Source organism: Diprion similis, chromosome 12 (assembly GCF_021155765.1).
Source record: "Diprion similis isolate iyDipSimi1 chromosome 12, iyDipSimi1.1, whole genome shotgun sequence".
NCBI classification, from domain to species: Eukaryota; Metazoa; Arthropoda; class Insecta; order Hymenoptera; family Diprionidae; genus Diprion; species Diprion similis.
The window spans coordinates 6,809,189-6,925,579 of NC_060116.1; the positions used below are offsets into that span (position 1 = coordinate 6,809,189).

The 116,391-nt window shown below is 39.4% G+C and overlaps 4 protein-coding genes across 6 annotated transcripts; 1 reads left to right on the forward strand and 3 right to left on the reverse strand.

Moving 5' to 3' along the window:
- Window positions 1-12,200: 12,200 nt before the first annotated feature.
- On the reverse strand, window positions 12,201-18,324 carry LOC124413104 (ubiquitin carboxyl-terminal hydrolase 3-like). 2 transcript variants are annotated; one of them, XM_046893467.1, is made up of 6 exons: window positions 17,584-18,324; window positions 15,860-16,007; window positions 14,881-15,634; window positions 14,477-14,719; window positions 13,960-14,153; window positions 12,201-13,588 (listed from the first exon to the last, which is right to left on the reverse strand). In XM_046893467.1, the coding sequence occupies exons 1-6, from the start codon at window positions 17,669-17,671 to the stop codon at window positions 13,426-13,428; spliced, it is 1,590 nt and encodes a 529-aa protein (XP_046749423.1). In that variant the 5' UTR covers window positions 17,672-18,324; the 3' UTR covers window positions 12,201-13,425. The 2 variants fall into 2 exon arrangements, with proteins under 2 accessions (XP_046749423.1, XP_046749424.1); XM_046893468.1 differs by lacking the exon at window positions 17,584-18,324 and adding an exon at window positions 16,442-16,678.
- A 1,182-nt stretch (window positions 18,325-19,506) lies between these two features.
- On the reverse strand, window positions 19,507-20,949 carry LOC124413174 (40S ribosomal protein S17). The gene is made up of 3 exons (XM_046893567.1): window positions 20,794-20,949; window positions 20,391-20,542; window positions 19,507-19,817 (listed from the first exon to the last, which is right to left on the reverse strand). The coding sequence occupies exons 1-3, from the start codon at window positions 20,794-20,796 to the stop codon at window positions 19,574-19,576; spliced, it is 399 nt and encodes a 132-aa protein (XP_046749523.1). The 5' UTR covers window positions 20,797-20,949; the 3' UTR covers window positions 19,507-19,573.
- A 428-nt stretch (window positions 20,950-21,377) lies between these two features.
- Window positions 21,378-82,376, forward strand: LOC124412871 (furin-like protease 2). 2 transcript variants are annotated; one of them, XM_046893058.1, is made up of 17 exons: window positions 21,378-21,787; window positions 22,439-22,970; window positions 74,259-74,363; window positions 74,987-75,187; window positions 75,406-75,700; window positions 75,782-75,954; window positions 76,038-76,703; window positions 76,778-76,994; window positions 77,663-77,742; window positions 77,839-78,062; window positions 78,205-78,392; window positions 78,630-78,878; window positions 79,014-79,485; window positions 80,495-80,694; window positions 80,791-81,072; window positions 81,170-81,357; window positions 81,550-82,376. In XM_046893058.1, the coding sequence occupies exons 2-17, from the start codon at window positions 22,782-22,784 to the stop codon at window positions 81,655-81,657; spliced, it is 3,837 nt and encodes a 1,278-aa protein (XP_046749014.1). In that variant the 5' UTR covers window positions 21,378-21,787; window positions 22,439-22,781; the 3' UTR covers window positions 81,658-82,376. The 2 variants fall into 2 exon arrangements, with proteins under 2 accessions (XP_046749014.1, XP_046749013.1); XM_046893057.1 differs by having other exon boundaries at window positions 77,663-78,062.
- LOC124412872 (cytochrome b5-like) lies at window positions 62,226-63,478 on the reverse strand. The gene is made up of 4 exons (XM_046893059.1): window positions 63,321-63,478; window positions 62,893-63,021; window positions 62,737-62,786; window positions 62,226-62,452 (listed from the first exon to the last, which is right to left on the reverse strand). The coding sequence occupies exons 1-4, from the start codon at window positions 63,432-63,434 to the stop codon at window positions 62,380-62,382; spliced, it is 366 nt and encodes a 121-aa protein (XP_046749015.1). The 5' UTR covers window positions 63,435-63,478; the 3' UTR covers window positions 62,226-62,379.
- Window positions 82,377-116,391: the final 34,015 nt, after the last annotated feature.

Sequence of the window (116,391 nt, forward strand, 5' to 3'; positions counted from 1 at the left end):
GCGAGACAAATTCACTCACGCCACTTCGAGATTATTGAAATTTGAAAACCTTGTCATTGCCAACAAAGGTCTAAACTGGGGGTAATACGGGATGTCGAATTACTTTGGATGAGCAAGCCGACTGCAGCATCAGCATCAGCTTTTCCAGACGTGTGCCAAGGTCTTCCCTTTCACGCTGCAGCGTATAAGCGACCCGTCGTCGTCGTCCTGGTCCGTGGATCCATAATACGCATCATCCAACGTATCGCACGGCTCACGATACATCGACGCGTTGTACAGAATGAATCCGCGGATTACCAGTTATACACAGTGTACGGGATTTGGGGATATGTTCGTGGGGCTTGGCACCCGGGTTCTCGAACCCCACCGACGACGGCCACCGGAGTGTGGAGGAGAGTTGATTACAGGAGTATGGAAGAAGCCATCCCGCGCTGACTCCCCAGGGAACCCGGTTCAGACTCGGTCGTTTAGCTTGGCGCGATTCACCGGCTTACGTCCGGGGCGGTGCTCGGATTACCAGAGAAAATCAAATCAGAACGATGTGATATTTAGACGGATCAGTCGTTTCGATCCAAAAATCAAAAGGTCCACCTAATTCTTTAATTCTTTACCGGCTCTCTATATGCTCGCCCACCTCTTCGTACTTTCATTCGTCTTCTCTCTTGTTCCTTATCCACTTTTCCCTGTCTCTGCGTTACGGTCAACACATTTAACTTTTGCAAGTATGAATGCGTATTTTCGGTATTATAAGCAGTGTATTCTTAACCCAAAGTTCAGTCTTTCACGTTAGGCTGAGGCATCTCGTTATACTTATGAATATTCGGTTATAACCTACGACTACGAGGAGGTGGCGGTACAGCTCTCCTTGTATCACAGTTTACAATCTCTAGATCGAGATTCGAGACAAGGAGGTTGGTGGTTGTACCATTAACGTAATTACAAACAAGTTAGGTCACGGCTGCCGGAATCTCGCGGCAACAATCGCGAAGGAAAAGCTAGTATAGGCAAGGACTGATTTTGGCCATGGTTTATACCAAAAGGAATCGTCTAGTATCCAACCGCAGCCTAAAATTCACGCGCGTCAACCTTTGGGAAATAACAGACCTCCGTGTCCTCGGCATTTCGATCAAGACTTCACGCTGTATACATCAGTCATCATTATGTTTGGCAGTATTTGTTCAACAGTCCTTATCCAACGAACATCGCTAGTATCGCGGGCCCTGGGTGGTGGTGGTGGTGGTGGTGGTGGTGGTGGTGGATCGAGGCAGCCTGGGGTGGAACAGGGTGGCACGGAAACCGTCAATATCGCCATACACCCATGGAGGGATGTCGGGGTTCTTGGTAGGCGAGAAACAACAGAATGAACATAGCGCTGGTATCTCCATAATAAGCCGAATGACTTGCACTACCATGTTGGAACACATTAGTGGTATTTGCATTTAATTGTCGGTTGTTTGTTTGACGCGTATATACGGGGGCCCGGTTATATGGATGTAAGCAGGGACGAGAAGTAAAAGACATTATTTTACTTTTCGTTGGGACCAAACGGTCACACCATATGTCATTCCTGCTCTAATAATCTTTATTTATAGCGATTATTTCTACGCCATTTTTCCTTTTTTCATTTTCATTTTCACTATTTCACATTCATTTCGTCCTCTTACTTGCTGATTCTTTGCAACGGGTTCAACACATCGTCACTCACTGTTAAAACCTGATGTGGATAGATTTAATTGAGGAAGTTTATAGCCGGTTTCGGTAGACGGATCGAACCCAAGTCTAATTACTCAGTTTGCCGTCTGAGCTCAAGAGAGCTGGCTAAAAAAAAGGATCGTGCAGGCAGACAGACTGTACGAATGATCAAAAGTAATCGATTATTTTTTCCCGATTAATAGACCGACTTGATTGTTTTTTCACATACAGTCCATTTTTCTTTTTTACTCCCATGCACAATGCAGTACAATAACTATTTATGTGATTAAAGTATAAATTATTATCATTGTCTTACTTACTAAGTACCTATTTCATGTTATGAGTAAAAGATAAATGAATATATTTTCACCTGAAATTGTAAAATATTTTCAATGAAACTATAAATAATCAAAATACTTTTCCGCTGTCAAGACTATATACGGAAATTTTCGTTTCATATGCACCGTTTCAAAAAGAGTAGGAAATAATCGATCGATTAACTTTGACCGATTCAATCGAGTCGTGTTCGATTATTTTTTTGGACTCGATTAATCGATGCATCGATTATTTTTATTTCAGTGACCATCGCTGAGCTGGAACCTGAGCTGTAAGGATGGGATCAAACCTGATTTTCTATAAAGATTTCGCTTGTTGTTGTCTTCTCTTTTTTTAAAAGTAACCTCCGCGAATCGAACGCGACTCTTTCTCTAGTTCATTGGAATTCATCTCGCGAACCGGCGGGTCAGTCTATCGGCGTTTCTCCGCTCGCTACCCTTCGCACAGAAGACTTTATACACTGATGATACAATGATCTATCATATCACAATTTAGAATCAAAAGAAACACCGGCAATATGCGGCACCGTGGCGGCGAAAGGAGCGACGAGGGGAGGAATTCAGACGAGAGGTAAGGAGAGGAGTGGAGAGCGGCGGGGAGGGGAGGGAGGAAGGGATGGATCCCACCTCCTCACAAGCCTCCTTTGCTCACACCGATCGATGCTTTCGCAGGTCAGCTTCAAAGCGCCGCTGACCCCCGCTAGTCATTTAGATACAGATCATTCTCAAGAGAAGGGAACCACCGCGAGAACGGCCGCTGTGAAGATCGAAGAAGACCGCCATATGCTATTCTTGACTATGGGGTTCTGTGTTTCGGTGTATTTATTTACAGTTGATTCTCGCCATATCAATTTCGTGAAAACACTGACGATAATGTTTTCCACTCCGTATCTGATGAGCGAATTTCCAGTGTTTTCCAACGTTTGAATTCATTGAGTAAATGCAGGTTTGATCGAAAACTCAGGCTATCACCGCGGATACTCATGCAATTTTTAAACTTTGTAAACTAACTGAGGTTATGCTTTTGGGTAGCTTATCTAGTAGTAAATTTACCTCTTAACAATTTATTACTCCTCCTTGACACTTGCTATAACTTGAGTTAACGATCAAACTTGATCGATGTGATTCGAAAGAGGATTTGACAGTCATTTCGAATTGTGTGAGAAAACAATATAATTTCATTGAATTTTCAATTGCATTAAATACTAACGTATAATATATGGCTGCAAATAGGTTTGACATTGAATGAAAGAGATTTCAATTGGTAATCATCGATACACAAGCTGTGTGCTATAGATCACAAAAATCTTAGAAATCGCTTGAAATCGTCAGTGAATCGAAGCGGAATGGTTTTTTTTTTCATGGCAAAGACCCGAGGCGATATCGATAGCAACGCTAACCAGTTGTTCGAGAAGTCTCAGCGCCGTTTCGAATCATTATAGTATACCTTCGAAACTCAATCCCGCCTGTTCGTCCCTCAGGAGATAGAGGCGAGTATTCGAAGCTGAGAACTCGCGCAGCGGAGGGTCGGTTACATTATAGCCTACGCACGTAGCCACGTACCCTGAGCATGCCTGTAGCTCAAACAGCCTGGATCAGAAACTGGCGAGAGGTGGAGAGGGGCCTAACCGAATCCGCTGCCGCCCCCCTCCGTGCCGCTCCACCCCCGCCTTTCAGACACCCTCCGAGCGACCAATCCCAAGCAAAGTTTGTTACACAACTCGCTGGGAACTTCGGAAAATGGCCTGCCGCAACAACCAACCTCTTCTTGCTAGCTTTTTTTTTTTTTTTTTTTCTTTTTTTACTTGGGATTCTATTCAGAATTTTATACGAACGGATATCTTGTTTTTTGGATTTGTTTTGCAGAATCTATTATTCGGATATAGAGAATTTGATAGTGTAATATAACGTTTTGATTGTGGGAAATTTGTGTCCACGCAATTTATTCCCAAAATCTTTCACCCGAATATTGATAATTAAAATGTAGTAAAAGTTTAAGGCTTGTTTCAGTGAATAATTTTCTCGGTTTTTCAGCCGGAAGGATTTATTGAACGAGACTACCATACAGCGCAATTTTATTCTCTGCGATAACCTGGTCACTCTAGAGTTATTTTCGTTCGAAGGAATGGCGAGCATTATCGAAGCTCTATTTAATTTCTAACTAACATTAGGATCGCGTTATTATTTCTACCTCTGCTATGGCTTGTAATAACGATAATATTGTATTAAGTCATCCGTCATGATTAGGAGCATTTAGTTCATTGTGTTCATCCGCTTTCGCTGTAAACATAGTCGAGGTGTGTTACGTGTACGTATACGCGCACTTGGGTCTCTATGTTGGATTTAACTGCTGCGTGACTTGAGTAATTACAACTTTCCTGTGACAGAGAACTTCCCTGAACTCGGTGGGATAAGTGAGGTTCAATTTAGGCGAGCTTTGGTATCCAGGAAAAAAAACTTGGAATAATTACGCTGCTGCCATGATAATACAGAACGGTGAGCAAGTACAACAACCGAGACGGCGCGCTGAGTACCAGCGATCTTTTCTTCCTGTACACACACTTCCTTTTTTCAATTATTAAGATTCGTCCGAACATGGCGCTCGATTTACTTTCTCCTAAAATGCCGCGCGTTTATATGTATTTCGTCCAACTGTATTCGACTAAAAAAGAAAGTAATTACTGAAAGGACCGACTGCGTGGCTACAGGTGATGCCACTTGAGAAATAATGCCCTTTGTATGATTGATCCCACGACGTCTCAAATAAAATAAGAACCAAATTATTTATACAACCACATATACTTTTATAATACTTTATAAACTAAATTAGTTTCATATACTTTATAAACTAAAGAACGGAGTATTGCATCAGCTTATAGCTTTCCGAATACTTGGGTACCTGCTATGGTCCCCGGTTTATTTAGATCCTGAAAAGCGAACAACAAGGCGATAGAGAAAAAGTCGTCATTGAGGCGTCGAGTTACGTAATTCTTCAACCTATTAGGCGCTATAAATTTGCTCCATTATTCGTGCGGTCATATTACGCCAGTCAATTCTCTGCGGTAATTGTAACAAGTGTCTACGTTATATAAACTTTTCTCATTTATGATCTTTGGTGTTATGTGAATTCGATTGCGCGTCGTGCCTGAGAAATCGCTCACGCTCGGTTGAAATACCAGAATCACATGAGGATCGATGCAGCTGTAGTTTTCGCAGTTTTCGCAGACTTTTGTTTAACCTCGTGCAGATGCTTTCATTGCCACTAATTTGTGCACTGACAAGATGTTGATTAATTAGAGTCTTGATGGAACCGCTAGACGGCGATTACCTCACGTCACAAACTGATATTATTAACGTTGAAAACGTGGAATGTCACACACCGAGTCCACTAACGTCTGAAGGTATAAAAACACAATCCCCAACCTCAAATAGCCTAGACATGTTGCAGTTCGATACTTACCTTTTAACGTTAACATTTTAGTATTTTTTACAATTTCACTCTACGTAAACAGATTGAAATATAATTTTAATTACCTACGTTTGTGACTTTTATACGTATAACAAAAGACACATTAAGAAAAGTTTGATCGCAATCCCAACAAATTGTCGAAATCAATTAAAATCAAACAAACTGTACCTGTTCTTCTCCGTCCAAAGACGAAAAATCATCATCATCATGTACTAAAGTAAGTTTTTCCGCTAATTTAGGAAGCAATTGCAGCATCTCATCCGCCAAAGTCGTCGAAACTGCAGAAATTTCGATAAAGGAACGCAACGATGTGATGTTTAGACTTATGGGTCATTTTATTACAGGTAAAATTTTCAATGTCAGAAACTACTTCAAGAATCTCATTCTGTACTATCGTTAGCTTTGCGTATTGCATTTTTCGAGGTCAAAGTTAACGAAAATGGAGTAATCTTGACGAATGCTGATCAAAAATGGATAGGTTACGAACGATAAAAGAAATGGTAGGTTTAGGATCGTCCTAGAAAAAAAACTTAAACAGAGCGTACTAACGAAAGAGACAAAGAAAAAGAAAGAAGAGGGTAAATCCTTCCTCTTCAACGTTTTTCCTAGATTCTACCGAACCCGAAGAGGGCTCGGACAGTAACACGGACGACACCACCGAAAGTTCACCAGCGGCGTTAAAACAACGCCTTCACGATTTGCCACCTTCTATTGAAGCGGTGAAGTTGGCCGATCGTGTGGCAGCCTTGAACCGACGCATTCGGAAGGAACGTGACTTGTATCTGCACCTCCAGGGTCTCACCAATCGAATCGAGGAAAAGGACGAGGCTGAACTGAGCACCACTGATTCTGCAAAAACATTGAATTCCGTATCAAAAAGCCATTATCAAACGCGAATTGGCGATGCCCGTGCCAGACGAAGGGAGCGATTGAAATTCAGCACGCCGCCGATGTCCTGCGAACTCCATTCTCCGAGCTTGTCTTCGCCCGAACCTCTGACCATAACAGAGATTCGCGAAAATTTTCCCGGAAATAAAACACATTCGTCATTTAATCAAGATCATTACAGTTTCAATAGTAATTTGGAAACCGGTTCTGCGGAAAGGAACATCCTATCTAGTCCCTCGAATCTCTCGATGACCGAGAAGTTTGACATGGTAGGTGATATGATGAGCTCTAGATTTTCCGAGGAGTCTAAAATGGACAGAGAACATTGTGATGTGGTAAGTAATAATTCAAAGAAATTTCAAGCTGCAATCGATGGATCGCTTCAGCACGATGTTACGCATAATTCGAATTTTGATTTCGAAAATTCTTATTCCAAGAATCGTTTAAACAACTGCAGCCAGTCGCCGGAAGTTGATACCGATAGTATTCAGGCTACACCGTCGTCTACCGCCTCATTAGCTGGAGTGGATTATGCTTACGTAACTCTAAAGAAGCCTCCAATGAAATTTGGCGGATATAGACCTGCCTCGGGACTCATCTTTCGCAACCTTAGCTCAGACAGTGAGTCCGATGCCACATTGGATCGAATTGAACATGAAAACTTACGCAGTCAAGATATTCGACGAGGGGACAAAACTAACATGGAAGATCACGATAAACAAGAAACGAAAATACGGAAAGACATTAGTTGGGATAATTACTGTTATAATACTGATAAATCAATTGAAGTAGAATCGTTTTCTGATGAAAGAAGAGAGATTTTTCGGGGGAGGCTCCTCTCTCCTATATTGTCCGTAGACAGTAAGCTCCACATCGGAGAGACAACTTCTAGTCAAAAGCATGAGTCGCATCCGGACCTTCAAATTCAGGAAGAGACTGATTGGACGTCGGTGCCGAGACATGAAAGGAAACAAAATGTGTTGGCGGACAGACTAGAGAGTCATGCTGACAACGATCAGTCGGAAGAAGATGGCCCAACGGAGTTATTCGAAAACGCAAAGGACACTCAAGATGGGAAGAACTCCACGAATCGTACAAGTAGTGAGAACTTACTCAAATCCAAACTTCAAACTGACGTTTGCCTTTCCAAGGAGAATACCAGGACCAACGTTTTGTCTTTCCCTTTAAACCAGCCATCAACTCAAGCAGTATTAGCTAGTTCGTGTGGAGATGGAAGAAGCTTGGTATTTTCCGACAATGATACCGGTCGAGAAGCAAAAAAAAATTCAAATTCAGATGTGTGTGCTACTTCAAACCGGCAACCCAACTCTCTTCCAAATTCCGTGAGATTTTTTCCAAAAAGCATAGACGGTAGTAACAAAATCCAAAATCATGGTCAGATTTATAGTGAGCAACCCTTGTCTCCGGTCCAAAGATCCGTTACGATTGTAAAATCTGCAAAAGTGAGAAATTGTGATTCTTCAGATGACAATAATGTATGTCCAAGTATTCCACCGTTAGAAATTGAATCGCACGAAGAGTCGCGGTCTCAATCTCCACCCTCTGAACGTATAGAAGAAATACCCAGACCATCGCTAGACGTGAATGCTCTGATTGAAGCGCTGTCCGACGTTTCTTTAAATCGTGAGAACTCGACCAATCGGTCCATGGCGCATGAAAAGTCTCCTCTAGGATTCTACAGCAGGTTTTCTGGATCTTCGTGCCCAAGATCATCAGAGTATACGCCAGCTGCAGGGGGCAGTAGACAGTCTCTCACTTCACTGGAAGTGAGTGAAGCACAGAGCCTCAAAACTTCCAGAATAGAGTCACCGGCACCACGTCAAACCATACCGCTGCTAAAATCCAACGAACGCAGTGCCAAGTTGATGTTAAGAACATCAGAAGGTTCCGATAACTTGTCTATACCAAACTCGCATTTGAAGCATCTGCCAAAAGTTGGTTCAGTGCCACTTGCTGATCGACCCTTAGAAGTTGACCTGACTCGGACCAGTAGTTTCATACCGGTTGTCGCCAAAGTTAATAAAACAAACCTGGTATGTACGAAAAATGCAATCAAGGACAAGTCAATTGGTAAAACAATATCACCAAGGAAGTATCTAAACACAAACATTGGTACTGAGATTGCAAAGCCACTGAGTTCACGAACGACTGTCTCACAGTCGTCAGAAGATTCGCGAAAAAGCTTCCGTTCCTTAAAATCAGTTTCAATTGCGTCTAAAGTACATGAGAAAAAAATTGATAGTTTGCGATTGAAGAGGGATAGTACTAGTCCACTACCACCATTGTCTGGTCGTCGGGTTCTAGAACCTTTGACCAGGATCCCCAAAGTTCAACACGATTTACCGACTGATGGAAACACAAAGTCTAACCGCCGTAGGAAAACTGCGAATGATTTGGTCGAGATTATTAGAGCTCATCCCAAAACTGTTACTGAGAAACCGGTAACTAAAATACCGAATAAAAACTCTTCTCGAAAAAGTCCAATGTCACGGAAGGAAAGAACTGAAGTGCATAATTCGCGGTTCAATCAGTGCCTCCAAAACTCCATTGCTGAGACAGGAAATTCTTTAAACACTTCCGTTGAGAGTTTGGTAATGCAGAACGAAGCTTCGAATGGTACAAAATTGCTACGAAATCGATCGGTGGAACGTACTTTTAGGAATCAAAACTATTCTAGTAATTCGAATAGGGAACCGTTCGACATTTCAGACAACACGTTGTATCTTCTATCGGGGAAATCAAGGAATGTTCGACATTGTCCAGAACCTATCATTGGATTTACAAAATCACCAAGCCGTTCCGAGAGGCTGAGCTCAATGAGTTCAGGTAACTACGAGGAAAATACAAGTTGGTCACCTCTTTCCAGAGGAGATGATTCCTCGCGTGATTTTGGCCCGGACGTGACTGATACGCCAGATGATGAACAACACTTAGCCCACGTAGATAGCAATAACATGTCAGAAGTTACGAATTCTGGAGCCCAAAATATTTTATTTAATCATACAGCTTATTCCGACACACAAAATATCGCGAAACCGTTCGGAAATTGTATTCGCTTGGATGATCTTCAAGATGGAAGAGAGGTTATTATAGCATGTCATGACACAAGCTACCAAGGAGAATATTCCAACGAAAAAGAGTTATTTATGCGTCTACCAAATGAGATAAGCGCATCTTTAACAAGGCACACTTCATTCGATACTCAAGTAGCCGAGAATTTACATTCAAATCATGAAATGCCAAGCACGATTGAAGACCTAAGAAAAAACATTGAAGAAAACAATGACAAGTGGATCAAAGGTTTGAAAAATGATGACGACTTTGAAAATGGCTTCAAGGTACGTTTAGACCCTTCAGCAGACGATGCCTTGACGGACTCCCTTCCAGAGAGTTCTGATTTTGCAAAAGTTTCATCTAATCGTTCTTCAACTTTTGAAAATGCTTCGAAACTTTCGCATGAGATTCATTTCGTTAATATTAACAACGTCAGCGTATTGCCAGCACGTGAAAATGCCAAAGTTATAGAGGACTCTTGTGACGAAACTACTTGCGTGTCTGAGAAAATTCATTATGGCTTGTCTAAGTATCCTGAGTCAGTACGTGAGAGTATGCGGCATGAATCGGGATACAGCTGTGAGTTGAGTCAACCGAACTCCCAAAGATCATCCCTAATGCACTCTAGTCCCACTTCTTACCAAAGTACACCTCGCAGCATTGCAAAACCCAAGAATTCCATCACCGTGTCCATATTTAATGAAACACTTTACCAAACGACTGCTGAACAGTATTCATCCCCTCAGAGTGCAATTGAAGCAGCCACCTACAACGGCCAGACTGTAGAAAATTCTGCGAAACAAGCTGACTTAAGGCAATGGTATGACCACGAAGTTTCAAGTACTATGAAAAAAATGACCACACTGGAATGCAGTCCCTCAAGCATTGATGCGAAGTGTATACCGAATGACAATGTCGCCGTCGAAGCTATTCCCCCGAACACTGGGCAAATCAAAAACTGTACAGCCGAGTTTATTCCGAACTTACAATGTAATGTCATCAATAGTCACGACAACCAGCTTCTGTGTAAAGAACATCAGCGTCCGGCAAAAGGGTCTATAAGTCGGCTGAGATATTCACAGTCGACAAGATGTAGCAATAAGAGCCCTGATGTTTGTGAGAGAAAAGCTTCACCGAGTAGTACTTTGACTGCAAAGTCTGAGTTTATACCGCAGCATCATCAAGATGTAACGCCGTCTTCGCCCGTACCCATCAGGTCTTTCTTGTCAATGCCTAAGCTAAATTTGACAGGAGAGTCAAGGTGGGATGTAGGCGTTGTTAACGGTGCAAACAATGTGAAAAAAAGTCAGGACCGTTTCCCCTTCACTATATCCGAAAGCGCGAGCCGGAAAACGTCAAAGTTCAAGGTTGTTGCGGACATGAGTATAGATCAGCTGATACAAAAGCAGAGTGCCTCTCTCGAGCGCAATGTTGCAATACTAACGCAACAAACGACCTTGGGAAAGTTTGGAGAAAGAATAAAGGAGCTAACTAATACCGAGCAGAAACTCGAACCTGGTCAACGAAGTCCAGGGCGTCATCTAACGCCATTTCCTGAGGAGAAAAGAAGAACTTCCAACGATTCACTGCACAATTGGAACGCTGAGATACCTTTCGATGGCGTAAACTACATATCCTATCGTTGCCGAGAGGAGCCACGAACTTTGCTGCCAACAGTGAAAGGAATCGTGCGAAAATTTTCAGCAAAACTAGGCCATACCAAAACGAAGCAAGATCGAAATTCGGATGACACAAAGGTGAAAATCTTGTACAGAAACAAAAAGTGCCGATATGAATCTGGCGAGGGAAGCTCAAGCGCAGCTTCTTTGTATCAGTCTCAGATTTTCACCAACAAGTCGAGTCCCGGCTTGGTTCCGGATAGTATGGATGATTCCAGGGCGTCAAGTGGAAGAACAGTCAAGCCCGAGAAGAACAAGGCATGCACGAGCTTATCCATGCAACCTACGCCCAGGAAAGGTTGCGATCAGAACGATTTGTGGATCCAGGAGTTTGACTCCGACGTAGAATTTGACGGTCGGATCTCTCCGCTCGCCTGCCGCCTTGATCCAACAAGGACAGCGTTGCCACCTTGTAATTCTCCCGTGGATGATCGATATTCGATGTTTCTCGCCAGATGTAACGTCACACAAACGGTTAACCAGGCTGGCAACGATCGGGAGAAAATAGGCTCCATCTTCGACTGTCGCGAGGGTGGGGACACTTGTGGAAGGCCAGATTACGTCCGAATGCAAAAGATTACGTCAATATTTCCCAATACTTTTGCAAACTCTTACGACGATGAATCCAACGAGTTCAGAATTACGGATAGAGATGATAATTTTGAAGATTCCACAGGTCAAAACGGCTGCTGCTGCATAAGAATTTGCCACTTCTTCACTAAGTCCTCGAAACACAGTGCGAAACCACGTCGGCGAATCGTAAGGTTCTGGAATAAAAAGTGAATTCTTGGAACTGATTTGGTCGAAGCCATTTGCCGTACGAAATAAGCCATGATGATGTATCAGAAATATTTGTGTACAGAAATCTCAGATCTACGTGACGAACTAAAAAACTGAAGAAATACGAGATTCTATAATGATTTCAAAAGAAAATATTCACCCGCCTCAGGCAAGCTGAAAAAAAATGGCAACTCAAGTAATATGCGATACATTCATTGGTTTTAATACAATGATGACTAAGATGAGTAATCTACAGGAAGGAGATTGTTTGATACACAGTTATTAATGGTTCACGATTTTGTTCTTTTATTTCTATAATTATTACTTGTTGATCGTTCGTACATTAGTCTCTCGTTGTTAATACATTTTAACTTTGTCCGTTCGCGTAAATTTATATGTACGATTAAGAATGATTTTTGTTAATTATCGGTTATCGCCTTAATAAAACGTTCTTTTTTATTACATTTTAACTTATCAATTATTATTATAGAAAAAATAAGTCTTTAAATAATCACATAAGAGTTTTCGAGTGTTCGGGGATTGGAAGGAGGGTAAGGGGCGGGGGGGTAGGGGGGCGAATATAGCCGTTTCAATGCAAGACTGCTGGCTCAAAGTTTCACACAACCGATTAAGCAATTCACAATTCACATGATTTTCTCTTTTCAAATTCACTTTAATATTCAGCTAAAAATAAGAGTGCGTTACGTTTGGCCCAAGTATTCGAGGACCAAGACACGATTTCGGTTATTCCTCGATTAATCGGAACTTTTAAGTTCATTCCCAAAATACGTGAACCGGGCAAAAAGTGGAAACAAACAAGATTTATTAATCGTTGTATGAGATCCAGAACTTTACTAAAAAAAACAAGGAGGAACTTTCAACTTTTGCAAACCTATACGCGGCTATAACAATGATTCCGTGATCAGAAGGTTGGTTATTTCTCTTTTTCTTTTACAGCACCCACATACATATAATTCTACGACCACCTAATACGTTTAATGCCTTCATTTTTCTATATCACATTGAATTACCGTCACTTAAATAATTGGCAACTCTTTTATTATATCGTCGGCAGCTAGAAAAATATAGTATTTGCTTGCCTATCTACGAAACTAAAATGGATAACGGCATAATTTGTAACGCGACTTGATCGTTTTTATACGGGGGTCAAAGAGTAAGAACGGGATGAAACGGTGAAGAGGCATACAATCTACAAGTTTAGTTATTTTAAGTTCGACGACGCTTCTGGCAAAGCGATGAAATAATTTATGTTTCTTTTCAGTGTGAAACGAACAACACAACTAATATTACAATCTATTTACTATTCCCACTACTTCTATTTCAAATGATCCATTTCACCTAGGTACCACTTGAAAATAAAAAGGCCTGAGCAGTTTTGCTTCGCATCGTTGTCAAGTACGATGAGATAAGGACGATGACCAGATCTTGGTCGAGAATTAGGGTGAGGGTAAGGATAAGGTCGAAGGTGAGGCCGAGGGAAACAACGTCACAAAGGAGGTGGGATCGAGAATTCTTTCCGCACGTAGAACAGAATGTAAGGCTTGCATTTAGCAACAGCTTCCGCACTCGTTGGCCTCACAGAACTGTCGTTGAAATGGAACCACTGTCCGTCATGGACGGCAAACGCTGTGTAGTGTCCTGTGCCGGCGCTGAAACACAGTGCAATATTCTGAAATTGTCCTAAAAAGTAGTGCTGAAGAAATTCTTAATATTACTTAATACACGGGAATAGTTGTCGTGCCAAATGGCTAGAAATAACAAACTGAAAGTGTGTTACAATAATTTGGAATTTATCCACCAATCCTTGCAGGCGTAAAAGATATTTATAAAGGATTACTTTAAAGATTTAATTTCAGTCTTGATCTTCATTACTTAGCAAGAATCATTATAACAAGAAAATGCTCATATAATACTCAATGTCCATCGTTGATGGACCATGAAAAAACTTTGAAATAAATTAGCAATTTATAATCACATATCGTAAATGACACTAAAATTTGGAATATTTATAATCACTTACCCTGAACCATGGTGCACTATGACGGCAGCCAAGTCGTAAAGATGACTACCTTGAGCGCTCACTCTCGTTCCAGAGACACCACGAACAATGAACTCAGACATATCTAAAGACTCCATCGGAAATTCTACTTGAGTATCGAGCTTCGAACGTTGAGAATTACACCATCTGAATCGTTTGATGTGAAGGCACAGCACCTGCACATTGAAAATAAAAAGTGGTACTCATTTTAGATACAGATTCTTCAATGATCAATCAATTATTTAATAAAGTGGAATAAGGTGATTCACAAATTTACACGGGTTTAAATTGATTGTGGATTTATATTCTGATAAGGTAACCGGTTCAAATACCTCTGAAATAACATTTGAAACAAGAAATTTCAAAATGTTTAATATCTTTTCAAATGTTTGTCAATTCAAGCCACAAAATTTATATAAATTAGGATGAATAATGCGTTTTCTTCTGCAGTATTTGAGTCAAACTGCGGTAAAAGTTGATTAATAGCATAGTGACTAACGTTGGGCAGCCTGTGGACCCAGAACCTTTTGGTGGATCGCTGTTTTCCCATACAGTTGTCACAGAAATAGAGTTCGCTGTCCGCTAGCTCTTCGACTTTGAAAAATCTGGCGAGGCTGTACGTAAGAGAGCACGTCTCTTCTTGTTCCTTCGTTCGCCTGTGAAATCTGTCCGGTATGTCCAGGGAAAGATCTTGGAATGGTTCGTGAGTTTTTGAATCCGTACGACAGTTCATACAGTGTACCTACATTCGAAGCACAGACTTAGAGACACAAAAAAGTTCTAAATTTTTGAAGTTGTACTGAAAACTTCATGTTCCTTAAGGATGAAGATTTTGAATTTAGTTCTCATCTATTTATAGTATACATTTCCCTGCAACAAATGAATCCGGAACAAAATGCCTACCACGCTTAAAAGTGTTCCACCAAATACTGCAGTTACTATACTTTGTTTTCCTCTAAGACCTAAAGGCTCATGCCCTAGTCGAGGCAAAAGCTGTAATAGTTCTGTGTGCAGTCGGTCCAACATGTATGTAAGAAATTCATGTGCATCCTGTTGTTGGTAGCCCCTAAAACGTGGTACCACTTTCCAAATAACCAGAAATAGGCATTCTGGCGAAATTGCCTGACCGTTCGATCCACCCAAACTTAAGCTTAGGAGAACTTTCCTTAGCTCTTCGGCCAACAAAGCGTCGCTAAGTTCTCGAGCCCTTCCTGGGGCAACGATACGCCCTCTATGCGTCTGGTTTTCATTGAAGGCGACTCCCTCCAGGCTGGGCATTTGCGTTAGATATTCACAAAAATGGCTTATGTTGTTGAAGGACTGCAATACAACGTTCATGAAACAAGTATTTCCTAAATTTCTGAGCCCTACAACTTTCTTTTCTTTGGTTGCTTTTGAGCCTTTTCTTTTTGCTACAGGTCTGTTCTCTACACTGGAACCGTCGAGCGAATGCGACCTCTTTCGCGTTCGAGGTCTCAGATTTCTCACAACAACTTCCGCCTTCCACAAAGCGTCTGAATCCGTTCCATTTTCTCGTGGTGATTTGTTCCAGGTATCCTCGCTGTCCTTGTGTCCACTTTTGTGAAAAGCATTTCTTCGTATTTTTTCTATTTGACCATTAAGTGTGTCGTTTACTACGTACTCATCACATGAGTAACTGAAACAAAACATTTTTCTATATAAAACAGTGGTCGATAAAGCATTCAAACAACATATATTTTTTGGCATTTTGTTTTTATCTTGTACCCAAAACATTTATACAATTCTCTAGCCATGACCCAATTCAGCTAATAGTTGCAAAAAAAGGTTGAATATTGAAAAACTGAGATTGTACCATCCAGCTTCAACTCAGGTCTTGCCAACTTTGAAAACTACTACTTACCAGAATACTGCTAGGTTCTCACAGTCTATGCACACACAGTGCTGAGTATTTTGCTCGTGGTGTTGGATAGCGTGGCCCCCTACGTATCTTCCGCAATGCACAGCTCCGCAGTGCAGACAGAGCCAAGCACTTTTTTCAGTGCCACACACTGCTCGTTGTTCCAAATCATGAAAGAAATAAGTATTTTCAATAACGAGAATGAGGAGAATATATAGAGCAGTATAATTTATTTTTTATACAATATTATTTATTAACATAAGCAGTAGCAGTAGCTAGGAAAGTTATTATAAACAATATTGATTAAATCATAATACATTCACATATTGATTGACATACTTCAGTGAAGCATAAACATAGTTAATTCACGAATAGGCTGAACTTAATTGAAATGGAATATATAAACTATAGTAATAGATGTACGTATAACGTTTGTCAATAAATTGTCGTTGTTTCAATAATTCATTGGCAAAATTTTAAATGATCAAAATTCAATGCTTAAGTAAAAGTTCGCGAATCATTTATAGATAAAGATTTATGAAAATAGAAAGAGATATTGGATATAGCGAAATATTTTGCATTTACTTCATTATGTATTCAGCAACACCTTAAGCTTAGCTGAAATCAATAAGTTTCCGTGCCGATATTTCTGTTAATTTTCACGGTAAGAAGAATTCTGTTTTTTCATAGTAAAATTGTATTTCACGTCCATTTACATGTATGTGAAAATGCGGGGATTGGTGAAATGAGAGTCTGGAGTTCATTTGCTCTTGCAATATATAGGGTAAATGTATATTTCGCTTTTTTTTGCATACAGAACAGATATTCTTACAAGATATGCAGTGACACGAATGACCGCAAATTTTGCGTGACTCGTTTCTCCTTTTAAAGATAACGATAATAGTTTTGAGGACTGATCGCAATAACAACCAGATGCATAATTTATAATTTTTAACGTTGCGTGAAGTATCCTAGAGACGGGAAATAAATTCCAGGAATGATTTGTCCGTTGCTTTTGCGTTGTTCCTCAAATGGAGACGGTCGTAAAAAATTCGCGATATAAAGTCACGTATTTCATTTCGCGACGCGCTTACGTGGACGACTGCGGCGGGAAATTTTGAAAACCAAGTAAGTCGGTTACATTTTGTAACGAAAATCAGTCGAGTAACGATCCACGTGATTGTTGTGTACCTTAAAGAAGGAATCGTGCATTAAATTCGAAAATTTATAAAACAGGTGAATGAACTGCTGGATCAAAATCGGGGAACGCCTTTTATTATATCTCGCGGTTACATCACGGAACGAGCTCAATGAACTCTTATCCCTTTTTAGGAAGTTTGAAATTATTTTCAAATATTATTGGATCTAAATCGTAGGACAACAGACGATCGGATTTGAGTTTTATTAATCAGTATAAAAACATCACAGTTATGTCACAACAGTTCGACAAATGAGAATATTTAAAAACGGGTCGGTTCCTCCTGGGTCCAATGACAGATCTCACGCCAGCTGATTAGCAACGCTGTGTATTGATTTTGCAATAACGGACAAAGCTCCGGTTTACCGGACGCCCGAGGGGCCGGTAAATTTTCACCTTGACAAAAACGATCGCGTAAATACTTATGCCATTATTTACCGAATATTGAACGGCAGTTCTCGGTCTACGGTTGTAAAAAACGATAGCGAAGGACAATAGTTTTGGCGTAAGCAGTGAGTGTGAATCCTACCTGCGCAGAGGAATGGCAGATCCTTTGTACAGTTCGCCTCGATGTTGGCGTCAAATCGGACGCTTTGGGCAAGGTGCGGACACTCCATTATACACGGGGTTTGTTTGTTGCCTTTCCTCGGACCTTTCCCCCTCGCTGAAAGGCCTTGCTGCGTTCAGAGATACACTGATATCTCCCAACTTTCGTCACATAGCTAGGTCCGTCGTCCGCGACCGAAATATGTGAGCTCAACGCGCAGCGGCGACGGACTGACTGGATTGGTCCACTGCCCAGCGATATTCCGCAGGCGTGCGTCTGCTTCTAATCTAGGTTAGGGTTAGGTTATGGACTTATGGCGTCTGGCGCACCGATACGCCGATATTGCGGGTCTTTCGGTCCCCTTCAATCCCCTTCAATCCGTCGGCGCCTCGGCCTCGATGCGAAAACCGTCACCCCTGACCCACACGGATCCTCCTCTTCCGAAACCTTCGCCGAAACTTTTCTACACCTCAATGCGCACGCGAACTCGAGCAGTCGAAACTCCGGGCAAGTGACTGGATTCTGACAACGCGCCTCCGGCCTCGACGGCACTCGAGCTCCTCACGCTTCGTGGAAAGGCTAATAGCAAATTGAAAGAACAGCGTTCGTTCTCGACTGCGGACTTTTTGCCTCGAATGAATACGTTACGTTTCAGCTACATTCTTTTCAACTTTGCCAAACTGCTCGAGGACGGGGATTACATGTCGATCGACTGCGAAAATTTCCTTTCATTTTCTTCGATTATCCATTTATTTTTCTGCCAGTAAATTTTCGGTTTGATCCTTTTTCTGTTTGCGATTTTTCAGGCCGGATAAGAAACTTGACAATAGCTTTGCGCACGCTAAACTGTTTTAGCAAGTTTTTTGCATAACTTTGTGGTTCGACTGTTGTTATAATACCCAAATTGCACAGAAAGATATCTCGCGTGTTGTAAGTCCTGAGAAATATTCTCGTTTCTTGATTAGGGTCGTGGAATCGGTCGTATATTCGCGTCCCGAGAAACTACAGTCAATCGCGAGATAGAATACATTTGAATACTTATGTTCGCGTTCCATTTTTTTAAGACTTGGTTCAAACGAAACAATCTTTATTCAGCTACCAGTCTCTGTATCGAAAGCAATAAATGCGCATAACTGAATTGCGAACACTTGTCCAAATCGAGGGTGATGGAATTACAAGCAACTCACCGTTTCACTGACAAGTAAAACATAGGCTGTGTTTTCGGGTAACTGATTACCGCCGCGAAGTTATGTAACGCGGCAGTCTGTACCTACCTGCGTACTTTACAAGAATAACTAACGTAAACGACTTCTAAACACTTGCTGATACTGTTATCGATATTCTATGTAAAAGGCAGAAAAAAATGTACATCAATATGTGACGAACTGTACTCATTCGAAATAGGGAAATACATAAAATTTCATCGCGTTATTCAGACGTGGAGTTTATATTGGAAGTTTCACCAATCACTCGATTACGCAAATATCTCTTATTGAATAACGCACTAAATATAAATTTTAATTGGCATGAAATCTCTTGAACGCAAATACTGGACGCAGACTTGGTAACTCTCTGAAAATAACGTCTGTGTTATTGGAAACGGAAAACTATTTGGCAGAGATTTAAACGGTCAAAAAGTATACTTCGTCAGACCTGTGAATAGGCTTTGCAATTTTCGTATCTACAAAATACGAGTCACGCCGTACAGAGATTTAGTCGTTGATTTGAATGAATTGAAATAAAGATTGGAGGGTCAGACCATGCTCGAATATCTGGTTCTCCAGCCGTTAAATCCTAAGAGTTCTCATAAGCGACATGAATAGAAAAGATCGTTATATTTACGATCGGAAAAATGAAAAGAAGATATTAATGCGGAAGGTTTGAGAAGTATGAACAGAAGAGGAATGAAGTCAGTTTACATCTTTATTGATTAAAAAGGTAAATCTGACAAATATACGGAGTGTTCGTGTATTTATGTACGCCTGCCGAACTGCTGGTGGGTGACGGGCTGTGTAAGTTGCAGTCCAGAAATGTTGCTGAAGTCAAGCATCTTAAGCATGTCCTTTGTTTCAGGATCAACCTCTATGATGTCATGTTCTAGAGCAGAGACTTCTGGCACGTAGTTATCCCTACGTTCCCTCTCCTCCTCCTGCAACTTGATCGAGATGCCTCGCACCTGGCTATGGCGAAGCCTCTTCATCAGGTGCGTAACAAACCTGAAATCAAAACTCTTCACATCAGGACTTGACTTGGAATTGGCAGAACTTTTGCAAAACAAAATATCTTTTACTTCATTGGCGAAATTTTTGAAATAATAAGGCTGAAGCTACCAGCCAAAATTAGCTGCCAATTGTTCTAATATTTGTTGAAATAAGGTAGTGTAGTCAGAAAATCCACATATTGTGAAATATGTGGAACCCCCGATACTTTTATTGAATTATGAGGATAAAATTGAACTGCATTTCTCAGTTTCCAAAAAGTTTAACACGTTTGGCTGCTAACTCTAGCTGCTAGTTTCAGCTTCATTTAGAAATAAGTATTTTTCAAGCTGCGCCGGTTGTTATTAAAAGTTCTTTCGAGGAACTGCGTAATATGGAGTTGATAGCAATGTATAGAGGCCAGTCTGAAGCCAAGAACTGCCAGCGACGTTGGAAGTTACGCGTTGTCTTTAAGAATAGAGGTTAGATCATTTTTCCACAACACTGAAATAAAATACTCATTCACCGCACTGTCAAAGAAATTGGTTTTCACGATACACAGAGGTTTATTTGTCATCTGTTTGTTCGTACCCAGCGATTTTGTTCCTGAGCGGTTTGCTGGGAATGATGGCTATTTCCTCGCATATCCTTTTGTTAGTGTGGAAATCCAGAGTCAGCCGAGTGTAGTACTTTTCAATAATGACCCGTGCGGCCTTCTTGACGGTTTTCGTCCTGACACGACCCTGGAATAGAAAATCACGTTTATGTTACGATATACATCAACAAACACTCTCGCCATTCGCGACATAACCTAGCAGCACGAAGCTGCCCGAGGCATTAGACTATCACGTATCGCATGCAGTTAAAAATATTGCATCAATGACGCGGAGTTTTATTTCCAATGAATTTTCACGCCGCTACTTCACATATCCCACAACTGATTTATCTTAAATTCATGGATTACAGTAAGAAAATGTCAAAATTATATACGCACCATGATTGCTGGTGTACCGGAAAAGGCGCTAGTCCGACCAAAAGAGAAATACCACGATTGAGTTTCCGGGTCTCGTGGTTACCTCAAGAACTACAATCAGTACAACTGCAACGTACCGATAAAACAGGGCACCGTCAACAAAACGTCTCCTGCATTACCGACAAACCGGCTTCAAAGTTCACCGCCGTCACAGCAGAGGTCGCTGCACTCGTTGCGAAGCCCCTCGTATAGCGTGCAAGCCGAGTCGATTCAATGGCGGGTTTGCTGCGCTGTCGCAACCTATGAGCGGTGCAACGATGTCTTATAATTACTTAAACCGACCCCGAGCGATCGCTGAATGTTCAGTAATTGAAAAGTCAGTTGAGTGATGCGACACACCGAGGAATCCCCGTCGCTCAGTGCTCGATCAGCGCCCGTAGAATTAAACAAGGGGGGGATGAGACCAGACGTCAGATAGAGTGTCGAGCGTGCGGAGGCAGCAGTGGAGAGAGATAGAGGCGGGAGGTGGAGGAGCGAGCGAGGTAGAAACCGTTTGTTTATCGCCCCCCCCCCCCCCCCCCCCCCCCCACCGTCCCGCGGTGCGCGGCGAGCGCGAAGCAGTCCGTCAGTGCCGTGTTACACTTGGCTCGCGGTGGTCGGTAGCTCGGTTGCTGGTTCGCATAGACATCATTTGACAATTAATCGGGAGTGAATTGGTGTGTGCGCGTGTGCGTCCGTTCTATCCGTGTGTACGTATGCTCGGCGGTTCCAGTACGCCGCGATCATACTATACACACATGTTCGCGAAAGTTTGAATCTCGGGAGAGGATCGTGCGGAAAACCATGTCACGCAGAACTACCAAAAGATAACCGGGTCGCTGTTAGAATATCGGGATATTTTTATTTATTTTATTTTACGTTCTTTTTTCCCTCATCTTTTCGTTGTAATAGATCAAATTTACCCCGCTGTAACGGACCACCGATCGGCATCGATATATTGGGATTCGCCATCACGGTACTCACCACGTTTTACCTATAACCTTACTTTGCGTTTTTACCTTTTTGCATCCTCTTCCGCCTGTGACTCAGCCCGGTTAAATCGAGTTTTATTTTGTACCGAGTTTCGTTACCGTCAACGCTGACGTCTGTCACACCGTTTCTTTCGCGGCTTTATTTTTTCGTAACGTTTTTGCATTTAGCTGTCAAACGTCTCTCGCTTGATTCAGACGTTAATTGCAGCGTTGACCGATTATTCTTGTTGTTTCTTTTTTCACTCTTCCTGTTTTATAATAAGCTTCGAAGGAAGCAGGCATGTCGCATCCCTGACATGCTTTCCCCGTTTCTCCTTAATACTTATTTACGCTATAATTTATTGGAATATTCTTCTTGGCATCGATACCCACTTTTTAGTAGATTTTACCACTATGCGTACGAACTTCTTGAAAACGATTAAACCGCAGCGATGGATCGATGAGTCTAAACTTTCACTTGCGATTCATTCGAATTTTGCATGTGCAATCAGTTTTTCGGGTTTCATTTTCCGCGTAGAGATCTTATCTTAATGAAATAATTATTATCAGAAGAAACAAGTCAAAGACACTGTTTCGAAGTTGGTGTTAACAATGATAATGACGTTTAATCCACTTTTTTTTTTGTCGATTTTCAGATCCAACCTTCTTCTTCGGATTTTTCTTGAAAATTTCGCCGTAACGTTATTTCCGATAAAACGATAAGGATCCATCGATCGTGAAGTATATATATCATACGTAGTGCCGACGATGAGCAAAATTACGTCTTGTTCGATGAGTGTCCAATTGTGAACCGGATGAAAAGAAGAAAAGCAGTTTCAAATTGAAATTTGTAAATTTCGATCAGTGACCGTCGCGATTAAAACTTCCGTTATATCTGAAGCGAGAAAAGAGAAAGAAAGTATTGAGGAGCAAAAAACGAATTTTAATAATCTGTGATTTTAAATTAATCAAAAATTAATAACGAAAAAGTCTTCAATCATGAGTCCTACGGTCGTTTTTCTGTGCCTTGTGATCCTGACGGCTGTATCGGCGAATCCTGGACCTAAACCACGGATTGACAACCGGCCACCGACGATTTACATGAATCATTTTGCCGTTCACGTCCCGGATGGTCCTGAAGCTGCTTCAGCTATCGCGGAGAAACACGGATTCGAAAATCACGGACAGGTAAGAAAGTTCTCCCTAAAATTATTACCTCGTAAACGGTTATAAATCCTCAACACAAAACTGCGAGAGCGATTTTCACACCATTTCTCCCACAGGAGATTTTTTTATAAAACATTTTTTCATTCATCTTCTGGCAGACATTTTTTCACGTGATGTGAATTTATTATTTGCATCGTTCAAACTTCTGATGAAGCAGAGGCAGTAGTATGTTGTAGGTAAATTGAGAGAAAAGTTTAAACCATTCGTTTCACACCTGCTGGGAACTTTCAGTTTCTAATCAACGCGGCAGGTTTCAAAATATTTCATACAGCTGTACGTATACTCGAGTAACGGAACGGGATAGCCGACGCGATGCATTTGCGGGAGTCCAATTTTAACCGGTCGTTAAAGTAAAGAAACAAGACTATTTCGCTCATTCTTCAAGATGCGAGGTCGCTTTTCGCCCTCGGCGCTACATCGTCGTGAAATTTTTTCACGTATCGTAATTTATGCTATATAATATATCTATAAGGGACAGGTAAAATCGATTCGAGAAAACAACATTCGAAAATGTACATAAATAAATGACCAGCAGCGTACGTATGCAGGCGTTGTTTCTGTATCACTACACGTGGCTGTCATCTTGTCATGTCGTCCGTGTCAACAACCTTCTCGGGATATTTTATGCATCAAGTTTTATACCTGTTCGTTTTGTTTCTGAGCCGTCGGTTTAAACCGTGCGTATTTGTTTTTACGCTAACGGTTATTTTTTCTTTTTCCCTTTTATTCACCCGGAAGTTGACGATGGAAAAGATTGAATCCAGGCTCCACGTACTTAAATCGTGCCGTTTTGACTTACAAAGAAACTTGTATTCATATATCAGTAATGTTTACTGGGTAAATTTTCAAAATATACATATATATATATATATACATATTAAATAATGTAACAGTTATAATGTACGTTACACGATGTAAGACGTCGTATGCGACAAGAATGTCACAATAAGTCTTCCTTTTACATTAAACGCTTTTGGTTGTGAAAGAAAACAAAAAACAACGCAAAACAAAAAAAAAAAAAAAAATTGACTAATTCAAAGGAATCGACCTTGGCTCGATTTTTCTCGTGTTTATCCTTCGCATAGTTGTTGCGAAATACATCCTTTATCTTCTTTTCTCTATCTATTAATCAATATCGCACTTTTGACTCGACTAATGGAGGCTCTTATTTTTACCATATTTTTATATCTATCTGATCAGTTGTAATTTATTATCTGCAATTAATAGACCGTGACGTGGTATCGTACAAGTGTATTAAATATTTTGTTCTATTTTACCTAAATAAAATAAATATTATCGATGATCGGAGACCGCTCACACATGTACATGTATTGGCGAGAAATTAGTAAAATCAACGATATTAGAGAGTGCGTGTGAAAGTTTGGGGACAACACAACAATTTATTAATATATATATATATATATATATATATATATATATTACACTTGAAACAGCTAAACGATCAAATAAACATCGGCGAAGGTTCGATCGTGTGGTTGTACGTCGAGTCTCTTCTTTACACATACCGTTACAGTAAATCCATCCAAGTAGAAAATAGCGCCCACTATTCCTACAATCCACGTGAGAATTTATCTCTCTTTGTGGTTCGCTTCGCTGACTCCTTCTCTCTGTGATGTTTGCCGATGTTACCTGCATTATGGCCACGTGCGCGAACCTATAACCAATACGATGTCACATGTGCGATCCATTGATATCCAGGGTAGGTAGTTGGATGCCATCGTGTTGGGATCAGGTAGGAGTTTATAGTAACTGGTTGAGCAAATCGGTGCCAAGGCGTGCATACATGATCACTTCTTCGATATAAAGACACTGTGAAAGCTTGTGTGCGTTGATCAATCGTCGGCTTATGGATTATGCACTTTTTATACTTTGTAAGAATTCTCTAACATTTACGCATTGGAGTTAGAAAAATACCAATAATTTAAAATATACTCATAAAGCGGAGTTTGCTAAAAACCGAATATCAGAAAGACCAGGAAACTTAAAAATATCGAAAATCCAAAACAAAGAAAGATCAAAGTGGTGAAATTTCTACAAGCCGGAAATTCACGGAACTGAAGATCTTCGACCATTTAGAATTTCGATGTTTTAGATATTTAAATTTTATAATTGTCCTACTTCCGGAACTTTGAGCGTCAACTTTCGGACCATTCAAAACCTTGACATTTTTCCTCAAAGTTTGATTTCTTTACTTCAAGTTTCGCGACAAAAAAATTCGGAATTTCCGCTTTTGGAATTTTCCAACTTCGCACCTTATATGTGTGTGGTTTGAACACACAAAATTCAGAAAATTCTCCTCTACTCAATTCAATATGTTTACACTGTGTGTCCGTGTTCACCTTTACCCTAGACTACTGCACTGTCCGATAAGAGCTTTGCTTTAGCCGCAGATTATATCCCCGCATGCTACGCGTGGTGTGGTGGTCAGCAAATTGTGTCGACCATCGTCGTCTTATCGCGCCTGCTTTTCGGGAACAGATTTCCAAATGAGAGGCCATCATCGGTTAGAATTCCCGGCACGTTTCCAGCCGTAATTTGTGATTACGTAAGTAGGCAATCACGGCTTCGACCTTGCCTACCGCGAGTTGACTTGCTGGGTATTCAGATCTAGGGTCTACTAACCCCCTGGTGGTATAACGCTCTGGGAAAACACTTTTCCTTGATGTACTGATTGCGCTAACGATTAATTAGCATAATTCATCGTCGTGAGAGGTTCGTTTGATACTCGAATGATACGTGCTCTTGAGAATTCCAAGTATTTCTTGTCTTTTTCTTGAGTTTTTCTTTAACGTTATATCAACTTCTTCCACGTTTGAAACCTCATCGATATTCAGGGTGATTTGAGGATTTTTTGAGTACACGAGCACACTTTGGGAGCTTTTACTCATTGATATATGCTCAAGATGGATTTGAAATTTTTTGCCACATTTGTAAAATTAGTTATTCACTCTACTAATAGTTAGAAAACGTGCTCGTTCCCCTATTCCAAAAAAGGTATTACACTCTAAACGTAAAACGCTTCTTAGAAACCCTGAACGATGTAATTAACGTTAAGAAATAAATCCTCCTTGAATCCAGTCAATCTACTCTGTTTCACTATATTTCACAATTAGACACTAATTGGACGGCTGATAGTTCGATGAATTTTACTTTTAATAGCCCACTGCGGATGACATTTAAATATCACACTTCATTTTATCATTTTAGGATAAAATAAAAAAATAAAAAAATAAAAAAAAAAAAATAAAAAAAACCATTAACAGTGTTTAAATCCGTGGTTTTTTTCCTAATACGGTTCCTGCAACAGTGATTAGGTTTTTCTTAGTCTTTTCGATGGTAAGGTTAATATACGATTGTGTATGAATATATGCATCTGCAGTCTCTGTGTGCCTTTTACTGGTTAGAAAGAATTTTGCTTTTGTTTCTATTACAGTAATTTATCGAAAGAACTTTTTTGCGTCTCCCATGGATATAATTCTGGGATTGAGTATCCGAGTCTCGGGATGACGACTTTTCCACGAATCTGACATTGAGAAAACCTTATTTTCCCACGTATGACGTCGTCGTCGATAAGTTTAGCTAAATCTCGGAGTGAATCATCAGCCGACAAAAGTAAATGTGTGTAATTGCAATCTAGTTTTATGGAGACGGAAGCTATAAATTACACTCAGACTGGGTGTTCGGGTATAAATTATTCGAACAAGATACGTTGGGCTTAATCGAATGATTGGTTCTGGCTTTTCCTTTTCGCGTCACGTTACGCTTCGAGCAATTTTCGCATCCATTCGCATTACGTTACAGGAAATTGTAATTCAAAGCGGAGGGTTTACAAGCTTTTTGCACGTATCATCCCACGTCTCTTTCCCAAATTTCGGGAATTCGAAAAGCGTGAAGTTATCCGATCTCGTTTCACGACGACGACGACGGGTCCTTTCGCCCATCATGCCACTTCAAAGCATTAATTGCGTTTCGTAATTCCCATGCTTGGTAATCTTCTCCACCGGTATGACTTGTTACCCATTTCGTCACGTCAACTGACGAGTTTCTTATTATACAATTTTAATTAAACCAAAGTCGAATTGTGTTACTCAACGGTAAACCGTTAACAAAAGTCTCAGTGCCAGGAAAACTCTAAAGGATGTGTGTCGAGTTTTGTTTTCGTATTTGTTTTTCATTGCTATCATAACTGATGGGCAGGTGAAATGTGTACATTGGTGTTACCTAACTTGTAACCATATTTCGTTCCAAAGTTCGTTATCGTTATGCGATATATACCTACCGTCTACAACTTTTAAATACTTTCATCCATAGGGGTATTGTTTTTGCTTTTCCTCGATATCATGGTGTTGTTCTCATGAGACTTGCAACAAGCCAAGAAAATCCACGTATTATACGTTTTTCAAATTTCCAACGTACCTATCGCTTGTCTGCCTGTTCGAAAGTCAACAGCTCACGCTATACCGAGGCTTACACAGTTACTAAATGGCATACTCTGGAAACCGTGTAATTTATGCTTTGTACGCATCAATTTGGCCTCCGACGTGATGTAACGATATTTCACATCAACGTCTTGTTGTTTTGACGGTTACACGGGACTTTCTTCCTTTCCTATTTTTTTTTTTTTTTCTGCGTTATTTATTCTCTTTTTCAAATCCATTTTACAAAATATTGTAAAATTATTTTTTCTCTTGAATAATTTATTTTTTTTCTATTCCAATTTCCGTGCGATATCAAAGACCCTTCGTGTGATAATTATATTATTTTTCAAGGCTTCTTGCACATTGCGTAAACTGTTTTTTCTTGATTCTTCAATTCCTCTCTTCGATGATATATTATACATGCAATTATACACGGTATAATTTTTCTTTATATATCTTGCTGTCTATAATTATTGTATCCCACTTATTATATACCTACTTTTGCATACGTCAGTGTTTCTTGTAGTAAATTCCACACTCGACCGTTAGGCTAGTCTTAATACCAGGAAGAGCTTGAATAACGATTGTTCTAGCTCTCGTTAGCTCCTGCGGCTATGAAATGGATGACGTTTGTAAACTTTACGTTAATGACGGCAAGGACACTCACCAGGAGATTGTCTTGCCGAGATTTACCGCGACGCGATTCAACGTTTGTACATCCTGTATAACGTATAAGATAAGTTTATTCCCGACTCAACCATAATGTTCACTTTCTTGAGCTGAAGCTATTCTCTACCTGAATTTTTCCCTCATCTCTGGGATTTCCCGCAAATATGATTATATTTCTCGTAAATTAGTGTTTCAGTTTTTCTGATTTTCCTTCTTTATCTTCTATTTTGAACTACATCTGTCTGTGTTGTTATAAACTTTCAATAATAATTTCGTTTTTACACTGATAGATCGCACTTATATATAAAAGGAAAAGACTTTCAATTATTTCAACTTAGATATAGATTCTCTTATATCATTTCTGTTTTACTTGTGTCTTTGTTGTAAAACAAACAAAGATTTGGTTAAATTTACAAGTTACACGCAAGTACAAACCATTGATCTTGTTTCTTTAAAGATTTCTGTGTACATGAACACAGAACAAATACACAGAAATTGCGCCACGGTTTTCATGAAAAAGTTATCAAATGCGCTTTTCTTTCGAGGTAAATGTAACAGACGAAGGAAAAGCGAGGGAATAAAAATGAAAACATCAAAGTCAACAAGAAAGCTCTCTCATTTCTCTTTTCTCCGCTTTTTACTCGGATAAAAGTTCGCGCTAATTGGTGTTAGTTATCGCCGCTTGCCGGATTCAAAAAGTGACTAAAGAATTCTTGTGTAACTTTGATTCGATTATTTTGCAAGGCTTTTCGCCAGACTGAATCCGGCTTACATATCGTGTGCTTTTGCTGTTTGGGATGCAAAAGTGCAATTCAAACTTGAAAATTTATCCGTTTTTTTTTTTTTTTTTACTCTTTTGTTACTTTCGTGATCTAACCTAGAAACTTGTTCTTGCCCATATAGTCGGTGTTATGTGAACACCTCGAGTAAAATCATACAAGCGATCCGCTTTCACTTAACACTTGCCTGCTTATGCTTGTTGCCAACTTGCGGGCTTCGCGCCAACCTGCACTGCAACTAGAGAAGCCATTTCTGCGATCGCTGCTAAGTAACTCGACGACGAATATAAAACCAGGTCAATGTGTCTCATTGCCGTTCTAAATTCGGGAAGAATGAACAGCTGGTTAGATTTTTTTTTTATCATTCTTTATTATTACCGTAATAACGATACGATTCAGACTGGCGTAAACTCCTTGCACTCACGTTTTGCGGTGAGATGACTGATTGACCAGGATGATGACTCAAGGATTAACCCGGTTGATGGGAAATGGTCGGGAAATACCGCGAATCCCAACCGCGAGAAGATTACGACGGGAGGAATGAACGGAAATTAATTTTTTATCACACGTGCTGGGAATTCTTCATGCGTATGTAATAATCTACTAGAATCCGTTTGAAACATCTGTTCATTAATTAAAAGTTTGCAATGTCTCCACACTTAGTCCCGAGGAGAGAAAACATTTTGAAGAATAAATTCCGCAGAAAACACACGTAGAGTAAACGTTTTTTACTAGTTTTGTGGTTATATCTACTATCGTAAAGTTTTCAGCTGTTTTTCGTTTTTACCTTAACCGAAAAATATATATAGTTTTGGGTTTTACGGAATGAAAATTAGCCTAGTATAAAGTGTAAGCAGAAAATCTGACATCTGCACTTAAATTTTATTCCTTTCGATTATCGTCACTCGGATACTATATTCTTGTGCGAGAGTTATTGCGGTAGTTTGACGTTGATGCAACAATAAATTGATGCTAAGGCCTTGTTTGAGTGGAATAATATACAGAAAACTCTACACCAGCAGATGTAATATTGCAATAAGCAGAAAGTACAGTATTTATAGCTATAATTATTATGCACTGAATAATTACTTGTACCACATTTTTATTTATTTATTTATTTTTGTTATTTTAACAATATTCAAACCTCCGTTGTAACGATATGCAAATTTTGCTAGAATTTACTGGTAACTACAGAAGAGGAAATTTTATCCCAGTGCAGGAAAGTAATGAGAAAACTACTACGAGAGGTTCTCAAAGACTGAAATTCACCTACAGTCTATTGTAAAAGTTGTATATGCTTGCTCCTGTTTTTTTTTTCTTTTTATTTTTCTTATTCTTCAACAGACATCGACCATAATGGCTCACACAATTCCATTTGTGGTAATATTGATGATCTCCACAACGGTCATACTTCCATAAGTGGCGAGTTTTTCTGCTGCGCGTTATCATCGTATGACGAGAAGTCAATTCCGCTTTGTTGTATGAGTACGAAGTTAGTAACTTTACGTGAACGATGCATGTTTAAGAAAAATCGCGTTACTTCGCAACTTTATAAGGAATATCTATGAAATTTAGTAAATCATTATAAACGAAACATTATACTCTTATTTTGAAAAATCGAATCCTTGAAAGTTACTATAAAATTATGCAGTAACGATTTCTTCCCGGATGTTTGGTTACGTTAACGATACTAACTTCGGCCTCATTTTGTTTTAGCGACCCGCAGATATGATAACGTCACACCCTGATCTCGAATTCCACTTTACGTAATTCAGCAGCGTCGTCGGTCAACTTTGGGATAATATTATTATTATTATCATCATCATCATCATCATCATCATTAATATTATTATAATATACACATATAACAACGACCCGGGAATTTCTCGCGCAAAAGGCAGCTGATGAAAGATAGTAAATATTTGTTTCCAACGGGTGGCGATATCTTTTAAGTACACCTGCGTCGGGTACAACATAGTCGGATATACAACCCCTGGACGATAGTAGATACTTGCTTACCCAGGTTCAGCACGCTGCTGCTGCGCGTATAATCTACTTCTAGTTTCATGAAAACACAGCCATCCACTTCCGGTTCTACTTCCGGATTTACGGTCTATAATTGCTGTGTAGCTTCCGTCTCGAACGCGTGGCGGTTATCAGCTCCTGTAGAGGACGGAACGACATCTTCGCGATTAACTATTTCTATTCTCTCTCTCACTATTTCTCTTCTTTCTCATCCATGTTACAGTAATTTATACCAAGTACAAGCTGGTCGCGTTGCACAAGCGCTTGTTTTATACCTATACAAGGTACCCGCGAGATAAGTCGAATATATTATATATATATAGTACAGTCCGTTGCGGAAATCGATTGGATCAGGTTCTGTTGGAAGGTTGTCCGGCTGCTTTCTATGTGTACCTACCCTCAAATGAAACCTCAAGTTCCTGTCTGATCTTTCGGTTTCACTCGATTTCCGCTATACGAGTGACAGAGAAAATAAAACTACCGGAAACGTTGCTGAAAGTTTCGAAAATCTGGACTTTTAAATTGATTTTTCTTTAATCGGAGTACAGTTTATATAATATCGTGTTATATGTTGAACCGTTTTTGGTCACTCATCCTCAACTAAGTACAGTCTGTTTTCAAAACAGATTATAAAAATTTATGTCAATATATACATCACCTGTTTATTCTTGTGCCATCGATTCATAGTACAGAAATTCATTTCCGTTTCTCAAACATATATTCGAACTACAATTTTTTTAACGAATGAATACTTTTCATTCCAAACTTACCTTGACGGTCTTTGTTAAAACATATAAGTCGTGAGGGGTGTTTCACCGATTCGATTGAGATGTCAACATCATTCAGAATCAGTAAATTATCTCCAAAATCACACTGAAATCGGTAATATTGAAAGAAATTTCTACATTAGTAATCATTGGTATGTTATATGAGAAATCATTTATGATTACAGAATTATCTTTGTAATCTCGAAAAATCATGAGACATGACTTAATCAAAGGAAAATTCATCTTTCAAGTAATCGTTCGTAATTACTCTATAAAATGTACTTAAATAATTACGAAATACGTAATCATGGGTGTCAATTATTGCTCCGGTGAAACACGCTTTGGTCCGATGGATGACCCATAAAAATTCCTAAGGCGTTTAGTTTAGCGTTAGACATACATACCTATGTGCATCGGGGTAATTATGCGATATTTAGCATTTAATCGCAAGCACTCTTCAGCTGCAATTTATTGAAGACGAAAAGGTTACCGACCTCGATGGTGCAGCAGCAGCAGCAACCGCAGCCAGACAAACTCTAATCGCCTGCAAGGCAGACTCAACAACGGCGGGCGATTGTCATTCGTCTCTTCGTCATCATCAATGTCACGTGTGCATTGCGAAGAATGAAATGTGTGAGAGAGATCGTGTCTGTGCAATTCTTCATGGCTTTGTACCTCGAGTGGGGATGCATCGAAACCGAAAAATCATTCTCATTTCTTTAAATTTTTATTATTACTCGTTCTGTATATTATTCAGCGAAATTTATTCACAAAACGAGACAAAAATCAATCGCGAAAATATAAGTACATCAATCGGTATTGATGATGATGATGATGATGTTCAAAGTTAATTACATCTGTAAGTGTATGCTAAGTCTATTTCGTATGCGCGATTTTGCAATACATTATCAAACTGTAAATCTCGTTTCATGGCGGTTGGTCAAAACGCGAATGTCGTTCGTTCGTTTGTTCGTTTTTTCATTTCGTCTTCGCTGGTGCAGCAGAACTTACGATTGTGAAATTTACCGTCGACAAGAGTCAAAACTTTGCTTTTCATACACGAGGCTGTAAAGTATTTCCTCGGAAAATTAATCGAGGAAAAGGAGAAAAAAACCTGCAGGGTATGCTGGCAGCAGGGAAAAAGGAGATAAACGCAGACTCGCTTTATCCTTGCGTTGATCGACTATCGGGTCGATTTCGTCACTGGTTGAACCGTGAGATTGAAGTTATTTAGGGCAAAATATCTCGTTTCAGCGCACGGTACGTGTACGTATATCGCTTGCAACTACTCCGGAGTGCCTCGGACTCTTGCAAAATTGATCTGCCGTAACGCGAATGCGAGTTGTGCAGATAGCAGTGACTTTTAGAAAAGGAATTCGCTCGGCCGTTCCTCCTTCATTTCCCATGAACTCCCCGATCCACCATTTTAATATATTCTTCCTTTCTCCATCCGTTTGCATTTTTTTTCTACTGTCTCTTTCTCTCTTTTGATGGTAAATGCACTTCTTGCTTGTGTCTTTCTTTTACTCATCGTTATGTGACGTCGTTGTTCGAGTTTTTATCTGTAGGGCTTTTAGTCGAGACAAGGGTACAGCTGTTGTCTTCAGTTAGTCTGACCTTTGGATATGAATCGTGAAATATAACCTCCAGTCCTTACAATGGCTGTGTTTAGTACTTGAATAGTACTTGAATAATTAGGTTATATCATAGGACCTCGGATCTCGAATGAAACAGGAAATTGCTTTCTGAAGAGACGTAGAATGGATATGAGATTTTTAAACACATTTCTAATATTTAATATAGTCTTAGGGTTCGCATTGCGATATTAGAAATACGGAGTTTGTTGCGGGAGCAAATGATTTCGACTTATTAACGAAGTTTCATAACTCGTTGAATGATTAGTCTCAACTTCTTCACCTTCTTAGTTTCTACAACTTTTTTCACTTCGCGTACCTTGGGTTTCTGTACACCAAGCTTGTCACTCGAGAAGTTATCAAGTTCTGGGAAAAGAAGAAGAAGAAAAAGAAGCAGAAGCGGAAGGAAAAAAAGAAGAAGAGAAGAAAAACACGTCGGTGTTGAAATTTAATCCGCGGGTTCATCCTCTCCATTCGGTTTAATGCACTCCGAAGAAGACCCGAACTCGATGCCTTCAAGTCTTGTTCGTTCGTTCGTTGTGCGTCGTTGAAACGTAGAAACTTGAAGAGGGTCATGGAATATGATTAACGATAAAAACAAACCGTGCAGAAACTCCACGTTTCTTCGTTATGTGTCATATGTACTTCTTTAAATGAAACGTTATCGTCGTGGTATAATATCCGTCGTTCATTCGCCTCGCGATTTCAAACAGGATGAGAGAATTTCGAATATTCAAGACGATATTCACGATCGGTTACTTACTTCTGTAAGGTACAACGATAATGACTTGGGCTTGCATGAATGACTTGAAAATGACAACGCTAATCATTCGGTAGGTAATATCCTGAAGTTTTATGGAGTTGAAATTCAGCTAGTCAATCATGGCAAAAAAGAAAACATGTACGTATTTCGAAAAGCAAACTCCTTGAAAGTCGTTTTAAAATTGTACAACCATTTATTACGTCATGTTCCGTAACGTATCGATATTATCAAACTATCTGTGATTCGGTCCGAGTCTGATCTCATCCAATTTGTTAATAACCTTGATTGTGGGAAGCCTCGTGAATGAGATCCAGAGTCGGACAATCGTTTCTGGTTCAATTAGATTTCTTCTCAGTTCGGAATTAACAACTTTTATATAACACATGAATCGTTACAGTAATTACATATATGCTGTATAACGTATCTTACAGGTGGACGAATTTAATAACATATCGTAAGACAGGCATGCCTGTCATTGATTACGTTGTGTAAATTTTATACGTTTACATTTGGTTATATGTGCTAATGATTCCTACAAATATTTAGCTCCGAAAAGTTCGAGGCTTTTAACTATCTTGCACTTTTATTTTTTTACACTTACGAGTTTGGATTTCTTCACTAGTTATCAAATTATTCGTGCCGTTATTATTATTGTTGTTGCTGTTGTTGTTGCTTTTTGAGTTCTGTGGGATTTTACAACGCCGATACTCGTGATTTATGCATTAGGTATATATATCCAGATTTTTATCTCCAGCTCCGCGTCTCAAGATCGAAACGAAATTATTCAAGGAGAATATTTATGTCGTATGTAATTGAAAATTTTCACACGTTATCTGCTTGATTGTTAAAAATACTGATCGATATTGATCGATTCGAAATAAAATGTCGCCCTACAACGTCATCTCTTTTATCATATGAAATTATTAATTGTCGTTTGATTTCTCTAATTTTTTCATTCTACTGCTATCTAATGACTCGACAAGTTTTTACAACGGTGTCAAGAATCAGTGTCAATTATTTCGCTCTATCTCCGAGCGAAGGTGAGACTGCTATTCATTCCAAGAATTTACGCGTAATTACCGTTACGTCTGTTTTAGCACCGTACTTCCGGTTCCTAATTTCTTGCTTCAATTCGTTGTGTGTAAAAACGACTTAGTGAAACTTGGAGTAAGAAATGAATAATTACGCGGGATGTGCGGAGTTGCGTAATAAATAAAAGATCTCTTCTTCGTCCTCCTCTTAAGTCGCTTTATTCGCGGAGAGACGCTAAGTACCGCCGCTTCCACCGCTGCGTTACTGCTTTGCTATGTTAAAATAAACAAACAAACGAAAATTTAAACCCGTCGCATATAAGCGAGTCGGTATTAGAATGTCAAAATTTTCGAAACTAAAATCAACGACATTCGTAAAAGAAGCCATGCAGCTACTTTTTTTCTTGGTTTTTATTATTTTTATTTATTTTCACATTCAAGACGTTACAGGAATCGTTCTAGCAACTGATCGTCGAGTCGATTTAATCCTTGTATCCATGCTGCATGCAGCAATTCTTCTTACCCTGTATAATTTACAAGTTTATTATGATAATATATCGTTGAATCATAAAAAAAGATTATTCGCAGTAATTGTGGATATAATTTTTCATTCGGATTTTCGGTGTCAAGATAGTTTATCTTCCGTTTTTTAGCTGTCGAAGAAATATTTTTTTTAATCAAACTTCGTATTTTCTTTATATCTCTTTTTGTTATTAAACTTTACCGTCCGTACGTTCGTCGTATTTTCGTGCGAATAAAATATCACATCTGTATAATGATATAAATTGCTACAAACATAAAATGTGAAGTGAAAATAAATTTCAATTTTTTAGAACTAGAGAAACATGGTTAATGAATTTTTTTTTTTATTTCAATGTACAGTCTAGTCTGACAATATCAGGTTACACCAAGGAAATTTCAACAAAGTCTCTTACTCCCTCTTTTGTAACAGATTTCTAGAAACTGACTCCTTGAATATTTGTACAGGTATTATGTAGGGACGAAGCTCGTGTTCAGGTTTTGTTCGTGTCAGTTGTAATACCCGGTGACTTGTAAGAATTAGGCACAGGGACCGCGAGCACATTTTACAGGGTTACGCAAGTTAATTCGAGGATTTATTAGTCTTTCTTTGATACCGCAGACCCGACAGTCAGCAGCTTACAATTAGGCCTGTACCTACGTTTCGTCTCGAGACTCGGTGTAGATATATTGTATATTTTCTTTCTTTAAAGGAAGCTCGAATGTTCAACCTTATAACGCCGAGTATATGTATAATAAGGTATAGTAATACCTAGAGAACTCAAGGATGGTATTTACGAGGGGATTGCCCGTGCAGCTGCGACCTTTTCTCTCGTTCAACTGATCTTCCTTGATTATTGTCGTTGAAAAAGTTTGTCGCTGCAGCAGATGTCTGTTTTTAATTTAATTTTGTTTCTTTTTTGCGCTCTTCTCTATTTTTTATTCCTTTGTCAATGCTGATATACTCTATACCGACCGATGTTATCGATCGTCTTTGCAACCGGTTTAATGCAGTTTACAATACACAAACAACGAACTTGTTATCTGTCGAGTTCGTGATCGGAGCTAAAAGATCAACGTCGGTTGAACACTTCTGTATGTATGTACCCGAAATTTCATGTTGGAGGAAAAACTGTTAAACGTTGTATTATAATTTTTTTTCCTTAACAACTACTTGATAATAATTCATATCCAGTTTGGGTAAGATTCGTCATATATTTAACGTCTTTGATCTAGACACGTTTGAACGATCAAACGGTAGTTACAGTAAAGTTTTCTACGTGTTGACAAAAAAAAAAAAGAATGAATGAAAAAGTATAAGTTAAATTCTTTTCCGTCTTTTCAATGTAAACCGAATGTCCTTGGTGTACCTAATACTCTTAATGAGACATTGGCACGGTTAGTTTTTATCTACTTTTTGCATGTAATGTTTTTTTTTCTCACCCGGGTGAGAATGGTATCGTTGCCGTGGCTTGTACTTGTTACAATTTTAACTTCGTAGGTGTGGTTTTACCGTTTCAATTTATACGTCATCAAACTTCGCTACTGCAGGAGTCAAGTTTATTCAGGTTCATTTAATCAGTCTCGTTCGGCTGTCTGTCTGTATGTAGAAATTCGAAAGCAGCCAGAGCGTCGAATTTCTTCTCTTTGCATAAGCAAAGCTTCTGTTATATTTTTACTAATTCCTACGGCGTTATTCCATTGTCAGAATATTGTTCTGTACTTGTAAATTCATGGAGGCCAAACTGCGTATGTAAAAGCCCTCGTTTGCATTCATTGAAAATTTAGAATACAAGTTCAGTGTACCAGTTACTGACTCTGTACCAATTATTGATTTTTTTCGTTGTATCTGTTTGATTCTTTGTTCTAAAACTACCAATAAATAAATTTTCATCGTCTTACGCTCTAGAAGTTGGTTTTAGTCATTTAGAAATTTATAATTTCTGCTACCATTTTATAATTATGGAAAATAAAAGGGTCAATAATTGGCACACTTACTTTAATACCTGTAAGTTTGCTTACCTGCGATAGCAGATATGCAAGAAAAAGGACAGGAAGAAAAATAATCCGAATTCAATCCGCGTTGTTGACTCATCAGGGTGAAAGGTTCAATCTGATTAGTGATTCTCATATCCTGATTCGTTTCCATCACTTTCTTTATTCCTCGTACGTATAATACAATTATTCAAACTTCGGATGAATCCTGCTGTGCAGAACACGTTAACTTGCACACGTGTTGTAATTCTTTCGACGTTCGTATAATGCACAAAGTCACGATCGTAATGGCAGTAGATTATGCATTCCCCTTCGTGAACTTTTGCACTATATAATACATCGATCAGGTACCCAGTGTCCATATTACCAACGAAATACCGCCCACTATAATATCGAATTCGCGATCCAATGCAGCGCGTTAAGAACCATGGACGGGTTGTGCAATGGTGATTGTTCGATTGTAGGTACGCTGGTAACCGTGTATACCATTAAATATATATATATATATATGTATGTATAATATAATACACGACGACCTACTACGTCATTGCGCCAGTTTGAGCGACCACAGTCGTATATCGAGGTCGCAACAAGACTTTTCACTCCCACTTCTTTCCCATACAATCTCGTCTGGCTTATCGTTAGTTGTAAGACCGTATCCTGCACAGCCATGAGTGTTGAACTTTGGACAGTACAACGAAGGATGTAAATCGACGCAGGGACACTCCGGAATGCTCGGCATAACTCTGGTAGTAAGGTTATGATAGCAGAACGTTTCGAATGCGCTGACGTTGTAAATGTCACTCTGTTTTCACTGCCAACGACAAGATGCAGCTAATTTTGCAATTCGGATTCCACCTTGGGGAGCGAGCCATCGGCTGTTTTTCCCCTTCGTGAGAACTTTGCACGCGAAACGCTTTGATCAATGGGATACCACCTAACATCATCCATCGCATCGAGAACACCCAGGGAAGACCGTTATAATTCATGAGAAGGATATCCAGATCCTTGCACACGGGCAAGAGATAAGAGCAGGACTTTTCTACCACGAGGGACGATTATCGGATAAACCATTCTTTCGTCTAGTCTACGAAAAACCCTGGGAGACAACAGATAGACGCGGTAGCCAGGGGCAAAGATTCACCCTTCACCCTGATAAAGGTCACGAAATTGACGTCTTTTGTACGAACGAACTGCGGTTGGCTGAAGGAAACGCTTTTCATTTCCACCATGGAGTCCAATGTTTCAATCCAAATGTTCGCCCATTTTTCACAACCTCGGGTATTCTTAGGTCAACAACTGTTGTAACTGATTCATATGTTAGATCAGCAACACATCCTTTGTCGAGACTGCAAAGATATATGTTACGTGTATTTCATACTTCGATTGCCGCTTTCAAGGATTTTCATCATTTTCATGCGAAGTCGTTTATTTTAATAGCTTCGTCTCTACGCTAATAATTCAACTTCATTCTTTTAGTTATACACATAGGTATGCAACACACATGCATGAAAATGAAATTATTTGTTGACGCTGCAGTTTTTCACGTATCATAACGTTACGTTGTGTCTTACGATGGTCATTGTGACGTGATTGTGACCTACTGGTTTATTGTTAATGCGTAGTTCTGTCTTTCTCTCTTTCTCTCTCTCTCTCTCTTTGCCAAGACAAGCGATGTTCCCAAAGTTTTAATTAGCCATTGCATGAAAGATATAAAATTCTAGATTCATCGACGACGTGCTGACTTGTTATGTATAACCTAAGCAGCTATTACAATTAGTGAAATGCTATCACCACGAATGGCAACTTGCCGACCTCTGTCTTTCTATAACCTACGGTCAACGGGAATCCAACAAGACTCGGCCAAACTACAACGCGTTTTCACTTTCTAGGGAGCATTTTTACTTCCTCATGCAGGCCGCACGCCCTCGGAGAAAGTCTCGCGGAATATCCCTGGCCTAAGTGTTCCATAAGGTGTGCTTACCGCGACCGGCTTGCAGTCGTCGGACCCCTTTCTGAGCGAAATTTGATCCCTCTCTGCTTTTCGGACTCGAATCCAGATGAAAACTCACGTCGTGGAAAAGCTGCGACGTTTTCGTGGCTTCTTACCTCGATTTCAAATTTGGCTAGTTATACGTAACCTGTGTTTACAGATTTTTGAGGAATATTTGTCGAGTACCCTTGAATGAAGGATAATTAATTCGCGATTTTGGCTATGATTTTCGCTAATGCCGTAAGAGAGGAAGGAGAAGAAGAAGACGACCCGTAATTGTCACCACAATAAACGACGGCAAATTGGATTGCCTCTCACCGCCATCAGTGGAAAGTGGATCCAATTTCGTTGGTCGTTTATGTCCTCGTTCGACGCCAAGTTCAGCGTGTATAACACAACGGTTATAACCATTATGAGCAATTTTTTGCTATTTATACCCGACCACTTAGCACTTACGTCTGTACAATGAAACCTAGCAAATCTACATGCGCGTATAATGCGTGCCCAATTCGGCAGACCGACACGCAATTTAGATAACAAAATTGAGACGTTAAGATGGGAATGAATTCTCCATTTAGAATAGATCCAATTCCAATCTTGTCCCAAAAAATTTTCACGAAGTCTTACGTGTACCTACCATCAGCGATACTTTCACAAACCTGTTAAGACGTGCCTCGTGTATAGTAATCGTAAACACGTGTAATACTTCGTGATCGACATGGCGGTATACACACACACACACACTTTTATGCCATTGATGTTTTTCTATTAAAGATGACGCTGTTGAAAAAAGAATAGAATTAACGATAGCAACGTTCTCTTTATCAAATGTTTGTTTCCTCGTAGGTACTTGGTGCGAAATTTAATTTCCGACGGCAGGCGTGTTTTGGAAAATCAAATTTTTATGGGAGAGTTTTTTTTCCTTTGTTCCATCGTCAAGAATGTTACATATACACAGTATGAGTCCTTGGCGTCCCAACAAAGCCAGTATCGTCATCATTATCCTCCAGATGCTAAAATGCACAATCTACGGTGTTCGAGGCAGGGCGAATCAGCCCTAAATTTAATATCCACCCTCGGCTCTCTCGCGTTCCTGGTTTTCCGACTCCCCGGGGACGTGGCTCAACCCCCCTTAGCTTGAGGGGTTCGTTGCAGCCTATTATCCTCGGTTCTGAATCCATCCAGAATGATGCTTGCAAGGAACAGAATATTCGTACTGCATGGGAATCATCGTCGTCTGAATCTTGTTTCTTGCAGTACTTCAAGCATCTCGAGACGAGGTATCGTTATTACAGTTTTCAAACTCCACACTCAACCGTTACTTCGTCGTTTATCCTGTAATGAGGCGTTTTGCAGTTGCAGCGTTTCGCTGAATCCAGCAAACGAGGAAACTTCGAGTTATTCTGCCCGGGGACTGCATGGAATCACGAAACTCCTCATCTACTTGAAAGAGAAGGCACGTGGCTGGCCGATTTAATTGGTTTTCGTGATCTTTCCGGCTTAAGAAGCCTTGCGCGTGTGTTCTTCCGATCTGCTTCTGACGTGTTATGACTTTGACGTGCATCATGCATGTCGCACTTGCGTAGATGTGTGTTCGTTCGAAGCGAATAACACGTAATATAACGTCAATTATACCCTTCAGCATCCTCTCGTCTGCCACTCTAATCAAATGTGTTCAATTCAGCGAACATGACGTGCGCGATATATGGTCCGTCCAACGAGGAATACTTGGAACTTGATACACTAATCGTTGATGATGCGATTACACGAATTCAACATTATACGACGTATGTACACCGGAGAATTGTTTTTATAAATAATACCAAATGTGGATAATATCGTGAGGAAAGAATCTTCCGACGAATGTAAGTGAACTTTTCATTTTCGACTTGATTTATCGCTGTGCAGTTGTTAAAACATAAACCGACGATTGTTAATCAACTTTGTTAACAGAGTTTTGTAAAAACCGAGTAAAAGAGAGACGGTATGTATGTATCGATACACCGCAGATGAATCGGAATAAATTCATCCATTCAGCGGTGCAGGATTTCGGGAATATTGTGCGAGTTGGAATTCGCGAAAAGGGAGAAGAGAAAATGTGTTCGCACCGGAGTTATATTTTTATCATCGTAAACCACTCGTGGTGGTGTGTTATCTGGACAAAATTTGCAATGGCTACAGTGGTATTTCGTTTCGTGTTCAAATATGCGGTTGGTATGTACACAGTGGACGGAATACCATCCATTGGAATGTAAGAAGTTCGGTATTTCGTTGCGGTGTAAATCGATAGCTGCAGCTATTTACTTATAGATCGCTAAGAAAATCCTAGGAACAATGTAACATGATGTGTGGAAGCTGTGGAAGTGCAGCGTTTCAGTTCTGATTACGAGGCAACGATCATACCTTTTCGAAATCAAAAGAAGGAAATCTGATTAACCAAACATGTAACAACATAATCGGTATACTCGTTATATCTTGTTGTCATCTCAGAATCCAAATTACCTGCACCAAATTACCTCTTATATCGATTGCCCAACATTGTCTTGGGTATGATAAATACATCTATCTATCTATCTCTCTCTCCTTCCCTCTCTCTTCGTTCATCGTAATATTACTCATCGAAAACTGTTTGTCTCGCCAACTCTATCCTTGTCTGATCTTAAAAACATAATCATCAGTGTTGGTTAGTTTATTTTTTTTGTGTCAGTATTACAGGCTAAATGAACATTTAAATTCAGTGTAACATTCATCAATTTTGCGACAGTCGATCTATTTTCTACGAGTAATTAGTGATTTGGTTATTCTTATGTACATACCTACACAAATATTGCCGTAGAAATTACTGCTGATTAATGTTGAACTGATTCGTTTTCTAGAAAACTAATACCTGCATTCAAATCGCTGATATCTTTTTCTATCATTAGTTGATTCTTATTTCTTTATTCGCAAGTAACTCCGAGTGGATATAAAGTGCGGGATTAGTTTTTGTCTATAGTCTGCTGGAGTGAATTGTTCCTGTTGAAAATTATGTGGTAAGATTTTTTTTTTTTAATTCGTTAACATAATTTTACTACTTCGGACATATGTGCCGGATCCTCGTCTATACCAATGGAACAAGATGACTGACAATTCTAAATTTAACGAGCGTTGGGTAACACATTTATATACATGTATATACACATAGACACACAGTTTGGTTCGGAACAGAATAATAGCTCTTCGTTATTCTTGTATTTGAAATCTTCCTACCATATATGATTCATTCCACAACGCGAAAAGAGAGTAAAGAGAATTAACGAATGTAACAAAGGAATAACAGTAATGATGATAATGAACCCTGTTAGCAATGCGTGTTCGTTAATGTTTTAATTCAAGGCTCCTACTCGTCGAAAGCCAGCGTAACTTTGCAGGTAGGATAGCGGCTGTAGATGAATTTACGAATTCCAGGCTTGACTTTGGACTTGTGAAGGGGATAAGGGTCGGCTCTCATTCGGTCAGCCCTGTTGTAGGGGTCGCTAGCAAGTTCAGCAATTGCTTATAAACGGGATCGATAAAAAGCAACACTATATCTACCTAACATTTCTCTGCGTATTCTCGCCATGCCAGATTCCACGATAGTTTGCTTTTCTTTTCAACGCAATACACAATATGTTTGTTCAAACTTGTATCAATCATACATTTGTTCACCTTTTAACTCCATTTTGCTGAATTAGTTTTTTTTTTTTTTCATATTTTTTGTTTTATCTTTCCGAAACTTCCAGATCACCTGACGGGTGAAAAAATATATCGAACGTGTATCAGTAATTATTTTTTCAGCTGGCAATCGTTAAACGAGAACGACTGTCATTTACTTTATTACTCATAACGCTATTTTATTCACACGCGATGATAAGACTTGGGTTCTTGTTATCGATTACGCCAGTTTCTTTTTGTTGCAGATTTTTAATGCCGACACAACCATAAGCTGCTTCTAGGTTGATTTGTTTAATCGTTGTTGTTGTTAATGATTTTTGATCTGCTTTACCGTTCTCGTTTTTTCACAAATATCTAACATTTGGGTTGAAAAATTCACTGAAATTTGAAATCATCGGTTCTTTTCGCTTCTGGATTCCTATGTACGTTTCATGCTGCCTCGTAATCAATTAGACAAGGCGCTTTGACGCTCCAGCTACTAATTATTGTACCATAGAAGTGAAGTGCGGAGGAAATCGAGAGAGCGAAGGAGGTATCCTCTCGTACAGAAGTGCAAATTGCTCTGCCTGAATATCGAACGTCTTCTCGTATCGAGGTTCCTACTTTTTCTGCACCTGAATCCACTTGTGCAGACCTTTTCAGCCTTGATCTTCGTCGCTCACAGTTTGGAATCCGCTTTCGTTTCTTTCTGTTCCCATCGGAATAAATCTGCGTTTAATTAAACCAGATTGAAAATCGCATCGAATATGCGAATTATGTTTTCATCCGCAGATGATATTCAACCTTTCTTTCTAAACAATGGCGTAGACATTTTTCCACGATGTCGATCGGATACTGAATTTAATTGAAATGGTATTAAATAATAAAGTGAACCACGGCGTATCGAAATGATCGAAATCAATCGTCCTCATGATATATCCGACGGAAAAAAGCTCAACCGTTTTCTGGTAAATTAGAAAACTTTTCACCCTTGAAACGGGGGTTGGAAAACAGCAAATTTCAAGGCAAAACCCTAATTGTCACAATTGATTTCAGACTTGTTCACGCTTTCATTCCATTAGTTGCAGTAAGTTTGAAAAAATTCTGTACGACTGACGGGTTGATTTAGGTATACAAAGTAGTTGATCTGCAGCGAGAAAAAAATTTTCAAATTTGTGCATCCCTTTATAATATTTAGAAATTTATTGAATGTTTGTCGCTTTCTGTTTCAGGTGAGTCAAGTTCATCGAACTACGATATGACGAAGTAAAATCCGGTATCGATATTGTGAGTAGATCTAACAAATAATTCATATTTTAAGGGGAAATGTAATGTAACTTATGTAGGTACGTTAGACGTTGTTCTCTTGGTTTATTGTTAGAAGAAAAACAGTTGAACAGCCTTCACATACGTTCGTTATTCGAAATCAATATCGAATATTCATTATTTTAATTGTTAAGTGTATAATGAGAGGAGATAAACTGGGAATCGCATGTCTCCAATAGATTACTTGCCCCGCAATGTTCGAACTTTACACGACATAAAGAGTAAGAGAGAGAAAGAGAGGGAGAGAGAGAGGGAGAGATTGACTATGGAAAACTGAACCGAACAGGTTTACGAACAGAACGAAATATCATACGGAGAGATAAAACTGACTGTCTGTTATCATTCCTATCAGTTTTTAGTTTTGCTGTCACGTTCATTTGGCACTCAGGCCTGCAGAGAACTATCTGGCACGAGTGCGGAAATAGCGTGGCTGATACATTGCGTAGTTGGTTAATTGGAACGCTGATTGCGATTCATCCGCTGTAGATGTAAAAACAGAACACTGATTGTTCGCTTATTGTCTTCACTGCGATGATGTTCAAGGGCTTATTCGGATCACGATTAATATCGCATTTCGCAACTCTTCATTTCATCGGCACGAAAAACCTACTCGTTGATTTATCCTTTGTGGAATTGGGATCAAACTTCATTTCGTTACCGTGAAGTTCAGATTGTTTTTCTAAAAACAGTCGTTTTGTGTGGGTGTGAGATTTGGCTGAATGATTGTCAAATAATTTTTACATCTACTGCCTTGATTGACACACATTTTTTTCTTTTCGTTCATATTTCTCGGGCAACATAATATATACATATATAGCAATGCCAGAAATATGAATGATCGTTTTACGCGGCGTTGAATTAATTCCGTTTCGCTTTGTGGTGCTTTGTACTTTAAAGATTACGGTATAACGTCGTGTCTTTCAGAATTGGAGAGTTCTTATTGTATGGTGTTTGACTGGAATTGTCAAAGAATTTATTTTCGAAATATTATAGAATTCAGCGTGACCTAAAGAATGCAGCTTGTGCCATTCTCTAATACCGTCAACAGCTGGTTTAGAAAGTTGCCATAGAAATTTTGCGGGTATATTAATACCAATAAATAAACATAAATGATATCAAATTACTTTCAACTTTTTCCTCGCTATGTATTTGGCATGCCATGCTAATTCGTCTCTAGGTCTGGTCTTTGAACTCCCAATTTTTCAGGACGATGATTTTTTATATAATTTTTATGCAATGCGCTTTAAAATTATGTACTAATTCTGAAAAATTCTGTGTCAGATTGTATTGATTATTAATTTATAAATGAAAAAAAAACCAGGAATTTAAAACTACCCCAATATTTCTTGGAAGGGACACAGTAATCAAGGGTAGGTTTTCTGTCGCAGAAATAACTTTGCAATAGTAGTTTTACCATGTTTAAATAGAAATTTTTTAATAATATTTGATGTTCTCTTTCTCTTGTCACGGTAAAGGCCGAAAGATGGCGCATAAAATTGTATATATATATATATATATGTGTGTATAATGAAAGGTATCATTCATTCATTCATTCGATCGTTCATACTTCGGATTCATTAATTGTATAAAAAAGTATATAAGATTGAAATAATTAAGTGGAAATTATCTTCCCTCGGGTTTCTTATTCTAAAATTATTTCTCCGTATTCCTTTTACTCTTAAATAAAGTTTGATTGACTTAACTTTGATAATTGTGTTGCGAACTTGTTCGACAGACTTATGACAATAATGGTGAATTTCCCGTTACGAAACAAGGATTCACTCTTTCTCTTGATTTTAATGATATATTCCAATCGATTTTCGTAGTAATTTAATATTATTCGTTTACACTTCTCATTTACTGTCAAAACCTTTGTCACCGTCTATTGTTATCAATTTTTTCATACGGTCGTTAATTACTTTCAAGATTTTTAGAAATACGTTATTGGAGAAGACAATTAACACATCGTGCTCCGTAGATCGTTTGTTCGAGAGATAGAGAGACAGAGAGAGAGAGAGAGTCGTATAAGAATTTTCGAGAAATTATGATAATTGATAAAACAAATAGAAGTATCTTGATAATGCATTAGCGGCCGAATAGTCGCGGAAAACTGGAGAAACTGGTTATCCGAATAATGATTCGGGATGAAAATACCAAAATTCGCTGAAACTCCATCCTCGCATTCTTCGCATTAGAACGGTTCTTTTTTCCTCTGTTTTTTTTTCTTGCAACCACGAAACCGGAACCTGCGGATTATTGGGTAATTCGTGGAATCCCAGTCATGCGTTATGCGAGCGGATGATAAAACCGCAGCTGTACATATATACTATATAATTATATATATATATATATATATATATATATATATATATATATATATATATATATATATACCTACGTATGCATAGACCACTAGGGTCAGTGCCGCCATTATTCCATTTGGGGCATTTCAGTTACGAGAAGACTTACGTAGTTTCATATTTAGTTAATTTTAACTTTTATTTAACTTTGTTAATTCTCTTCTGTTAATAGGTATAATAATCGTGGCAAAATTGATTCTAAATGAGAAACGTCGGGACATTTTATCCTCAATTCCTATGTAAAATTAACGATAACGACCATAGACTTTATCCTTATCGAATAAATTCTGAAAAACGCGGCAGATATTGTGGCATTTTTTGGTTTTTTTTTGTCGCCAATGCCAATACGTATCACTCTGAAATAACTATGACGACATCATTGGTATGAGAATTTTTTTCCCTCAAGCCCAGAAATTTCTTGTCAGTTGTTTTCGTATAATGTAATCTGTTTGTATACCAATGGCGTGTACCTATATTGTATATGTTGTATATACAGTACGCGATAGCCTCTGATCGCCGATGATAAAAAAATTTGGGGCGTGCAAGTAAACATCGCACGTTACATGTAAGAGGAAAATTTTTGCGATGTAATAATATCTTGAGACGTTTTCATAACCATTAGTTTTATCGTTAATTTATTAAATTAATGATTTAAAAAATACATAACTTTGGTTAAAATACATTCCATTTTTTCCATTGCGTTCTCTTCGGTTCATGTAAGAATTGCTTTTATACGTATCGTTCGATTTCGAATTTTGAGGCTAGAAAGATATTTCGAGAGAAAAAAAACAATATAAAATGAATTTGAAACATACCTTCAAAACTGATGGAAATCAATAACTGATTGGAACTCGCAGCTGCTAAAGTGCAGCAGTAATAATTGTCATTTTGGTGTTTCTTCGTGTCTCGTGCTTCATTTCTATTCATTAAGATGTTAACTTGAAGAAAAAAAAATTAAACAGTTTATTAATATTCATATTTACAGGTCATTCGAAAACGTCTGAAGTACACTACTTTGAAAAAAAATTTCATATTGAAGGACCTCAATAAATTTATATATCGAGTTGAAATTTTCAAAATATTTACAATTTCAAACGTAAAAAATAATAACCCAGGGCGAAAAAAAAATTCAATTTTCAATCAGTTTAGAAATTTTTTAAAATCTTTACCGATCTCTTAAAATTTTTGTAACCTGTTAAATTGGTTTTTTTTTTTTTTTTTTGATCACCCTACTAGCTGTATCAATATAAAATTCATGAACGCACCACACTTCGATCATATGACGCAGAAGTCTGATTTGAAGGTAAATCGCGTTTCGTTTCGACACATAGCATCTGTATTTGTGGTAGTCACTTCGTTGGCAAGACTGAATAAATAAAGAGCTAACGCTAATCCTGTCCGAGATTTTCCTTTACTTTATACTTCCCTGCAGGTGAAACGCTGTACCGAAAAACCGCAGACGCCACATTCGTACCTACACAATATGCAATTTTTTCGCGAGGATTTTGACGTTCCAAGACGTTGATGGAAAAGGATCGCATTCCTATCTTGAAATATCGAATCAATTTTTCTGCTTTTCAGAATACCATTGATACTTTATGCTGGAACACTTGATCAATCGACAATTTTTACAAAGACAAATTGTAACTGAAAAAAAAAAAAAAAACGCGGATGTATCGATGAGATCAATGCTAGTTGGTTATACATTTACTCAAATTCATCGATCGATGAAGTCTTGCGTCACCAAACCGATATTGGCTTACCTACTACGTGCAATTTTTCAGCTTACCTTACATGGCGGTAACATTAAGCAAATATTTGCGGCAAACTGTTCAGCCGACTGTATTTTGTATATTGTATTCACCAATGGAGGTAGCCGCTTTTTCTGTTTGTTTATTTTTTACGCAATATTGAATGTTCGTATATGTACTTTTATGCGTACTTGATAGAGAATAAATATTATTTTATGCAATAAACACACGAACGTATAATAGCAAACTATAATGAACTTGCAGTCAAGCGTCACTGATTGTGAGAAATTTTCTATGAATTTATATATTAGAGCAGAGAATTGCTGATGTGCATCGTATTTTTATTTACCAATCGTGTTCCGTGCTAAATATTCTGTAATAAGAAGCTGAAAAAACTGGGACGTAGATATAAACGTTACTTTTTCACACAACATCTCGATTTTCAAATTTTCTTTTATAACGGCACTGAGAATTTCACACATGTGTATAAAATAAATTTATACAATTAATATCTTGGGCGGGAAAATTTAATTCGAAACCGCATGTTTCCACAGTACTTAATTAAACTTGACTGATTTCAAGACCAGCGATATCCATAAAATTTCCGCTAATTGTATCGACTTCGAGTTCAGTAGTTACATAACGTCGATTCTTACTTAATTCACGGTGTCGTCGAGCATTCGGCTATATATTACTACTACATACCAAATTCCCTGACAATTCTCAGGGTTTTCCAAACTCCCTTGACAGCTATACACCCCGGTCGTTCACTCGCCGAGTTTCACTTTCCCGTAAAAGAAGTTTGCTCCTCTTTCAACAATCTTCCGATGTGTCTTCACCTCTTGACTAAGTACCAAGTTTTTTATATACAAGAAACAAGTATTTTATAATAATCCATATACACCGTGAATGCGTGCAGTTATAACTAGACCGCGTGATAGAAAAGCCCAGAGTAGTGTACCTACTACTGTGTAAAGATTAGCAACACGGACTTTCCTTCAAGCCGATCGTAAATCCCGAGGTTAATCCCACGGATACGCTCTGAAGTAACAACACATTCTTAGAGAATTACCGATTTCCTGCTGCTTACGCGAAAGTGAGGAGCACGTAAATATATCTTAGAGTTTGATTTTTTACTACGTTTATACAGAAGTGAAAGAGAGAACAGTTCTCTGTAGTGGAAAATTATCCTTCGCCCCTCGGAACCCAGACACAGATGAGTGGAAACACTGTTTTAGAACCAGAATCACTGCAGGGATGATAAGACACGAGATTTTCAACTTCGAACTTGAGAGGAATCTATTTATAAACTCATTCCTCCTCTGCCTGCTGCACTGGTCAAAGAGGGAAGACCAAAAACACTGACATGCATGGTAGGCACATTCTGTTCTTATAGGATCAAAGCTGCTTTTTGATCTACGTCAGTTGATCGGCAAGACATGAAGGAAAGCTTTGGTTGTGGTTTGAGGGAATTGCCTGAATTAAAAACTCGTCAATGCTGATCAGATTATGGCATGGAAGTAAAGAATCAAAAGACGTACTTTCCAGACTGCTTTTACAGCGATTCCGTAATCGATATCAGTTTCTTTTCTTACTTTTTTCTCTGCATCAATCAAGATTCACCGGTTAAAAATTGCAGAGTGTAAAAAGTGTTGCTTTGAAAGTAGATAATAATTGACCGAGTATCTGAATTATTATAAAACCACATTTTTGTGATAGATTGGTAAATTCAACATAAGACAGCGTTAGACTGACACGAAATTTTCTTCTATTATAAAATTTGACACCGTTCTACGTCCCTTTTTTACAGTGACGCAGCACTTCCTTGTAACAGCTCTGCGTCGTCGGTAGGGAGCTTTAGTCGTATAGTATATATGAGGCCATTAGCACTAATAAGAAACTGCGAGACCTCTGTAACAACCGGGAGAGCAGTGCGCGGCTGGCTCAACTCTACTTACAATTAGAGAAAACCATCTGTCGGCTTTTGTAAGATCGCTGCAAAAGCAGCAGGCTGCACCGTTGCATTATAATCGCGGCACAAGTCTCATTTCTCGCATTCGCGCATAAATGCAGATAAAAATCTGCCGTGCGGAGGAGACACGTGTTTGAATGTTCACGAGACGTGTCAAAACCAGAGCGAAAAATTGTGAATTTCTGAATCGATCTACCGGAGTGAACATTCTTCTCACGCAACGTCAATGTGGTTGCTTATGTAGATATCATAACTCTTGAAAAGCTGTACCCTTGTAACTTGCGACTAGTTATATATATATATATATATATATATATATATATATATATATATATATATATATATATATATATATATATACATTAGGGTGGTCGTTGAATCGTTTTTTTATTTGCTGGAGGTTTTTTTTTTTGGAATTTCAATGTTGAATGGTCATAGATGAGCTCTAAATATAAAATAAAAATCTCCTTCTTTTCAAATTTTTATTTCGAAATTAATAATAATAATTTCCAACCTTGGGTCTGCCTGCTGGCTGTATTTTTTTGTTTTGTACTTAATTCTTGAGCACTAGAATGGAATTCTTCACGCATCTTCCTAAACAATCGAAAATAACGACGTTTCGAAATTCGATGAAGATTACAAAAAAACAAAAAAGTATAAAATATCTCGTTATACAGCTTGAAAAATGATTAAAAACTAATATACTCAATTAAAACAACCACGACTTGGATGAAATATACAATCTAAAGGGAGACTAAGAGCTGAGAATAAAAATGTGAAAAATTAGAGAGCAATTTTTTCTACACTCCGAGCCGATTCATGATCTTCCATTTAATGTGTATGTGCGTGTGTGTATAAATTGAAGAAAAATATTTATTATAAAAAAAAAATTTAAGAAAAAATCTCCTCATACTTATGAGTTGTAAGAATATGAGAATGTACTCGTGATCTTCGTCTCTGCGTCTTTTCCTTCGTCTTCGTCTTTGTCTTTGTTCGTGGTGGCAATCAAGGCGATGCTACGTCGCGTCAGCCCAGTTGACGTCGGTTTACTATACCGGACAGAAAGTGGCAGAGATTAGGAGAAAGTGGCGTGCATACATATTTGCTTATGTGCTGCAGGCAAGGGTTTACAGGTAAGGATTCGATAAACGGAAAATGTTCGCTTTTGGTCTGTTTCGCCTAATTAATGCAGCGACGTAAGTAAATTAGTGATAATCCAAAAATCTCGACCTTTTGGCAACCTTCGAAAACACGGATATATCAGAAAACTTATAGGTATCTGGACTCAAGTGCTGCAGAGTTGAAATTTAGATCGATTTGTTATGCAGTTATGCATGAGACGCGTTTCCTTGGGGTTTTCCAATTACGCATGATGCATGACACCGTTCAAGGATTGGCGAATCTGTTTCTTATTTCTCTCATTTTCATTCGACTTTGCGTTTTTGTTGAATATTCAATTGTCATGTGATATTTATTCACTGTATTATTCTTCTTGCTCAGTACAAAAGCCTTTTGCACAACGTATGTTTAAACACTTTGGTTTTTCCCTGGCGGCAACGGCATGTTTTTAACCGCAACTTTCTTGTCATTCTCATCATATGGGACAAATCTTGCAGCAGCTTGTATGTTCAGTAGGTATACTAGAAATATGACAATTCGTAATAACGGTTCTCTATCATTTCATGGGAATATCTATTTTCTGATCCAGATGAGCTTGGTATTACAACTGTTTAATAACCTCAGCAAATAAAAACGCTATTATTATGCCGTTAACGCTAACTTTTATCAAATATTTATCATACAACTCAAACCTTATGAAATTATATTATGCATTGCCAATTAAGCATTCAATCGAAACGTCGTTACATGCTCAATTTACCTCCGATTCATAAGGTGGCAATCAAAACCGAATTGCTGATTCGCGAATTATTCGCTGATTGATGGAACTGACGGACGAAATATCGTCGATGAGAAATTTAATATTTATAATCCATATTCGTCGATACATGTAATATTTATATGTATACATGTGTAAACGAATGGTGAAATTTTCTTTCGGCAACTACATCATTCAATGTCGCGTCTGTCGTGGATAAAAAAATATGATTTATATTATAAGTAACGATTATTTTTTTCAAAATATTTACCTATCGAACGATTTCATTATAGAAATTAATAGTGAAATTAATGTTGATTGGAAATCGTGAGACTGGAAAACAACTTAATCATGATGTAAGTATAAAGTCAAATACGAATTTCAAAAGAAAAATTCAGTCATCTTCACTGTGAACTTCGAAAAGTATTTATGTGTAATCTTTGTAGGGAATTCCTTGAATATTTTAACGGAACGACGAACATCACCGGTTATTGATCGTTCCTTTATCGATACTTGTAACGCAAGCGATAGCGATGGCGCATCTGATTACGTTTCATTGAAACTAATCGATGCCGTGATGCCACATTAATTCTTGCAGGTCGTGAGTGTGAATGCGATAAATAAAGTGATTAGTTTAGTTTAATTTGACGGTCAAAACTTGAGTGCTGGACGAAAGACGCAGCATGGAGCTTATGCAGATGAATAGAAGAAAATCTTGCACAACAAACCCTCTCCAATCAATTATTTATCTATCTTGAAAGTAATAGTTTATTTATTTATGTTTTTTCTTTCTTACTCAACTGGGTAAAAGTTAAATCCAATATTCATTTATACAGTATGACAATTAATTAATTATAACTCTTTTCTACACTTTCTTACGATCGGAATAACAACGTAATGCGACAACAAAGTTATATTGAATGTCTCGACTTGCACTGTTTGCAATTGTGTGTATCGGTATTATGAGAATGTATCGATCAAGACGCGGTACGACGGTTCTGTTTATTATTCTTGTAGAACGGTGGGTTATTTCGCATTGGAATTCTACGCGTGTCAATCCCTGCGTGTCCTTTCTTGAACATGGCGCAATTTTTATATGAAATACATTTCTCGAATTCCTGTAGGTACCTATATGTACGTATAAGGGTATAAAGCAACTGATTCAAATTTACCATATATGTGAAATATTTATATGTATGTATACATATAATACATACCAGGGTGGCTGTTAAAAAAAAAGGTCGTTGCTCCAACTTGAAAAATCTTGAATCCACCTTAAAAAGAAAGATCCCGAAAGTTTCAATGCTCTATCTCACTATTAAGGAGCGCCGGCAATGTTGTTTTTATTTATTCATTTTCCTTATAAAATAAGATTTTATTTTATCTCGGACCCCGATTTTTTTAAATCTTAGAATGATTAGAAAAAATAAAAAAATAAAACAGTAAACAAATAAATCTGGGATCAATAATACTTTTTATTCAAAAATATTCATTTTTTCCATGATGGAATAAACAACATGGCGTATTGAAAAAAAACGTAGCCTACAAATCCGTACATAAAATTTTCTTAAAGAAGACTAGAATAAAAATTTAACAAATCAGAACAGTAACAAAAATTAAATCGAATGAAAAAAAAAATATTTAAAAAAAACTGCCGGCACCCTTAAATAGTGAGATACAGTATTGAAACTTTCAGAATCTTTTTCTTTTCAAGGTAACCTCAAGATTTTTCAAGTCGGAGCAACGAACTTTTTTTTAACGGCCACTCTACTATATACATATATATATATATATTTACCTAAACTTGTAGCGAGGTTCAGTGTGCGGAAAATCTTTTATGCAAAAATCCAAATGAAATATATATAGGCTGTAGTGTATTCTATGTATAGAATTTTCAGAAAACTATCATCTCAAGGTTCGTGCTGTAGAGTACGTGTAGTGAAGTAGCTATGCCTTTGTAAACGATCATGGCTAATAAAGAAGTTAATTGCCCTTGCCATCGTAAATATTCGTTATAGGAAAGTGAGGAAATACTTTTACCGTACAATAAATTCCATGCATAGTGTGTGTGTGCGTGTGTTTATATATATATATATATATATATATATATATATATATATATATATATATATATATATATAAATAAATAAATAAATAAATTAACTTGGAATTCCTTGCTGTGAATTGGTACAATACACCGCTTCATAAATATTTCCGCCTTTTCTAACCACACATTACATATGTTAACGAACTTAAACAACCAATATCTAACCTAACCCAACATTTCTATCCTCGGTAGTAAACAAATCGTATAACATTTCGTGCGAACGAATTAGTTACTTTATATACTCGTATATATATATATATTTTTTTATTGGCTTCGTGTATATAACTTATGAATATTTGGATTAGACTGTAGATATGTGTATGCATTATAGATTTTTCCCGTTAATTGTTGTAAAAATAATACACATCGTTGCAAGTTACTTAAAAAAAAAAAAAAACAACAAAAAACAAATAATAATAAGGAAAATCGCATGTATTGTACATAATGAAAACTGCGGATGAATGGCATCGATCGGTGATGCACAGACTGTATCATACGTATATGCATAGTCATTTCGGACACAGTGTATTTCTTATGCATACGCACAGACACAATAAACATGTATTTTCTCATGCTAGCGTGAAAGTTATACTCACAGTTTAATTCTGTTATTAAATTTCTCCACACGCGCGGCTATAACGTCGATCGTCCGAACAATTCTCGCCATGTTGCGTTTGGAGTTGGAAACTGTAAGAATCTTCGAAATATTAACCGGCGGACGTGGAATGTCTGTCTGAAATTTACAGACTGTCACGTAAAATAAATTTATGAAACTTGTTTCAACCGCTTGATTAGACGCGTCCGATGGTGAATCCGAAGATCAATCACTAATCGTAAGTTGCACCTTGCTTTTGGCTTTAACATCGTCGTAATATATTCTCCTTCATTCTATCAAAGAACATTGCATCACTTTTTAACTTACCACTTGTCAGCCGAAATTCTTTTTCCTATGATATCATCCAAATTATAGACGAGAGTCGATTCCTTGTTTTTGTATGTTTTAGGAAATTTTCTCGCACGTGCTTTTTTCAATTTCATTGCGAAAAGTTTAGGCTTTAGACTTCATATTTAATAAAATAAAATAGCAAGTCCCTGCGAAGGTGCGGCAGCAGGTGAAAGGCCCGGTTTAGTCGCTCGCAATTAAGTTCAGACCAAATGCCACGGCGCTTTTGTGCAATTTTATAAAACAAGAGAAAGCGGAGTTTTATATATTAAAAGGATAGTTGATGCGAATCCCAAATCTGACCTGTATTGTAATTTTTTAATCCGACTTACTTTTAACGCTATCTGTTTCAATCCAGTTACAGTAAAGACGCGATTTTTTTTTTAAGGAAATTCATTTAATTTAATACTCCGTAAATAATAATTAATGTTTGTAAAAGCTGCAGGTTGTTCGAATTTGCATTCAGAGTTTCCCGGCACTTTGGAGTTTTAATCCTGTACTGTTTTACGTATTAAATTTCACTCGGCCGCTCGGAGCTCGAAGACGTTGATTAATTTATTACAGAATCTAATTTATCACATTTACTCAACCATCGAATTTAACTGACGTCGAAGCTTTCGAGTCGTTTCTCTTAAAATCTGGATTACGCAAAAAGCATTGCAATGTAATTTCGCAATTCGAGGTTCGTTCTTAACCATTTTTTCACGACGGTAATAACTTCGAGAAATTGTCTAGTTCCTGTGCGTTATTTACATATTCAATATGCGTGAAAAAATAATTATACGATATCCGGACTCGTATTTACTTGTTTCCCAAAAAAGGTTCGGTTCAACCTTACGTGATTTCGACATATTATTAAATTACTACCGTACGCAACGGACGCATGTTTGTATAATTTCATTCTTACGCAATAGTGAAATGTCGACTGTTCTACGGAAGTTGCTGGTCAACCTGCACATTATTCATTGATGCTTCAAGTGTTTTCGTTCAATGACTATCGGCTGACATATTGGGGAGAAAAAATTAATCTTCCGACGGATTTTCGTTGAGATGATACGTTAGCTACACACGTTATGGAAATTAAAAAAGTCTCCAAACAATTTTACAAAATTCTTTTTCCAAAGTTTTTATTAATATCAATGAAATAATAGTCGTCGTAGTGATTTTCTGCTCATTGCATCGCCCGGATGACTCGTATATAAAATACAGACTCCGACTTGTCGATTGAACGTTTGCCGTTATAGTTATAGTTATAGAAAGTATACCCGTTGGTCCTTGGATCAACGACACTCGTTAATTTGCGCATTTGTGTATCCAGCGCGTTTTAACACGCTAATCCGACTCGCCATTTTTATTTACATCAGGAGGTGACGTGCTGTGTCCTTGCTTATCGTTTAGCAAGTTACACAGGTGTGTTCTTTTTTTTTTTCGTAGTGTGTTTGTGTGTGAAAAATCATTCAACGATAATAATGAAATTAATAAAAAAAAGTACGTTACGTGTACAATACATTAAACGGCTGATCGTAAAGCGGATTAGATTTTCCACTGTGTTTGTTCATAGTGGTTTTTTATTTTTAACTTTTTTTTTGCGCCGCCAACTATTCACGGTCGAATTACCACCGATCGTATAATCTCGGAGCACTGTATTCACATTTTAAGTTGAATTTGCATCACATTATTGCACCAATATTACAATGATGTTGACGATTAATTGCAGCGTTGCTTAAGACTTTGAGTCATAGTGGTGAGTATTTTTACCACCTGTTTTATATCCTTTTTTCAACATATATCTTCGCAGTTTTTTTGCTATTTCTAATAGTATAGTAATATATCTAGGTTTTTACTACTCGAGAGTAATTATTGCGATATAATTTTAAGTTGTTGTTGTCATGAAGAAATTGATTGACAAAACATCGTGAACCTTGAAGGAATAATTCATTTCCGAGAAAGTTACCCCTCTATACGTTACATACATGTTTTACATAAATTATAAGTTTCTAGGATCGCTGATTACTAATCTGAAATCAGATTTTGAAAACTTGGTACAGCGAATGCAGTCAGCGACCCCGAAAAGCCCTGCATAGAGTTTTTGGGCCGTATTCGATAAAATTTGAAATTTTCGTCTACCATATTAGATCCACCTTTCGTAATCGGTGACCCCAAAAACCGTAGAACATTATCTTGTTATTAAATTTGAGTCAGCTCATTAATTTGTGACGCACGGGGTTAACCCGCGTGTTAATTCATTGGTATTATTACACGATATAACGGGTTTCTCCACTCGTTATCTTATATACTTATGCATACGTTGAAATGCACTTTATTTACTCTTACTTTTCTGTTTTTATAAAACCACGAAACGGCAATTCATCCATCTGTCAGTGTCACAATAGCGACTGCTCAATTTTCTGTTACTGTAATTGTATATTATAGAACGAGCGTTCGATTGATCTTTATCTCAAACTCGGTCTACTTACACCATTGTGAAAATCATCGTTGGAAGATTGAAAATCGACGTTTTATTTTCTTCTTCTGGCGCATTTGACAAAATGATGATACTTGACGCAATGTTCGCGGGATGTATCTAACTCGATTTATTCTAGACTATAATAGTGCATGAAAAGATCGATTTCGATTAGCAAAACATTACTCGAAGTGATTCGGATACTTTCTCGCCTTGCGAAGCCGAAACGAGCTGCGTGAGCTATTACATACTTATATATACGTACAGTCAGTGAAAGTCCTGCAGAAAAATTTACATCTCTAGTTGTATCGTTCGAGCGGAATCCTGTCCACACGATACCTCGTCTTCTTTTATACCTACGTCATCTGGGAATTGATCCTCTTCATCTTACCCTTTCAATGGTCCTTATACCTATAAGATGTGCCTATGAATACATGGCCTATAATCGCCATCTTTCCTTTACGGCCATGCCAACAAAACCCGCACCATTCACCTCAGGTATATCCGTTTAGCTATAAAATGCATTATTTCACCTTGACATGTTTTATTAATCTCATCGCTCTCATTGTGCGTAAGATGAGGTCACATGTGCATATATGCATGATTATGCACGCTGTGCATATGCTTTGCTGGTAAGAACAAAGTGTTCCACTTTGAATATGAAGAAAGCTAGAAAATAGGCACTCGAGATTGAATTGAAACGTGTATATTTCAGTGTGAAAATCCGAGTGTCACATTCTCAATATCATACTACCCGGTGTGAAAGAACCCGAAGAAAGCGTTTGGCATTTGCATTCAACGTAATGGAACGTAAGGTGTATGAAAAACTAAGAGGAAAGGCGAATCGAGCAAGAAAAATTTTGCTGATTGCAGATTTTTTCTCTCTTCATTAAATTTTTAGAGTTACTTATCACACCATCCACCGTAAGACTAGTCGAGTACAAGTAATTGTTAACGTCATATTCTCTTCGCCTAACAAAGCCTAACAAAGCGTATGAAGTGAGGGAGGAGGAAGATATTATTATTATTATTAATATTATTATACTATGCTGAAGATGGCAAGGGAATGGCTAATCGATTACGAGGTTGATCACAATATGATGGGAGCTTGACACATTTGTTGCGATCGATCTATACTGGAAACGCTAACGCGGTTTCATGTGAAGATTGTGCAATCAAGCAAATTGTACTTCCAACAAGTTGATCAACTACCTACCTACCTACCTACCTACCTACCTACATACGCAGCCGTGAGACGAGAATATTATTCTGTCGATATATCGACGGAGGATAATTAATTATGCGTCTGATCATTCAGTCACGTTAATTGGGGAGGATTGCTGATGAGATGTCGAGTCTTGGGCTGTAGCAACTGCTTCTGATGATCATACGGGTCAGACATATTGAATGAAACTATTGAAAGAGAGTTGAATATACGTAGTATAGTTGGACGAGGATTGGAAAATACACAACCTCTAATCTATGCAAATATCAACCTGTATGTTGGTTGAAGTGGAAAGTTGAATGGCTAAATGAATTCCGCTGTACTCTGCTGAATCGTCCTCAGCGATTTTGTCAGGATTATTCGGCAGCAGAAATCTACCGAGTGATTAGTTATTTAGACCTGTATAATAGATTCGAGGAACGAGAAACAGCATGGGAAATTCGTCGAGAGTGATTGTTTTAGCCAGTTTTGCATTTTCGCTCGCCGTTTGTATTTCAGCACTGGCTTGTTGAATAGTTTTTCGCGAAACGCGGGTTGAAACTGAGGACATTTTTGGCTATCAGTATTTGCGCATCGTTATTGTACACATTATCGCTACGCTGGTACGTTAAAAGAAAAAAATAATAACAAAAAAAAAAAAAATTATCCTCATCACGGCAGAATGTGAAAGTATAAGTTGACGTACAACCTATGTATATAAAGTCGCGTACGCAACGGTTAACTGTCCATCAATAATCACCTAATCTGAATGATGTAAAAATTATTTCACTTGACGGATGAGCAATCCGTATATTAAAACGATTAAAGTCGATGACCGATATCTGTGTTACCAATTTGATAATCAAATCGTGGAAAAATGGAGGATTGAAATCGTACGAACTGGACAGAGATTTTTGTCCGAGGACAAGTTCACGATAAGAGATTGTTGGCGTGGATATTTATATAATATATTTGCTATTCCGAATATCCGTTTCTAAAATACTTAGTCCTGTAGTATCGTTGAGCGTTAGCTCATTATGAAATCTTCACGGAATCCGGTGTTTATTTTTTTAATGTTTTTAATAATACCGGTATTTGCGGATAACTCGCGTCGAATGAAATGTGTGGAAAAAAAAGAAAACAAAAACAAATTGCCAAATATATCCTCGTTATTCAACAAGCATGTACCTTTAATGCATGCTTACGTAACCATCATAGAGTTCTTTCATCATACCTCGATTTCCTCTGTATGCAGTAATATACAGTATTAAAATTTTTTATGAGCTTGAAGTTAGTAACGTTAACGTAACGAAACATTGGGTGGGAGGGGATTACTATTTTGCAAATTTATAATGACTTTGAAGTAGTTAAGTTTTCAGAATATGAATACGTTTTCCGATATTGTGAATTACTACGTTTCAGACATTCCTGCCATTGTGAAATAACGATTTTTTCGAAACTTAAATCATTACAATGACATTATTTTGTCGTATGATTTATCTCTCGTCTTTATTAAACGCACAGATTTAACTGCCATGAATTTAAACTCTCGGAAATTCTTCTGCAGAAATAACTCCACTCGTTTAATACCTTGTCACTTTACTGGTTTTAAATCAGATTCTTGTTTTATAGGAATCTGGAACGCACCACCGTTTCCCATAAAAATATTTTTCACAGGTTGATTTCAAGTAGTTAAAATCCAATCAGAAATGCGGCGATTTCCGATGTCATTGTTTGAAAGTTAACAACTAAATAAATACATTCCACCACCCGCACGCAGCTTCACTATACATACTCGTAAAACCTCATTTACTAGTCTCTTTCACTCTCATCTATATAGATTCATGATACCTACTACCTGCCTCTGAAATATCCAAAAGAGAATCGAGTCTGTAACGGACGGTGAATTTATTCTCACTGAAAGTGTTCATGGCTTTGAATTTTTAATGGGGGAAATTTGAATGCGTTTAATGTTGCGCGAGTTTTATCGTCCTACACATAATCACAATGATATTATTAGCATACCGTTAGCATGTCATTAATGTCACGCTCTTTACACGGGCCTTTGCTTTATATCGACGACGCACACGTGGGCTGTACTACACTATTTATAATACTGCGATATACGCTTGCCGCACACATTTATAAACTTGCAAGCGCACCCGTCGCATAGAATTAAACACATTCATGCTGGTTTGAATCCGGAACCGTAGCCGTTTGTTTTACTCGAAATCTCATCGTCAGCGCTGTTTAGATCGTGTACGTATGCAATATTGTCACGATTGCTGAAAAAATTGGCAACGGCGATAGCTTGTTGGAAATTCATATTTCTTTCACTTTAGAAAGACTCTCTTCCTCTCTCTCTCTCTCTAAATCTCTGTACATAATTCGATGCAAACGCGTCAACTCTGAACAACTCAAACCACCGGAATAGTTATCTTCATTATTGATTCGGCAAGTGCGGTATACAGTTTCGTGACAATCGAACACTTCGGATGTGACAAGCTTGTTACTTGACCAATTTCTGCACAGGTACGTCTAAACGTGAGCCCATATGGCAATTATTGAAACAATCAAACTTTGTTGAGTTGGATACTTGAGCCTGAAAATAAGCCCGAAGTGTAGTCCTCTCCTGATCGATATTACAGTCGTTCTCGAAACCAGTCCGAATTAACGATTATATATATTATTAACGACATTGAAACCTCTGTTTTTTTTCTTTATTCTTTAATAAATTAAAGTCGACGCCTATATAGCGACTCGAGGTGAAAATATTAAACGCAATAATCCAATCCCGCACAATTTATGAAAATGCTTTCAGGCAGTACGATTTAACATGAATTTCGCCCTCGTTATAAGTGCGTCGAATAATTTCCAGTCCATTGAATTTTTGTCCACTTGTGTGTGATGCAGATTATATTAGAATCTTTATTGGCTGAATATCGATTGCAGGAGAGCCATTTTTTCATATAGCAGATCATTACAAACAACATTCGATTCTATCGCGAGTTCGAAACGACACGATCTTCAGTGCATTGAGTATCTTTGAATGCCTTGACGCGGTATGATGAACTTGTCTTTTCACTTTCGGTTGAAATGAGCAAACGAAGCGACCAAGATGACGGCTACTGGAACAGCAGCTACCACAGCGATTCTGAAATGTATGTGAAACGGGTGGTTAGACATGCTCCTCAGATTTGCTACTGCTATAACGTTATAGTCACAATATTAGCGGTCGTTGCTACCCAGACGTTATCCGGTTAATTTAATATTATAAATAATGTATTCGTCGACCGCGTTTTAACGATGTTGAGACAAAAGGAGCGGAAGAGAAGGGAAAGAAGGGGTAGAAAATGTTTGCGTATTCGTTGACTTTTGTAAAATCAGTAACGCGGAGTAATCGATAGGTTGTAACTAGCAGTAAGTCGTGTATCGTACTTTGCCCAAGGTACTGAGTAGTTCTTCCAGGCGGATGCCTTGATGTCCTCCTGAAAAAGAAAAGTAAAAGAGATTCACAATCGGCGTGGATAATTGACGACACGTGGTACCGATCGAATCGAAATTTAATGTAAAATTTAATTTTTCACAAATTACTGGATGCAAATCTCCGATCAACAGTGTTGCCAATATCTCCTTAGCGGCACTGGAGTGTCCGACATCCGCGAAAGCCTTTGTAGCGTCGGTTCCCGATTCGTTTAGAATCTCCTCATCTCCGCCCGGATGCTGTGAAACGATCAATGACGTCACGACAACGTAAACTCGTCAGAACTCGAGGCATAGACAGTGTCGCTTACTGCATTGCTATATCTATAAAGTTCAATAATCATCACCGCGATGTGAAATGAAATCGCTTTGAAATAACAAAACGTTATACAACTCATTCTTGCAAAGGTTGCGTTCAACTCCAGCAACAAGCTTTCGTGTAGATTCGTTGTCATTCTCGTTCTATCTCCCCTCAGGCATGCAGAGCGAAGTGCCGATGCAGATTCTTGTATGGATTAACAGGAAGCTTTGCCACATACCTGCTCCAAGTACTTGGTAACGTCGTAGACTTTCCCGTCAACGGTGATCCAGCACGATTCTCTTCCTCGGTGCTCGTTAACTTCTTTCAACGTGAATACGGTTTTTGCCGCCATTTTCTTATTCTCCGCGTGCGGGTGGTATTCTATAATCTATAATGCGAGGAATATAACAATCTCTGTAAATAGTACTTCGGCTTCCGTTGTTGCCTCACTTACCGCTGACGACCAACTGTCAAGACTTTCTTACCGGCTTCCCCTTCCCTAGAATATTCCCCTTCTCTTCTCCAAAAAATCATTCCGACTCATGCTCTGTCACTCATACTATACATACATAAGCATAGCGCGTTTCTCTTTCAATTTGTATAGGTATAGTTGTATGCATGCGTACTGGTGTGGTGATGCTCCGTTACGCTCCAGATCTACATCCATGCATGCATGGAGCCCTTGGACGATTTAGTTCAGAGTTCTCTCCGAAGCTGTCATTCAAGGTTACTATTACGCGATGTGTGCACATGCTCGAACATATTTATCGCGCTTATATGACAGGGCGATTACTCTTCTGCCGGACGGGTTCTCACTTATACGTGTTATTCAAGTTGAGAAATATCGATTTATCGGGGTTAATTTGTCTGATGAAATTATTACCATATACTATTCGGTGAACGAGAATGAAATCGTAACACTTTTCTCAATCTAATATGCATAATGATTTATTTCTCATTGATATCCAATGAGAAATATAAAGGCTTGCGTATAAAATAAAACTATTACAATTAAACGAGAGTATTTAACAATCGTGTGGTTCATTCAACGAGCGGACAATCTCGCGTTATCGCCTGTTTGCATCATTCCCGGTAAACATTGATTATATACTCGCACTTCTGTGAAATCGTCTTAAGTTGTTATATTTCAAATTCGTTGAATTTAGCGCCCGGATCGAGTTCTGATCACAGTTTCTCAACACTCGATAAATTCCATGACGCGAAATGTCAGCAGAGCCGGAGCAATATTCATTTGCAAAGTACGTGTATACCTGTAGGCACAGAAATGCTGACGTCGAATGTCCAATCGCCTCTGTAATTGTTGACTGTGAGAAGCTGGTAATTCGCTTCTCGTCATTAAATTCACCATTGCGAGGCTGCTGTTATATCTGGTATAAAATCTCAAATGTAAAGACGATTTAATTTCGTGCATGTAGTCTGTATGCTATTCTTCTTCTTTGCGTTGTTTCAGTCAAGATTTTCATCGTTATCGTCAGCACTCTCTCTCAAAGATAATGTTCGTCGAATGAAATCACAATTGACTTTCGTCACGAAGTGTGTATAAATGCCTTTACAAAAATGTCGTCCTGACTAAACGAAAATAGGATACTATGTCTAACTATGTAACTCAGGTAAGGGAATTGAAACGATACTTCACGGGTTGATCTAATTAACAACTGATTTGTCATTATTAAAACGAAGCAAAGCATGTCGCAGACTTCTGAAGATCGTTGACCTCCTCACCATGTATGTAGTGCATACATTTCTAACTGTGTATTATACTTAAGTACCTACGTCTACTCGCTGGACGGACAAATGTGACATTAGCGTAATACTTTTTGGGTTTACTTTTTAGTAAACTTTAGTTTTAGAGATCCATGATTTAAATAAACCGTGAGGCAAAAAGTTTGAGCCAGTCCACTGACGATTCCGACAGCGTAAGAAACACACTGAAATGAACGTGAATGTAACCTTCATCGACGGCACCTTTGCATAGTCAGATATCCATCTCTGCCATCGAAAAGTCATGTGCAGTGAATCCTTCACCCACTCCAGTTCATGACGTTCACCTTTAATGCTTTCGGGCAAGTTGCGTATAACGCAGAGGTTCGCTATTACGGTATAATCAGGCCTCAACCACTAGCTCAATCTGCAATATTATTCATTGGGTTGTGATTTTTACACGCATGCGAACAGTTATACGGAATACAATTTACGGAAGACCGGCAACGGTTATAAACTTGGATGGTTTTCAGTCAGGTATTACCTGTTTACTTCACTACAAATTAAATTATCATACATAGATATAGGACGGAGATACACTTGTTTTGACTCTGATGAATAATACTTGGAATATCCGAAAGGCTGTCAAGTCATTTTTGTACTTTTCTATGGAAATTCGTGGATGGTGATTATGGTTTATTATTCACTTTTGAATCTCTTAGGTAGTCTGGAGTTATTGCTTGACTTGACAGTATATCATCTACCAACAAGCTCCAACGATTAATCTTTACAGGACCTTGAAATTCTTTTTCGACTTTTTAGTTCGAAGTCCTAGATCTTTGCTGTTATCGTCGTTGGGTTGGATGGTAAAAAAGATAATACCACTTTCGAGCCGATCTATCGGCTTCCGGTCCTGTAGGGGTTCATCTGTAGTTTCTTTCTTTTTTTTTTTGCTGCCGCGTGGGAACGCGGTTAATTGGGGAAAAATAACCGATTATTAAAATGTTAATCGATCATTTTTTTCACGCTAAAACAGTGAAACACGAGAATAGGTGTCAAACTCGCGTGGATTATTGGAAAAGTACGTATAAGGTAGCGAGTTCGTCACGGAAAATTACATATCCTAAAAACTCCCTTATTTTCACCATACAGTTTCTAAAAGAAGAGGGCGTCTCTAGAAATAGTTTCTATGCGTATGTGCATGTGTGTGTGTATACAGATACGTTTACTCGGTATAGCCAAAATTACGGTCTATAGAAGCCGCAGCGCAATTCTCCAGCCTCACATATTACACATGATATAGTACTTGGATTCGGAAACTATGGTAGTAATTGTAACTTATAACTTCTACCATTTACACAAGCATATCAGATGCAGACGCATAGAAATATACCACTAAGTTCGAATCCGGTTTCAGAACAGAGTTACGGTTTATTGGAGCTCGGGTAATTATATTACTCTCGCAACCCAGATACTGCTTTCGACTCAGGCGACACAAAACGATATTATCGGCAAGTAACTTCCATCAGATCTCATCAATAGTGTCACTCTGTGTCGCAGTGAACGTCGAGTTTTGTCACCTGAATGAAACGCTGTCTCTGTTCTTGACTCTATGATCAAATCTCTAAGGTAGTTTTTTGAACCGCAGTTAGTTAGAGTCAGATTATATTTAGGATTTTCGTAAATATTGAGATGCAGTTCTTTTTGAAAATGACGTCCAGAAATCATGCGGGAGTTGGACGGAAGTCAGGCTGGATTGATACGTTGATTGGCTATAAGTACTCTCCAAATTTATGTATCCTGAGTACTTTCACTTCTTGGTAAAGTTATCAGTTTAATTGATTCACGAGTGGTAATACTGTTTCAACTTTCTCACTTTAATTCTGCAGCAACGTTGTGCGATGAATGAAATGCTCGAAGCGGGGTGAAACGAAACGCGTATATCTGAGTTCAATTTTTTCATATGATTGAACGATTTTGATGATTTCACTTTTAGGTTTTGACCGATTATTAATAATTCAACGTTACGTAATACTAGTTGTATGTTTGTACCGGAATTTTTCATTAATTCATTTCTCATGAAGTAGGTTAATGATTTTAGCAACACCGTAAAACATCAAACGAAGAACTAATAAGATATGTCGTCTGTCTATCTTCTTTCCGTTTGCAAATGTGACGAATGTCCATAAAGTTATACTCATAAAATAATGCCCGTGTTACAACGTCTTATGTCACAGTCATACTCCCTTTCACTTATCTAACTAGTCAGAAACCCGTCGACAACGTTTATACCGTTTTAATGAACGTGCTGCTATTCTTTGTTGCTAGACCCAGCGATGAAAATCTGCACCAGTTGAATATAGATCTGTCGATGATTTTAAAAACCGGAATTTTTATACCGTAGACATATTTCGTTAATCAGCAGCCAACCTGTTTCTGCTTGTCAAACAACATTCAAAAGTGCGTTTTAATTAATTTTTGTTTTGCATACCTAGAATTGATCGTAGAACAGCGTGAGCATAACGTAGTATTCGATACAGTTAAAGTATCCTAACAATAAGTCATAACAATCGATAACCGTTACCGTCGCTTAAATATTATCATATATTTCATATATATATTCATATATTATCATAAAAAATCATTTAATTCATCAGCCACTATCTAATTCTATCGATTTTGCATAAATCGATGAATTCCTACCGTGTTTTAACCGTGACCTGAATATTTTTCGAAATGTTACCAGACTAAATCTGTGTCGATCGTTGAAAGTTTGAAGCCTGAAATATACTGTAACACCAGAACGAAAATCGCCACGTATGCTCGGCGACGTGGCAAATGATTAATCGTGACGTTACCGACTAACAATGCAGCATCTCTTCTAGTTTGGGCTCAACATGTCGGGGCAACAAGACACCCCGGTGTGAATGATCCTCCTGCACAGGTGATGTAACGTAAAATTGTATCCCCCACGTATAACTCCGAAATGTAGATTCGTTCGGTTGAGACGAGCTTTGGTTACGTAGAGGAATCCTGCCGGGAAATATAGCCCAAGAGCCAAATAGACGTTGACGGATTACCGTAGTCCTCGACGTACCAACCAAACAGATCTAGTTATAAGACCTAGGAATTCTAGACCATCAATAACAGGTTAAAAAAACTGTCCCAGTTTGGCGGGAGAAAAATGAATTAACATTTTTAACACATTCCAATAAAGCTAATATTTATCGTGTGTATATACCCGATTCGATAATAATTCTTTAATTCCATGGAGGTTTTATGTGGTACCGGATGAAGACTGTAATCGAAGAAGAATAGATATTGCTTATACTTCTGTTTCTCGAACACCATTAGCTACTTGTATATTATACGCGCAGAAATCCGAGATGCCTTTCACGTATTTTGGTTCGATATAAAAAGGACCTGAAGCTACGAGATGATGAGCGACCGATCAGAAGAGCCGCCGGCGAATTTGAATAATCGGAAGCTAGAGTTGCCCATGACATTCGAATATATTTCAGTAAAACTTCTATCGGAAGAAGAAGTTTATTTATTCACAATCTCGCTTATTTTCAGATTCAAACACCCGTGATTTGGAATAACTCATGTTGAACTTCTGTGACTGCATGAAACTAGGAACGAATTATGCAGACTGCAACTAATTTGATCGAGATACGTACTGGGCGTGCAAAACCTCGTGCGAAAGAACCAACTGCGGGAAGTCTGCGAACCCAGTTCTGCAAATCGGCTTGATTATTCGGCTCTACAAACTCAGCCATTCTACTCTACTTTTCACGGACCGGTCGCGTCGAAATTGCGAATAAAATAGAAGGAGCGCATGTCGTTTTGGGTGAACACTACGCAGGATGGTGAGCTTGCATATAAATGTGGGTTAATTTCGAGCCCTGCAATCTACAGTGATGGGATTGTTCTTACAACAAGCTCTTTGAAACACCAGCAGCATCGTATTCGACACGGTTTGACACTGGCGAAATAACCTAAACGATGAAACAGACAAAAACCATTCGACAAATTTACAATCATCTTCCGACAGAATAAAATATTATTATAATCCATGATTGACTCGGTGGAGAATGAGACCCTATAGGTATCCTATGATGAAAAAATGCTCCCATATCGTTGAGACATAATTTGAATGTCGAAGAATGATTGATTGTGCGACTTATATATCCGCATAGGTATGTATAATTTCATAGCTTTGAACAACTTCAATTGACGAGATAGGGATCATCGATTTTCTCTTGAGAATAACTACGTTGTTATATTCGCTTGTCAGGTTGCAGCTTATCAGTCGCTACGTCTACCTGCAGATCTCTGTGCTTGGAATATGAAAGCGGGCACCAGTGGATGCACGGTAAATAAACATAAAAACCCTGCAGCATGCTGAACAAGCTCGTCAGTTCTTTCTATTGTTTTCGACTTATTTTACGTGGTGATTTCACCATTCGATCAGCATATATACATAAAATATACATGCGCATGCACCAATCGAATTTTTCGAACTCGCGAGGTATGTCGTATGGTGAGCAAACAAAGCGCGTTTTCGTTTACGCTTTCGCAAACAAAACCTCGTATCGTTAACAGCAGTTCCAACTCATAAAGAAATAATTACCTAACGGTAAATTCGTCGTTGATTCCATTGTGTCGAGTCAATGATCTCTTCGAGTTATTAGTAAATCAACTATCTTCGCACTGTCTCGTTCTATTGGTATGCAGGGCACTTGAAACACCAAGTAATAACTGTGGCGTCATTCTTTCTTCGAAACTATACAGATCACGTTCATCCGCGTGATACCGGTCATATTTAATTTCCGTTTTTTCTACATTTCTCCGAATTTTTTTTCAACGATTTCTAATAAAACGACTGAAACGTTTACAGTGGTAGGATTATTGCTGTACGGAAAATCTCAGGTTTGGCAAGCAGATTGACGACCATTGAGTCAGGTTAGCCTAATCCGTCCGTGAAATAAGCGAGAGCGTTAAAACGAAATAATGCAGCCAAAATAATTAAATCTATTTCTCTCTCTCTCGCAACAGAACGTTAAGACCTCCGTCTAAGGCCATTTTTATCGTCCCGATCCTATTTTGTTGTACGTATATTATTTCCTCTTACTTCCTGATTTGTATAGAATAAGACATCTCCAGGTAGAGATACGTTTCGGCCCATTTTCGACCTGGGTAACTAGGATTAGCCGTCAACGAGAAAAGATGTATTTTTCAGTCTGAATAATGGTCAGAATCTCAAGCTGTTAGACTCGAAGAGAAATGGTCAGTGAATTGTAAATGGCCCACTGAAAGCACGGTGGAAGGGAACAGAAAAACATAAAGAAACAGGATTGTACGCACATTTCAACAGTATGTGTATATGCATGTGTGAGAAGAAATCTCATTTCGTTTCCCCGCTCACCCTTGTGTAGTAAATGCTACTGTTGATTTTCCGTTTTTCCAACGGGCAGACTGCTCTCGTAATTCCATTTCAAGATCCTTTCAGCTGATTCTATATATTATTCGATTTCTTTTGGGATCCTCAGTAGTTACGCGACAACCAACCGCATGAACATAAAATTCATAGTACGCAGTTGGATCGCTATCATTTGTATACCTAGACAGGGTTGTTTGTTGATATTCTATTCAGTACATAACTGGCCGCTATCCAAGGGATCGATCTATTTGTTCGTTTACTAGTAAATAACTCCCGACTGCCTTCGAGTTGATTAGGTTGCAGTGTATTGCTTGCTTTAAGCGGATTTTCATTATTTACATGTGGAGTTGGACAGAATGTAAATGATGGATCTTTCCGTCAAGTAACGTGGACTATATGGAATGTCAAAAATAATTTAGTTGCACATTAAAATTAAAACTCACCCACTTCTGGTGTCAATGACATAATCACCTCTTACGACAGTTTCGACCGAGTTTAGCTTTTTCGTTAAGAGTCGATGATCGATCGTGATCGCGACCTCGCTAAAGCACAACCAAGACAAAAATCATCTAATTGAACAACATTGACCAGGGAATCCGACGGACATGCTGCTTTTTTTGGAGTCAGAATTTTTACAGCGTTATCGCAGGTACCATGGGACATACTTATATCGAAGCGAACAATCGAGGTTTGCGGAAATACTTTTGTTTTAAAGTTCCCACGGGGTAACGCGAAGAGTGGTTTTTACTCGATAAATATGCCAAGTCACTCTTGTTAGAAGTTCCAACAACATACTTCCGTACTTCTGGCAAGTTTTGTCATTTTGAATATTATATCAATGCAGGTGTTCAAAATTACTTGAACCCCCCAATTTTGCAGCCATCCGAACAACGGTTGGTATGGGGCCCATATCGGAGTTCAAGTGACTCCTTAACGAGAAATATCGCCAAGAAGTTTTCATTCGGCTACACGACACGTGTTATACTCTGATCTAATAAACCTCCTTTGTACAATTCTAGGGAATATCAAATATATTACGTCAAGTAATAATTTGACAAGCAACATGAGATATACCATATTAAGGATGTTCTTTCAACGTCAAATAAAATCAGTAGATGCGCGTAGAACTAAATCAGAGTGATATCAAATTTTGAGTATTTTTGGAAAGCGTAGAAAAGTTTGTAACCCATACACGATGGATTACTCTGAGATGTAGTATCTGGTGAACTGGAGTTGATGTTAGACTGAGAATCATCAGTCCGAGCACTCACTCAGTACTGTTCTTCAACTTTATGGCACGGGCATTTTTTGGATCTATTATATCCTACTTTGACATTCGTGTTTACTTTTACACCGAAGTTCCTTGACTGCAATTTCGTGCCTGATCATCAGGAGAACTTAAATTACCAGGAAATTACGAACTTCTTGAAAAGAATACTAAAGACGCCTCGCTTCAATTCCATTTGATTGAACAAACAAGCCAGGGGTCATGAGTAGGAGCTTGTTTACACCACAAGTGCGCTTTTCTGGTGTTTCTTCGGGTAATGATAAGGGCACTATAAATTTATTACGCTTCGCTCGATGGTAATAAAATTGAAAACCCAAGCCAGCAATAATTCTTGTCACGTTGCAGAATTAATATCGTTGTTGCGACATATTCATGGGAGCAATCAGTTCCCAGAACCATGTCAAGCTGTGCCAGTTGCGCATTGTAGAATTTGCCGTATGTTAAACCTTGTGGGGAAACAGCCAATTTATCGAAAAGCAATTTAATCTCGAATCCAATTCGCATTTGTGCGCCAATCGATGTCAGTAGAACAAGTTAATGCATTTGAAAATCATTTTGAATATTGTGGCAATAGACCAGACTACCCGATGTTTCCCAACAATGACCTATCCAATCATTCCATTATAAGCGTGATAAAGTGGTTTTCGATTACCAAAACCGTATTTTTACTCACATGAAAAACAGCATCCGACAATTTCTGTCCAGGAATGAGTCCCTTCACATCTGTTGAATACCGTCAACCGTTGTGCAATTAATATCGCCCGTTGTCAACCAGATGGTCTTAATCGTTTCGATGAAAATTCAAACATCATAACCCCCGTCAACAGGGATCAGATGGGAGAGTATTTGTGCTGACGAGCACACAGAATAAGAGGTATCACGTTTCGTGGATGTGGGACGCTTCTGCACACCAGAATTAATCACGCTATGGTGACGAGTGTATATTCAACTTCGCATTGGTCGATTTTATGATAAAAATTTTATTTGAACGTCTTTCGCACACCGGATGAATCGATATACTAACCTGGAAATTTTTGCCAATTAGATGTGGCTTATACTAACTAGGATTATGACTCAATTCTGAAACAATTAATCCAGTCCCAGCAATTTTATATTAGAAAGGACAATTTTTTGCTGCTTTCGTGGGGTCACATTGATGCTTAACCACACCATCTCGCGAAACCAGCTGAACTAGGTTTACGTGCGTTTACGTTTTGATGTTGGTGATTCCACTTCATGACCAAGTTGACCTTGCATATTTACGTCTGCTATGAAAGGTGGGAATCACCTTGACAGGAATACACGTGCCTTATTGTTTGAAAACCATTTGACACTGCTCATGGCAGGTATGTTGAAACTTTACTTCTTTTGCATTGGAAAGTTGATGGAAAAATCAAATACGTAATTCTGCGAATGATTCAGTATTCGTATAATGTGTGTTGCTTTGAAGCAAAAAAGCTCAAAGTTGAACTACAAAAGGATGACTTTCGAACAAACGTAGTAAAAAGAGTTAAGATCTAGGCGATAGTTCTGAGAGAACGCCGCATACTCTGACATAAGTAAAAGAAGGAAAAAAGAAACTGGCGACTGTCGATATCCAGCTATTGATTTTACCACGTGAACTCATCATTTTCACGATTGCCAGCGATAACCATGACCTAGCGTCTTGCGAATGAATGTACCATATACCATTGGTTACATACTGAATTTTTGAAAACTCCGACAACTTACGAACATGATTGTAAAAATATCACATCCTGCCAAACAAGAACCGACTTTTAGTTGGAGATTTATAATTCTAGAATTGCAAACGGTATGGGTATATAGTTTTACGAGCTATTCGACGTTTTCCAATTCGCTTTTGTCTTGTTCGTGCGGAGAAGAAAAAATCAGCACGTAATTCTATAAACTACGTGCTCAGCATTCCGAAAGACTGGGCCGTCGAGAAGGATGTAAAAAAGGACTTAGATATTCAGTAGACCAAACAGTCTACAGAGGACATCATTTTTATTCAGGAATACGCTCTGCTGTAACGTTTCCGAACATTTACAGTCCACTTAGCGTAACTATCAACACCGTGTTAAACTCGACAAAGTACGCAAGGGCTGAATCATTCTCCAAAAACTTTTTGCAATGCGTATATTTTTATAATTCTTGATGTCACCGCAACTAACACGTTTTTCTTGTGGCATACGATCATTTCAGGATCTTTAGTTTTGCACGTTACCGATTTCGAGAGAACGGCATAAGTCCTGTATTGAATCTTCGACGCCACGTATGAGCCTTTAGTAAAACAATTTCAGGTGTTTTATCTTAGCATTACTCTGCTTCTCTTTGGTAACGAAAAGGTATACTGGAAAGATTTACGGAATCAGGGATGCTTTTTAACTAGATGATATTGTATACCTACTTAGTTCCATTTTTTCCTATCCCCACTACCAATCGGCAGGACAAGAACCTGAGATGGTTTCTTTTCCCCTGGGTCGTTTATACGGCGTCTCTAACAATTATTATTAATGAGCTTACGACATTATTGTTACGTTCGTATAATAATGAAGTCGAAATCATTGCCAGTCACGTATTTACGTCACAATAGTTTCATACACAAGAACATTCGTGTAGAACCAGTTTTGCGTAACATTCTGTTGAACATGTTACTTGGCTCAGTTGCTAAGACGAGTTTCCTTTTCATCACATTCATACTAATCTGGATTATGTTTCAGGTCGGCTCTCTGAAAGGCTATTACCTCTTCTCGCACAAACACGTCCACAAACGGTCGGTTACAATAAGCGATCCTCATCACGAGGCACTAAAAAATGAGCCACAGGTGAGTAAACGTTTTTAGTTGTATGAATTATCCAAACGATTAAGAAACAAGTTTGAAAAAATCAGAATTTCATTTCATCTGTGATATATTAGAATGGCAAGAAAATATTAGTGGTAAAATCATTTTTATTCATTATTACGTAGATGGTTGCAAATAGGAAACACCTGATTAATATAAAAATACAATTAGTCTCTTCATTCCAGTTTTTGTGAAATTAATCGGTATGTTAATTGAAAGATGTAAAATAGAAAATACTAGGTTAGGTCATATTTAATATTATTGAAAAAATCCTGATCCTTAGAGTCGAATGAGAATGATTGGAGGAAGGAGTTCCGGGGTTACCGTTAAGGGAAAAACCCCTCAACTTTTTACTTATGGGAATTTAATATTACCTACGCGTTGAGGTACGGATTCATCCCCAGTTGAGGGTTTTTTCCTTGAGGGTATCTCGAGGTTTTCTAGCTAAGACTACATTTCCACCCATGTTAAGTTTGGACGAAATCAACTACACAAGCCTAAATAATGGTCCCACAAAACTCGTTTAGAGATGAATCCAGTGTAACCATTTGGCAACAAAGTCCAGCAAGGCTATTAAGGAATTACACATGGATTTGGTGTTTCAGGTACATTGGGTTCAGCAACAGCATGAAAGAAAAAGGAAGAAGCGAGACTTCAGCGGACCCTCATTCAGTTTTAGCGACTATCCAACCTTTTCTGATGACTACAACCCCAGGCAAAAACAACAGTATCATCAGCAAAAAAATCGCGGGGTTGCTTTTCAAAGCCTTTTCCCAGATCCGCTCTTCAAAGAGCAGTGGTACTTGGTTAGTATCATCAATAACGATCGACGCGTTTTCACCCACTTTAAATGAGTGCCATTCACCCGATTAATCTATACGAAGCATTTTTACCTACTTGATATGCCTCAGCATAAAACTTTTCAACGACTCCCGCTTAACTGCTCTAATCGAAAGTCCTTAATGCATGCTTGAATATTAGAAATTTTTAACCTATTAATAACCAGTTCTGTACTAATCACTAGAACGGTGGAGCCAAGGATGGATACGATATGAACATCGGACCGGCATGGCAGAAAGGATACACTGGTAAAGGTGTAGTTGTCTCAATCCTCGACGATGGTATTCAGACGAATCATCCTGATCTCGCTTATAACTACGATCACGAGGCTAGCATAGACATAAATGACAACGACAATGATCCTATGCCAAGAGACAATGGCGACAACAAACACGGCACCAGATGCGCTGGAGAGGTTGCTGCTATAGCTTTCAATAATTACTGCGGAGTCGGTGTTGCCTACAACTCTAGCATTGGAGGTAACTTCATAAATGGATCCAACTGTTCAATCCTAATTATTTTAACGAATTATTAGAAGTTTATACGAAATTTTACTCGAGGTGTTCGAATGTTGGATGGACCTGTCAATGACGCCGTGGAAGCCAGAGCATTGGGGTTGAACCCCGAGCACATTGACATCTACAGCGCATCATGGGGTCCCGAAGATGATGGTAAAACAGTCGATGGTCCGGGACCATTGGCAAGACGTGCCTTCATCTATGGCGTCACCAGCGTGAGTTTACTGGCTTCATTTCTTGCCGGCAAATGAATTCACCGGATACAATCAGAGCTGACCGTTATTACTCCACGTTTCAGGGCCGCAGGGGAAAGGGTTCGATCTTCGTCTGGGCGTCGGGTAACGGTGGACGTCATACGGACTCTTGTAACTGCGACGGTTACACTAACAGCATTTTTACATTGTCGATTTCAAGCGCCACGCAAGGCGGTTACAAACCGTGGTACCTCGAGGAGTGTAGCTCGACGCTGGCGTCAACTTACTCCTCCGGTACACCCGGGAACGACAAGAGCGTAGCGACTGTAGACATGGACGCGAAACTTCGTCCTGATCACATATGCACGGTTGAACATACGGGTACTTCAGCATCTGCTCCCCTAGCCGCAGGTATCGCGGCTCTGGCTCTCGAAGCGAATCCTAGCCTGACATGGAGGGACATGCAGTATCTGGTAGTACTTTCTTCGAGGTCTGGACCCCTCGAAAAAGAACCCGGATGGATTTTGAACGGCGTTAAAAGAAAAGTATCTCACAAATTTGGATACGGACTAATGGACGCCGGGGCCATGGTCAGCCTCGCTGAGCAATGGACAAATGTGCCCCCGCAGCATATATGCAAGTCGCAGGAAATCAACGAAGAAAGACCGATCGATCCCACCCCAGGATACACGCTCAATGTTCACATGGATGTCAGTGGGTGTGCGGGTACTTTGAACGAAGTTCGCTTCCTTGAACACGTTCAGTGCAAGGTACGATTATCTCTTCTTCATTTCTCTTCCGTTGCGGAATTACCAACGGACACTAAAATTTTCGTTCGCTTTAGGTATCGCTGAGGTTTTTCCCTCGCGGTAATTTGCGGCTACTTTTAACCTCCCCAATGGGCACTACGTCCACTCTACTTTTTGAAAGACCCAGAGACGTTCTGAGCTCCAACTTTGACGACTGGCCTTTCCTCAGCGTTCATTTCTGGGGTGAAAAGGCTGACGGACGCTGGACCCTACAGATCATCAACGCGGGTAATCGCCACGTCAACACCCCAGGCAAGTCGCGCATGTTGTAGTTACGAGCATTTTTATTGTCCGTATTTTTTCTATACTTTGTGCACTTTTTTGTAAATTTTTCATTCCATGGCCTTGTTGTTGTATGCTGCAGCATTTCACTGAGCAACAAAAATTTAGATGTAGCGTATCAAGTTGATTGATTCTCTAAGATATTCTTGACCAAGTTTTCTATCGTCAGTATACTTCGGCAAGCATTATTTAATACTTGACTACGTTCAAACAATCAAAACAGAAGAGAAAGAAACAGTTTAATAGGAAGCTTGTTAAATTTATAAATAAAATTAAGTAAAAGTTGCAGGTAAGTCAGTAGTTTAAGAGACGTCTTATTCTGTTGCACAGTGTCATGGTTCCACGTTTCTTGCATTTGTACTTCGTTGAGCTTCTTAACTTGTGTAGGTTCGACCAAATGGTGTTAATCGTGGCATGATTTCTGTAAAGTTGGATACGTTTATGACAGATGTGGTCGAGTGTTTTTTTCGTTTTATCTTTCAGCCTATGTCATCCTACGTATGCATGCCGGGTGCTCGAGCCTCGCCTGAAACCAAATATGATGTAAAATTTTACTTTTGGCACCTTTGTTCGTCTTGGCTTCCGCATCAATCGCAATATATCCACCTTTTGAATTAGGGCGTTTAACAATGTTACAGGAATACTGAAGAAATGGCAGCTTATCTTTTATGGAACGGCTACCAACCCAATTAGGATTCGGACGCAGCAGTTTAATCCGGTACAGGCGAACCCCTCAATACTATCCCCCTTCTCACAAACCCACCTGCCCCATGGCTTCTACAATTCCGACTTCTTTGGCGTATCTGCGTTTCAGACCTACCAGGGTGTCTTCACGGGATCTGCTTCGAATGTTCAGGAGTCCGTGGCTAGTCCCGATGGCTCTGCTGCGTCAATATTGACTAACCAATTGCCAAATGACGTCGCTTCAAACAGTGATCGCTTTGCAAATCAAAGATGCGATCCACAGTGTGACTCGCAGGGTTGCTACGGTGACGGGCCGACGCATTGCATTGCATGCAAAAACTACAGACTTGATAAGTGAGTTGAAATCCTCTAGGCCCACCCTTTCTCCCAATCCTGATACCACTCTCGGGCGTGCTTTGATCACCCGATTTTTCAACCTGTTTACAATTGCTCTCGACTCCCTCCTTGAAAAGTTCTGCGAATCTTGCCGTTTCAGCACCTGCGTTAGTCGATGCCCGCCAAGGAGCTTTCCAAATCAGGGCGGACTTTGCTGGCCCTGTCACGAAAGCTGTGAAAATTGCGCCGGCGCGGGACAGGACTCTTGTCTTTCCTGTGCTCCTGCTCATCTTCTGGTCACGGACCTTGCTGTCTGCCTGCAGCAGTGCCCCGAGGGATATTACGAGAGTAGGTTTGAAAGGGATCAAAATCGGTCAACTCGTGGAAAGTCTTTTTCGAGTTTTTCACTTTGTTTCGGTTATAACTTTAATAAATTCTCGATTTAGTAAACCTCGTTAGCACGCTCAACTTTAACTCTGCACTTATACTTTCTGTAGCGTTGAAACATTTATTTAAAAATTCATACTATAATGGAATGCAGCGAGATCAGCATAATTGTCATTAAAACACAATACCGAACCTCAGATTTAGAAAACGGAACGTGCATACCATGCGAGGCTAACTGTGCTAGCTGCCAAAATCGTTCGGATCATTGTACTGCGTGTGAACACCACTTAGTCTTGCACGAAAACACGTGCTACGCTGCCTGTCCCAAAAACACGTACGAAACGATGGACTATAACTGCGAAGCCTGTCATACATCCTGTGAAACTTGCAATGGCACCGGCGAAACTCAGTGCATCAGTTGTCGGCCTGGACTCTATTTTTCCGAAGGTAAACTTTAAAAAATATTCGATTCGTTTCTGTAGTCCAATTATTCACCTTTCTTTTACCTTCAATCACTTGTTAGGGTCCCAGTTAGTATTTGCAGCATCTTTCTGACACTAAAATCGATTTTCATACCGATAGGTACGTGTCTGGCTTCTTGTCCAACGGGATTTAGCGCTGATAAGAAAAGGCGGGAGTGTGTTCAGTGTCCCACGGGATGTTTGACGTGTACATCCTCCGGTTGTACCACTTGCATCCGTGACTGGAACTTGAATGCCAACAGTTTCTGCGCCCCAGCGAGTCGTACGCGATGCGATAGTACTGAATATTATGAAAACGGACGGTGCAAGAGGTGCCATTCGACATGCGAGACCTGTGCCGGACCCACCCGTGATTCCTGCGTCTCCTGTCAGGAGACACTGCTCCTGCAGGGTCAAAAATGTGTTGCCCAATGCGAGGACGGTTACTATTCCGTCGCCCAGCCAGCTAGCAAACCTCTTTGTCTGCCCTGTCTTCATACATGCAGGACCTGCACCTCCAGATTGAACTGTACCACTTGCAATGATGGACTTCAGCTGCAGAGTGGCGAGTGTAGATCTTCCTGTGCTGACGGGTGAGTCGTGGCATGAATTAAAGTCAGGACCATGTCTCGCGGTCACTAATTTGATAAGGCGTTAAGGGGTTAGGCCACTCTAGACGCCGAAAAATAGGCTGTATTGTGATTTTTTTTTTTTTTTTTTTTTTTTTTTTTGAAAAATATAAAATAAATCGAGTTTACAAAGTTGGAAGTTTGTTTTACATTTGATTGACTGTAAAAAATAATTTTTATAGAATAATTTAGTTAAAAATGGCGACTGTTCAACGTTTCCCCGATCACTTCTCTATTTTGCAAGGGTTCACGTCCGTACCAACAGTTTCTATAAATTTTGAATTATGATGAGTCACTAATTTTTTTTTCATTGTACATAACAACAGCTCGAGAAGTACGTTGGATTTGGTTTGATATATTGATTTTTGGCCAAATGGCGCACTTCCGAAGTCAAACTTGCAAAATTCGCAGAGAAATCGCCATAAAATTGTTAATAACAAATGAACGGTGCCATATAAATAAAAATCCGACGTACTTTTGTGACAATACATTTTTCAAGATCTAGTTGAAATTTGAAGTGAATTGTTTAAGTTATCAGTACAGCTAACTTGACAAATGCAGTTTTGAGATAAAGGCGTTTAAAGTTCCAAGTTATAGAAAGTCATGAAAACTTTTGCATGTAACTTCTAAGGATGGTAATATTTGTGTGAATAATTAGCACTGTATCCGATTAAAAAAAAATCTCAAATCCCCCCCCCCCCCCCCCCCCTTCCCCCTGCTCCTTAATTTCCGGGTCAGTAATTGGCGCGAGGCGGCAATCCTGGCTATATGTATACATACTCTAGTCCCCTGCCTGGTGGCCGTGTAATATACTTTGAAAAATAAGTACTTACAGGTATTTCGCGGCCATAATCTTTTGGGATATCATTTTTGAGGTCCTAAGGAACCATTTGAAACAAATTAAAAAAATCCGATTTTTTTTAAATTCTAGTGGCTTAACCCCTTAAATGAAACCACGATATTGCTGTTACAGATATTATAGCGATCGCGGACAATGCGCAAAATGTCACATGTCCTGCAGAACTTGTTCTGGACCCAGGAGAGATCAGTGTGTAACCTGCCCGAGAGGCTGGCAATTGGCTGCAGGAGAATGTCATCCAGAATGTCCCGAAGGATTCTTTAGGAACAACTTTGGGTGTCAGAAGTGTCATCATTACTGCAAGACCTGCAGAGGTGATAAAATATGGGATTACTATCTAGTCCATTACTTATAAGGAACCTGTCTTCGCTTTAACTTTCAATGTCATTTCAACGTCAAATTGTTTTCAGCCGAAGGGCCGCTAGGGTGCACTTCGTGTCCTGCTCACTCTATGCTGGATGGCGGCCTTTGCATAGAATGTCTCAGTAGCCAGTATTATGACTCAGTGACGCAACTCTGCAAAAGCTGTGACTCAAGCTGTCAGAGGTGTACGGGACCAGGAAAGTTTAGTTGCTTGTCATGCGCTGCTCCGTTGCACATCGACAAACTGAACAATCAATGCGTCCCTTGCTGTCCAGCTAATATCAATAATGCCGAGGATCAAGACTGTTGTCTATGTAATCCAGCAACGGGTGAGTTGATCTTATACTTAATTCTGATTGTAAGATGTTGGGTAAACTCGAACATTATTTTGTATCTCACCTAACATGTCAACATTTTCTGATACAGGTGGTTGCCGGAACAGCTCTCCAGCTGGAAAGCGGACAGTTCCCCGAGACGGAGGTCAGGGGGTTTCGGATAGCTTTGGCAGAACCGAGGATTCTGCATCGTTAGCTGTCACAGCAGCCACCGCCTTTGCAGTGGCGATTTGCGTTGCGTCAATCGCTTTGTTTGCTGCGATATTTGTCGCTCTTCAGGTTAGTCTTGATCTACCTCGAATTTCGGGTTCTTTGTAGGTAAAATTCATTCCATGATTTTTGTAGCGTGAAAATCAAGCACATTTGTAATTACGAGCAAACCTAATCAACCCTGCCTATAGCATTTAATATGCAATATTATTTACTGACAAATCAGAAAGAGAAACTTATATTTGTCTGTTGCATGTGCAGGCCATATCTAGGAGGAGAGAGTCGACTCTCGGCTACACAAAATTGGCCGTGCAGGTGGAACCTATCGATGAAATGGACGCGGATGATACAACTCAGCTAATGACCTAAACTCGAATTTCGTCGCACCCGCTACAGGACAACTTTTATTAAACTATTCCTCTGGAGTCTTCACTCCTAGATGACTTCCAAAGTTGAGATCTGCCCAGTGTGCGACGAGATCCATATAGTGATATAGGATTGATTGTCATTCAGGGCACATGCTAGCGCACTTTGAAAATCGTTGTCTGCAAGTGACAACTAGTATTTTGACTTGTAACTGATAGTCATTTGTACATGAATCAGTTTAACCGATTGACTTGATCTGAATGTCAGAAAAATCAACGAACTGTATGTAAGGTGTGTCGTGTGCGACTAGTGGACGATTAAGAGTATACGTACAGTTAATCCGTACATATTGTATTGAAAAAGTCGGTACGTTTCGTTCGCTTCTACAGTGTGGACTTGTCAAGACTCGCGCTATAGATGACAAAAAGTGTTGTAAAGTGCCTGATTAATAAGACCCTTTCATCTTAAATCTGCTCAGCCACGACCTTCTTCCTAGACAAAGTTTTAAGACTAGTTCCCAATTTATGACAACTCATTTTCACCAAAAATCTCGTAGCGAATGTGAGATATAATTCTGAATACTGTAGCAGCCGGAGTAACCTTCTCTTTTCAACTTTATGAATGGATAACTGAAGTTCTTTATTCGTCATTTTATTGTAAAAAATTATCACAATTGATTTACATATTTAATCATTTTTATATAATATACAAGTCTGAAAATTCCTGCAGAACTGGAAACCTCTCCATTACCTTTATCGCAGTCATTAACAACGGTGATAAGCTACCTATAATTGTACTTTAAAAATTGTTATATAGTACGTTTGGAAAAATATAAGGGAAACAAATGCAAATCGTAGAAGAATAAACGCTCTAGGAACAGCGTAGTATTTCTCCTTTGGGACATTCTTGTAAATTCATTATGAACTACCAGATTGAAAATAGATCAACCTTGTGTATTTTTACGACCCAGTTACGCGCTGTGATTCCAAAAATATCCCATGATCCACCTCAATTCATTTTCTAATAATTTGTTATAATTTAATTGTGTATTTGTTTTGTTTAATATCTGTCTTTCTCTGTTGTTCTTTTTTCAACCTATATTTGTTTCGTATTATTACTTTTCAGTAGTTTCGTATTCCTTGTGAGGGGAATAAAAAGCAATTCTATTGTAATCTACTATTCTTAATCTATAACGCATGATGTGTATATTGGATTTTTCCTCATGATTTGATATTTTATTATTATGACTATTATTATTATTACTATTATTATTATTATTATTATTATTGTACTTTTATGATGAACACAATTATGAAAATATAAGTTAATTATATAAGAAAACAATTTTATTTACCTCTTCATCTTGTAACGCACAATCTTCGCCTTTCTTGTATAAGTATTTTCGCTACATTTTTCGGATGAAATGTGGTCTCAGAATCGATTTGTATTCAGCCTTCTTGACAAATTGGACCCTCAAAAACACAAAAATTAAACCAAATGAAAGCATTAATCCAACAGCTGAGGAATTACGAAGGAAAGTCCAGTAGCAGAGCAATGCCGAGATGATATCTTTCGTTTTTGCGCCGTTAGTTTTGATCAATAGCTCGCAACGCATTCGAACCGCGCGCCATAAATTCCTCGTGCAAAGTTCCGTAAATCTGACATATCTAAAAATTAGGTCTAGCATTTTTCGAAGACGCAGAATTTTTTCCAAAAATCCAAAGGGGTTAACCGTATTTATTTTTTGGGCGAAAAATTTGTCGTCCTAAGATCGATTCGTATGACCTTTTCTTGATTGAATGGACCCCCAAAAACCTGGAGAACAAGGCAAAAACAGCCTGGGACCAACAGAGGATGGATTGAAAAGGAGAGATCAGCAGCATGAAAATGAAGAAAAAAAATCTTGTTTTTGGGGTATAACTTTTGATCGGTTGCTCGCAGCGTATTCGGACTGCAAGCAGTAAATTTCTCTCGCAAAATTGGGTCGCTATAGGGCGAACAACTAGTTTTTTGGATTTTCAAGATTTTCGTCGAACTTGCAAAGGGGTTAGCCTTACTTTTTTTGCGATTTTTGGAGCTGAAAGATTCTGGTCTCCGAATTAATTTGTATGACCGTTTCTTGGCTAATTGGAACCCCAGGAACTCGAAAAAGTGATTAAAAAAAGCGTAGGACCAACAGCGGAGAAATGACGACAAAAATCTGCAGTTTTTCGGCTGTAACTTTTGATCCGTTTCTCGCAGCGTGTTGGGACTGCGCTCAATCGATTTGTATCGCAAAACTACGTCGGAATAGTGCCCTAAGAAATTAATTGCAGCCCTTTTCAAAGTCGTCGAAATTTTCGCCAAAAATCCAAAGGGGTTAGCCTTACTTTTTTGGCGATTTTTGGAGCTGAGAATTTCTGGTCTCCGAATTGATTCGTATGACAGTTTCTTGGCTAATTGGAACCCCAGGAACTCGAAATACACATTCAAAAAAGCGTAGGACCAACAGCCGAGAAATTACGATGAAAATCTGCAGTTTTTTGGCTGTAACTTTTGATCCGTTGCTCGCAGCGTATTGGGACTGCGCTCAATCGATTTGTCTCGCGAAACTACGTCGAAATAGTGCCCTAAGAAATTAATTGCAGCACTTTTCAAAGTCGTTGAAATTTTCGCCAAAAATCCGAAGGGGTTAGCCTTACTTTTTTTGCGATTTTTGGAGCTGAAAATTTCTGGTCTCCGAATTAATTTGTATGACCGTTTCTTGGCTGATTGGAACCCCAGGAACTCGAAAAACACATTAAAAAAAGCGTAGGACCAACAGCGGAGAAATGACGACAAAAATCTGCAGTTTTTCGGCTGTAACTTTTGATCCGTTTCTCGCAGCGTGTTGGGACTGCGCTCAATCGATTTGTCTCGCAAAACTACGTCGGAATAGTGCCCTAAAAAATTAATTGCAGCACTTTTCAAAGTCGTCGAAATTTTCGCCGAATATCCAAAGGGGTTAGCCTTACTTTTTTGCGATTTTTAGAGCTGAAAATTTCTGGTCTCTGAATTAATTTGTATGACCGTTTCTTGGCTAATTGGAACCCCAGTAACTCGAAAAACACATTAAAAAAAGCGTAGGACCAACAGCAGAGAAATTACGATGAAAATCTGCAGTTTTTTGGCTGTAACTTTTGATCCGTTGCTCGCAGAGTATTGGGACTGCGCTTAATCGATTTGTCTCGCAAAACTACGTCGGAATAGCGCCCTAAGAAATTAATTACAGCACTTTTCAAAGTCGTCGAAATTTTCGCCAAAAATCCGAAGGGGTTAGCCTTACTTTTTTTGCGATTTTTGGGGCTGAAAATTTCTGGTCTTCGAATTAATTTGTATGACCGTTTCTTGGCTAATTGGAACCCCAGGAACTCGAAAAACACATTAGAAAAAGCGTAGGACCAACAGCAGAGAAATTACGATGGAAATCTGCAGTTTTTTGGCTGTCACTTTTGATCCGTCGCTCGCAGAGTATTGGGACTGCGCTCAATCGATTTGTCTCGCAAAACTACGTCGGAATGGTGCCCTAAGAAATTAATTGCAGCCCTTTTCAAAGTCGTCGAAATTTTCGCCAAAAATCCAAAGGGGTTAGCCTTACTTTTTTTGCGATTTTTGGAGCTGAAAATTTCTGGTCTCCGAATTAGTTTGTATGACCGTTTCTTGGCTGATTGAAACCCCAGGAACTCGAAAAACACATTAAAAAAAGCGTAGGACCAACAGCAGAGGAATTACGATGAAAATCTGCAGTTTTTTGGCTGTAACTTTTGATCCGTTGCTCGCAGAGTATTGGGACTGCGCTCAATCGATTTGTCTCGCAAAACTACGTCGGAATAGTGCCCTAAGAAATTAATTGCAGCCCTTTTCAAAGTCGTCGAAATTTTCGCCAAAAATCCAAAGGGGTTAGCCTTACTTTTTTTGCGATTTTTGGAGTTGAAAATTTCTGGTCTCCGAATTAATTTGTATGACCGTTTCTTGGCTAATTAGAACCCCAGGAACTCGAAAAACACATTAAAAAAAGCGTAGGACCAACAGCGGAGAAATTACGATGAAAATCTGCAGTTTTTTGGCTGTAACTTTTGATCCGTTGCTCGCAGAGTATTGGGACTGCGCTTAATCGATTTGTCTCGAAAAACTGCGTCGGAATAGTGCCCTAAGAAATTAATTGCAGCCCTATTCAAAGTCGTCGAAATTTTCGCCAAAAATCCAGAGGGGTTAGCCTTGCTTTTTTTGCGATTTTTGGAGCTGAAAATTTCTGGTCTCCGAATTAATTTGTATGACCGTTTCTTGGCTAATTGGAACCCCAGGAACTCGAAAAACACATTAAAAAAAGCGTAGGACCAACAGCAGAGGAATTACGATGAAAATCTGCAGTTTTTTGGCTGTAACTTTTGATCCGTTGCTCGCAGAGTATTGGGACTGCGCTCAATCGATTTGTCTCGCAAAACTACGTCGGAATAGTGCCCTAAGAAATTAATTGCAGCCCTTTTCAAAGTCGTCGAAATTTTCGCCAAAAATCCAAAGGGGTTAGCCTTACTTTTTTTGCGATTTTTGGAGTTGAAAATTTCTGGTCTCCGAATTAATTTGTATGACCGTTTCTTGGCTAATTAGAACCCCAGGAACTCGAAAAACACATTAAAAAAAGCGTAGGACCAACAGCGGAGAAATTACGATGAAAATCTGCAGTTTTTTGGCTGTAACTTTTGATCCGTTGCTCGCAGAGTATTGGGACTGCGCTTAATCGATTTGTCTCGAAAAACTGCGTCGGAATAGTGCCCTAAGAAATTAATTGCAGCCCTATTCAAAGTCGTCGAAATTTTCGCCAAAAATCCAGAGGGGTTAGCCTTGCTTTTTTTGCGATTTTTGGAGCTGAAAATTTCTGGTCTCCGAATTAATTTGTATGACCGTTTCTTGGCTAATTGGAACCCCAGGAACTCGAAAAACACATTAAAAAAAGCGTAGGACCAACAGCGGAGAAATTACGATGAAAATCTGCAGTTTTTCGGCTGTAACTTTTGATCCGTTTCTCGCAGCGTGTTGGGACTGCGCTTAATCGATTTGTCTCGCGAAACTACGTCGAAATAGTGCCCTAAGAAATTATTTGCAGCACTTTTCAAAGTCGTCGAAATTTTCGCCAAAAATCCAAAGGGGTTAGCCTTACTTTTTTCGCGATTTTTGGAGCTGAAAATTTCTGGTCTCCGAATTGATTTGTATGACCGTTTCTTGGCTATTTGGAACCCCACGAACGCGAAAAACTCATAAAAAAAAGCGTAGGACCAACAGCGGAGAAATGACGACGAAAATCTGCAGTTTTTCGGCTGTAACTTTTGATCCGTTTCTCGCAGCGTGTTGGGACTGCGCTTAATCGATTTGTCTCGCAAAACTACGTCGGAATAGTGCACTAAGAAATTATTTGCAGCACTTTTCAAAGTCGTCGAAATTTTCGCCAAAAATCCAAAGGGGTTAGCCTTACTTTTTTTGCGATTTTTAGAGCTGAAAATTTCTGGTTTCCGAATTAATTTGTATGACCGTTTCTTGGCTAATTGGAACCCCAGGAACTCGAAAAACACATTAAAAAAAGCGTAGGACCAACAGCGGAGAAATGACGACAAAAATCTGCGGTTTTTCGGCTGTAACTTTTGATCCGTTTCTCGCAGAGTATTGGGACTGCGCTCAATCGATTTGTCTCGCAAAACTACGTCGGAATAGTGCCCTAAAAAATTAATTGCAGCCCTTTTCAAAGTCGTCGAAATTTTCGCCAAAAATCCAAAGGGGTTAGCCTTACTTTTTTTGCGATTTTTTGAGCTGAAAATTTCTGGTCTCCGAATTGATTTGTATGACCGTTTCTCGGCTAATTGGAACCCCAGGAACTCGAAAAACACATCGAAAAAAGCGTAGGACCAACAGCAGAGAAATTACGATGAAAATCTGCAGTTTTTTGGCTGTAACTTTTGATCCGTTGCTCGCAGAGTATTGGGACTGCGCTTAATCGATTTGTCTCGGAAAACTACGTCAAAATAGTGCCCTAAGAAATTAATTGCAGCACTTTTCAAAGTCGTCGAAATTTTCGCCAAAAATCCAAAGGGGTTAACCTTACTTTTTTTGCGATTTTTGGAGCTGAAAATTTCTGGTCTCCGAATTAATTTGTATGATCGTTTCTCGGCTAATTGGAACCCCAGGAACTCGAAAAACACATCAAAAAAAGCGTAGGACCAACAGCGGAGAAATGACGACAAAAATCTGCAATTTTTCGGCTGTAACTTTCGATCCGTTTCTCGCAGCGTGTTGGGACCGCGCTCAATCGATTTGTCTCGCAAAACCACGTCGAAATAGTGCCCTAGGAAATTAATTGCAGCCCTTTTCAAAGTCGTCAAAATTTTCGCCAAAAATCCAAAGGGGTTAGCCTTACTTTTTTTGCGATTTTTGGAGCTAAAAATTTCTGGTCTCCGAATTAATTTGTATGACCGTTTCTTGGCTAATTAGAACCCCAGGAACTCGAAAAACACATTAAAAAAAGCGTAGGACCAACAGCGGAGAAATTACGATGAAAATCTGCAGTTTTTTGGCTGTAACTTTTGATCCGTTTCTCGCAGCGTGTTGGGACTGCGCTTAATCGATTTGTCTCGCAAAACTACGTCGAAATAGTGCCCTAAGAAATTAATTGCAGCACTTTTCAAAGTCGTCGAAATTTTCGCCAAAAATCCAAAGGGGTTAACCTTACTTTTTTTGCGATTTTTGGAGCTGAAAATTTCTGGTCTCCGAATTAATTTGTATGACCGTTTCTCGGCTAATTGGAACCCCAGGAACTCGAAAAACACATCAAAAAAAGCGTAGGACCAACAGCGGAGAAATGACGACAAAAATCTGCAGTTTTTCGGCTGTAACTTTCGATCCGTTTCTCGCAGCGTGTTGGGACCGCGCTCAATCGATTTGTCTCGCAAAACCACGTCGAGATAGTGCCCTAAGAAATTATTTGCAGCACTTTTCAAAGTCGTCAAAATTTTCGCCAAAAATCCAAAGGGGTTAGCCTTACTTTTTTTGCGATTTTTGGAGCTGAAAATTTCTGGTCTCCGAATTAATTTGTATGACCGTTTCTTGGCTAATTGGAACCCCAGGAACTCGAAAAACACATTAAAAAAAGCGTAGGACCAACAGCGGAGAAATTACGATGAAAATCTGCAGTTTTTTGGCTGTAACTTTTGATCCGTTGCTCGCAGAGTATTGGGACTGCGCTTAATCGATTTGTCTCGAAAAACTACGTCGGAATAGTGCCCTAAGAAATTAATTGCAGCCCTATTCAAAGTCGTCGAAATTTTCGCCAAAAATCCAAAGGGGTTAGCCTTGCTTTTTTTGCGATTTTTGGAGCTGAAAATTTCTGGTCTCCGAATTAATTTGTATGACCGTTTCTTGGCTAATTGGAACCCCAGGAACTCGAAAAACACATTAAAAAAAGCGTAGGACCAACAGCGGAGAAATTACGATGAAAATCTGCAGTTTTTCGGCTGTAACTTTTGATCCGTTTCTCGCAGCGTGTTGGGACTGCGCTTAATCGATTTGTCTCGCGAAACTACGTCGAAATAGTGCCCTAAGAAATTATTTGCAGCACTTTTCAAAGTCGTCGAAATTTTCGCCAAAAATCCAAAGGGGTTAGCCTTACTTTTTTTGCGATTTTTGGAGCTGAAAATTTCTGGTCTCCGAATTAATTTGTATGACCGTTTCTTGGCTAATTGGAACCCCAGGAACTCGAAAAACACATTAAAAAAAGCGTAGGACCAACAGCGGAGAAATGACGACAAAAATCTGCAGTTTTTCGGCTGTAACTTTTGATCCGTTTCTCGCAGAGTATTGGGACTGCGCTCAATCGATTTGTCTCGCAAAACTACGTCGGAATAGTGCCCTAAGAAATTAATTGCAGCCCTTTTCAAAGTCGTCGAAATTTTCGCAAAAAATCCAAAGGGGTTAGCCTTACTTTTTTTGTGATTTTTGGAGCTGAAAATTTCTGGTCTCCGAATTAATTTGTATGACCGTTTCTTGGCTAATTGGAACCCCAGGAACTCGAAAAACACATCAAAAAAAGCGTAGGACCAACAGCAGAGAAATTACGATGAAAATCTGCAGTTTTTTGGCTGTAACTTTTGATCCGTTGCTCGCAGAGTATTGGGACTGCGCTCAATCGATTTGTCTCGCAAAACTACGTCGAAATAGTGCCCTAAGAGATTAATTGCAGCACTTTTCAGAGTCGTCGAAATTTTCGCCAAAAATCCAAAGGGGTTAGCCTTACTTTTTTTGCGATTTTTGGAGCTGAAAATTTCTGGTCTCCGAATTAATTTGTATGACCGTTTCTTGGCTAATTGGAACCCCAGGAACTCGGAAAACACATTAAAAAAAGCGTAGGACCAACAGCGGAGAAATTACGATGAAAATCTGCAGTTTTTTGGCTGTAACTTTTGATCCGTTGCTCGCAAAGTATTGGGACTGCGCTTAATCGATTTGTCTCGAAAAACTACGTCGGAATAGTGCCCTAAGAAATTAATTGCAGCTCTATTCAAAGTCGTCGAAATTTTCGCCAAAAATCCAAAGGGGTTAGCCTTACTTTTTTTGCGATTTTTGGAGCTGAAAATTTCTGGTCTCCGAATTAATTTGTATGACCGTTTCTTGGCTAATTGGAACCCCAGGAACTCGAAAAACACATTGAAAAAAGCGTAGGACCAACAGCGGAGAAATGACGACAAAAATCTGCAGTTTTTCGGCTGTAACTTTTGATCCGTTTCTCGCAGAGTATTGGGACTGCGCTCAATCGATTTGTCTCGCAAAACTACGTCGGAATAGTGCCCTAAGAAATTAATTGCAGCCCTTTTCAAAGTCGTCGAAATTTTCGCCAAAAATCCAAAGGGGTTAGCCTTACTTTTTTTGCGATTTTTGCAGCTGAAAATTTCTGGTCTCCGAATTAATTTATATTACCGTTTCTTGGCTAATTGGAACCCCAGGAACTCGAAAAACACATTGAAAAAAGCGTAGGACCAACAGCGGAGAAATGACGACAAAAATCTGCAGTTTTTCGGCTGTAACTTTTGATCCGTTTCTCGCAGGGTATTGGGACTGCGCTCAATCGATTTGTCTCGCAAAACTACGTCGGAATAGTGCCCTAAGAAATTAATTGCAGCCCTTTCCAAAGTCGTCGAAATTTTCGCCAAAAATCCAAAGGGGTTAGCCTTACTTTTTTTGCGATTTTTGGAGCTGAAAATTTATGGTCTCCGAATTAATTTGTATGACCGTTTCTTGGCTAATTGGAACCCCAGGATCTCGAAAAACACATCAAAAAAAGCGTAGGACCAACAGCAGAGAAATTACGATAAAAATCTGCAGTTTTTTGGCTGTAACTTTTGATCCGTTGCTCGCGGAGTATTGGGACTGCGCTCAATCGATTCGTCTCGCAAAACTACGTCGAAATAGTGCCCTAAGAGATCAATTGCAGCACTTTTCAGAGTCGTCGAAATTTTCGCCAAAAATCCAAAGGGGTTAGCCTTACTTTTTTTGCGATTTTTAGAGCTGAAAATTTCTGGTCTCCGAATTAATTTGTATGACCGTTTCTTGGCTAATTGGAACCCCAGGAACTCGGAAAACACATTAAAAAAAGCGTAGGACCAACAGCGGAGAAATTACGATGAAAATCTGCAGTTTTTTGGCTGTAACTTTTGATCCGTTGCTCGCAAAGTATTGGGACTGCGCTTAATCGATTTGTCTCGAAAAACTACGTCGGAATAGTGCCCTAAGAAATTAATTGCAGCTCTATTCAAAGTCGTCGAAATTTTCGCCAAAAATCCAAAGGGGTTAGCCTTACTTTTTTTGCGATTTTTGGAGCTGAAAATTTCTGGTCTCCGAATTAATTTGTATGACCGTTTCTTGGCTAATTGGAACCCCAGGAACTCGAAAAACACATTGAAAAAAGCGTAGGACCAACAGCGGAGAAATGACGACAAAAATCTGCAGTTTTTCGGCTGTAACTTTTGATCCGTTTCTCGCAGAGTATTGGGACTGCGCTCAATCGATTTGTCTCGCAAAACTACGTCGGAATAGTGCCCTAAGAAATTAATTGCAGCCCTTTCCAAAGTCGTCGAAATTTTCGCCAAAAATCCAAAGGGGTTAGCCTTACTTTTTTTGCGATTTTTGCAGCTGAAAATTTCTGGTCTCCGAATTAATTTGTATGACCGTTTCTTGGCTAATTGCAACCCCAGGAACTCGGAAAACACATTGAAAAAAGCGTAGGACCAACAGCGGAGAAATTACGATGAAAATCTGCAGTTTTTTGGCTGTAACTTTTAATCCGTTGCTCGCAGAGTATTGGGACTGCGCTTAATCGATTTGTCTCGAAAAACTACGTCGGAATAGTGCCCTAAGAAATTAATTGCAGCTCTATTCAAAGTCGTCGAAATTTTCGCCAAAAATCCAAAGGGGTTAGCCTTACTTTTTTTGCGATTTTTGGAGCTGAAAATTTCTGGTCTCCGAATTAATTTGTATGACCGTTTCTTGGCTAATTGGAACCCCAGGAACTCGAAAAACACATTGAAAAAAGCGTAGGACCAACAGCGGAGAAATGACGACAAAAATCTGCAGTTTTTCGGCTGTAACTTTTGATCCGTTTCTCGCAGGGTATTGGGACTGCGCTCAATCGATTTGTCTCGCAAAACTACGTCGGAATAGTGCCCTAAGAAATTAATTGCAGCCCTTTCCAAAGTCGTCGAAATTTTCGCCAAAAATCCAAAGGGGTTAGCCTTACTTTTTTTGCGATTTTTGGAGCTGAAAATTTATGGTCTCCGAATTAATTTGTATGACCGTTTCTTGGCTAATTGGAACCCCAGGATCTCGAAAAACACATCAAAAAAAGCGTAGGACCAACAGCAGAGAAATTACGATAAAAATCTGCAGTTTTTTGGCTGTAACTTTTGATCCGTTGCTCGCAGAGTATTGGGACTGCGCTCAATCGATTCGTCTCGCAAAACTACGGCGAAATAGTGCCCTAAGAGATTAATTGCAGCACTTTTCAGAGTCGTCGAAATTTTCGCCAAAAATCCAAAGGGGTTAGCCTTACTTTTTTTGCGATTTTTGGAGCTGAAAATTTCTGGTCTCCGAATTAATTTGTATGACCGTTTCTTGGCTAATTGGAACCCCAGGAACTCGGAAAACACATTAAAAAAAGCGTAGGGACAACAGCGGAGAAATTACGATGAAAATCTGCAGTTTTTTGGCTGTAACTTTTGATCCGTTGCTCGCAGAGTATTGGGACTGCGCTAAATCGATTTGTCTCGAAAAACTACGTCGGTATAGTGTACTAAGAAATTAATTGCGGCTCTATTTAAAGTCGTCGAAATTTTCGCCAAAAATCCAAAGGGGTTAGCCTTACTTTTTTTGCGATTTTTGGAGCTGAAAATTTCTGGTCTCCGAAATAATTTGTATGACCGTTTCTTGGCTAATTGGAACCCCAGGAACTCGAAAAACACATTAAAAAAAGCGTAGGACCAACAGCGGAGAAATGACGACAAAAATCTGCAGTTTTTCGGCTGTAACTTTTGATCCGTTTCTCGCAGAGTATTGGGACTGCGCTCAATCGATTTGTCTCGCAAAACTACTTCGGAATAGTGCCCTAAGAAATTAATTGCAGCCCTTTTCAAAGTCGTCGAAATTTTCGCCAAAAATCCAAAGGGGTTAGCCTTACTTTTTTTGCGATTTCTGGAGCTGATAATTTCTGGTCTCCAAATTAATTTGTATGACCGTTTCTTGGCTAATTGGAACCCCAGGAACTCGAAAAACACATCAAAAAAAGCGTAGGACCAACAGCGGAGAAATTACGATGAAAATCTGCAGTTTTTTGGCTGTAACTTTTGATCCGTTGCTCGCAGAGTATTGGGACTGCGCCTAATCGATTTGTCTCGAAAAACTACGTCGGAATAGTGCCCTAAGAAATTAATTGCAGCCCTATTCAAAGTCGTCGAAATTTTCGCCAAAAATCCAAAGGGGTTAGCCTTACTTTTTTCGCGATTTTTGGAGCTGAAAATTTCTGGTCTCCGAATTGATTTGTATGACCGTTTCTTGGCTATTTGGAACCCCACGAACTCGAAAAACTCATAAAAAAAAGCGTAGGACCAACAGCGGAGAAATGACGACGAAAATCTGCAGTTTTTCGGCTGTAACTTTTGATCCGTTTCTCGCAGCGTTTTGGGACTGCGCTTAATCGATTTGTCTCGCAAAACTACGTCGAAATAGTGCCCTAAGAAATTAATTGCAGCCCTTTCCAAAGTCGTCAAAATTTTCGCCAAAAATCCAAAGGGGTTAGCCTTACTTTTTTTGCGATTTTTGCAGCTGAAAATTTCTGGTCTCCGAATTAATTTGTATGACCGTTTCTTGGCTAATTGCAACCCCAGGAACTCGGAAAACACATTAAAAAAAGCGTAGGACCAACAGCGGAGAAATTACGATGAAAATCTGCAGTTTTTTGGCTGTAACTTTTAATCCGTTGCTCGCAGAGTATTGGGACTGCGCTTAATCGATTTGTCACGAAAAACTACGTCGGAATAGTGCCCTAAGAAATTAATTGCAGCTCTATTCAAAGTCGTCGAAATTTTCGCCAAAAATCCAAAGGGGTTAGCCTTACTTTTTTTGCGATTTTTGGAGCTGAAAATTTCTGGTCTCCGAATTAATTTGTATGACCGTTTCTTGGCTAATTGGAACCCCAGGAACTCGAAAAACACATTGAAAAAAGCGTAGGACCAACAGCGGAGAAATGACGACAAAAATCTGCAGTTTTTTGGCTGTAACTTTTGATCCGTTTCTCGCAGAGTATTGGGACTGCGCTCAATCGATTTGTCTCGCAAAACTACGTCGGAATAGTGCCCTAAGAAATTATTTGCAGCCCTTTCCAAAGTCGTCGAAATTTTCGCCAAAAATCCAAAGGGGTTAGCCTTACTTTTTTTGCGATTTTTGGAGCTGAAAATTTCTGGTCTCCGAATTAATTTGTATGACTGTTTCTTGGCTAATTGGAACCCCAGGAACTCGAAAAACACATTAAAAAAAGCGTAGGACCAACAGCGGAGAAATGACGACAAAAATCTGCAGTTTTTCGGCTGTAACTTCTGATCCGTTTCTCGCAGAGTATTGGGACTGCGCTCAATCGATTTGTCTCGCAAAACTACGTCGGAATAGTGCCCTAAGAAATTATTTGCAGCCCTTTTCAAAGTCGTCGAAATTTTCGCCAAAAATCCAAAGGGGTTAGTCTTACTTTTTTTGCGATTTTTGGAGCTGAAAATTTCTGGTCTCCGAATTGATTTGTATGACCGTTTCTCGGCTAATTGGAACCCCAGGAACTCGAAAAACACATCGAAAAAAGCGTAGGACCAACAGCAGAGAAATTACGATGAAAATCTGCAGTTTTTTGGCTGTAACTTTTGATCCGTTGCTCGCAGAGTATTGGGACTGCGCTCAATCGATTCGTCTCGAAAAACTACGTCGGAATAGTGCCCTAAGAAATTAATTGCAGCCCTATTCAAAGTCGTCGAAATTTTCGCCAAAAATCCAAAGAGGTTAGCCTTACTTTTTTCGCGATTTTTGGAGCTGAAAATTTCTGGTCTCCGAATTGATTTGTATGACCATTTCTTGGCTATTTGGAACCCCACGAACGCGAAAAACTCATAAAAAAAAGCGTAGGACCAACAGCGGAGAAATGACGACGAAAATCTGCAATTTTTCGGCTGTAACTTTTGATCCGTTTCTCGCAGCGTGTTGGGACTGCGCTTAATCGATTTGTCTCGCAAAACTACGTCGGAATAGTGCACTAAGAAATTATTTGCAGCACTTTTCAAAGTCGTCGAAATTTTCGCCAAAAATCCAAAGGGGTTAGCCTTACTTTTTTTGCGATTTTTGGAGCTAGAAATTTCTGGTCTCCGAATCAATTTGTATGACCGTTTCTTGGCTAATTGGAACCCCAGGAACTCGAAAAACACATTAAAAAAAGCGTAGGACCAACAGCGGAGAAATGACGACAAAAATCTGCAGTTTTTCGGCTGTAACTTTTGATCCGTTTCTCGCAGAGTATTGGGACTGCGCTCAATCGATTTGTCTCGCAAAACTACGTCGGAATAGTGCCCTAAGAAATTAATTGCAGCTCTTTTCAAAGTCGTCGAAATTTTCGCCAAAAATCCAAAGGGGTTAGCCTTACTTTTTTTGCGATTTTTGGAGCTGAAAATTTCAGGTCTCCGAATTGATTTGTATGACCGTTTCTCGGCTAATTGGAACCCCAGGAACTCGAAAAACACATCGAAAAAAGCGTAGGACCAACAGCAGAGAAATTACGATGAAAATCCGCAGTTTTTTGGCTGTCACTTTTGATCCGTTGCTCGCAGAGTATTGGGACAGCGCTTAATCGATTTGTCTCGGAAAACTACGTCGGAATAGTGCCCTAAGAAATTAATTGCAGCCCTATTCAAAGTCGTCGAAATTTTCGCCAAAAATCCAAAGGGGTTAGCCTTACTTTTTTTGCGATTTTTGGAGCTGAAAATTTCTGGTCTCCGAATTGATTTGTATGACCGTTTCTTGGCTATTTGGAACCCCACGAACTCGAAAAACTCATAAAAAAAAGCGTAGGACCAACAGCGGAGAAATGACGACGAAAATCTGCAGTTTTTCGGCTGTAACTTTTGATCCGTTTCTCGCAGCGTGTTGGGACTGCGCTTAATCGATTTGTCTCGCAAAACTACGTCGAAATAGTGCGCTAAGAAATTATTTGCAGCACTTTTCAAAGTCGTCGAAATTTTCGCCAAAAATCCAAAGGGGTTAGCCTTACTTTTTTTGCGATTTTTAGAGCTGAAAATTTCTGGTCTCCGAATTAATTTGTATGACCGTTTCTTGGCTAATTGGAACCCCAGAAACTCGAAAAACACATTAAAAAAAGGGTAGGACCAACAGCGGAGAAATGACGACAAAAATCTGCAGTTTTTCGGCTGTAACTTTTGATCCGTTTCTCGCAGATTATTGGGACTGCGCTCGAACGATTTGTCTCGCAAAACTACGTCGGAATAGTGCCCTAAGAAATTAATTGCAGCCCTTTTCAAAGTCGTCGAAATTTTCGCCAAAAATCCAAAGGGGTTAGCCTTACTTTTTTTGCGATTTTTGGAGCTGAAAATTTCTGGTCTCCGAATTGATTTGTATGACCGTTTCTCGGCTAATTGGAACCCCAGGAACTCGAAAAACACATCGAAAAAAGCGTAGGACCAACAGCAGAGAAATTACGATGAAAATCCGCAGTTTTTGGGCTGTAACTTTTGATCCGTTGCTCGCAGAGTATTGGGACTGCGCTTAATCGATTTGTCTCGCAAAACTACGTCATAATAGTGCCCTAAGAAATTAATTGCAGCCCTATTCAAAGTCGTCGAAATTTTCGCCAAAAATCCAAAGGGGTTAGCCTTACTTCTTTCGCGATTTTTGGAGCTGAAAATTTCTGGTCTCCGAATTGATTTGTATGACCGTTTCTTGGCTATTTGGAACCCCACGAACTCGAAAAACTCATAAAAAAAAGCGTAGGACCAACAGCGGAGAAATGACGACGAAAATCTGCAGTTTTTTGGCTGTAACTTTTGATCCGTTTCTCGCAGCGTGTTGGGACTGCGCTTAATCGATTTGTCTCGCAGAACTACGTCGAAATAGTGCCCTAAGAAATTATTTGCAGCACTTTTCAAAGTCGTCGAAATTTTCGCCAAAAATCCAAAGGGGTTAGCCTTACTTTTTTTGCGATTTTTGGAGCTGAAAATTTCAGGTCTCCGAATTAATTTGTATGACTGTTTCTCAGCTAATTGGAACCCCAGGAACTCGAAAAACACATCGAAAAAAGCGTAGGACCAACAGCAGAGAAATTACGATGAAAATCTGCAGTTTTTTGGCTGTAACTTTTGATCCGTTGCTCGCAGAGTATTGGGACTGCGCTCAATCGATTCGTCTCGAAAAACTACGTCGGAATAGTGCCCTAAGAAATTAATTGCAGCCCTATTCAAAGTCGTCGAAATTTTCGCCAAAAATCCAAAGGGGTTAGCCTTACTTTTTTCGCGATTTTTGGAGCTGAAAATTTCTGGTCTCCGAATTGATTTGTATGACCGTTTCTTGGCTATTTGGAACCCCACGAACTCGAAAAACTCATAAAAAAAAGCGTAGGACCAACAGCGGAGAAATGACGACGAAAATCTGCAGTTTTTCGGCTGTAACTTTTGATCCGTTTCTCGCAGCGTGTTGGGACTGCGCTCAATCGATTTGTCTCGCAAAACTACGTCGAAATAGTGCGCTAAGAAATTATTTGCAGCACTTTTCAAAGTCGTCGAAATTTTCGCCAAAAATCCAAAGGGGTTAGCCTTACTTTTTTTGCGATTTTTAGAGCTGAAAATTTCTGGTCTCCGAATTAATTTGTATGACCGTTTCTTGGCTAATTGGAACCCCAGAAACTCGAAAAACACATTAAAAAAAGGGTAGGACCAACAGCGGAGAAATGGCGACAAAAATCTGCAGTTTTTCGGCTGTAACTTTTGATCCGTTTCTCGCAGATTATTGGGACTGCGCTCAATCGATTTGTCTCGCAAAACTACGTCGGAATAGTGCCCTAAGAAATTAATTGCAGCCCTTTTCAAAGTCGTCGAAATTTTCGCCAAAAATCCAAAGGGGTTAGCCTTACTTTTTTTGCGATTTTTGGAGCTGAAAATTTCTGGTCTCCGAATTGATTTGTATGACCGTTTCTCGGCTGATTGGAACCCCGGGAACTCGAAAAACACATCGAAAAAAGCGTAGGACCAACAGCAGAGAAATTACGATGAAAATCTGCAGTTTTTGGGCTGTAACTTTTGATCCGTTGCTCGCAGAGTATTGGGACTGCGCTCAATCGATTTGTCTCGAAAAACTACGTCGGAATAGTGCCCTAAGAAATTAATTGCAGCCCTATTCAAAGTCGTCGAAATTTTCGCCAAAAATCCAAAGGGGTTAGCCTTACTTTTTTCGCGATTTTCGGAGCTGAAAATTTCTGGTCTCCGAATTGATTTGTATGACCGTTTCTTGGCTATTTGGAACCCCACGAACTCGAAAAACTCATAAAAAAAAGCGTAGGACCAACAGCGGAGAAATGACGACGAAAATCTGCAGTTTTTTGGCTGTAACTTTTGATCCGTTTCTCGCAGCGTGTTGGGACTGCGCTTAATCGATTCGTCTCGCAAAACTACGTCGAAATAGTGCCCTAAGAAATTATTTGCAGCACTTTTCAAAGTCGTCGAATTTTTCGCCAAAAATCCAAAGGGGTTAGCCTTACTTTTTTTGCGATTTTTGGAGCTGAAAATTTCTGGTCTCCGAATTCATTTGTATGACTGTTTCTTGGCTAATTGGAACCCCAGGAACTCGAAAAACACATCGAAAAAAGCGTAGGACCAACAGCAGAGAAATTACGATGAAAATCTGCAGTTTTTTGGCTGTAACTTTTGATCCGTTGCTCGCAGAGTATTGGGACTGCGCTCAATCGATTCGTCTCGAAAAACTACGTCGGAATAGTGCCCTAAGAAATTAATTGCAGCCCTATTCAAAGTCGTCGAAATTTTCGCCAAAAATCCAAAGGGGTTAGCCTTACTTTTTTTGCGATTTTTGGAGCTGAAAATTTCTGGTCTCCGAATTGATTTGTATGACCGTTTCTTGGCTATTTGGAACCCCATGAACTCGAAAAACTCATAAAAAAAAGCGTAGGACCAACAGCGGAGAAATGACGACGAAAATCTGCAGTTTTTCGGCTGTAACTTTTGATCCGTTTCTCGCAGCGTGTTGTGACTGCGCTTAATCGATTTGTCTCGCAAAACAACGTCGAAATAGTGCCCTAAGAAATTAATTGCAGCACTTTTCAAAGTCGTCGAAATTTTCGCCAAAAATCCAAAGGGGTTAACCTTACTTTTTTTGCGATTTTTGGAGCTGAAGATTTCTGGTCTCCGGATTAATTTGTATGACTGTTTCTTGGCTAATTGGAACCCCAGGAACTCGAAAAACACATTAAAAAAAGCGTAGGACCAACAGCGGAGAAATGACGACAAAAATCTGCAGTTTTTCGACTGTAACTTCTGATCCGTTTCTCGCAGAGTATTGGGACTGCGCTCAATCGATTTGTCTCGCAAAACTACGTCGGAATAGTGCCCTAAGAAATTAATTGCAGCCCTTTTCAAAGTCGTCGAAATTTTCGCGAAAAATCCAAAGGGGTTAGCCTTACTTTTTTTGCGATTTTTGGAGCTGAAAATTTCTGGTCTCCGAATTGATTTGTATGACCGTTTCTCGGCTAATTGGAACCCCAGGAACTCGAAAAACACATCGAAAAAAGCGTAGGACCAACAGCAGAGAAATTACGATGAAAATCTGCAGTTTTTTGGCTGTAACTTTTGATCCGTTGCTCGCAGAGTATTGGGACTGCGCTTAATCGATTCGTCTCAAAAAACTACGTCGGAATAGTGCCCTAAGAAATTAATTGCAGCCCTATTCAAAGTCGTCGAAATTTTCGCCAAAAATCCAAAGGGGTTAGCCTTACTTTTTTTGCGATTTTTGGAGCTGAAAATTTCTGGTCTCCGAATCAATTTGTATGACCGTTTCTTGGCTAATTGGAACCCCAGCAACTCGAAAAACACATCAAAAAAAGCGTAGGACCAACAGCAGAGAAATTACGATGAAAATCTGCAGTTTTTTGGCTGTAACTTTTGATCCGTTGCTCGCAGAGTATTGGGACTGCGCTCAATCGATTTGTCTCGCAAAACTACGTCGAAATAGTGCCCTAAGAGATTAATTGCAGCACTTCTCAGAGTCGTCGAAATTTTCGCCAAAAATCCAAAGGGGTTAGCCTTACTTTTTTGCGATTTTTGGAGCTGAAAATTTCTGGTCACCGAATTAATTTGTATGACCGTTTCTTGGCTAACTGGAACCCCAGGAACTCGAAAAACACATCAAAAAAAGCGTAGGACCAACAGCAGAGAAATTACGATGAAAATCTGCAGTTTTTTGGCTGTAACTTTCGATCCGTTGCTCGCAGAGTATTGGGACTGCGCTCAATCGATTTGTCTCGCAAAACTACGTCGAAATAGTGCCCTAAGAGATCAATTGCAGCACTTTTCAGAGTCGTCGAAATTTTCGCCAAAAATCCAAAGGGGTTAGCCTTACTTTTTTTGCGATTTTTGGAGCTGAAAATTCCTGGTCTCCGAATTAATTTGTATGACCGTTTCTTGGCTAATTGGAATCCCAGGAACTCGAAAAACACATTAAAAAAAGCGTAGGACCAACAGCGGAGAAATTACGATGAAAATCTGCAGTTTTTTGGCTGTAACTTTTGATCCGTTGCTCGCAGAGTATTGGGACTGCGCTCAATCGATTTGTCTCGAAAAACTACGTCGGAATAGTGCCCTAAGAAATTAATTGCAGCCCTATTCAAAGTCGTCGAAATTTTCGCCAAAAATCCAAAGGGGTTAGCCTTACTTTTTTTGCGATTTTTGGAGCTGAAAATTTCTGGTCTCCGAATTGATTTGTATGACCGTTTCTTGGCTATTTGGAACCCCACGAACTCGAAAAACTCATGAAAAAAAGCGTAGGACCAACAGCGGAGAAATGACGACGAAAATCTGCAGTTTTTCGGCTGTAACTTTTGATCCGTTTTTCGCAGCGTGTTGGGACTGCGCTTAATCGATTTGTCTCGCAAAACTACGTCGAAATAGTGCCCTAAGAAATTAATCGTAGCACTTTTCAAAGTCGTCGAAATTTTCGCCAAAAATCCAAAGGGGTTAGCCTTACTTTTTTTGCGATTTTTGGAGCTAAAAATTTCTGGTCTCCGAATTGATTTGCATGACCGTTTCTTGGCTAATTGGAATCCCAGGAACTCGAAAAACACATTAAAAAAAGCGTAGGACCAACAGCGGAGAAATTACGATGAAAATCTGCAGTTTTTTGGCTGTAACTTTTGATCCGTTGCTCGCAGAGTATTGGGACTGCGCTCAATCGATTTGTCTCGCAAAACTACGTCGAAATAGTGCCCTAAGAAATTAATTGCAGCCCTTTTCAGAGTCGTCGAAATTTTCGCCAAAAATCCAAAGGGGTTAGCCTTACTTTTTTGCGATTTTTGGAGCCGAAAATTTCTGGTCTCCGAATTAATTTGTATGACCGTTTCTTGGCTAATTGGAACCCCAGGAACTCGAAAAACACATTTAAAAAAGCGTAGAACCAACAGCGGAGAAATGACGACAAAAATCTGCAGTTTTTCGGCTGTAACTTTTGATCCGTTTCTCGCAGAGTATTAGGACTGCGCTCAATCGATTTGTCTCGCAAAACTACGTCGGAATAGTGCCCTAAGAAATTAATTGCAGCCCTTTTCAAAGTCGTCGAAATTTTCGCCAAAAATCCAAAGGGGTTAGCCTTACTTTTTTTGCGATTTTTGGAGCTGAAAATTTCTGGTCTCCGAATTAATTTGTATGACCGTTTCTTGGCTAATTGGAACCCCAGCGACTCGAAAAACACATCAAAAAAAGCGTAGGACCAACAGCAGAGAAATTACGATGAAAATCTGCAGTTTTTTGGCTGTAACTTTTGATCCGTTGCTCGCAGAGTATTGGGACTGCGCTCAATCGATTTGTCTCGCAAAACTACGTCGAAATAGTGCCCTAAGAGATTAATTGCAGCACTTTTCAGAGTCGTCGAAATTTTCGCCAAGAATCCAAAGGGGTTAGCCTTACTTTTTTGCGATTTTTGGAGCTAAAAATTTCTGGTCTCCAAATTGATTTGCATGACCGTTTCTTGGCTATTTGGAACCCCACGAACTCGAAAAACTCATAAAAAAAAGCGTAGGACCAACAGCGGAGAAATGACGACGAAAATCTGCAGTTTTTCGGCTGTAACTTTTGATCCGTTTCTCGCAGCGTGTTGGGACTGCGCTTAATCGATTTGTCTCGCAAAACTACGTCGAAATAGTGCCCTCAGAAATTATTTGCAGCACTTTTCAAAGTCGTCGAAATTTTCGCAAAAAATCCAAAGGGGTTAGCCTTACTTTTTTTGCGATTTTTGGAGCTGAAAATTTCTGGTCTCGGAATTAATTTGTATGACTGTTTCTTGGCTAATTGGAACCCCAGGAACTCGAAAAACACATAAAAAAAAGCGTAGGACCAACAGCGGAGAAATGACGACAAAAATCTGCAGTTTTTCGGCTGTAACTTCTGATCCGTTTCTCGCAGAGTATTGGGACTGCGCTCAATCGATTTGTCTCGCAAAACTACGTCGGAATAGTGCCCTAAGAAATTAATTGCAGCCCTTTTCAAAGTCGTCGAAATTTTCGCCAAAAATCCAAAGGGGTTAGCCTTACTTTTTTTGCGATTTTTGGAGCTGAAAATTTCTGGTCTCCGAATTGATTTGTATGACCGTTTCTCGGCTGATTGGAACCCCGGGAACTCGAAAAACACATCGAAAAAAGCGTAGGACCAACAGCAGAGAAATTACGATGAAAATCTGCAGTTTTTGGGCTGTAACTTTTGATCCGTTGCTCGCAGAGTATTGGGACTGCGCTCAATCGATTTGTCTCGAAAAACTACGTCGGAATAGTGCCCTAAGAAATTAATTGCAGCCCTATTCAAAGTCGTCGAAATTTTCGCCAAAAATCCAAAGGGGTTAGCCTTACTTTTTTCGCGATTTTCGGAGCTGAAAATTTCTGGTCTCCGAATTGATTTGTATGACCGTTTCTTGGCTATTTGGAACCCCACGAACTCGAAAAACTCATAAAAAAAAGCGTAGGACCAACAGCGGAGAAATGACGACGAAAATCTGCAGTTTTTTGGCTGTAACTTTTGATCCGTTTCTCGCAGCGTGTTGGGACTGCGCTTAATCGATTCGTCTCGCAAAACTACGTCGAAATAGTGCCCTAAGAAATTATTTGCAGCACTTTTCAAAGTCGTCGAATTTTTCGCCAAAAATCCAAAGGGGTTAGCCTTACTTTTTTTGCGATTTTTGGAGCTGAAAATTTCTGGTCTCCGAATTCATTTGTATGACTGTTTCTTGGCTAATTGGAACCCCAGGAACTCGAAAAACACATCGAAAAAAGCGTAGGACCAACAGCAGAGAAATTACGATGAAAATCTGCAGTTTTTTGGCTGTAACTTTAGATCCGTTGCTCGCAGAGTATTGGGACTGCGCTCAATCGATTCGTCTCGAAAAACTACGTCGGAATAGTGCCCTAAGAAATTAATTGCAGCCCTATTCAAAGTCGTCGAAATTTTCGCCAAAAATCCAAAGGGGTTAGCCTTACTTTTTTTGCGATTTTTGGAGCTGAAAATTTCTGGTCTCCGAATTGATTTGTATGACCGTTTCTTGGCTATTTGGAACCCCATGAACTCGAAAAACTCATAAAAAAAAGCGTAGGACCAACAGCGGAGAAATGACGACGAAAATCTGCAGTTTTTCGGCTGTAACTTTTGATCCGTTTCTCGCAGCGTGTTGTGACTGCGCTTAATCGATTTGTCTCGCAAAACAACGTCGAAATAGTGCCCTAAGAAATTAATTGCAGCACTTTTCAAAGTCGTCGAAATTTTCGCCAAAAATCCAAAGGGGTTAACCTTACTTTTTTTGCGATTTTTGGAGCTGAAGATTTCTGGTCTCCGGATTAATTTGTATGACTGTTTCTTGGCTAATTGGAACCCCAGGAACTCGAAAAACACATTAAAAAAAGCGTAGGACCAACAGCGGAGAAATGACGACAAAAATCTGCAGTTTTTCGACTGTAACTTCTGATCCGTTTCTCGCAGAGTATTGGGACTGCGCTCAATCGATTTGTCTCGCAAAACTACGTCGGAATAGTGCCCTAAGAAATTAATTGCAGCCCTTTTCAAAGTCGTCGAAATTTTCGCGAAAAATCCAAAGGGGTTAGCCTTACTTTTTTTGCGATTTTTGGAGCTGAAAATTTCTGGTCTCCGAATTGATTTGTATGACCGTTTCTCGGCTAATTGGAACCCCAGGAACTCGAAAAACACATCGAAAAAAGCGTAGGACCAACAGCAGAGAAATTACGATGAAAATCTGCAGTTTTTTGGCTGTAACTTTTGATCCGTTGCTCGCAGAGTATTGGGACTGCGCTTAATCGATTCGTCTCGAAAAACTACGTCGGAATAGTGCCCTAAGAAATTAATTGCAGCCCTATTCAAAGTCGTCGAAATTTTCGCCAAAAATCCAAAGGGGTTAGCCTTACTTTTTTTGCGATTTTTGGAGCTGAAAATTTCTGGTCTCCGAATCAATTTGTATGACCGTTTCTTGGCTAATTGGAACCCCAGCAACTCGAAAAACACATCAAAAAAAGCGTAGGACCAACAGCAGAGAAATTACGATGAAAATCTGCAGTTTTTTGGCTGTAACTTTTGATCCGTTGCTCGCAGAGTATTGGGACTGCGCTCAATCGATTTGTCTCGCAAAACTACGTCGAAATAGTGCCCTAAGAGATTAATTGCAGCACTTCTCAGAGTCGTCGAAATTTTCGCCAAAAATCCAAAGGGGTTAGCCTTACTTTTTTGCGATTTTTGGAGCTGAAAATTTCTGGTCACCGAATTAATTTGTATGACCGTTTCTTGGCTAACTGGAACCCCAGGAACTCGAAAAACACATCAAAAAAAGCGTAGGACCAACAGCAGAGAAATTACGATGAAAATCTGCAGTTTTTTGGCTGTAACTTTCGATCCGTTGCTCGCAGAGTATTGGGACTGCGCTCAATCGATTTGTCTCGCAAAACTACGTCGAAATAGTGCCCTAAGAGATCAATTGCAGCACTTTTCAGAGTCGTCGAAATTTTCGCCAAAAATCCAAAGGGGTTAGCCTTACTTTTTTTGCGATTTTTGGAGCTGAAAATTCCTGGTCTCCGAATTAATTTGTATGACCGTTTCTTGGCTAATTGGAATCCCAGGAACTCGAAAAACACATTAAAAAAAGCGTAGGACCAACAGCGGAGAAATTACGATGAAAATCTGCAGTTTTTTGGCTGTAACTTTTGATCCGTTGCTCGCAGAGTATTGGGACTGCGCTCAATCGATTTGTCTCGAAAAACTACGTCGGAATAGTGCCCTAAGAAATTAATTGCAGCCCTATTCAAAGTCGTCGAAATTTTCGCCAAAAATCCAAAGGGGTTAGCCTTACTTTTTTTGCGATTTTTGGAGCTGAAAATTTCTGGTCTCCGAATCAATTTGTATGACCGTTTCTTGGCTAATTGGAACCCCAGCAACTCGAAAAACACATCAAAAAAAGCGTAGGACCAACAGCAGAGAAATTACGATGAAAATCTGCAGTTTTTGGGCTGTAACTTTTGATCCGTTGCTCGCAGAGTATTGGGACTGCGCTCAATCGATTTGTCTCGAAAAACTACGTCGGAATAGTGCCCTAAGAAATTAATTGCAGCCCTATTCAAAGTCGTCGAAATTTTCGCCAAAAATCCAAAGGGGTTAGCCTTACTTTTTTCGCGATTTTCGGAGCTGAAAATTTCTGGTCTCCGAATTGATTTGTATGACCGTTTCTTGGCTATTTGGAACCCCACGAACTCGAAAAACTCATAAAAAAAAGCGTAGGACCAACAGCGGAGAAATGACGACGAAAATCTGCAGTTTTTTGGCTGTAACTTTTGATCCGTTTCTCGCAGCGTGTTGGGACTGCGCTTAATCGATTCGTCTCGCAAAACTACGTCGAAATAGTGCCCTAAGAAATTATTTGCAGCACTTTTCAAAGTCGTCGAATTTTTCGCCAAAAATCCAAAGGGGTTAGCCTTACTTTTTTTGCGATTTTTGGAGCTGAAAATTTCTGGTCTCCGAATTCATTTGTATGACTGTTTCTTGGCTAATTGGAACCCCAGGAACTCGAAAAACACATCGAAAAAAGCGTAGGACCAACAGCAGAGAAATTACGATGAAAATCTGCAGTTTTTTGGCTGTAACTTTTGATCCGTTGCTCGCAGAGTATTGGGACTGCGCTCAATCGATTCGTCTCGAAAAACTACGTCGGAATAGTGCCCTAAGAAATTAATTGCAGCCCTATTCAAAGTCGTCGAAATTTTCGCCAAAAATCCAAAGGGGTTAGCCTTACTTTTTTTGCGATTTTTGGAGCTGAAAATTTCTGGTCTCCGAATTGATTTGTATGACCGTTTCTTGGCTATTTGGAACCCCATGAACTCGAAAAACTCATAAAAAAAAGCGTAGGACCAACAGCGGAGAAATGACGACGAAAATCTGCAGTTTTTCGGCTGTAACTTTTGATCCGTTTCTCGCAGCGTGTTGTGACTGCGCTTAATCGATTTGTCTCGCAAAACAACGTCGAAATAGTGCCCTAAGAAATTAATTGCAGCACTTTTCAAAGTCGTCGAAATTTTCGCCAAAAATCCAAAGGGGTTAACCTTACTTTTTTTGCGATTTTTGGAGCTGAAGATTTCTGGTCTCCGGATTAATTTGTATGACTGTTTCTTGGCTAATTGGAACCCCAGGAACTCGAAAAACACATTAAAAAAAGCGTAGGACCAACAGCGGAGAAATGACGACAAAAATCTGCAGTTTTTCGACTGTAACTTCTGATCCGTTTCTCGCAGAGTATTGGGACTGCGCTCAATCGATTTGTCTCGCAAAACTACGTCGGAATAGTGCCCTAAGAAATTAATTGCAGCCCTTTTCAAAGTCGTCGAAATTTTCGCGAAAAATCCAAAGGGGTTAGCCTTACTTTTTTTGCGATTTTTGGAGCTGAAAATTTCTGGTCTCCGAATTGATTTGTATGACCGTTTCTCGGCTAATTGGAACCCCAGGAACTCGAAAAACACATCGAAAAAAGCGTAGGACCAACAGCAGAGAAATTACGATGAAAATCTGCAGTTTTTTGGCTGTAACTTTTGATCCGTTGCTCGCAGAGTATTGGGACTGCGCTTAATCGATTCGTCTCGAAAAACTACGTCGGAATAGTGCCCTAAGAAATTAATTGCAGCCCTATTCAAAGTCGTCGAAATTTTCGCCAAAAATCCAAAGGGGTTAGCCTTACTTTTTTTGCGATTTTTGGAGCTGAAAATTTCTGGTCTCCGAATCAATTTGTATGACCGTTTCTTGGCTAATTGGAACCCCAGCAACTCGAAAAACACATCAAAAAAAGCGTAGGACCAACAGCAGAGAAATTACGATGAAAATCTGCAGTTTTTTGGCTGTAACTTTTGATCCGTTGCTCGCAGAGTATTGGGACTGCGCTCAATCGATTTGTCTCGCAAAACTACGTCGAAATAGTGCCCTAAGAGATTAATTGCAGCACTTCTCAGAGTCGTCGAAATTTTCGCCAAAAATCCAAAGGGGTTAGCCTTACTTTTTTGCGATTTTTGGAGCTGAAAATTTCTGGTCACCGAATTAATTTGTATGACCGTTTCTTGGCTAACTGGAACCCCAGGAACTCGAAAAACACATCAAAAAAAGCGTAGGACCAACAGCAGAGAAATTACGATGAAAATCTGCAGTTTTTTGGCTGTAACTTTCGATCCGTTGCTCGCAGAGTATTGGGACTGCGCTCAATCGATTTGTCTCGCAAAACTACGTCGAAATAGTGCCCTAAGAGATCAATTGCAGCACTTTTCAGAGTCGTCGAAATTTTCGCCAAAAATCCAAAGGGGTTAGCCTTACTTTTTTTGCGATTTTTGGAGCTGAAAATTCCTGGTCTCCGAATTAATTTGTATGACCGTTTCTTGGCTAATTGGAATCCCAGGAACTCGAAAAACACATTAAAAAAAGCGTAGGACCAACAGCGGAGAAATTACGATGAAAATCTGCAGTTTTTTGGCTGTAACTTTTGATCCGTTGCTCGCAGAGTATTGGGACTGCGCTCAATCGATTTGTCTCGAAAAACTACGTCGGAATAGTGCCCTAAGAAATTAATTGCAGCCCTATTCAAAGTCGTCGAAATTTTCGCCAAAAATCCAAAGGGGTTAGCCTTACTTTTTTTGCGATTTTTGGAGCTGAAAATTTCTGGTCTCCGAATTGATTTGTATGACCGTTTTTTGGCTATTTGGAACCCCACGAACTCGAAAAACTCATGAAAAAAAGCGTAGGACCAACAGCGGAGAAATGACGACGAAAATCTGCAGTTTTTCGGCTGTAACTTTTGATCCGTTTTTCGCAGCGTGTTGGGACTGCGCTTAATCGATTTGTCTCGCAAAACTACGTCGAAATAGTGCCCTAAGAAATTAATCGTAGCACTTTTCAAAGTCGTCGAAATTTTCGCCAAAAATCCAAAGGGGTTAGCCTTACTTTTTTTGCGATTTTTGGAGCTAAAAATTTCTGGTCTCCGAATTGATTTGCATGACCGTTTCTTGGCTAATTGGAATCCCAGGAACTCGAAAAACACATTAAAAAAAGCGTAGGACCAACAGCGGAGAAATTACGATGAAAATCTGCAGTTTTTTGGCTGTAACTTTTGATCCGTTGCTCGCAGAGTATTGGGACTGCGCTCAATCGATTTGTCTCGCAAAACTACGTCGAAATAGTGCCCTAAGAAATTAATTGCAGCCCTTTTCAGAGTCGTCGAAATTTTCGCCAAAAATCCAAAGGGGTTAGCCTTACTTTTTTGCGATTTTTGGAGCCGAAAATTTCTGGTCTCCGAATTAATTTGTATGACCGTTTCTTGGCTAATTGGAACCCCAGGAACTCGAAAAACACATTTAAAAAAGCGTAGAACCAACAGCGGAGAAATGACGACAAAAATCTGCAGTTTTTCGGCTGTAACTTTTGATCCGTTTCTCGCAGAGTATTAGGACTGCGCTCAATCGATTTGTCTCGCAAAACTACGTCGGAATAGTGCCCTAAGAAATTAATTGCAGCCCTTTTCAAAGTCGTCGAAATTTTCGCCAAAAATCCAAAGGGGTTAGCCTTACTTTTTTTGCGATTTTTGGAGCTGAAAATTTCTGGTCTCCGAATTAATTTGTATGACCGTTTCTTGGCTAATTGGAACCCCAGCAACTCGAAAAACACATCAAAAAAAGCGTAGGACCAACAGCAGAGAAATTACGATGAAAATCTGCAGTTTTTTGGCTGTAACTTTTGATCCGTTGCTCGCAGAGTATTGGGACTGCGCTCAATCGATTTGTCTCGCAAAACTACGTCGAAATAGTGCCCTAAGAGATTAATTGCAGCACTTTTCAGAGTCGTCGAAATTTTCGCCAAGAATCCAAAGGGGTTAGCCTTACTTTTTTGCGATTTTTGGAGCTGAAAATTTCTGGTCACCGAATTAATTTGTATGACCGTTTCTTGGCTAATTGGAACCCCAGGAACTCGAAAAACACATCAAAAAAAGCGTAGGACCAACAGCAGAGAAATTACGATGAAAATCTGCAGTTTTTTGGCTGTAACTTTCGATCCGTTGCTCGCAGAGTATTGGGACTGCGCTCAATCGATTTGTCTCGCAAAACTACGTCGAAATAGTGCCCTAAGAGATCAATTGCAGCACTTTTCAGAGTCGTCGAAATTTTCGCCAAAAATCCAAAGGGGTTAGCCTTACTTTTTTTGCGATTTTTGGAGCTGAAAATTCCTGGTCTCCGAATTAATTTGTATGACCGTTTCTTGGCTAATTGGAATCCCAGGAACTCGAAAAACACATTAAAAAAAGCGTAGGACCAACAGCGGAGAAATTACGATGAAAATCTGCAGTTTTTTGGCTGTAACTTTTGATCCGTTGCTCGCAGAGTATTGGGACTGCGCTCAATCGATTTGTCTCGAAAAACTACGTCGGAATAGTGCCCTAAGAAATTAATTGCAGCCCTATTCAAAGTCGTCGAAATTTTCGCCAAAAATCCAAAGGGGTTAGCCTTACTTTTTTTGCGATTTTTGGAGCTGAAAATTTCTGGTCTCCGAATCAATTTGTATGACCGTTTCTTGGCTAATTGGAACCCCAGCAACTCGAAAAACACATCAAAAAAAGCGTAGGACCAACAGCAGAGAAATTACGATGAAAATCTGCAGTTTTTGGGCTGTAACTTTTGATCCGTTGCTCGCAGAGTATTGGGACTGCGCTCAATCGATTTGTCTCGAAAAACTACGTCGGAATAGTGCCCTAAGAAATTAATTGCAGCCCTATTCAAAGTCGTCGAAATTTTCGCCAAAAATCCAAAGGGGTTAGCCTTACTTTTTTCGCGATTTTCGGAGCTGAAAATTTCTGGTCTCCGAATTGATTTGTATGACCGTTTCTTGGCTATTTGGAACCCCACGAACTCGAAAAACTCATAAAAAAAAGCGTAGGACCAACAGCGGAGAAATGACGACGAAAATCTGCAGTTTTTTGGCTGTAACTTTTGATCCGTTTCTCGCAGCGTGTTGGGACTGCGCTTAATCGATTCGTCTCGCAAAACTACGTCGAAATAGTGCCCTAAGAAATTATTTGCAGCACTTTTCAAAGTCGTCGAATTTTTCGCCAAAAATCCAAAGGGGTTAGCCTTACTTTTTTTGCGATTTTTGGAGCTGAAAATTTCTGGTCTCCGAATTCATTTGTATGACTGTTTCTTGGCTAATTGGAACCCCAGGAACTCGAAAAACACATCGAAAAAAGCGTAGGACCAACAGCAGAGAAATTACGATGAAAATCTGCAGTTTTTTGGCTGTAACTTTTGATCCGTTGCTCGCAGAGTATTGGGACTGCGCTCAATCGATTCGTCTCGAAAAACTACGTCGGAATAGTGCCCTAAGAAATTAATTGCAGCCCTATTCAAAGTCGTCGAAATTTTCGCCAAAAATCCAAAGGGGTTAGCCTTACTTTTTTTGCGATTTTTGGAGCTGAAAATTTCTGGTCTCCGAATTGATTTGTATGACCGTTTCTTGGCTATTTGGAACCCCATGAACTCGAAAAACTCATAAAAAAAAGCGTAGGACCAACAGCGGAGAAATGACGACGAAAATCTGCAGTTTTTCGGCTGTAACTTTTGATCCGTTTCTCGCAGCGTGTTGTGACTGCGCTTAATCGATTTGTCTCGCAAAACAACGTCGAAATAGTGCCCTAAGAAATTAATTGCAGCACTTTTCAAAGTCGTCGAAATTTTCGCCAAAAATCCAAAGGGGTTAACCTTACTTTTTTTGCGATTTTTGGAGCTGAAGATTTCTGGTCTCCGGATTAATTTGTATGACTGTTTCTTGGCTAATTGGAACCCCAGGAACTCGAAAAACACATTAAAAAAAGCGTAGGACCAACAGCGGAGAAATGACGACAAAAATCTGCAGTTTTTCGACTGTAACTTCTGATCCGTTTCTCGCAGAGTATTGGGACTGCGCTCAATCGATTTGTCTCGCAAAACTACGTCGGAATAGTGCCCTAAGAAATTAATTGCAGCCCTTTTCAAAGTCGTCGAAATTTTCGCGAAAAATCCAAAGGGGTTAGCCTTACTTTTTTTGCGATTTTTGGAGCTGAAAATTTCTGGTCTCCGAATTGATTTGTATGACCGTTTCTCGGCTAATTGGAACCCCAGGAACTCGAAAAACACATCGAAAAAAGCGTAGGACCAACAGCAGAGAAATTACGATGAAAATCTGCAGTTTTTTGGCTGTAACTTTTGATCCGTTGCTCGCAGAGTATTGGGACTGCGCTTAATCGATTCGTCTCGAAAAACTACGTCGGAATAGTGCCCTAAGAAATTAATTGCAGCCCTATTCAAAGTCGTCGAAATTTTCGCCAAAAATCCAAAGGGGTTAGCCTTACTTTTTTTGCGATTTTTGGAGCTGAAAATTTCTGGTCTCCGAATCAATTTGTATGACCGTTTCTTGGCTAATTGGAACCCCAGCAACTCGAAAAACACATCAAAAAAAGCGTAGGACCAACAGCAGAGAAATTACGATGAAAATCTGCAGTTTTTTGGCTGTAACTTTTGATCCGTTGCTCGCAGAGTATTGGGACTGCGCTCAATCGATTTGTCTCGCAAAACTACGTCGAAATAGTGCCCTAAGAGATTAATTGCAGCACTTCTCAGAGTCGTCGAAATTTTCGCCAAAAATCCAAAGGGGTTAGCCTTACTTTTTTGCGATTTTTGGAGCTGAAAATTTCTGGTCACCGAATTAATTTGTATGACCGTTTCTTGGCTAACTGGAACCCCAGGAACTCGAAAAACACATCAAAAAAAGCGTAGGACCAACAGCAGAGAAATTACGATGAAAATCTGCAGTTTTTTGGCTGTAACTTTCGATCCGTTGCTCGCAGAGTATTGGGACTGCGCTCAATCGATTTGTCTCGCAAAACTACGTCGAAATAGTGCCCTAAGAGATCAATTGCAGCACTTTTCAGAGTCGTCGAAATTTTCGCCAAAAATCCAAAGGGGTTAGCCTTACTTTTTTTGCGATTTTTGGAGCTGAAAATTCCTGGTCTCCGAATTAATTTGTATGACCGTTTCTTGGCTAATTGGAATCCCAGGAACTCGAAAAACACATTAAAAAAAGCGTAGGACCAACAGCGGAGAAATTACGATGAAAATCTGCAGTTTTTTGGCTGTAACTTTTGATCCGTTGCTCGCAGAGTATTGGGACTGCGCTCAATCGATTTGTCTCGAAAAACTACGTCGGAATAGTGCCCTAAGAAATTAATTGCAGCCCTATTCAAAGTCGTCGAAATTTTCGCCAAAAATCCAAAGGGGTTAGCCTTACTTTTTTTGCGATTTTTGGAGCTGAAAATTTCTGGTCTCCGAATTGATTTGTATGACCGTTTCTTGGCTATTTGGAACCCCACGAACTCGAAAAACTCATGAAAAAAAGCGTAGGACCAACAGCGGAGAAATGACGACGAAAATCTGCAGTTTTTCGGCTGTAACTTTTGATCCGTTTTTCGCAGCGTGTTGGGACTGCGCTTAATCGATTTGTCTCGCAAAACTACGTCGAAATAGTGCCCTAAGAAATTAATCGTAGCACTTTTCAAAGTCGTCGAAATTTTCGCCAAAAATCCAAAGGGGTTAGCCTTACTTTTTTTGCGATTTTTGGAGCTAAAAATTTCTGGTCTCCGAATTGATTTGCATGACCGTTTCTTGGCTAATTGGAATCCCAGGAACTCGAAAAACACATTAAAAAAAGCGTAGGACCAACAGCGGAGAAATTACGATGAAAATCTGCAGTTTTTTGGCTGTAACTTTTGATCCGTTGCTCGCAGAGTATTGGGACTGCGCTCAATCGATTTGTCTCGCAAAACTACGTCGAAATAGTGCCCTAAGAAATTAATTGCAGCCCTTTTCAGAGTCGTCGAAATTTTCGCCAAAAATCCAAAGGGGTTAGCCTTACTTTTTTGCGATTTTTGGAGCCGAAAATTTCTGGTCTCCGAATTAATTTGTATGACCGTTTCTTGGCTAATTGGAACCCCAGGAACTCGAAAAACACATTTAAAAAAGCGTAGAACCAACAGCGGAGAAATGACGACAAAAATCTGCAGTTTTTCGGCTGTAACTTTTGATCCGTTTCTCGCAGAGTATTAGGACTGCGCTCAATCGATTTGTCTCGCAAAACTACGTCGGAATAGTGCCCTAAGAAATTAATTGCAGCCCTTTTCAAAGTCGTCGAAATTTTCGCCAAAAATCCAAAGGGGTTAGCCTTACTTTTTTTGCGATTTTTGGAGCTGAAAATTTCTGGTCTCCGAATTAATTTGTATGACCGTTTCTTGGCTAATTGGAACCCCAGCAACTCGAAAAACACATCAAAAAAAGCGTAGGACCAACAGCAGAGAAATTACGATGAAAATCTGCAGTTTTTTGGCTGTAACTTTTGATCCGTTGCTCGCAGAGTATTGGGACTGCGCTCAATCGATTTGTCTCGCAAAACTACGTCGAAATAGTGCCCTAAGAGATTAATTGCAGCACTTTTCAGAGTCGTCGAAATTTTCGCCAAGAATCCAAAGGGGTTAGCCTTACTTTTTTGCGATTTTTGGAGCTGAAAATTTCTGGTCACCGAATTAATTTGTATGACCGTTTCTTGGCTAATTGGAACCCCAGGAACTCGAAAAACACATCAAAAAAAGCGTAGGACCAACAGCAGAGAAATTACGATGAAAATCTGCAGTTTTTTGGCTGTAACTTTCGATCCGTTGCTCGCAGAGTATTGGGACTGCGCTCAATCGATTTGTCTCGCAAAACTACGTCGAAATAGTGCCCTAAGAGATCAATTGCAGCACTTTTCAGAGTCGTCGAAATTTTCGCCAAAAATCCAAAGGGGTTAGCCTTACTTTTTTTGCGATTTTTGGAGCTGAAAATTTCTGGTCTCCGAATTAATTTGTATGACCGTTTCTTGGCTAATTGGAATCCCAGGAACTCGAAAAACACATTAAAAAAAGCGTAGGACCAACAGCGGAGAAATTACGATGAAAATCTGCAGTTTTTTGGCTGTAACTTTTGATCCGTTGCTCGCAGAGTATTGGGACTGCGCTCAATCGATTTGTCTCGAAAAACTACGTCGGAATAGTGCCCTAAGAAATTAATTGCAGCCCTATTCAAAGTCGTCGAAATTTTCGCCAAAAATCCAAAGGGGTTAGCCTTACTTTTTTTGCGATTTTTGGAGCTGAAAATTTCTGGTCTCCGAATTGATTTGTATGACCGTTTCTTGGCTATTTGGAACCCCACGAACTCGAAAAACTCATGAAAAAAAGCGTAGGACCAACAGCGGAGAAATGACGACGAAAATCTGCAGTTTTTCGGCTGTAACTTTTGATCCGTTTTTCGCAGCGTGTTGGGACTGCGCTTAATCGATTTGTCTCGCAAAACTACGTCGAAATAGTGCCCTAAGAAATTAATCGTAGCACTTTTCAAAGTCGTCGAAATTTTCGCCAAAAATCCAAAGGGGTTAGCCTTACTTTTTTTGCGATTTTTGGAGCTAAAAATTTCTGGTCTCCGAATTGATTTGCATGACCGTTTCTTGGCTAATTGGAATCCCAGGAACTTGAAAAACACATTAAAAAAAGCGTAGGACCAACAGCGGAGAAATTACGATGAAAATCTGCAGTTTTTTGGCTGTAACTTTTGATCCGTTGCTCGCAGAGTATTGGGACTGCGCTCAATCGATTTGTCTTGAAAAACTACGTCGGAATAGTGCCCTAAGAAATTAATTGCAGCCCTATTCAAAGTCGTCGAAATTTTCGCCAAAAATCCAAAGGGGTTAGCCTTACTTTTTTTGCGATTTTTGGAGCTGAAAATTTCTGGTCTCCGAATTGATTTGCATGACCGTTTCTTGGCTATTTGGAACCCCACGAACTCGAAAAACTCATAAAAAAAAGCGTAGGACCAACAGCGGAGAAATGACGACGAAAATCTGCAGTTTTTCGGCTGTAACTTTTGATCCGTTTCTCGCAGCGTGTTGGGACTGCGCTTAATCGATTTGTCTCGCAAAACTACGACGAATTAGTGCCCGAGGAATTATTTGCAGCACTTTTCAAAGTCGTCGAAATTTTCGCCAAAAATCCAAAGGGGTTAGCCTTACTTTTTTGCGATTTTTGGAGCTGAAAATTTCTGGTTTCCGAATTAATTTGTATGACCGTTTCTTGGCTGATTGAAACCCCAGGAACTCGAAAAACACATTAAAAAAAGCGTAGGACCAACAGCAGAGGAATTACGATGAAAATCTGCAGTTTTTTGGCTGTAACTTTTGATCCGTTGCTCGCAGAGTATTGGGACCGCGCTCAATCGATTTGTCTCGCAAAACTACTTCGGAATAGTGCCCTAAG

Bases quoted from the DNA above. Each gene is read 5' to 3' on its own strand.
- LOC124412872 (XM_046893059.1), bottom strand. From the start codon at position 63,434: ATGGCGGCAAAAACCGTATTCACGTTGAAAGAAGTTAACGAGCACCGA. The intron at 63,022-63,320 runs GTATGTGGCAAA...ATCGTTTCACAG, and splicing joins TTACCAAGTACTTGGAGCAG to CATCCGGGCGGAGATGAGGA. The intron at 62,453-62,736 runs GTACGATACACG...CATACATTTCAG, and splicing joins TACTCAGTACCTTGGGCAAA to AATCGCTGTGGTAGCTGCTG.
- LOC124413104 (XM_046893467.1), bottom strand. From the start codon at position 17,671: ATGGAGTGTCCGCACCTTGCCCAAAGCGTCCGATTTGACGCCAACATC. The intron at 16,008-17,583 runs GTAGGATTCACA...AACAACGAGCAG, and splicing joins TCTGCCATTCCTCTGCGCAG to TGTGTGGCACTGAAAAAAGT. The intron at 14,720-14,880 runs GTAGGCATTTTG...CTTCGAATGTAG, and splicing joins GTGGAACACTTTTAAGCGTG to GTACACTGTATGAACTGTCG.
- LOC124412871 (XM_046893057.1), top strand. From the start codon at position 22,782: ATGAGTCCTACGGTCGTTTTTCTGTGCCTTGTGATCCTGACGGCTGTA. The intron at 22,971-74,258 runs GTAAGAAAGTTC...ATTATGTTTCAG, and splicing joins GATTCGAAAATCACGGACAG to GTCGGCTCTCTGAAAGGCTA. The intron at 75,188-75,405 runs GTTAGTATCATC...ACTAATCACTAG, and splicing joins TCAAAGAGCAGTGGTACTTG to AACGGTGGAGCCAAGGATGG.
- LOC124413174 (XM_046893567.1), bottom strand. The intron at 19,818-20,390 runs GTACGAACAAAC...TTTTGATTTCAG, and splicing joins CTCAGGAACAAAATCGCTGG to GTTTGTTACGCACCTGATGA.